Source organism: Acromyrmex echinatior, chromosome 17, assembly GCF_024713525.1.
Source record: "Acromyrmex echinatior isolate Ae372 chromosome 17, ASM2471352v2, whole genome shotgun sequence".
NCBI classification, from domain to species: Eukaryota; Metazoa; Arthropoda; class Insecta; order Hymenoptera; family Formicidae; genus Acromyrmex; species Acromyrmex echinatior.
Window position 1 is genome coordinate 302002 of NC_141868.1, and position 144179 is coordinate 446180.

The window sequence follows — 144179 nt, forward strand, 5'->3', positions numbered from 1 at the left end:
AGGATTAACATTTTCTGCTTGGAACATTTTATTAAAAATGTTACCTCTGTAACATTTTTTAACATAAAAAAGTAAGATAAACTATATTTGATTATGTATTAAACATGTGATAAAATTGGTCAGCCATGTAACATCTCTCCTTGTCTTTTATTATAGAAAAGTGAAGTTTTAGAGCATCCCATTGATCAATTATTTTATTTATTGTTTCATATCGGGCTAACCGTCGTGTGCCTGATAATTTATCGATTTTGATAGGTTTTTTGTCTGTTAAGACTTCATATAATTTTGTATATTCGATTTGCTGCTTAGAGCTATAAGAAAACCAATTGTAGCTTTCTTTAACAATAAAATCTAAATTTCTTGATAAGTACTTGCAGGCATATTCAGCTAAATGAAGAGAGTGGCAGATACATTTAACTATTATAAATTCATTAATAGTCTCTTTTAAAATAGAAGAAAATGAATAATGTTTACCAATCGTTAATGTTAGCTCCATCAATCCTTATACCAATTAAATTTTCTATTTTAATGCCATCCTTTAAGAATTGATTTTTGAAAGCTGTTATTAATGAGCATTTCCACTTTCAATTTCTATTAATTGAAAGTTGTTGTGATTTTCTTTTTCGATTCACTAAAATATCTAATAAAAAGGCAAAGAATTTTTTTTGTTATCTATTGCTGTGCTGTCATCAATAATCATTGAATAATCCATTATCAAGATCATTAATTAAGTTTTCTAAAAGATAAGGAGAAAAACATTTTTTATTAATGCAGTACTTTTGGTTCTGTGTAATTTAATTTCGCTTAATGTTAACTCGAAACGTGTTCCCAAGAGATTTTATTAAACTTTTATTAAAGATTGTCGACTGAATATACAGAACAATGTTCTGTAATAAATGCGGAAATTTTTAATTCTACTGTTTTTCTTTTATCCGATATAGTTTTCATTGAAAAGTCTGTTATCTTTTTCTTTGAAGCTAGATCTTGAGAATATTTAAATATTCCAAATGTTTTTTCGTTTGCTCATGTTTTTGACATCCTTTTTGTAAGGTTGAAGTGAACACCGGCAAAGCTGGCAATATGCTTTAGAGTTAGAGTTATCATCTGGCATGGGAGAGAGCCATTTTATAACAAATATTATATAATTACTACAACTCATAAGTTAGGTTAGGTCAGATAAAAGCGGTATTTCGATCACAGTATAAATACAATACATACAGAGTTGCGTTCCAAAATTCAAGTCTGTCAACTCGAGTATCATTTTATTCTTGTTGGTCACCGAATGTTACATAAAGATAAAAGATACTCGGAGTTAACAGTCAAGTTTTGGAACGTAAGCTTTGATGTAGTGGATCTCAGGTCACATGACTCGCCGCCATGTTGTGGGTTGGAATGGCGCTTATAAATTTGAGTTTTTAATAAAGCTACAGAATTATTTTTCTAAAAAAAAAAGACATAATTTATGTCATAAAAATTATAGCAAGTATATTTTTAAATCAAAGAATTATATAATAATATAATGTTAACAAACTCATTATATAAAAATAATATTCACAATAATAATAATAATAATATTAAACAGTAATAAGTAAATTAAAAATAATAATTGATTAAAATAAATAATTCTAATGAACGTAGTTTATAAATCAAACATATAAAAAAAGGAGCATGAAACCACAGCACTGGATGTTGTTTGTGAAATTTAATTATTCATTACATTAATAAAAAATCTTTAGACGTTTCGGCCACAATCTGGCCATCTTCAGTAAATTCACAAATATTAGTAAAACGCAGAATTTATATATAACTAACATTGAATTCAGCCGTCATATAATATAAGTATGTATAAACTTGTTCTTTCATCTTGTTAAGGTGCACCGTACAACAATGTTACAGCGCCAATTATCACGTTGCAAGTTATGCAACCTCTCCCCCTAGAAACGTTACACTTCTGACAACGTTTGTACAGCTTGTGGAAACTCTGTGAAAAGTCATCTTTGGATATCGCCTTAAATCTCTCTCATTATGTGATAACAAGATTTAATATCCAAAATTAAAATTATTTTGAAGAATAATAAAGGTTATTTGTATTATTTAGTGGTGTTAATTTTCTTTTTCTCTTATTTTGTTTATTTTCGGTAAATAATATTTATCGAATTTTATTGCTACACGTAATGTGTAAATATACCTGTTAATAGATATGACCCAATTATGGACAAAATGACAAATTTTAAATGTCAAGCTTTTGAAGATATATATAATTCTAAATAAATTATTATAAATAAATTATAAATATTTATTTAGAATCATATCTTCAAAAACTTAACATTTTTCTTATTGAATTTTTATAAACAACGAATTGATTTAGAATCGTATATATCATTAAAAGCTTTATATTTAAAATTTTTGTCATTTTGTCTATAATAATAATTGAGTCATATCCATTAATTGTCCTAATTGATACATCTATCTTACGTTTCGTGTTTCTGATGAATTAATCAGTGGGTAAGGGTGAAAAATACTTTATGCGAATCGAGGAGTCAGTTATAACAGTTTAATCATTTATAGAACTTTGTGACATGTACAGGCGAGACACATTGGCAATAGATAAATAAGATTAAATACGCATTAATTAAATATATATATATATATATATATATATATATATATATATATATATATATATATAATATATATTCGCGAATATATATTGATGTGGCGAACAGCGTTGATTGGTGGCGATAGATTTACAACATGAAAGAAGAATTAGATTTGGCACGTGGTTGTCCGTGGTATCTTCTGATATGTATCCTGCGATTACACAATCCTACCGCTCTCCGCCATCATTTGTCGTTGTAATTTTATCGTTCGTGATTCATTCGTATTGTTATTCTGTTCGCGTTGCTTTTGCACTTAGAATCTTTGCTTTTTCTCTTTTTAACGTCCAAATATATCTATATTTATTTTTTCTCGGTTTTTTTTTGTGTAAAAATTTTGGGGGATTTCAAACAACGCAAACAAATTTATTTTTCCGTGTTCTCTTTCTCTCTCTCTCTCTCTCTTTCTCTCCCGTTCTCTCGCTCTCTCACTCTCTCGCTTTGTGATACGGGGAGGGGAAGGATTTGAAAAGAACAGACGATGAAAGTAACTTTCATAGCTAAATCTTGAGAGCTCTAAGATCAAACAATTTGTGAGAGGATGAGAGGAAGGATTTTCTCTTTCTTCGTCTTGCTCCTGCCAGAAGGTTCGGGAACACCCAGCGAAAAAATGGTCATTCAGATTTCCATAGAAATATCTAGATTACTACCTCCATAAAGTAAATTTCTCTACTAATGCTCATCTTTACTCAACTAAACTAGCATTCCGAAAGAAATATATATATCTCATCTAACACCAGTTAACAATACATAACTATTAGTTATAATTGTATTATAGTAATATAACATTACAATTATATAACACATAACAGTTACATTGTTGAGTGGGAAATTATAATCAATAATTATGTATTATTAGTTGATGTTTGTTGAGATTATAAATTTTATTCTCATTGAACCGCATACTTATGATATATACTTTCCACACATTTATGCAAAAATATTTAAAAGAAAAAAGCAAGAAGAATATTAAAATAATTCTAAAATAAATAAACATTAAAATAAAGAGTAGGAAAATAAATAATTAATACTGAAAAAAAAATATTTTTTAGTTTTATTCATTTACAATTATACAAAAGATATAATTATGTCCTAGATGATGTTCACAGATTAACACCAACACGTTACAAGACATTATTCTGTACGTGATTACTAGGTACGAATGACATCTCGGTTTGATTCGTAATTGTAGCATTTTACATTCTAAATTTCTTGCAGTGAAATCTCTAAGAGAGTGAAAATATAACTTTTGAAAAAAGTGAAAATATTTTACTTCTTGAAAAAGAATGATAATTTCCATTCTTTTTAGAGCGAATTTTCACTTTTTTTTTTCAAGAAAAGAAGGGTGGTTATATTTTCACTTTCTTGGAGTGAGATTTCACTGCAAAAAATTTAGAGTGTAATACTTTAAGTATTTCTATAGAAATCTGTACTTGACGCAATTGCCGGATCGCTCTCTAAAAGTGAATCAGTATTATTACTGAAAAACAGTAAAATATTCGCTGATGATTCATGATATCAGTTATAAATAGCACTAAAGTCACTGATTCACTTTTAGAAAGCGAGACTCGAACGATTGAATCTTCGAATTTGCGTTGTTTTTTTTTTTTTAACAGAGATCATTTGCGCAACTACGTTATTTCCTTTACACTCTTATCAACGTATCTTTTATTCGCAACGTTTATTTTCGGCCGATTCGTTTCCACAATATTTATTTACTGCGTCATTTTAACAGAGAGATCACTTGCGCACTGATTTTTACATACTCCTATACTGTCGTGCTTTTTATTCGTGCTACTCATTTCCGGCTGGTGCGTTTTTGTAATTTTTTAACAAACGTTACGTCAGATACATGGAAAGTTCGAGGGAGAATCCCTCCGATTTCCGACGAATTACGCTGCATTATGCAGAGCGTGTGATTATTAAAACTCATTCAACTTTTTATTGCCTTGTTGGAGCCCGGATCTTCATCGCCAAACACATTTTTCGGTGTCCCCGATTAAACAGATTACTCGCAGTAAATACTTCGCAGTCGGAGATTATTTCATGTGTTGAATTATTTCATCGAATTTCAAACGAATTACGTCACGTAAAATAGACCAGGAATACGCGCGTCAAGTTACGTACAATTTAACGGCGGTAAATCATAATTATCGTTATCGTTGACAAATAATTCCCATTGAAATCGAATCGCGTTGCGTTTTTCATTCATCAGCGTGGACTGATTTCTTCCACGCGGATTCCTCAAGAGTGCGTTCAGAAATATATGTATCCGTCGAGTAAAGTAAGGTTGAGTATTATTCATAGTCGATTCTTATATTTAACCTTTTGGTGCATTGTTTTGTCACTTATCTATCACAGAAAAATAAATATCACATAAAAATCGATATAGTATAACAACTTTTTTTAATCGAAATGTCCGACATAAAAAGATATAATTTTGTTAAAGTATTTAAAAATTTAGACACACAGATCTCTGAAAATAATTTTGTCAGACCGTCAAAAAACACAATTGAAAATGTGTTAAATTTAATACACGTTTAAACGGTCCACTCGAATTTTTGTGTTAGTTTCACAGAAGATGATTATAGAAAGTAACATAAATATTACCTTGTATGAAAAAATTAATACAAGGAATATAACGCAAATTATAAGCAATAACGCAACAATATTGTTGTATTTAATATGGATAATATGGATATTTTTATTAATAAAAAAAAAGGTATAGCATCCCAAGCAGAACAACAAGTCACGATAACGTCAAAATGACATTAAAAAGAATCGAAAATGATTGAAAAATGATTTTTAATGTATATAAAAAATTATTTTAGAGTCATTTTGATACCATTTTAATATCATAATGACTTATTGTTCTGTTTGGGATGGCAAACTAAAAAACCTCGAGCAAGTATGTCACACAAGAAGTGACATCAAAGATTGATGTCTTAAATACAATCTTAAGACATCAATCGCAAATTCGTATTCGATTCTTATTTCAAGCCATATTGGCATCTTAATGTCATTTAAATGTTACAATTTCCTACTCTATAATGTAACTGTTCTTACAATTATAATGTAACATATGTTATATTACATTTATATTGTTCAGTAAGAAATTGTAATATTAATGTAATGTTACTGCTAATTCGTGTTCCGCGAGAAGCACTATTTAAGAAGCGTTGTGTCTTCATTATAATATCTCACTCAATAATAAATGTAACATAATATAACAGTAACATATCTGGAAATAAATACCAATCATGAATGTCAGCCATATTTAAGCTCAACCTTACTTTAATCAATGAGTAGATTTTGGATGTATCCTATCGTGTTATGAGAGTTTCCTGAACTTTCCGGAGATAACGTAGATCTTCTCTCTTTGCGTCTCTCTCTCTCTCTCTCTCTCTCTCTCTCTCTCTCTCTCTCGCCTGGTTTTTCCTCCGTCTTGCTGTGCGCCTATTTACCGAAACAAGCCACCGCGTTGAGGGAGCACTGTCTCCAGAAGTTCCGTTTGCGCTGCAAGTCATTGACGTTCATCTGATTACGGAGGTGTTTCACAATCTGTTTGGTGAATAAGTAATTCATCAGAACCTTGTCGATGCTGCCGTCGTCGTCCACCAGCTGAAACAATCAAAAATCCGGTATTGTTTTTTTTCTTTTCTTTTTTTAATTAATGCTTTTCTGGATAGATTGGGACAATCTAATTTAATTTGCGTAATTATGAAAGTCTTTTTATAAATGTAAAAAGGAGAGACTACAATTAAAAGGATAAAATTTGAAAATGTAGCTCAAGGACAAGTATCGCAACTCTAGTCCATTTAGGGCCGATTGTTCCATCTTCAGATAAACTATATGTGGTAATTTACTTCTGGATAAACAAAAGAGTAAAAGAGTAAGAGTATAAGAGAGTAAGAATGTAAAGACCATTGCACGTAAAAGTAGTAGTTGTAATCGTAAGACCATAAAAAAACGATAAATTGATTGGATATATCGGGGCCAAGCATTGCATCCTTTCATTCTGTGCAGAAGCAACACGAGTGAAACGTCATAATCAAAGCCATAATCATAGATACAAGTTTTCGTTCCAAAAGTTTTCCTTCGAAAGATTGCGATTAACGCCTTATCCTTGCTATTGACTAATTAATCAGAAGACAGTCACGTGACTTATCGCTTGCCTCGTAGCCAATAATATATTAATTTATCGCTTTTTATGATCTTTCGGTTACGACTAAAGTAATTCGATTACAATTAATATTTTTACGTGCAATGGCCTTAAGACAGTGAGCTAAAGTTTACCGAAAGAACAACCTAGTCGTAATCTCGTGTTTCTTTTTTTTTCTCGATTATATTATGCGATGAAGAGTCTTTAGAAACTATTACATAGGTTGTAAAGAGTTAAGGGTGTATTATATATCCACACAAACTCGCATAGCCGCATAAACGTATGTATAAAGAAAATTATCCAATCACATTTTATGTGTGTTTTTATAGGAGAAATGTGATTGGATAATTTTCTTTATGCATATGTTTATGCAAGTTTGTGGATATACCCTTATAGACTGTTGATAGTTAAAAAATCGAGATGTCCTCAAAGTAATATTAATGACTTCAAAAGTTGGACAAAAATTACTTAGATAAGATACACTTAAACAAGACAATTTAAAAAATTTCATTTGATTTTACTTAAATATTGTTAAAAAAAAATTAAGTTTCCTAGAAAAGAGGAAAAACTGTTTTTCAATTTAATAGAAAATTATTGACTAATCAAATAATATATCGGCAAAGAATACGTTCGTAAAATGATTAAATGTCATTTCCGTCACTTTCATTTTACAACCCTTAAAAACCATTCTTTTTAAGTTATGACACCTTTTGAGAATTTTTTATGAAGTTAAGCTCATAAAATGTTTATGAAATTAAATTCACTTTTGATAGGATAATGTTTTAACGTTCATACATAACTTTATTCATGGCAAACAAGCTTTAAAACGAACAGGTCAAACGCGATCCTCGTGGAACCAACAACGCGCTGCAGTGCGATACATCACGATTTCAACAGAAAACGTACGTAAGAAACACGATTATCCCCCATTAATGCTCTGATAATAAAAAGCGAAAAGTACCCGCTCGCGGAATATTACAAGCGAAGGCGAGTGCGCTTTTTCGTTAGCGCGGCGTAATGGGGCGTAAACTGTCGTCGGGAGTTGAGGTGAGATGAAGAGAGAGAGAGAGAGAGAGAGAGAGAGAGAGAGAGGGGTGAGGAAACTGTCGTATTTATTGTCGACGGCTCCAGTTGGTCATAGATGATTCTATTGACATTTATTTCAGCTTTCCCTGTCGCTTTTATCGCGCAATTGCGTTCCGCACATAATTCATGCGGATTTATCCGGATAAAGACCGCGGGTTCATTGAGCTTAAAATGAGAATCTTATGAGGATCTTAAATCTAGAAGCTCGGATTATGAATACCACCTTTTCTTATAGTGTCGATTATTCTTTCCGTTAGATTTTCTTTTGATTATTTAATGAAAAGAAACCGCAACTTCTTCTTCAAAGTTTCGTCACTTTTCAAACGCATCCCGTAATGTAGAAAAGTGTATCGGTGTACCGAAAAAGCCTTTGGGTATCTAAACGATATAAAGGAGTGAGCCATGAGACAAGCGAGGGAGTGAAGGCCTAACAGTAAAGCCTAAATTGTAATATACTATAAGATAACGAGGTCGTCTCGCGCGATATCGCGTGATTTCATATGGAAAATTTTCTCTCGGATCGTTTCTCTCTTTTTCCTCATGTCCCTTCTTTACAAAATTATTACAGCGCTTTATGGAATTTTATATTAGAAAACTTTCCCGGGTCAACTGCTCGCGCGTATTTCTCGGAATATTCGGTTTAAATGTCACACGAGTATATATAATTAATGTATATATATATATATATTCGCACACTTTATGAACATTTCGAAAATTTTCGAAATCGACTGTGACAGATATTCATAATTTCTTTAAGAAAAAAAAATTTTTCAAAAAAAAAAAATTAAATTTTTGACTAACATTAAAAAAATCTCTTTCTCTTTAAGATTGCCTTGAATTAAATTCTTAATGTCAAAATATTATACCCAGTTTGAAATGCGAAGTTGTAGATAAATCAGAGAGGGCGTTAAACCCCTGTGCATGCAGATTTAACGTGGGTGGAGAGCGCCGCAAAAATCCGATTGTCGTCGACAATTTATCGATTATCGATTTGCAATCCGTAGATTTATTGGCCGCCGTCACTTCCATGCTTTCTTGATTATTTTTTTTTATTTCTTTCCGCGGTCTTGACTTTTTTTTATGGTTTCACGCGATCGTGACGACAAAATTCTTGCCATAAATGAAAAACGTAGTTACATCTGAAATTCTCTGGTTTCCATTTTTTTTTATTTTAGCTTCAAAATAATTCAAAGTTTAATAAAAAAATATAAGTGAAAACAATTTTTTAACACTTTTAAATCTACTTTGACATGTTTATTGATTACAATTTTAACAACTGTTAGATCGACGAAAATAAATCAATAAATTGAGAGAAATAAATTATTTTCAATCTTGCAACGCAATCATAAGCAGAACTAGAATAATAATATCCAGGATTGAAAAAGTCACTTTACAAGTTACTTATAAGTTATTTTTTATTGTAGAAATTGAGTACAATAAGTTCGGATATTTTATTTTTTATATTATATTTTATTATTGTATATTTGTTCCAATTTTGTATTGCTGTTTATACTCAATTTCTACAAAAATTATATATAAGGTAATCTATAAAAGTAACTTATAAATAACTTATAAAATAGCTTTCCCAACCCGGTAATATCACATATTAAATTGATAAGCAATTTAATAATTCTTGATGCTAATAAGCATCAAGAAGGATACCAATAATTTGATATTAATCTAAGCATCTTGAGAATTATAATATAAATATTGTAATTTAATTTATTGGGAAAAATATTGCCTCATAAACTACAATGACAAATATTCATTGTCATACAAATGCGAGCGTATATATTCAAAGGTATATCAATAAGATCAAGAATCTTTTCTCTTTCTTTCTCTTTCTCTTTCTTCTTGTTCTTCTTATTTTTTTATATGATATCTTTCCTATTTCTAGCAGGAAACATGAATCTAAATTACATTGAACAAGGTATTACTTATTATAAAACACGCATTGCACGTTCGCCTATTGAAAAACGGACGATCAGTGTTATCTTTTTCTTTCTCCCTTTCCTTCTCGATTTTTACATTCAAACGAACGTTCGTCTTCGTCAGGGTAGTTATCTACGTGCCACCCCGCATCTTTATGTATCTCATTTGCGATTCAGGACGCGCCGCTCAGTTACGCAACGAATAATACAATTTCTTCGAACCGTTTCTTTTGCGTGTTGCAAATGAGAAGCTTGAAAAAAAAGCATCAACGTTTTTATAAAGCTTCCGATCCACCCTTTTCCCTCTCTTGTCATATATCGTGTCGCCGTTCATTGTCATTTTGTAAAGCCATAATCATACTAGCGATTGCTAATTGAATTGTGATTGATGATTACTTTTCAAATTAAACCAGTCACTGATTGCTTTGCTCTGATTGATTGAAAAATGATCGCTAATCACAATCGTGGAACTGTGTAATTATGACTTTAAGTCGCGATCAGACCAGAAATTGAGATTGAAATTGAATTGGAATTTACCCATTTCAGCAATATTGTAGTAATGTTACAACGTTGCTACAATGTTGTTGAAATGTTCCAAAATGTTTCTTGCTTACTGGGTAACCAATTAGAAGAAAGATAATCAATCTTAAAGTCAGTGAACTTTGCTTTGATTAGTTAAATTCAAATTTACTACGATTACTTTTCAATTAATTAGGGCAAAGCAATTGGTGGCTGATTTGCTCTGATGCATCCAGAGAAAGGTTTCTTCGATTTAAAGAAATCTTTCTTTGCTATATAAACGTCATTTCTTTGATTTAAATTATTTTTTTCAAATCAAATGAAAAAATTCATTTGATTTAAAAAAATGATATTCGAATCAAAAAATGACGTTCAAATCAAAGAAATTTTTTTTTAACCATGTAACAAAGACATTTCTTTAAATTGAAAAAACCTTTCTCTGGATGTGGATTAAAAAGTAATCATTAATTGCAATTGGTCGGAAAGTAATCGCCAATTATCAGTCACAACCGTGTAGTGTGATTACGGCTTAATACAGTCTGGAATATACCTTCAATTGATAATCGCTAGTATGACTACGGCTTAACGGAAGCGGAACGAGATGCGAGATGCGAGATGGCGTGGAAATTCCGCTCCCCGGAAGCTCGTCGGAAAATCGAATAACAGTATAACGATTTGTCGATACGGCGTCCTTTGACTGTCGATTTTGCGACGGTTAAAGTATGTTCTCACATTTTTCCATTTTTTTTTCGCTTTAGCGTCAATTCATGTTTCTAATAACCAACAATCATATTTTTATTACGAGCGCTTAGAAATCTTTCAAAGTGAATTTTTAAATTAAACGCGAGAGAGAGAGAGAGAGAGAGAGAGAGAGAGAGAAAGAGAGATGATCGCAGAGGAAACGAGTTGCGTAATAACGATACACGTAGTTGCGATTCTTGCGAGAATGGCAAACATTTTTCTTTTCTTTTTTCTTGATCCTTTCTTACTTCACTTTTCTTCGATAAAGTCGCACAAGAAAGTTCAATGCTTACGCAAAACGCTCGCCCACATTTTTTAAACTCCGCTTTAACAAACGGATCATCTCGTTGAATATCTTAATTCAACTTTGATGTTAGTAATATTGCTTTCGCCATGCGAACGGCCTTTGTTTGAAGAATTTCGTAGGAACTTTTTTTAAATTAAATAAAAACAAAGGAAAGACGTATACAGCTATATATCGGTGTCTTGAAACTCACGAATCAGAATACCACAGCAAAAAAGTTCTTGAAAAATTAAATTAAAAAATTATATACAATTTATTTCAATCAATAATTTTTGAGATATAAGGATTTAAATATAATCAATTACAAATTACGTCATGGACATGAATAGTACACGGAGAGAATTTGTTCTTACAGCTTACCCTGAAAATATAATAGTCGTGGGACAACATTGCATTTCCAAGAATTCTAATATAAATCTCTCTCATTCATTAATAAAATTACAATAAAGTTTAAAATAAGTTTGATTAATTTTACTGAAGTGCACGGTAAAAATCTTTAAAATATCGTATTATATTATATTATACTATTTAACTATCATATTGGGTGCTTTCCATTTGATGACACAAGTCGACACAAGTATCGTTCTATCTTTGTCACTCTCTGAATATGAACAAGGATAGAACGACGCTTGTCGACTTGTGTCTACTTGTATCATCAAATGGAAAGCACCCATTTTCGAAATAAATTTTAAAACAAAATTATCTTCGTGTATTAATAAGAGCGCACTTCAGTTCCGTAATTAGCTATATTTAAAGTCTTATTATTTCACAAATTATTGTTTCAAATAAAAATTTGCAAGTAATTTTTTTAATTAATTTTTTGAAAACTTTCTAAAACAGTAACATATAATACAGTATTATAATTTCACACTTTGAATATAATACGTCGTACACACGTCGTACATAATAAATTATTGTGAGTAAAATTGATGTTACAGTACTGTTACTTTGTGCTTACTGGATTACACGAATTTATTGTAACAATGTCTAATAGCGAATTCAATTGAGCACACTCAGTGTGCACTGGTAAATATTAAAGCCGTTATTACAAATTGACGTAAATATGTGTTTAATATAAATATATAAATAGTTGAACCGTGAAATCCTCAATACATTTTATTTAATACAAAAATATTAATAATACATATTTTAAATAAAATTTGTATTTTTGAATTTGCATTTTACACTCAGATTAATCAGTTCAATAAAACGGCATCAATATGTATCAATGAGCCTTAATTTACTATAAGCAGATAGTAGGATCAAGATTTGTTAGGACATTTTATTGAAATAGGCATGATTTATCAAAAAAATGTAAAGAATTTAAGAATAGAACGTAGCTTGATCGAAATTGCGAGTAGTCTAGGAATTCCGTATAAATGTCGACAAACTTTCGCGCCGGGCTCGTAATCTCGTGATATCCATTTTCAATCTCGCCCCGTTTTATTACAAAGCGACGGAGAAACGAAGACGTTTCTGACAGCTGTCAGGTGGACCCCTCGTCGTGTCCATTTTACACACCCCCGTCAATCCGGTCGAATTGGAAGTTCTATGCAATCCTACGTGAAAAAAAACCAGGACTTGCCTTTCTCATTTTTTCCCTTTTCCCCTCCCTTCCCTTCTTCTCTCATTTTATTTTTGATGTGTCACTGGAGATCGGGACTTTGACGACTCTCGAGCGGTCCAGATTCTTTTTTCCACTATTCGAAGACGACAGGACCACCGCGAGTTCGCGATTTGGCGAATCCGGAAGCTCCGGCAATGTCTCGTCAACTATTCAATAAAATTAATCGTCACTTAAGTCTGTTTTCACAATAATCATATGGTTACCTAAAAGTTGAAGGTTACCAAAAAATTCATGAATAAATTTTATTAAATGAATCTTTCTGTAATCTTTAATTTTTAGGTAATCATATTGTGAAAACGTGCTTTACAATACGGTGGCATACCCTTAAAAAATTATCAAAAAGATGATTTCTGAAAAAAATCGTCAGAATTGTTACATCTTAAAAAAACGTGGTTATTATAATGTGAAACAAAAAATATATTCTTTTTGCTCGAAATTCAACACACGCAGCATTTGTAGAAACCAGAAATTTTACTGTTCATTCCTAAGTTTTTTTTATATTTATATTTATCTCTGTATCAATTATAATTAATAATTTTTTGAAAAAAAAAGGATTTTTTGTAATTTTTGTAACTTTTTAAAAAAAATTTATTTTTATTTCCTATTGTAAAATATTTTTTGAAATTTACAATTGTCGACTTTTATTTATATGGGGCTATTCTGTAAACCCTCGAAAACAAAGATTTTACAATATATGATTATTTTAATCGGTGCATTTTACTGAAAACTAGAAAGACAGATTGGGTTGTTCCATCCTTTGATAAACTTTAGCTCACTGCCTTACTCTTTTATTTTTTTATGCACTTATTCTTTTACTCTTTTGTTTATCTAATAATAAATTATCATATAGTTCATTTGAAGATGGAAAAACTGATTCTTAAATATGTATATGAGGTACGATAAGATTAAATCCTTATATGATTACGATGAAAATAAAAATCGTGCGATGAGAGCTTGAACAGAAAAATATAAATAAATCCAAAGACGATCTCTCGGGATTCGAAGCGTCGCGGATTTATCATTTCATAAATTCAAAGTTTTGGAGGTTGCTTTATTTATCGAACATCGGCTTTCGAATATAATTCTAAAAAACGATTGCTTCTTAAAAACGGGATTACAAAAATATTTTGCATAAATACATCAAGTCCTTTTGGCTCACATCTTTAAAATCTCGAGATTTTATCTTTTTCTTACATTCACGTTGTTCAAAAATCTGCCCTTGTCTTTGTCGATCGTCGGCATCGCTGCCGAGTATTCCGCCAAGACGAAGAGCATTAATGCCAGGGCAACTGTACTTTGTACGGACAACATCGTTCTAAATCTGGAAACAAGAGTAAAAATAAATTAATAAAACTGCTTTTATTATTTCTAGTGATTTGAAAGAGAAATATAAAAAAATTGATGCAATCTCTAATTCTATAGGATTAATTTTTTATATCCTATAGAGAATCAATTTGTTATATTTCTTTTATTATCTACCTGTTTATTATCTATCTTTTATTATCTATCTATTTTTTTTATTACCAATTATCAATAAACATTATCAATAAATAAATTTCATACTATGAAACAATTCTGGGACGTTGCATTTTAATACGAGCATGCCAAGTTTATTCTTTATTGTTATGCCCTTTATTGGCATGCCGTATTCAAATGCAACGTTCCAGAATTGCTTCATAGTATGAAATTTATTGATAATAAAAAAATAGATAGATAATAAACAGATAGATAATAAAAGAAATATAATAAATTGATTCTCTATAGGATATAAAAAATTAATCCTATAGAATTAGAGGTTGCATCAATTTTTTCCAGAATTGTTTCATAGTGAAATGAAATTTATTTATTAATAATATATAAGTGTAAATATATTAATAGAAAATGCAAATGACCTTTAATTAAGTAGAGTGCCCGCAATATACGGTATAATTTTTTCTAATTCTAGAAAAAAAAAGTAAAAAGTATTGTCCAAATATTCAGAAGTCTTAAAGTTCATTATTTTTACGTTCTTTTATCTCATAATGGTATATTAATATAAATTTAAATATATAATATAATATAATAGTAAAAAATATGGTTATAAAATTAAATTATTTTAGAATTCTGAGCACCCATCTACTAATTTGCATATTTTAAATCACTTATCTATTTAAAGTAAATTAATTAATGCAATCCGGATATACCAAGTTTTTTTCTTTGTCTTGAAACGAACGTTAAAATGATCGAGTGACAATTTGCACAAGAGAATTTTGATTGTTAGAGAAGCACTGCCCGAGAATAGGCACAGAAAAATATATATACTGTACGCAAGTAATAATGACTTGTTTTAAATATTTCAAAAGTTCATGTATTCGCAAATCTACTGTAAGTTGACAAAAGCATCAAATTTATTTAAAATATATTCTGAATCTCCTATATAAATATATATATAAATATAAGTTTAATTAAAATTTAAACAAAATTATTAAATTAAAACAAATTTGATTTGTTTATAACACAAAGTCGCTTCTTCGATCAATTTTATAATATTCTTTGAAAAGAAATAAATTCCTGTTTTGAATACATAATAAGAGTTTTTCTAAAATTTGTAATAGGTATATATTTTAAGATTATTATCAAGAAAAGATTCTTTGTTAAAGATATACTTAAAAGGAAAAAAGTAAATCGAGTAATCACTTTTCTGAGGGATAGGATCATATTTTTCTGTGTGTAGTTGTGTCACTAGTTGGTGATCGCGGCATCAAGTACTTTGTCAAAATGAAAATCAATTGTCAATTATTAGTGATTGTTAATTATTATCGAACTATTACTTATGGCAGCGTAAATTCTTGGCGGTATTTGAAGACGAGTCTAAAAATATAAAAAATATTATATGAATTCACAAGATTTTTGTATTTATTTAAATTAGAAAATTGTTGAAAATAGTGTTGCACCTCGACATTTGAAAATCTTGATGTTAATTACAAACGTTTAATCGATGTGTTTTACATTTTATCCTCTTGTTCCATATATTCCGAATAATACAAACGATGTTGATTGCCGATAGCGATAAAATAACGCTGATTTTAATCAACTAATAGTTTAAAAAGTTTATAGATATATTTCTTTTTTTCCTTTTTCCCCATTATTTTACGTCACGATAAAGTAAACAGTGATTTTTTATTTCTTGATATTATTTACAAGTTCACTTTTGATGACGCGTTAGCAACATGCTTGTAATTGTTTGATACTTCCTGTTATGTTGATATTTTCATTATTCTATTCTATTTTTTAATTTCTCATTTTTTTGTTTTTAATTTTGTTTATTTTTTATTAATGTTAACACCAATATAATATGAAATTATTATTAATATTAAAAATATCGCTATTAATATTAACTCCAATATGTGATGGAATTATAATTATATAAAAAGAAAAATAAAATAAGAATAAAAATTATATAGAAAGAAAGGAAAAAATACAGAAAAACAAAAAATAATGTCAAATCAAATCAACATTTTTTTAGAATATATTGTATTTAAACGGACTTGCTGTCTACTAATTTATTGTGCAATACAAAAGTAACCGGAATACCAAGAATACCATGATTCCTTCCGTCCCGATGGAGGAGTAGGGTAATAAAAGGTCAGCGAAAGAAATACAGACATCGGATGCAAGTACATTGGCGATAGGGAGAGGGCTAGAGAGAAAGAGAAGAACTAAATGAAAAATGAAGCCCACGAGTGAAACTTGCCACCCGTGGTCCGTTTCACAATCCACTAATTGGAAGAACAAACGATGCGCATTATTGGCCGCACTGTGCGTATCAAATAATTGTTGTGGCCGTCGCCGTCGTCGCTGTGAAGTGGCGTTCTATCGAAATCACAAAGCGCCGCGGTGATAACGCGGTTTGCTCATTGCGAATTTAATTCATTAATTAGAAAAGGTCATCAGGTAATTCGAAGTATCGAGAGATGAAACGAGTTGATACGCGTTTATCGGGCACAGTTCACTAATCCCGTTGATGTCGAAAATGCAAAACTGAAAACGTGATTGATAAAAATACGATACGCACGTGCAAGATTTTGAGAGGAGAAAGAAAAAAGGGAGATGAAGAGAGGAATTTAAAGTTAGGCGCGTTAAAAGTTAACTTTCGAAATCAACCGGAAGGAACCGGAAGGAATTCAATTATATGGAAGAATTAAAAAAACTTTCTAAACTTTCGAAATTTCTATTTGATGAAGTTATAAAATAAAAATGATCAAAGAAAAAATTTTCATGCTTAAATGAATTATTTAAACAAATCAATATCCAATTATTAAAGCGAAATTATTAAAAATATGTCGAAACTGAAGTTTTAATCGAGAATATATTTATTCGAGTTATCAGTTATTTTTATCCGAAATCTATCTTCATTGTTTATCTTTTTTTAAAAAATATTCGCATCAGTAAATTTATTTATTTAAAAACGAAAATTTAATAGAATTGACAGACGTAATAGATTTTTTATGAAGAGTTACTATAACGAATCCAAATTTATTTATTTTATTTTTAAATTAATCTTAAATTAATTCTATCTTTCTATTTTATTTTCTTTCATTTGAGATATCATTACAAATTACCGCGACATCAAAGATTGACGATAAAAAATATTTTCAATTCAGTTTTGATATTCCCGGACGTTGTTACGAAAGCGACGTCCGACTATAAACGAACCTTTTCTACTGCCTCCACGAACACGACGTACGTTTCAATTTATAATCCAGTTCTTATTATTTTATTGCTTGGCATTGTTTGTTTTACTATTTTATTATATCTAGCCTATTTAGCGTTTTAACAGAAATCTTAAAATAACGGAAATCAATAACGATTGTAATGACTACATAAAGAGTTTAGATGATGAAGATTATAAAAATGAGCGAATTTGCTAGAATATTTATAATTTTATTGATCAACATACTTAGTCAATTTGCTCATTTTTGTAATTTTCACCAAATTGTGTGATGCATAATCGAACCCCAGAAGTGCATGAATTTACAACTGAAAATACTAAAATTTAATAAATACTTGTTTGAATAATTCTAAGTAAATATTTATTAATTGTAAATATATTTATTTCATATAAAAATCATTAATTTTATTTAATTATTATTTTTTTTATTGAGTACAAATTTATTTGATCAATATCTTGTTCGTTATTGAAAACACAATACGAGAATTATATAAAAATTGACGGCCAAAGATGAGCGAATGATAAAATGTAGTAATATAATTAAAATAATTTTAATATTCGATTTACATTAATCTAGCAAAACTAGTTTCAACTTTACTGAGTTTTCTTCAGTTGCAAGTATGTTACATTAATAGTTAATTGATATTAAAAGTTTTACATAATGAAAATTCGGAATATGTCGCTGAACTGTAGTATTTATTCGGTTGAAACGTTCTCTTGATGTTGCAAAACTTTAATATGAGACAACATCTGGTAATTTATATTAATTTAAATTTAAAAATGGAGTACAATTAATGTGATAATAAATTTAGAATTAAATTACAATTTGTGGAATCTATACATCCGGAAGTACGACAAAGCAACTTACATGTGAAACTTATGCTTCTGATCTTAACGTCAGTCGTGTACGAAGTGGCAAAAGAGATATGATCCAATATTAAATAACATTCAACTTAACAATAAAAGCGACAATATAAACATTCAATAGTTATTACTGATCCTATGAAGAATATTGAAATAAGATTTATTTAAAAGTTTTTTCTTTGGTATTAATCTCATTATTCTGTGCTTTGATATGGTCATCTCTTGAAGTAATTACTTTCTCTATCTAGAATTTTTACGTCAGATCATTCAAACGTGTGATTATGCTCTAACATACGACCAGTAATGACAGAATGCTTATTTATATCTCGATCCATGTTCTTTTTATGCTCCGTCTTGTTTTCAATTGCCTCTTCGTTTGATCCACGTAAGAACCATTGCAATCCTTACAATTAATCTTGTAAACGACATTATTATTGCAATCATCCGGATCTCCCTTTATGACGTTATTAAGTTTATTCAGACATTTATAGCCAATCATAAATTCATTCTTATCAATAGTTGAGACTACAATTTTCAAAGCTCTTTTGATACAAGGAAAGGATATGATCCGCCTTTCTCCAACCCCTCACCGTGTCGTATCACAGGAATTTTATTAAGTTTTGTTGTAATTAAATATTTTAATCTATTGTTCATTTTTCTAAAAATTAAATCTATAAGATAACTATTATTTAATAATGTATCTACTACTAATTGTAGGTTTTTCTAATGATACGACGGATAATGACAATAATACAGCTCTATCCACCTGTTATTTTCTATTTTAATTGTAAGGTTTAAGAAATTAATACAATGTTCCTCCTCTAACTAACTCCACAGTGAATTCCAGTCTCGAATGATATTTATTAAACGTATCTAAGATATATTATTAAGTCTGTCTTTTGGAGCTGCCAACAGAATGTCATCTACGTATCGGTAGTAGATTAGTAATTTTACACCGATGCCAGCAAGTACCTTGTTTTTCAAGTCTTGCATGACAATATCTGTAATAATCAGTGATGGTGATCCCATTGGTACTCCAAATAGCTGTTTAAATATCTTTCCTTTAAAAGTGAAAAAGGAAGATGACAATACAAATTTAGTAGCCAATATAAATTCTTCAAAGGGCAATTCGATTTTTTTAATTATTTCTGATTATCTATTCTTTATACCTAATAATGTTAGATCCAACGGAATATTAGTGAACAATAATGACACATTTATTTTAGACAACATTATATATTCATCCGGTATGATCTTGTCTGATAATTGTTTAAATAATTCAGAGCTATTTTTTATAAAATATTTATACTTTTACAATGTGGTAAACTATCACGTAAAATTTTATTCAAAAATAAAGCCAACCGATACAATGTGGAGTTATCCGAGGAAACAGTTATTCTGAGTGGATAATTTTTTTTACGGACTTTTGGAAGACCTTTCATATAAATCTTCGGCAATGGAGCTTCATTAGTTTTTAAATAATAATATGTTGTTTCAAAATGTATTCCTTTGAGTGCCATCTTTTCAAAATCGATGTTAATTGAGATTCTAAATTCTTTATGGATTTTTGTTCACGATAGTATATGTCGATAAATATTCAGAACATCATTTATTTTCCTTTTATAATCTGTCATATACATTGCAACTGTTATGTTGCCTTTGTCCGCTTTTATAAAGATATCCAGATTGTTTTTTGCAATAATTTTTAGTTGATCTATACATATCTATTAATCTTTTGTCTATTATATTAAAATTAATTTTTAAATCGAGAAATCTATTCAGCTGTGAAACTGTGTATCTAATTTTTGATACTGCACTTGTGTTCTTACTAATCAAATTACCCTCGACATTCTTGATGAAGACTCACTACTTTGTCTTTACTGAGACCAATAGGAAAGTAAAAGCCTTCTCTCTCCTAATTGCAGTAAATTAGATACCTCTGACGGAATAAGTTTATTGGATCAAGTTAATGAACCATTTATTATTAGTATGGTTGATCGGATTGAACACCTACACAGAAACTTTTAGATTCTAAACTAACAGTTAACTGTAAATCACACAAATCCGAATTTAGTTCCCCATACTTATATTTCATATTTATTTTTTGTATCAAATTCACTGACATCCGTTTTAACATAATAATTTATTGGTTTAATATTTTTAATTTTCTTATTTCCGTATTTATTTATTAGCCATTTTAATTTTTTAGTATTATTTTGTTGTATTCTAATTTTCAAGCTATCAAATGATATCGAATGATAACTGTATATTGAATTCCATATATAAACTGGCAATTGATTAATTATACTGTAAAATGTTATCCGAATCTTTCTATTTAAATAATTTATAGATTTGTGTAGATTAAAGATTTCAATATTTAAGACATTATTTATGAAGTGATTTAAAGCTAAATTCCATTTATGTAAAAAAATTTATTTATTATAAGTAAATGTCTACTTAGTACTGAATTTTCTTTAGTATACATTTTTTTTCAAGAATCGACAATGAAAATACATCGTACATGTTTTACCATTTGTACTTCATTTGTACGTGTGCGGCTCCTTACTTTGCGACGAAGGAAACCCTCATGGTATAAGAAGAGCCTGTGCAACCGTATTATTGCGTGAAGTAAGAAAATAGCGAAAGAAGATTTAATTTATCTCCGTCTGTCCTGAACGCGACGAATGGTCAAATTATATTGTGACTTGTAAACGAGATAGAGAAAGTCGTGCGAGTCTCGGGAAGTTTTTCTTGAACGTGAACCGCCTTCCGTATCCTCTGACGAGTGAAAAAATGTAACATTTTCAAATAATCTTCCTTTTTATTTAATTTTAACTCAGCGCCTTTTGAATTTGTTAATCGCAGAAGCGACAATCGAACACAAAAGCGACGATCGAATACATTCCATTTTATGCTAATATATCATTTTCACGGTATGATTTTATAAAAATATTCGAATTGGCTCAAGGAACAAGAGAAAGTCAAAATGTCTATTTTAACGTCATGAAAGTCAAAACGATGATTTTTTTATTATAAAATTTAAAGACTGTTTATTAATATTTATTAATATTTATTTTTATATTTTTAATATTTATTTTAATATTTATTTTTTACATTTTTACAATATTTATTTTAATATTTATTTTTTATATTATCGAGAATTCTCGTAATATTCGTAATTTCTTTGCATAAACTCATTAGCCCTTCAAATACTTATTAGCCGTCTATTTTATTTATAGTTGTTGAATTTTATTCATAGGAGCTTCGTCACTTTTTGAATTAAATTTCAATTTCTTTGTATTTATATAACATTTTGATATTTTTTTATATATTATTTTTATTATTTATTCAATGTTAAACAAGGATGATACATCGTATACATCATTCGTAAAACAATTGAGGTTGCACATTCATGAATGTGATTTCAGTTTAAAAATATACAATTTATTATTTGCTGCTATTTATCTATATTATTCATTTACGTCTTAATTGATATAATTTAATTACTTCATTTATAGGTAGTGACGTTTAGATTTATAAATTTATTTCTATTGACGCTTTCTCATTTGTATATAATTTATTTCTACATAATTATTCTCTCTTGTGCCAAAAGTTTATAGAATTACTTTAATTTCTACGTAATATATATAACTAGATTTCTTCGCGTTAAGAATCGAGAAGTATAGGAAATGTCGCGCTAAAAAATCGCACGGAAATTCGAAAATTGTGTTCATAATAGACTACAAAGTAGACTAGTAGACTACTATGTAGTTATACAGACTATTTCGTCTCGTGCAACTTTATTATATTTTCAAAGAATAAATAAATGAATAATCGAGGAGATGATTCTTTTGATCGCGATTTTTGGAGCTAACGGATGAATGAATCGTGGAGAGGAATTTTTTGATCTCAATTCAAAAGATTCTACGTTCACCATTTGTTATTATATAATAGCAGCGATATTCGATCATGAATTGATATTCCTTTCTACTGACGCGCGTGAATCTTCGTTTCAATTTTTAACTCTACAATACTGTCTATCCACATTCCCTTATTTTTTATCTAGTTTATATCTATAATTAATTGTTTTTCCCCTTTCTTGTAGAAGATTTATAATTGTATAATCGATTTAATTTATATCTAAATAATTTTACAGATTTTATTATGGAAAGAACGGTTTGCTGAAATATTTAAAAATTTAGTTAGACACAGATTTGAAAATAATTTTATGGGCTCTTCAAAATAATTATGTACAAAATAATTATATAATATACTGAAAAAGAATTTGGTAATAGCTACTAAATATTAAATAAAATAATATTATATTAATTAATAATATCAATTTGTTTAGTTACAATATATATAATCAAAAATATTCTTATTTTTCAATCTAAATAATAAAAGGTCTACTGAGCCAAACTGGTTATTCGTGCTTATAATATTATTTAATGTGCCAAATAAAAATTATTAAGCATAAAAGTATGTTTCGATCCTTTACATTGGATCATCCTCAGTGTACAATTTATAAGGTACAAAAATTAAAAATAAAAATAATCGTCAAAAACCCACATTACGCAAATTTGCGCACGCAAATTTAAGAGTTTTACTTCCTTAATTCTTATTTCTTCTAAATATTCAATAATTATTACCAAAAGATTGGTTATATGTATTATTATATTTGATAATGATCATTAAATATATATATTTGAAAAAGTAAAATTATTTCTGGATATATTAATTGTAGAGTCCGATCGAAATTTTTATTGAAACTGAAGACGAACACTTATTACATTCAGTTTCGACTGAAACCATATAGCTCTTCTTAATAAATATTAATTTTAATGTGTAATTATTGTTTCAATAATTAAATTATGATGTTTATGACGAAAAAATACTTATATTCTTTGGCCAAAATTGACACACAACCGAAATTTCGGCCGAAATTTAATTATTGTTTCAATAAATTATGATGCATAATTTGATTATGATTCATAAATATGAGACATATTTGTGAAGAAAAAGTATTTTATATATGGGCATGTCTATACATATAGCCTTTATAGGATTCTTATTTTTTTAATTTTTGTTCCGATTTGGTTGAAATTAACATGTAGTATTTCGGTTCAGTTTCGGCAAAAGTTTCGAATTCTAATTAATCGAACATTTAATTAAAATTTCATTCATTCAATACTATTTACTTCACATGCAACACTTGGTAGATACTATAATTATATTATATATAATTCTTTTTTCAATGATAGGACGCTTTTAAAATCAAGCTGATTACTAAAATGTCAAAACTTCTTGCACTTATCATGCTCGAATGTTTTACATAATTATTTCGAAGTTTGCAATAAAGTTATTTTTGTATTTGATTGAATCTTTAAATACTTTAGCAAAATTTTTTTTTCCGATTCAAGATCCGATCACGAAAGTCTCTTTTTACTGATCACCACGCGCGGGCATCTATGTTACGATTTCTACATACAGAAAAGTATGAACCGTACATAAGAATTACTTATTTCAAGTATTTCAAAAGTTCATATATCTGCAAATCATAAGTTCATCAAATTTATTCAAAATTTTGAATCCTAGTAAGTTTAATGCTTTAATCAAGATTATTAAATTAAAATAAATTTGACTTGCTTATTATATAAATTCGCTCCTTGGATCAATTTTTCGAAAAAAATAAATAAATAAATAAGTTCTTATTTTGAGTACATAATGATGAATTTTTCTAAAATTTATAAAATAAATATTATTTTAATTATTATAAAGATTATTAAAAAAAAAATTCTTTGCTAAATTATTACACTTAAAAAGAAGAAAATCAATTAAGTAATCTTTTCTTAGCAATATCAATAGAATGACATTTTTTTGTAAATTAATTTTTATAAACTTGTTTTTCATAACTTTTTCATTTTTCCTATATTTTTTAAATTTAATTTACTTCAATATATAGAGAGTTATGTCTATATAATCGATGAAATTATCTTCTTCCGCGAAGAGACCTTTGGCGGGACAGAAAGGGTCAGAAAATCGCACAGAAATTCGGAAACGGAAGTTTATACCTTGTGCAGGCTGATGTCAGGGTGATCGCTTGTTCTCCGATCCTCGTTCCAGAAGATTGGCACTTTGAGTAAAGATCTCTTTCTTTCTCTTTTTTTCTCTTCAGATAACGTCTCTTCGATGTCTCCGCGACAGAATGACCGCGCTTGGAGCACGCGACCACTTTATACCGTGCTGGTGCCGTTGGTGGACGGTGGTGGCGGTGGTAACGAAAACCCACCCTTCCCGCGCACCTTCTCACCACCTCGCTCTTGTTACCCCGGTAATACCGTCTCGATATCTCGCTGATCTCTCTGTTTTGGTTCGTCAATCTAAATTGATTATTTCTTTGATTAATTTAAATTGCTTTTCCCCTTTTTCTGATACTAACTAGTTTAGTTGCTGGGAGTAACTTCAAAGTGGTGAAATGTCTGATTGGTTTTGCTAAAGAAAGTAATTTGATTATTTAAACTGTATTAGTTTTGAAGTCAGTCTTTCGTCTGAGGACATTTATTTCTTAGGACGTTCAATTGGATCTGCCGCTGTGCTGAACACCTCGAGTTACTTTGTTATGCTAAGCTATTGTTTTAATCGTAAGACTTTATTATTATAGTATAAAATATTATCAAGAAATGAAGCCTCTAATTTCCTCGCAGAAGCTTGCACTGGATCTTCTGATTTTTGAAAATTCATGGTACTATCTTTGTCTTCGTGGATCAGAAATTTATTAGGGAAACCGAAGAAGAAGAAGAAGAGACAAGACAGAATGTTTACATTGATATTTTAAAAGGAGGGTTTTCTCTCTTTTGTCAAAAAAAGAACAAAATACTAGTGTTTCTTTTATTGAAAAAGACACAATCTTTTTGTAAAAGATCATTTCTCTTTCAATAAAAGAAGCAATTTCTAGTATATTTTTGCAATAGATTGATTCAGACATCGCCCTAAGTTTATGAATTTCACGACATGCTGAAAACGTGTTAATCCGTGTCATTCTCTTGGGAATCACCACGAATTATTATATCGTTTCCCCTTTACTGTTTCTCTTCCCTTCCTCTCTTTCTTTCTTCGTCTTTTTATTCCTCTTTCTCTTTTTGTTTGAAAAAACTTGATTACTCGTATGACACCATGTCCTTCGTATGTGGTGTCCCGAGAGCAGTGAGTGCCCTTTTGATTGCAACTTTTTCGATTTATGTTATGACGAACGAGAAAAAAAGAGCAAGAAAAAAAGAGCGATTCCACAATGAACAATTTCCGCTTAAAACTTTCCCTTCTGCTGTGCCGCGTGTAAAACTCTCCGCGTTCACCTTTTTCAAAAGTCTAAAAAATAAATGTTGTGATACTTTATTTTTTCTTCTGCTCTTTACTTAAAATTCTATTTAATTCTCTCAATTGCGCAATCAATATATTATTATATATAATTATATATACATTATATATACATTTTTTATATATATATATATATATATATATATATATACATTATATATTTATAATATAACGTTATTTATTGCGGCATGCATATTAATTGTATTCTAATTTAATGTGTAATTAATTTCGAAAAATCATTACGTATTAAAAATCACAATATTGTGACATCAAAAATTGAAGCGCAACACACTTTTCAATTTTAGAAAATCTCGAATATTAATATTGGAAAACATAATATTGGGAAGGGGGATTATTAATAACAAAATATATTATAATAGTAATAATATTTTTTTCCGAGACAGTTAAGGGATTGATTATTTAAGATGCATTCTACTTATCTTTCGCAACCCTCGCGAGGATTATTTAATTCTTGTTTAACATTTGATAAACAACAAAGACACATAAAATCATGAAAATATAAAAATATAACATGACGCATAAATGATAGCTAAATATAATTCGAGGTAAGTTTCTGATTATATAGTGGCAATTTTAATAGCGGCTTTATATTGGCTTATAGAATTTGAAGTTAATTAATTCTGATTAATCACATTGCAAATGTTATTATTATACTTTGAACTAGAAAGCCTCTAATCAAATTAGAATCTTTCTATACAATTGTGCACAATTTTTGAAATTTCTTTGAGATTTTTTTGAAGGTTTACTTGATCTTCTTACATTATGAATGAAATGATATGAGTGTTGAAAACAAGAAATGGAATGCACTTTTAGATGCACGTGTGAAAGAATGGTAGAAAAAAACATCTTACAATCAGATCTCGAATTTCCCTATATAATCTTAACATTCTCTTTAAAGTTTTTCATTTAATTCTTTTATGTTGTATCTGCTTATTTCCATTTTTATCAATGTAGATTAACTTTAATCTTTTTATTTTAACTTTTAATCTTGGTTTAACTTATCTTTCTGTCCCTTTTTCTAACTCTTAAAGCCAGAAGAAAGATAAAAAGTAAGTTAAAGAGGCACAAGTTAAATTAAAGTTAATCTGTATCTGACATTATTTCACTTTTAGTTTCACTTTTATATTTCTAAAAGCGTTCGAGGAACGGTTCTTCAATTGCTTGTTGACATCAAGCAGCATGCAAGCTGCATAATGTTCTTTTTTCGCAGTTTCGCAGATGAGATGTTGCGATATACCATGATACGACCCAAACAGAACAAGTCACACAGATAACGTCAAAATGACATTAAAATGAATTGAAAGTAATTGAAAAATAACTTTTAATGATTATTGGAGTCATTTGATATCATTTTGATATCATAATGACTTATGAGATTAGGAATACACTGAGAGAATTTTTGGTATTTATGATTATAATTACCATAAGAGAATGGTTGCAATTATTATAATTTAAATATAATTTATAGTTATTCTTTGAATGATTATATAAAACATGGAATAATATTAATATAATGTTTATATAGTTAAGTAAAATGTTAAGGAACGAGTTTTAATAGACCAAAAAACTTATATGGATATGAGTCTTAATAAAAATATTGATTTAAATGAAATAATTAGTATATTAAGAAAATAATATTTCAATCTCTATTATTAATAATGTCTCAATCTCTATATATATTAATGATATAAATATATTAATATTATTTAAATTATTTTATTTAAATATTTAAGTACGTATTTATTTTAATCCTTACCTTATTATTTATATACATTCCCTATTATTTAATATATAACAATTAAAGATCAGCACAAGTATATATACAAATTATATATTACTAAAATCAATACAAAATATATTAATATGAAATAATTAATATTTGATTGCAAATAAAATAATCAATTAATATAAATTTATAAATGTTTTTTTAAATAATATCGACAAACATTTTCAACGCTTTCAGGTATTTTATTTACACAACTTAACAATATACCTCATAAATACATACATCTATTCTCACATATATTGAAGTAAAGTAGCAGTCGTTGTGACAAAATCACATCACATGGCGAATATAAAACAATAAAAATATACATAATTTATACAATTGTAGGCCAAGGGCTTGAAAAATTGAAACCAAAAAAATATCCGTACATTCTCCGACATGTGTTATACACACTCATGCATACTACAAACGTTTCGTGTCTTCTTTACAAACGGCACATCAAAGTGACATCGATGATAATCTCCGTTGGTAGGTACTTTTGCTTAGTGTATATCAGGCCTGTCCAATTTGAGCTCCGGAGCCAAAACGCAAAGCTATCGACGCAAAAAATGTAATAAGATTTCACGGACTGTAAAGTATTGATCTGAATGATGCTTATCAACATTTTAAGATTTCAGTCTCTGAAATGTTATTCACATTGAATTTTTTTGCGTCAATGACTTTTGTCTTGAACTCTTCCGGAGTTCAAATTGGCATGCCTGGTGTATATATAATTGGCCCCTCCTGTTATATAATATTAATATCTTCGCCACGTTTCCCCCAATCTTGTAGGAAGTCCTAACGCTAATTCACATAAAATACAGCATGAACAAATCATGACATTTTCTCCTCATTACATCTTATACACTCACAAAGTTTTACATTGTATTTACACATTTGGATCAAATGGGAGTCAATAGAAGTGAAATTAAAAAATCTCTAACTAAGCTCAAAGCCCGCGCCGGCCTGTATCGCGTACAGGAGTTTCTCGCGTAGGATTTTCTCATCCGGAAACTCGGGAAGTTTCAGCAAATTCATACAGGTACTCGAAGTCGGCAAACGATCCACGGTGCCGGCATGCTGAATGCAGAATGGTGGATCGAGTTCCTGTGAACAAAAATACGTCAAAGATTGAACAAACAATGGAGAAACAAATGTAATGTAATGATTAGAATACTGATTGTTGTTAATTAGATTCTAGGTTGAGATTGAGTTTTGTAATCTAGTTTTCGAGATATCGAGTTGTAGAATCGCACATATATTTACAACGCACCTTGAATCCTAGGAGAGGAGGGCGACTACAACTGGTAACAAACTTTAGTAGTTGGCTCTTCTGCTGATCGTTGAACTCGTTGACGACCTTCCAGAAGGCAGTGATAGTCGGATGATCGGGCGCGTATCCGCCGGTATAATTCGTGTGTAACATCAAGTCGTTCACGTCCACGGGAATTTGCGCGCCCGAGATGAGTACTTGCAGCTCCTTATTGTTGAACATTTGCAACCAGTCAAGTGGTACTACACTGCCGATTCCTTGCTTGAACGCGAAACACTGCGCACGTATCTGCTTGTTCAGTTTATAATCGGCCATCAGATGAATGTACTCAATGCGATTGTGACTTGTCACGGGGATGTTGGCGCCGCTCGGCTTCAATTCGTCGACCCGTCTCTCGCCAAGTTCGTCGCTGAGTACGGTGAAGTCTAATCCGAGATCCGCCACGTCACCTTTGTAACTCTTCAAATAGAGAAGGCTGCGATACATGATGGGATCAAGAGAGGCTAGGTGATGCACGTCCACGTCCGATTGGCGTCCGACGATCTTCGACAAGAAGAACTCAGCGAACGGCAACTCCACTAGCAGATTCTCGTACAGTGCCTTCCCCAAGATTCTGCCAATAAAGTAATAATGTTTTGGGAAATCGTCAACTAGCAACTGCACCGTGGGATTCGGATACAGCATATTGTCCTTGGTGAGTTTGAAGAAACCGCGGTTAGGATCGAAACTGGTCTTTAATAACTCGGATAAAAATTCTCTGAATAGACCGCCACCGTCGACACCGGCTTCTTCCAATCCCGCGGTATTAACCAGTTGAACTCGCATCTTCAATCGCAGCTCTGGTTCATTTTCTGGTGATAACTTCTCGAAAGCGTCTTCGTAGAGGTAGTTTCGTCTCACGGAGATCTGTATCGACGGACCCTGCATAAAGTGTGCGAGTTCGCCCTGCTGTTCCGCTTTATCCTTGTAGATTAACGATTGGAATACCACTACACGATTATTGAACGGTACAACAAATGGTATCTCGCGCAATAGCGTTAATGTCCGCACTTCTGTCGCCGATAACGGTGGCCCCTCCTCAAACTCCTCCCTCGTAAAGGCCCTCAGATTCTGAAAGGGCACATACCCACGTAGCCGGCGTCTACGGAATGCAAAGTCCTGCGGTTTGTCAATGGGAATGACGACGTTGGATGCGATCCAATGGCCTTCAGGACAAAACTGCCGCCTGAGATCACGCGTGTGTAGTTGTCGTAGAAGACCCACCGTGACCTTGAGCAAATTAAATTTTTTATGACTATGTATAATATTATTTATCATAATAGTAACTCTTAATTGCAATTAATAAAACTTACAGAAACTTGAACATTTTTTTTAAGATAAAGATTAATTAAAAAATAATCAGAAAATCGTTAATCTTACTTAATATGTTATTAGACATTCGAATTTTATGCAGATATTTTTGCAGATATGCGCAAAATATGCAAATTTGAACAAATATGCAAATGTGCACAAAATAAATATGCAATATTCTTGAGGCTTCCACGGGTGCTTTCTATATAAAGATTATGCGTTTCGCGAGTTTCCTCCGTGTCCTCCAGATCTATTCTTGAAATGCCAACGTTTCGTGAACCTTGCAGTCCACTTCATTTCAGGCCGAGGAGCAGCCTGATATTTATCTGGACAATATCCTGCAAGATTCTAATGTTAGCATTCTAAGAATGGATTCGGACATGGAGGAAACGCATAATCTTTATAAATAAATATACATTTTTAGAATACTTTTTTAATAAGACGAATTTCTATTGTATTTGGATGTTACTTTCCAATATGTTTTCTAAAAAAATATGAAATTGCATAAGAATCCAATGTCTAGTTATCAATATGTAAATTTTACAATACAAGTGAGCGAGATCATGAACGCTAAGCTATATCTTCATGGTTATTAGAAATCGAATCTAATTGTCATGCTAAAAGCTAGGACAATTTGAAACAAGCTTTTAAAAATTCTATCCGTTATATATCAGTTTAGATGGTCCTTGCATATAATATTTATGTAACAATAGCGATATTGTATCACTCATGCCTTTTTCCAATGTCGATTAATTTTAATCTAATTTAATTAACTTTTTATCTTTTTCTAATTCTAAGAGTTAGAAAATGATAAAGAATAAATTAAAATTAAAGTTAATCTAAATTCTTTAGATTGAAATCTCACTCTAAAGACTGAGCAAGTCTTAAAAAAGAATGCATATGATGCATGAAAGCTAAACAATAATTATCATTAGATTTTAGAGATTTCAAGAAAATATCAGAATTTTGGTGGAACCTTGAACAAGTGCGTCCAGATCTGTGTATCGTGTCGGCATTGAACAGCGGACGTAGGACCCAGTACAGCGTTTCTGTAGTCATCGCGTACTGTGGGTCGAGTATCAGGAAACGCTAGCTCCACCAGACCTAAGCAGACACTCTTTAGATGACCAGACAGCACTGCCAGCTCCGCGATGGTAAAAGGCATTGTATGCTGCTGCCGGTTTTTAGACACATGTTCTATGGAAGTTGGTTCGAGAAAGAACTCCGTGTCGTGCAATGTTGCGATCAGCAAGCTAAACAACGAGCAGAATACCGCTAGTAATGGGACTATTCTGTCGGTGTCCTCGGTTGAAAGAGCGATTCCACGCGATATAATCTGCAGAAGAGATGTGGCGGCACCACCACCAAACAACGACGTCTGGCGAATCGACGCTAAGCTGGTCCACAGATGTTTAAGAAATACCGGCTTGAATGCAAGCATATAGAGCAGTTTATATTTTTGAACGGCCAGCTTATTCGTGATAAGTAGATGATGGCATAACCGACACAATGGTTGTAGCAGCACCGGGGGATCCGATTGACTCTGTTCAATCGCCGATAGAATACCGTTTACGCGTTGCTGTTCGTTTAACATCTCGATGCACTGCCGCAGGATATCTGCCTGTTCCTGATCGGTCATGTTACCATTCGATTCGTTGTCTGAATCATTATCGGTCTGTCGCTCCGAAATGCTTTGCTCGGCCATCAACGGCACGATGGTTGAACTCAGAGACGCGAGCACTTGCAAGTAATTCGTCAGTGCGTCCTCAGGTTTGCACCATGCTACGAAAAAAAGTCAAGTTTTTATTAATTGTAACGTTAATTTATCAAAAATATAAATTTAGTAAAAATATAATAAATTAAATTAAATTGCAATATTTTGTCAGCATTACGCACAGGGAAAAAGGTTTCTTTGGATTTAGTATTTCTTATTTATTTGACTAAAATTTGTTTCATTGAAACAACACATGCTTGTACGAAATATTATGTGTTTGAATAAAAATTTTGTTGTTTCATTCAAGGAACCTCTATTGACAGAAATAACATTATTATTTGAAATAATATCTTTTAATTAAATAATATATTATTTAGTTATAATGAAACAAATTATTTATTTGAAAATGGCAAAATATATTGATAGAGGTTAGGTTGTTCCATGCAAATAATTGTTTTCTTAGAATAATCATTACATTTTTTGGCCGGAAATATAGAAATGGCTTATACGTCTAACAACAGGATTAAATGAACAGTGCTATATCAATTATGTTTGTGCCATACAGTTGATCACGCAAATACTGAAGATAGACATTATCTGTTCAAACAAATAATGTATTTAAGACAAAAATATACATTGTTTCAAATTAAAATAATCGCATTTATTGATTTAAACATTGGTTTGTTTGGACCATTCCAAATAACAAATTTATTTGCTTACAATAAAATTTATTAAGTCCAAAGAAATTTTTTTCTCTGAGTGGAATATGAAAAATATTACTCATAAAAAATATGAACATAAATATAATTAATATGAACAAGAACATTAAAAAATATATGAATAATTCGAGAAAATGTTATCGAGAAAACTGAATAATATTTTATCTGTGGTAGAATTAAAGCTAATAATGTTAATAGAGCTTTTTGTTTATACTTACAAAACTGATTAGATGAATCCAATGACAATACACAATAAAGCAGGTTTATTGTAGGTACCAATCGGAGTCGATTGATACAAATAATTAACTGGATATATGGAAAGTCTTTGAATTCTGTTAATGCAGGCACAACAAACATGCGAATAGGATCGGACAGTCTGGGCGAGAATACGCTTCTGCACAGTTCCCGCAGCACGAGCGTGGAGAAGTTCTCTCTGTGATTCACGTAAGAAATCAAGTCGACAGGTCGTTTGATCATATCCAGTAAACACTTGGAGATCGGCGTAGGCGCGACCGACGTCACCTCCGCCATCGGTGGTACCTTCTCATCCAGCAGCTTCCTCAACTGCTCGAAGTAATTATGTTGGATCAGGTAGACAAATATACTTTCTAGATGCCGATAAGTGTGTTTAGATGCCGATAACGGTAGCACCTTCTCCGTGTCTTCTCGCGTTGTGAATACCTCCAGAACTCGTAACGGTATCGCCAAGGAGTATGCTCCATCTGGCAGCGTTTCCGTGTTGTATCGCATACACATGTGAAGAATCCATCTATATCGAATAATATTTAAAATAAATACCATATACATAAACATTTCATAGAAGGCCTCTATTTTATAACTCTTAATAGTGTCGTTAAAAATTACAAAACAGAGATATAAAGCATCATTTGATTAGTATAATTGTTTTTGTAGAAAATGGTATTCTCTAAATAGAGAAGAAGATATTATGGCGGCATAGTCGAGCTGCTGATCAAATAATTCTATAAATAATCGCTAGAATTCTATCCTATCTAATAGCGGAGATATTAAGAGCGGCCATTATATTTATATTGATCATAAAATTATCTTTTTTTCCATATATTATAATATTTATATTAATAGTTTACCGTAATCTCCACAGCCATTGCGACGAACTTATTGACTTCAATTTAATTTCTCTCTGGTGCTTTAAAAAGTGCTGAAGAACCCATATCAGTCTGTTAGCGTCTAAGATATGATTATAAAAGAATAACAACTTTCGTAGATACGGCACTAATTCTTCTAGGCTTAGATTTCTGCGTCCAGCTGCTTGTTGCGCTTCATCAAACTCCTTCCTCTTCTGCGCGCACATCAGCCTCCTGGTGACGAAGCTGCGTATGCGCGCCTGTATTTTCAGCGCCGCATCATGCTTCTTGCGCTGCTGCTCCCTCTTTAGCCTCTCTAACTGTGCGTGTTGCAGGAGAACGGCCCTCTCGTCTCGTCTGCTAGCACCTGATAAATTCTGCTGTGGCTTGCGCCTATAATCTCCCTCAAAGCTATACATGATTCATGATCAGTTGCCCGATATCTTGAATTTATCTCTGAAATATTAAATATATTATTAATATACTTAATAATAATTATATGTATAAGCAAATAAAATATGAAATGCAATAGCAATGTATAATTTTTTCTCGCATAAAATAATTTACATATCTAAAACAAAAATTATAATTTTGTAAAAATGTATCGATCGTGCTTGTATTATAATGTCATATTGATTTATCGAATAAATTATGTATTTTTTTTCTAAATGATAATTTTGCCTCTTTCTGTGTAAAAGAATTATTGCTATCACATTAAATATTTTTTAACACAATAAAAATGTCAATACAATTCAACTTATTTTGATACTTGACTATATACAGTTGACTTTGATAACTCAAGTCTCTATAATAATGACAAATTACATTTTATTTCTAAATTTTACCTAGTTTTTACAATAAATAATTATCACTGGATTATGCACCTCACTCCATTTGATAACAGTTTACTATATTTTTACTAGTACAATTTTGTAATTAACTTGATACGTGTAATTACTATTTTCAGAAGACTTCAAAACGTAGAGTCAAAACATTTACATTTTTGTTATTTATATATGTAAATAAATAAATTTTATATAACACTCAACATCTATCCAGTCTTGTATTGGCATTTTTATTGTGTTCCATTTAATTCCTTACAGTCAAAAACATTTTAATTTGATAAGAAGTTAGTTATTGTTTAAGCTTTAATATATACGAGTGAACTGTTCTCGATATTTTAATGATTAAATGCAGAGTTGGTTAACTTTTTTTAAAACTGAGCTAAGTTACAGTTAATAACCTTGAAAATTTAACTTAGTTAAGATACAAGTTGATTATAATGAAATTAATTGAATTAAAAGTTAAGTTAATAAAAAAAAGTAATTGAAAAGTTAAAAGTTAAATTTGTTTTTATATATTTTTTTAATTCATAATTTCAGGATTTTGTATTTGTATTCTTACAAATAACGGAAATGACAAATATATACTTCGTTTAGAAAATAATCTATATTTTATTTACATGTTTTATTTACTGTTTAATAAGATAGATTTATATAAGATTCGACTATGAATGCTGGCCTGCGATATGACTAAAGCTTCAGACACAATACGAGGGAGATGCGATAATAATAGATTTCAACCTATCAGAAACTAGATACATCAAAATACACGGTTTCTGACAGATTGAAATAGGGGTCGATAATTTGTGTAAATGAAATGAAAATTACAAAAGTGAGCAAATTCACTAGAATATTTATAATTTTATTGGTCAACACCTAGTAAATTTGCTTTCTTTTGCAATTTTCACTTCATTTTAAGTTATCGCTATTACCACACATTATGTCTGAGACTTAACTTCAAAGAATTAAATAAAAAATTAATAGTTACTAAATAAAGTAACTCAAAAATAAAGTAACTAAATAAAGTTAAAAAGTTAAGAGTCTAAAATGTAATTAAATTAAGTTAAAATTAATTATTTAACTTTTTAACTTAACTTTTATCTTTTTAACTTAGCACTATCCAACCCTGATTAAATGTTTTGCTTATTATTAGGTGTTGGAATTAATTCGTAGCGTTTTTAATGAAAGAATGTTATTTATTTCACATGAGCATTAAAAAATACATTAATGAAAGTACTTCCCATCACTTGTAAAACGCTACGAATTAATTCCAACACCTAATATATTAATACAAAATATATCTAACGTTATATATAATTATCTAACATTATATATAATTATTATTCTGTTAAATATACTATAAAAATTTAAAGGTCCATAATAAAATTTATGCATCCTGCTTAACCCTTATGTTACCACCCGGGTACCCGGGTACCCATCGGCGTGCATTATGTTAAATAAATTGTTTCCTGAAGACGTACGCTAAAATCCTCTCGGATCCCCACGATTTGACTAATTTTCTATCAAATCATGCATTAAAAAAATTTTGTTTTTTTTTCTTCATAAAAAATTTATAATTTGAAAAAAAGTACATGTATGTACCACCCGGGTACCCGGGTACCCCTTATATAAAAATAGTGAAATATACGTATTACGATTTAAAAAAATTGAGGAAATACAATACAATAATTTTTAATAAATAAATTACATAAAATATTATTAATTTTTGATAATTTATTAAACAAATTAAATGAAAATGAACGTTTTTATTACATTTCAAAAGTTATTCACTACATTCCAAACATTTCGTAATTTTTGCTATGTGCTCATCGCAAACTGGCTTTTGGCATGAAACGCAGCTCTTTCTTGTCTTTCGCCGTTTCCTAATTGGTTGTTTGTTACAAATATGGCATGTTCCAACTACTACTTTTCTACCAGTCGTATCACGTGGCTGATTGTCAGCAACGACTTCCGCTGCAACTGTAGGACGGTCAATGTAGCTTTCAACTGCCAATTTTGTAGCTGGGTTTCGTACAATTTGTTGATTTGAAGCTGTCTCTTCAATCATCGGCATGGCTAATTCTTCTGCAAGCTGGTCTAAGAAAATTTTCCTTTGATTTGTCTTTTTTTCAATAATTTTATTATTTTCATAATAAATGATATATGCCGCTAAAGCAGAAATGTCGAGAATATTGAAAAAGAAAGCTAGCGGCCATCTGGATGTTCGCCGTTGTGTCGTATATCTTGAGCACATTTGATCCATTCTATCCACTCCAGCTTTTGTTTTATTGTAAAACAATATCATATCTGGCTTTTGATGAAGTGTATCTGAAATTACAGCATTGGCATGCATCGTGCTGAGTAGAATTACGGCTTTGTTTTTTTTCGGCACATATGAACACATAGTTACTTTTTTATGAAAGCCGAAGATAGTTGAAAGTATTGCTCTTGATTTTGATGCCTCTCTTTTCGAGTAACTTTCTTCCAAACACGTGGCTCTCTTTCGGGGTGTTTACCGTTATATTCTTGATAGACAGCTTCTGCCTTTTTGTTAGTGCAACGTACAATAATATCTACCATTTCCATAGTCATAATTTTTTTGAAAGTATCAGAAATCGATAACATTTCTGTGATTCTGTGTGGTCCAGCTCTTTGTCGAATAATGTTTCTTGAAGGTGTTTGATGAAGGTTCGGTGCATTTTTGAGCCAAATTGTGTTGTCTTTAGCAATAAAAGATGTATTATTACTTCCTAAAACAGATAAAAATGTCAAGTATAAATAAAATATGAATAAATAAATACAAATATATGTGCAGCTATAAAAATATAGTTCTTACTTTGCGATGTTGCAGCAGCCTCGTCTTCATTTTCTTCTTCAGATTCGCTTTCACGTTCATTTTCTTCTTCTGCAGCTTCTTCATTTACAGACTCCTCATCACTACCGACATCTTCCTGAAACTCAGCCTCGTAATCACTCTCTTGCTCATTATCAGATACCTCAAGATCAAGATTATCTGCAGGAAGCCATTCGTCGTCTTCACTGTCAGATGATACTAAACTTTCATTTTCTTCATCACCTAATAATACTTTCAAGTATTCTCTTTTTTCAGCTTCACTCAATCTAAACAGATAAATAAATTTATGTAAACTAAAAAAATTATACTTGAAGCAGTCCTGCAATCAATGAAAATATACAAAAAATATATTTATTTTACTTATTGTTTTACATACCTTAGAAATTGTGCTCTTGACAGTTCTTCATTATTTTATACACAAAATCTAATTTTAAAGTAAAAAAAATATAGGTAAATATTTTTAATAAAAATGTTTATATTTCAGAGTATATGAATCAATAATCAGCGATCTTGAAAATATTTGTGAAAATACTACGCGTCGTTTCACTGCTCTAAGCGATACGTGTTACTGCTCCGAAACGAGAAAGACTGACGCTATTAGCTTAGTTCGCCAGGTACAAACAACTATCCCCTCTCAATTCTTTAAATACCTTTTCAATTTAACATACCTGGCCTTGTCGAAACAAGGGTCAGATAGTGCGGCTGCCTAAATCTTATACCTGCAGAGGATTATAAAGGTTACTGTATACGAATTTATTATTGTACTTTGCTCGAAATATCTCTATGAAATATTAATAAATCAATATTCATCCAATACATAAATTTATTTTCAAGTTTACGACAGTTTTACCTCAAAATTTCTGCATGGGTACCCGGGTACCCGGGTGGTCATTAGTGTGGCATTTTTTGGGTGGTAACATAAGGGTTAATCATGCTTGGCAAGACTTAAAACTTACCTTCAGCGCAAATTAAAAGTAACACTCGTAACAATTACAGAGATAACTGAACCATGTTCATTCTCTTGAAAGAAATTGACGGGACATTTTCTGTAATTAAGATTCTCATGTTCCCCCTCTTCAGTGTAAAGTCCTTTCAGAGCACGTATGAAAGTCTCGTCAATTTTCAAAACGGTTTGGTGTTCGAACAGAAAGGTTAAACACAATCGAAGATTCTTGACGCAACGTTCTCGACCTAATGAATGCCGCGACGACGGATCCGCGATATTCTATGACACTCTGTCGATCCTTCACGGTCCATCGCCGGGCAGAGACAATGACTCGCGACGGGAAGTAAGGAATGTGTGTATGGCACCTATTCCTACACGTCTAGTCATCGAAGCTCGCCATGTTTCGGCCCTTCGGCGAGATCCACATTTGTCAATGCTATCTGCTCGATTCTGAAGTCCGAAGTCCAATCACTCCAATCTTTTGTTCCCCGTACACCAGCGCACCAATGTCCATTTTAGTGATCTGGAAACTAAGTTCCACATTTATTTTACGAAACTGTCGATAAAATCGTAACAAGAGTTCTAAGGCCATATCCACTCCATTTCTTAAATGAGTACGTGTCAAATAAAAATGTATATAAATGTTTATGGAAAACTCTAAAAATACAGTTGTATTCTTATTTACTGTATTTCATCGTCATGCAACATCATAATTTATTTATTATAAGTTTCATCGTTTTCCGAAAGACGTTAATGTTAAAATGTTGAAAAACTTGCGGAAAAAAATGTCAATGCAGGCTAGCCGCTTTGTTAACTTGAACGCGTCCAATGTTAAAAATGGTATGTATATAATTAATCTCTTGGCGATACAGTAACTTGGCAATAAGTTACACGTCATAATATACAATATATCAAAATTTGTATATTGTTTACGCTCAAATTGACAAAACGCTTATCTGCACGCCGAGCAAATGAGCATAATTAGTTGTTACTTATAAATCCAACCAATCATATTCAATTACTCGGTAAGCCATGCCTAGCCGCTTTGCCGTCTTGAACTCAAAATTCTCAAATATACGATTGATTTATATAGAGCAAAACCAATCATATTAAAGAATTTAACAACAATTGCAAAGCTATTTTTTTCTACTAAACACAGCCAATGAATATGATTGGTTAAGTTACTTATAAATCCAACCAATCACATTCACTCACTCGGCGAGCAGGCTAGCAGTTTTGTCCAACTTGAACGCGGCCATTGTGATAAAAACTGATAAAAGCGCCTGCCGGTAGGAGCTAAGGGGAGGTAGACGCGTTGCGCAGCGCGCATGTGCGAGTGGGAAAGCCGGTCTGTGGATCGCGACATCGCGCCGGACGCGGACGGATCTGAAGGACGCCGGGGATCGCGAATGGCCGGCGCGTCGCGCCGGGCGAGGATGCGGGAAGATGGCGGCGGCGGTGGAGTCGTGCGAGGTGAAGTGCGCCGACGTTCCGCGCGACGTTGAGAATGCGACGGCGGATCGAGCGGATGAGCCGCGCGTGGCGACGCCGCGCCGGCAGGCTGAGCTTTACCGATTTCGCGCCGCCGACCTGCTGTACTACGCGTCCTCGGTCGCTTTCTTTCTCGCGGACGTAGCAACAGGTGAACAAAGAGTGGCCACATACATATATACACATACACACCATACACACACACACGTGCACGTGGCACACGCGTGTGCGTGCGACACGGGGTGTCCTGCGATTCTCGTAATTTCGATCTGAGTTGACAGGTCCTTTCGAGACACAGTCGAATACTCTGAAGTTGCGGTCGAGCCGAACGGAGCGAACTTCAGTTCGATTGCAAAATTTGTATTCTTTCATTATTTTCGATTCTATTAAGCAAACAATTTTTAATTTTAAAAGTTTAACAAGTAAAAATACCTATTAGAGCCTCCGCGGTTTTTGGTGCGTAAATTATGTATTTATAAATTGATAAAATACAATAATTCTTTGAGGCGCAATCGAACGCCCTGAAGTTGCGGCCGAATGGAACGGAGCGAACTTCAGTTCACAAAATTCGATTTACAAAATTCGTATTCTTCGATTATTATCGAGTCTACTTCGATGAATTTGAAATTTTGATACGAATAAAGTATCTATTGGAGCCTCGGCAGTTGTTGGTGCGTAAATTGTGTATTCATAACTTAATTATCAATCAATTGGGATATACTTATCAAACAAAGGTAAAGTAAACGCAGAATTTAAATTTTAGTTAGAGCTTCCATTTTTTGAAAATATATAATGTTGATGATTGTAAAAAATCGCGCTGAATAAGAAATTATATCGATATTTCACGGTAAGTTAATTCGTGAAATCTGACACTAAAATTTGAGATCGCGGGACATCCTGTATGCTTACGTCAGCTTTGTTTATGTCAATGACACTGGTAAAAAGTATCGCGATTGCAAAATTTTAACTTTTCGAAAGAATATTGTACCACAATCTTTTTTTTCTTAAAGTTTCATATATATCGGGATTACATTAATGGAAATAAAATCTTAAAAAAATAAAAATCTTAAAATCTTAAATACTAAAACATAGTGTTATAGTTTTTTAATTATATTTTTAATCTTATATCATTAATGTATATTATTTTATACGTTTGCATTTTTAATGCTAAAATAACAAGAAGAAATGAGAACTTATACATTTTAGACTTAAAGTTATAATTAACACAATAAATAATTCTAACAATTATTTTATATTTGTATATAATTGATATTAATTATAACTTTATTATTTATATTTTACAATTATAATTATAATTAACATTATAAATAATTATGACAGAAATCACGATACTTTTTACTAACGTCTTTCAATGTGCTTTTTGTGCTAAAATCGTCTAAGGCTAATTCTACAATGTGCTTTTTATTTTCTGTTTTTTGCTGTTTGTCTCTTGTTTTATTGACCAAAAAGGCAAGAGACAAATAGAGACAAACAGCAAGAAACAGGAAATAAAGAGCACATTGTAGAATTAGCCTTAATGTCACATACGTGGTAAAACTTGTTTTTGCACACTTGCTCAAAGCATGCGCGGGAAAGCTTCTGTCTTCGTAAACCGAACACCTTGTAAGATATTTTTCGCACACACAGACAGCATTGTATGTGTGGAATACCTTTTGCAAGGCCACTTAGCGTGGGGATGCTTTGCAATGGGTTTCACCGTCTTACCCGCTTGTGTTACCCAACTATTTAGTTTGAGATGGCATCGCAGCGACGGTTCCCTACGGACTGTTCACTGGTTGCTGCACATCTTCCTACTTGGCTTTTTGCACAGGTACTTTATGTTTATTTTTGCGCAGTTTTTCCCAGAAATTCCGGCGATTCATTGTCCGTAAATTAATGTGTACGAACACAGCATATATTCTCTACTAGTAATGAATTATTCATCAATTTATATTTATTTTCAGGTACTTGACCTTGCTTTGCACTGCGATGCATTCTTTGAGAAATAAGTCCGGTTTCGGCAAGGACAAGAATTGGGTGTATCGACAAGAAAGCGATATATGTATGTTGCACTTATTTAAGTCGTTTATGGGGGCTGCTCCACAGTTGATATTGCAGCTATATATTATTGCGATGTTGAAACACGCATCGTTTTGGACGAGTAAGTGTTCTTTTTAGTTGTAAATTATCTTATTTTATACTGTATATAATACAATACAATGATGTGTGTATGTGTGTTTAAATGTAAATATTAATATAGGAGAGATCAGAGCTCGTTGAAATAGTTTTTCACAGTTTCGGCATTAGACTTTCTAAACAAATAATAATAATTATTTAAAAAACATACTAAAATAATAGGGAGAATCTTTCTTTATCTTTTTATATCAGGAACAACACAAACGTTGCAACAACACTACTGCGACATTGCATCACATTGCAACAATATTGCAGAGATTTTGTAGCGATATTCCTGCAAATTCTGTATTATATGTGAAGGAAAAAGCTGAAGAACATAATACAAACTAAAACGCTTAAAAAATCTGCTTGCCTCGTCTTGAATCAGATTTCTTTTTGTTTTTTGGCAATATTTGTTTGATTTAAATAAAACTTAGGAAGAATATCTATGTTATAAAAGCGATATTTTGCAATAACTTTTTCATTATTTTTTTCACATTAAATAAATGGAATGCGATACTTGCCAATAAGTCCTGGTTTTTCTTTGTTAAATCCCACTATTATTACAAGGGATTTAAAATCTAAGAGAAACAAAAACACATTTTTTAAAATGACATTTATTCAACATACATTTTAACAAATAAAGTATTTTCTTTAAGAATCTGAAAAAATGAAAAAAATTTAAAAAGTTCTTACATTATATCACATTTAAAATGTTCGTAAAGTTTTATTATCTCTTCGTCTGTCAGTATAAAAACGTCATATAAAAATCGAGTTATCAACAGAGACACCAATAATATTAAACAGACGAATAGTTGAACAATTTATAATCGTTCTCATAAATTTTGTAAACCTCATTGAGAAGTGATCGCGGTATCCCCTTGATGTATTCATCTAATGTTTTCCTGGTAGTCGTGCCCAGTGGATTAATATTTCGCGGGTAATTTGTCTCATATAGGTATCCATTCAGATTCGCATCCTGTATGAAAAAGTTCTGATCCCTGTCCAGGGTTTCGAACTTGATAATGTAGTCGTAATTAATCATGCAGGGTTCACAGGTGCGATAATATGGCACCCAGTGCTCGTCAAAGTACTTTTCACTGATTATAAATTGTAAAAATTCACTAAATGTTGGTTCTAATTTCGTCGTGTTACTGGATTCACGATATTTGAGTACAATGCGCCGGCCGAAGCGTTTATAATAATATTCGCGATTCTGCCTATGTTCCAATTTGTCTCTGTATGCAGATAAGAGACGTTCCAGTGGATGTCGCACAATGAGGAACTTCTTCGTTTTGCTCATTTTCTAAAAATCATTCAAAAAAAGTTTGCAATTTAACTTGTCACTCTTTATTTAAAAATTCTTTAGAATAAGATTTGATTCTTTTATCTAAAAAACTATTATTTTGTGTCTAATAATTAACTCTTTTGTTAGGAATACTTTAAAAAATTATTTTATAAGATTTTCTTTTATTGTTATGTAGAATTTTTGCTATCTATAAATTTTTTATCTAAGATTTTTTTTTTATTGCTATCTACAGATTAGACATGATTAGTCAGTCATGGATTTGGGAATTACAAAGTACAATTTGTACCTCGTAAGTCTTATTAAAATCCGCATCCTGCTGAAACTTTTGCCTCACGATATCGCTGACCTGCGTAAGATTGCGACGCACTAAGTCTATAGTAGCGTCCGTCAAAGTGCCTTTTAGAACAGCGAAGTAATTCATCCACGTGGAACTCGCCGCCTTGTATATCGGACACCACGATACGTTGTGTTCCCTTCAAATTATTTTGAATCAAAATTTGTAGAAAAAATTATTGCATTTTTTAATATCGTTAAACTTTCTTGCAATTTGAACGCAAAAATTTGATAAAAATATTTTAATCCTTTCACATTAAATTTCTGCATTACGCTAAAAGATTAAGAAATCACCTATTTTGCTCTCCAAAAATAGACAATTTTCAAAACAGTGTAACTTTATCAAAAATTGTTATTTTAAAGCCTTTACTTTTCGGGATAATATTAAAATCATTGTCTAAAGTGTCATTCTGAAAAAAAATAGAGACTTCAAGCTTCAAAATGTTTTTTTTAATCATTTTATTATGATAATTTTTGACGAAATTACACTCTCTGAAAATTCCCTATTTTTAAAAGGCAGAATAAATAATTCTTTAATTTTTTGATGTAATATATATTTTATATCTAATGATCATTAGATGTATAATTTTTAAGGAACTTTTTAGCATCTCCCTCGCTTACGTATCGATGATGATATTCGTCAGCATAGCGTCTGTGTGTGATTTCTTCGTGTTGATTGTTTCACATATTCGTGCCACCCACCATCTTCTCCTGTCCAATTCACGCCTAACATCCTCCATCTGGTTTCGTGACATCGGAGCTCGCGGCATTATTCCAGGCGTGACGGCGCGTGCAATAGATGCATATTTCGGCGATGCATACCTCAGCGATGCGACCGGCTCTATGTTTGTCTCCTCCATATGCGCTAAGTTCACTAGTATCAACAATGTCATAATCGTCGCTAATATCGCGACTGACTCTATCACCGTGACTTGTTTCTACGAATAAAGAATTATTTTGTTTTCTCCGTGTGAAGAATTGTAAAAAGAAAAGCGCGGAAAAATCATACGAGGATTTGGCTCAGAGAGAAAGACATGGTTGATCTGAGACATCTTGTGGTTCGTATTCATACTTCGCTTTTATCAATAAATGCGCGATTTATTTTGTAGATTCTCTACTATGTAAACATGGAAAGAACAATTTTATTGGATGATCAAAAACTGTGTTGGATATAAAATTGAAAATAATATTGAAAAAAAGTTTTTGCAGTATACTTATCATTTTTTAATTTCTAACATCATTATTTTGATGGTCCAACAATTATTTTAAATCTATATCCAGTAATATTTTAGATCTTTCAACAAATCGTTCTTTTCGTGTATATTAAATGCGCGCAATTATCGATAAAAATGAGATATGAATCTTCGTGTTCCTACCTGTATCGATGAAAGGAGTTTTTTTGAATAGTAATAAAAGCCGGTTTTCAGTTCCGGATAAACCGTCGAATTTTTATTTTCATTCGACGTTATTATTTTGTGCGTTAGTATTTTATACGATGTGTGCATCGTGCCTTGTCACATATCTGATTCACTTGTGATAAAACACCATTTCAATGAATCGCTGAAGAACACTGCTGGAAATATTGTACCGCTGTACCATCGATGCTGTGCTCGAAAACCAACATTTGTGAATCCGTAACGAGTCACATATATTATTCTTTCGTTTCCTCTTTCATGACCCGCCTCCGCAGATAACAGGAAAAAGGAAGGAATATCACTCTGTTTATCTATTTACTCCTGAACAATGCATGAGCATAACGACAAATTCCACAAGACGAGAGACTCTCTCGTCCTCCTCCACAGTTTTAAATATAAAAGCGACTAAGAGTACGAAGCGTTGCGAAGCAATGTCGAAGCGTATTCAAAAATAGCTGAAAAGAAGGCAGTAGTCCATCACGGACAATAGCCACAAAAACATATAGTAGTGCTTTGATGTCTTTTATTTTATTTTTTTTATTACACTTCTCAATTATTTCCAAGTTTTGTTTAATGAATAATAATAATCACGATATTATTAAATATTTATCATTTTCAATGTTTTTTTTAGCATTATAGAATATATGTGTGTATGTGTGTGTGTGTGTGTGTGTGTGTGTGTGTGTGTGTGTAAATTATAATAATTAAGGTAATAAAAAATATATCTCTTAGTATATTTTTGTATTTAAATTAAAAAGTATATTTTTATAATAATTTGTATATTTACAAGTTTAACTCTTCGGGAAATTGTGGCTGAATCATTCTTGATCCGTACTGTCTATTAGATAATTAAAAAGTTACATTCATATAAATAGTACGTAAAACAGCAATAAAAAAGTAGCAATTTTTCAGTTTTTTTATATCTTTGCAATATAAAAAGGAAATAATTTTTAAAAATCAACAGTAATTTTTGAAAATCTAGGTCTCAAGTGATCCAGCCACCACCAGCCAAAAGTTAGTATTGTTATTAATGTAATTAAATTAACATAAGCAATTTTTGTACAGGTGCCTCCGCCGTGACTTCCTTCTGCTCCTTAACGTGGGCTGTGAGTACATACGTTAAGGCCATGCACAATATCAATCGCGAGCGCAGCAACGTGACTTGGGTCGCTCTTGCCCTTCAGGCTATCTGGCGTAGCAGTATGCTGATATCAAGATTCATAGTTTTGGTATTAGCGCTCATCTTCCTGAAAACATGGTTCTTTTTATTTTTGGGTGAGTTTTTACCGAGAAAGTTCTGTAATTAGAATGCAGAAATCCGTATTACATTCATATGAAATAATTTAATTGTTTACTAAGGCTCAGTTTCACAGCTCACGGTTAACGCTTAACTGATGTTCAACTTATTTCTTATCTCTTTCCAATTCTGGCATTAGAAAGTTAAGTTGTGAAACTGGGCCTAAGTCTATTTTAAACAAAGAAAGTCGATCTTTATAGAAGATTAAATGGATTGATTATAAGTTATAATACGCTGAGTCGATCGTCTAAATATCAGAACAACACGCTGTGACACTGTCTCCTATTTTCAAGTAATCGTCATTTTCCAGGTTTGCATTGGTTCATCATGACGATCTGGGTGATCTTGCAGAAGACAAAGTTCTGTTCTACCGCGTGGGAAGAGCGCATCTACAATTGTGTCATCGGACTAATCTATTGCTTCGACTTCTTTAATCTGCGCGACGACAGATCGCGCTACCGCGTGCTCATCTTTTACTCACTGATCGCAGCGCAGAATGTGGTCTTTCTGATCATATATATGTTACACATCGGGGAAACTATCGCGATGATTATGATTGCGTCCGTGACAGTCAGTTGTATGCTCATCGGTCTGACGAGCATGTCGCTATATTACGGCAAGTTTCATCCATCAAGAACAGCGACGAATATCTCCCGAAATATCAGCGAGCATTCTACAACTACGAAGGTTGACGCATCCAGATCCTTTAAGCTGTTTCATCGCGACTCTTTGGTATCGTTGCACCATTCCATGGACATCTCGCCGAGGACCGAGGAGGTGCCTACCGACAAGCAATCTTTGCTTACAAATATTGCGCAAATTTCCGATTGTGTAGAGGAAGGCATTGTCAATCGCAACTACAGCTCGGAGAACGAGTTCAACGCGAGCGCCTTGCGCCTCTCCACAGAATGCGAGAGGCCGCACAGTCGCGTCGGCGTCAAACACAAGGAAGAAATTACGTCGGTCAATGATAATCCGGACAACGCGCTTATTAGTAGCGCGCCATTGAACTCCCTGTATTCTGGCTTGCCTGATATTGACTCGTCTCGAAAACGCCGCGGCATTTACGAGCACGATATCACCCCACAATTGGACTGGCACGCGCCGGATATATTGAATATTGATCTGGGTCAGCTTGGTAGTCTCGATAACTCCGAGCGAACCAATTCTCTCACGCTAGATTCCTGCAGTAAAGTAATCGGCGCGTTGGACGTTATCAAGAACAGAGAAAAACTAACCACCCCGACGCCATTGGAGAGCAGCAGGATATTCGATATAGAGAAGGTGTCAAAGGACCTGCAGCAGGTCTAATATACAATATATTATTTGAAATCTCGGGGTCAAAAGTTTTGCATTATCCCTAATAATATAGAGAATACAAATAAATCATTATAGCTTGTTTATTATAGATTCTTTATTTTTTATTATTAATTATTTATTATGGTTATTATAAATTTTTTATTTTTTTCCTTCAAAGCATTTTTATCAGAACATAAAACAATACAAGTACTAATATAATAATTTCCTTGTTTCCATAAATAATGCAATACTTTTGATCATGTATCTTCTCGCTTTATTTGTTACATTGAACTCATTGTTTTTTACTTATTATTCTGTTATATTATGTTACTGTCTCTTCACGTACGTTATTTTTCCTACAGCAGCGGGACGAAACGATGAGTTGCGTGACGTCGATCCACGATTACGAAAATGTATGCCCGCTAGGAATCGCTAGACCTCCTTGGTGCATCCGCAGCTGGAAGGGCTACACAGATATCGAGACGTACATTCACGACGATAGCGTGGTGCGTGATAGGCGGCGAGATACCTTGACGAGCACGACCGGCACGACGTACAGCTCGGAATATTCCGACGGCATGATCTCACGAGGGATATTAAAGCAGGACGATTATGCGGACGCCCTTACTTACGATCTGGTAGAATCTAAGGGCAATAAATCATCTTATAGCGATAGCACATTCTCTACGTCTGTCGACGATCAAAACGCTAGTCTATATATAGCCAAGCCGGTGGTGTTCGATGACCGGGGCGGTATGCTCGCATTGGACACGATTTTGGAGGAACGCGATGATTTGTCATCGTCGGATGAGAAGTTTCAACATGGATCAGAGCTATCGCGTGACTCCGCGAGTACTCTGGTGAGTACGATAGATCAGATCAGGCGGTATACAGCGGAGAATTCGCCGCGACACATCTATCACACCACTGGGACTCATTGGGAAGATCTGAATCCCAAGAATTTGATGGCGCAGGCGCACTTTGCCAAAGTATTGTTCGACAATGATCTCAGGAACGCCTCAACGACGACTGGTTCGATCGATCTGACCGCGCGGGACGTCGAGAAACGCGAGATAGACGCGATCAGGGAATTCGTCCGATGCTGTGCTATAGAGTCCATCAAGAAAACGCCTCTGATAGACGCTGTCTTGTCTGATTCGCCGATTCTCGACAAGGCGAGCAAGCTTATGCGGCAGGTCACATTTGCGGATTGCAAGAATGATTTCGACACGAACGAGAGTGACCTTTACGTTGAAATGAGTCCCTTGGTATCCGTGGAAAACGGCGAAAATCTGTGCCAAGCTAGGCCCATCGACTCCAAGACCGTCGAGGTAGAGAGCGACACTGTCAAGAGAAATACTCTTCCCACAATATCGGAGAAATCGCCAAATAAAGAGAATGTGTCGCCGAGCTTGTCGAATAACAACAGGCGGATTAATAATATATACGATGACAGGGACAATAATGACAGTCACGCTTGGACTATAGAAAGAGATGAGAAAAATGACAAATCGCTGTGCAACATGCGTTTCAATCTGAAAGAGAAGAGGCATTTATTTCTGGAGCAGGTTCTCTCGCCGGTTCCAAAACTCTGGAACAAACGTATCTCCTTTCATCCGAGCACCAAAAATTTATAATAAACGCACTTCTTGATTTTCTCACTCGTGTTCTATAGTTGAAAATCGATTCGAAACTCATTTTTATCGTCTATTTTTATTATGTATTTACAGGGAATTTTATTACATATTATAGCAATTACAGAGAATTTGATCACGTTTTACAACTGAACGTGGAACAACTTTTATCGAATCACAAATTTATAACGAAAATATTTTTTATATTTGGCACTGTTGTCTTTCTTGAAGAAATGTATGGCAGCTCAATTTTATCTTGCTCAAATGTATTTTTATTCATTTATGATTTATAGGAATTCTTTATAGAAGTTTTAGGATTTTTTCTTGTTTATTAAAAATCTTAGGAAATTAATCTTAGTCATGATATTGGATACTTTTTACGAAAATGTTACATTTTTGCTGCACGATCCATTCGTGTCCGGTCACAAATAAATCAGGAGGACAATTTATGATGGAAAGGGATAAGAAAAACACACCACAGTACAAATATCGCAATATATATAACGTCACTCGTTAATTAGGCACACATCTTAATTTTTATCCATGATTTTAAGCTGCGCCGCGTTTACTTTTATAACTGACATAAAGTAAACGCGATGTAAGCGTGTGATACGCGCTGTCTGATTGTTACAAGACAAAGCTATAATGACTTAAGTCTAGTATTGCGCTTTTGCAATTAGTGTATATAAAAAAATGACTTATTTTACATCTCGTACCGAGATTATTTTTATACGTTATTTTTACTATGTACAATAAAGAGACTCTGTGTAATAAATGATTCGCAACCACGCATTTCTGGTAATAATATTGTTGCGATTATTATACATTATGATTATGTACATCGAAGAAACTATTTTGATTCACTTGAGTTCATCTTGTAATTTGCAATAACACAATTTGAGATTAAAAATTTATGTGTAATTTCGTATATCGTGTAATATAGACATTTGTTAAATTAAAAAATGTTTATTTCATAAATTTTAAATCCTTGATTCTACTCTTTTTCTGCTTATAATATGGACCTCAGTATGACCTCAGTATAAAGAAGAATGTTCAATGATTTTTACTTTTAATGTTAATTACTTAATATGTGTCGAACCTATGATGTGACTTCATGATTGATTTTTATCTTTGTTTATATTTTAATATTGTCTCTTTAAACGTTTTAATTATTAAAAACTTCATATAATCAATTTGTTTCCAAACTCTTCATTTATTTTCTATTGTAATTTGACTGAAGAAGACTTAGTATAGTCAAATGTTCACATGCATGTATTTAATCCCTTCTTGACATTTTGATAAATTAGTTTTAATCTTTGATTTAATTGCTCGTTTAACTTATTAATTTTATTATATTTGCATTGCGATTTTGAGTTTGACAATTGATATTATTGTAATTATATCTGTAATGCTATACTGTTGTAAGATATGTTTCAGTGAACAAAAAGTTAACTTGAGGTCAACTTTTTAAGGTCGACGCGATGTATCGTTAAATAAAAAAAATAGAACAAAATGGAGTAAGTATTTTTGCAAGTACCAAGTAACATTTTTCTTGTAGCATTTTAAATTTGAAATGTTACAAAACAAAGCAAGTAACGCCACCTGGCGATACGCGCGACGCAGGGTAAGGTGAGGTTAGGATTACATTTGATTGGGTTAGGCTGAGTGGAAGAATTTGTTGGCGAGCAGTCGCAACAGCGCAGGAGAAGTGGTGTCAGAATTATAAGGGTGAACATCCACGAGTCTGGCGTCCTGATATTATCCGAAGGACTGCATTCGCAATCGCGTTTCCCGTTATCGCCTGGCCGCTCTGTAATTTACGATGGCCGATCAGGCTGCCGCGCGTAGCGTCGCGATTTCGCGATAGCGTGCTGCATAAGGAGCGCAAAACACCGCGAACCATCGCGGAAGCATCCGTGCCAACCACCGAAGCACATGGATGCGACCAACGGGCAGAAGCCCCACGGTGAGGAATATTTCTTGTTCGGAGATTTTTCGCGAGGCGTGAACTCGATTGAGTGTTACCTAAAGCTCGAAAATCGTTTTACAACACGTGAAATTAGGCAGTCTGTGGTAGATTAATTAATTGACAGAATTATTAATACGCTTTATTTAAAATGGTGTGTCCTGCAAAGCAGTTTACAGTGTGTAACTGGTGCAATTGTACTTGTATTTCGCTTTTGTTTCTGAAGGGATTCTTGGTAATTTAGCAGTGTATTTAGCAGTGAATTTATAGCATTGGTAATATTTTGTATGTACAGGAGACTTCGATTTGATTTTTAAGTCTTGTTTGCAATCCTTGAAATTATGAATCAATGATGGATTAATTAATTGATAGAATTATTTATATGTTTGATTTAAAATGATATATCTTTTAAAGACGTTACATTGCAGTGTATAACTGTGTATTTATTTGTCTTGATATGATTTATATTTATGCAATTATATATGTATAATTGTATTTATATAATTTATATTTACATACAATTGTATCTAATTGTATAATTTCCCTTTTATTTTTGGAGTTATGATATGTCCTAATAGTATGTATCTTCTATAAACTAGTTTACAGCGTGCAATTTTTGCATAATTTCAATTTCTTTTATTCATGAATGAACTTTTGAAATTTTTAATTATTAGGTGTTGGAATTAATTCGTAGCGTTTTACAAGTGATGGGAAGTACTTTCATTAATGTATTTTTTAATGCTCATGTGAAATAAATAACATTCTTTCATTAAAAAACGCTACGAATTAATTCCAACACCTAATAGTATGCAGTAATGTTTATCTGCTGTACGTTTATATAAAAAGAATTAATTTGTACCAAAATAATGCATTTAGTTTACTGGTAATATTTTTTGTGTATACAGAAAATCTCAATTTTATTTCCTAAATGAAAATCATTGTTTACAACATCTAGAATTATAAATATGAATCAGTAAGAGGAATTAGTTTATAGCAAAAGTAGTGTATTTAGTAGCAAATTTACAAGGTATTAGTCTCAATATCTTTAATATATTGGAAACTTTTCACAGCGGGGCAACCTTCACCCGGAGGAGGATCTGCCTCCGATAAGGGTAAGGAATGGCAAATGGAGTTTCTGATGGAAAAATTACGTTCCAAGTCTTCCACATATAAACCCTTGATGGAAACTGCTAAAAACATGCGCATGGCTATGCTAGTGAGTGATTTCTACTTACTTTGTCATTTCGAAGCTTGCCAAGATATGAATACGACTTCTTGATATGCAGGACAAGCGATTCGCGATCGACAGCATAGAGAAGAATCAATTGCAGAAATGTTTGGACACTTTGCAGCATTCTATCAAGGTCACTTCTTTCCAATCCATGGTAGAGCGTTTAGAGAGCTTAGCAAGACAGTTGGGGTGAGTATTTGTCATCTGGTAAGAGTTAATAACATTGGTCGCGTTCAGCAAACTCAACAGTTGCGGAGCGGATTTGTCAGCGCTCAAAGATCTGCTTCATAACAGTTGAGTTTGCTGAATGCGACCATTCATTCATTGTTTGGTAATTCTTATACAACATATAAAATAAATTGAGTTTAAATATAAACAATTATCTCATTACACAGATTAAAGTTCATGATGTCTGGTCCTCCAGGCACGGAAATATTCATATCTTCCGACATGTTCTTTTTGGAGGTCTTATTAGAACCTCCATCAGGTCTTGTTAGGGATGTTAAAATTCACCATGAGGGAAAAAGTGAACAACAGGTAAGAATTATCGACATTATTAATGTTCCTTATTAAATGTCTTTATTAATTTAAAAAATTGCTGTTTCAGAGCTGCGAAGCATTGGCCTCGGCTTTGTCGCGCGGTGATTTCGTCGATTTCACCACGCAATTGGAAGGATTGGCATCGATTTACCAGCTGAATGCCGATAAGAAAGTAAAGTGCAAAGCATTCAGCGCCTTGCAGTCTCTCGAGGCTGACCTGGGTATTCTGGCACAGCTGCAGACATTCATGAAAGAGCCGTTCAATCTGGTTCACAAGAGTCCCGTCGGTTAGCGACTTGACATATACTAATTTTTATATTACATTCTACGTATAAAAGTATGATTTTATCTTCTATATTATTTATTTATTTTTTTGCAATAAATTTACATGTTTATATGCACTTCAGTTATGCATTATATATGACTCAATTATACGTTCTTTTACTTAGGAATTCTGGAAAGAAGACGAGGTGGTCACCCGATGAAATTGACATATTTCGTCTCGCCGTACGATTTAATCGACGAAGAAAATCGAACTTATGACGCTCTGAATTCTGATACTATCATTAAAAGAAAGATCGGACACTCCGTAACTGTTTGTATGGAAGGTTCAACGGGTCACAAACTGCCTACTTCTAGTATCATAACTGTGAATCGAAGTCCCACGGGCAAGAGGTAAGATTAAGTTTTGTCTTTCTATTATCTCTTTGTTGTTTGAAAATTGAATAACTATAAGTATATCTAACAGTTGTTTTTTTTATCCTTCTTATAAAGTTAGCGAAACCCATTTTGTATTCACGTGAGTCAAAAAGAAAATTAATTGATCAAAACTTAATATTTATCAAGACTTTTTGTCTTACATTAAATCAAGTTGAATGAAATATTGGCATTGAAGTGAAAGAACTTTAGAATAGCTAGAAAAATTTGATTTCTTTATCTGTCGTTGTATTAATTAAACTTGATGTCAAACTTACTTTTAATTAATTTGCAATTGATCTTTTTATGCATTGGATCTCCATTGCAATTTAAACAGTATGTTGAAGTTAAGTTAAATATTAAATTAATGATAGCTATAAGAAATTTTTTATCTTTTATATTTTTATTTCTTTATGTTATTTATATTTCGAATTTATCCAAGTTTCAATAAAATTTGCTTTATCATTACCTTTTTCTTTCAGCACTCCTTCATATGCTCCGCTGACCAGTACAAATTCCTCCATGCTGCCAGCCTGCTTTGTGCTGAAACTCGTCAAGAAGATGCCTATCTGCATGGAGTTGGTGAAGAGGATACAGAAAGTCACGGAGCTCGAGTGCGGCGATATCTCCGCGCCACATCCGTTGCTCAGTCTGATAATACAACATGCAAGCGATGGTCAGCTGGATTGTCGAAATAACAGAGGCTTATATGTGGTAAGTAACAAGATTATATAATAGAAATATCCTGGCTATAATAGAAATGTCCTAGCTAATAATGGCTTTATATCCTGGCTTTATACCCCACTCATCATGCTGCTCTCTCTTGCAGACCTTACCGGATCAACAGCACTGTTACTTCATGACGGAAAACAAGAACATGGAAGGCGTGCTGGTGTGTAGTATCCCATTCACGCATCCCGCACATGTGCCGCAGATCTTGGTATACCTGCGGCAGCAGGCACTGTTTAATTGTCTGATCGCGAGCTGCGTGCGACCTATGGCACGCCAGGATCCAGAACATACTACTATACTTGAGGTAAGCGCCCTTTCGTGGCAACACATCAGCGTGAGCGTGGAACATCCGTACGAGGAGACAATGGCCACCGCGGAACTGGACCTGACAGACATATCGACGCTTAAGTGCCGGTTGTATGGCATGAGTATGACAACGAACGTTGAACAGACGTCGGATCTCAGCGGTAGAGTGCTGCAACGTTGCCTCAGCATCCCATTGACTATGCGAATGTTGTTGAAGATCTGGGAGGGTCGTTCTTTACCCGCGGTGATGAACAGTTTGACCAGTGGCAGTGGCAGCAGCAATGGTAGTTACAATCTCAATTTAGGATCCGGTGGTAAGGATCAGACCGGACAAAACGCCTCCGGTACCGCGTCCGGTATGCCAGACTTTACGAATGGCGAGACGAAAATAAAGCAAGAGCCCGGTTTGAATAACGGCAGCAACGGGTGTATGGGAGGCAGGCAAACGCAGCAACAGCAGTTGTCAGCGAATCAATTGCAGCAGCAACAACAGCAGCAGCAGTCTTTTTTAGATGCCGGAACGGAAAATAGTATCGGTTTTCCGTCGTATTCCGGCCAATCCGATACGACGACAATGGGTACCACTGGGACGAACAGCACTTCTACTTCTATGTTGAACCCGTTGCAGCTTGGTGCGTTGCTCGGACAAGCAAAAAACTCTCTAACTAGTAACTCAAACACGAATGAGCGCGGCAAGAAGACGCGGAAAAGGAAAACTGGTACGGACGGGCTTTGGCGTAGTCCCAAGCGAAAGAGCGACGGCGGAGATAGTAGTGCCGCGACGGAAATCCTGCTGGAGAGTTCAAGTTCAGAAAACTCCACACCGCTGGGAACGCCCACGAGTCGAGAGAATCTCGCAGAGACTAGAACGTCTACACCGACCTCAGCTACCAGTTTGACAAGTGGTATGGATTTTTCAAATTTGGATACTACCGATATACTCGATAAGAGTGCCTCGGATTACGATCTCGACAATTCTGAGAAAGACAGTGAGATCATGGAAGTGCAACACAGTAGCGCGGAGCAGCAGCAGCAACAGCAACAACCACAACAAGAAGTAGAGGAGCTGATAAAGATACGCGAATCTTCATCAACGCGCAAGTCGAAGAAGAATCGAAGTGGTGGTGGTAGCGAGGAGAAGAAGTCGAGCCCAACGAACATATTCGTTGACGAGACGTCGACAACGAGTAGTGGTAACAAAGGTCTGCCGGTACCACCATCAGTAAGTATCACTCCAATTTCATGCGGTAATCTGGATCAAGCGAGCACCCCCAACTATAACTCCGTATTGACTGGTATGGGTTTGGAAAGGAGACCTGGCATCGAGATCATACCCATCGCCTCATCGCCATCGCAGACTAATCTACCGAGCTCGATTACCATTACGCCGATCGCCGGTCCAACACCGTCTCCGAAAACCAGCGGTCTGACAAGCGCTACGGAAGATCGACAGCGAAGCGAACGGAAGAGTGGTGGCGGAAAAAGCAGCGGTAGCAGTAGCAAAAGCAGTTCTGAGGATACCAAAAGCGGTGGAAGCAAACTGGAGAAACGGCGCAAACGTAAACGAGAGGACGGTCCAATGGGTCCACCGGACAAAGTCCCATCGGGTGGCAAACAGCAGCAAGATCCACTCTCGAAACCAGTGTCGGTGAGCATCAAGCCTAGCACCGAGCAATCACCACCGAGTGGTGGTAGTGTTGGTGTTGGTTTGAGCTGCTCATCTTCGCGGCCTACTTCGCCCGCAGCTGTAAGGAAATTCAGTCCTTCACCTACTCACTCAAGTTCGCTCGCCACGCTTGTAGGTAAGTCCAGTCCTACCTTGAAGGCCGGTCAGTCGGCAGCAGCAACTTGTGGCAAACCAGTTCAAAGTCCAAAGCATTCGCCCGTCTATGGCAGCAGTCCGAAGCACAACGCGCCGAACGTTTCAGTGGTTCCTATGTCGGTTCCGATGTCGCTATCGGTGTCCACGGTGCCCAATACAGTGGGCAACGTGCCGTCCGTAGCGGTATCCGTTCCAGTCCCGGTACCTGCTAGTGCGAGCCCGAAACATGGCAACACTTCGTCTCCAAAACATGGTAGTTCAGCTGCAAGCAGCGGCAAACCCAGTATGTCCGCCTTAAAATCAGCAGCAAATTCGCCATCTAGTAAGAGCAGCAGTAGTAGCTCTTCTGACTCAGCAACGACCCCATCCAAAGTCAAGTCTTCTTCTTCGTCGTCCTCCAGTAAGGATTCTTCTGGTCGTGGAGATAAAGATAGACGAACGTCATCCGTCAGTTCATCTGGCGGCTCAGGTAGCGGTCATCAGAGTCCCAAGACTAAGTCCTCCAGCAGTAAAATGAAGCAGCTAGAAATAATCTCTCCCGGCAGCGAAGCCACTCAAGTCTCTTCTCTGCAAGCTTCTGGCGGAAGTACTCCACCATCTGGTCAGGTCGATGCAGCAAGTAAATCTGCGATCGCTGCTCAGCAGGCACGGAATCGCAAAAGTTCTCTCAACGCCGTGATCGACAAATTGAAAAATGCTCAGCATTGTACCGAAACAGATGCTTGTGGAAACGGTGGAGGTAACGTGAAAGGCAGTGGATCTTCCGGTCTTGGCAGTACTGGTGGAATGAGTAGCACTGGACAGAAGGAGAAGAATATTGGTAGCGGTGGCTCATCGTCGTCGAGTGGAGGAAAGACTATTGGAGAAGGAGGAAAATCTTGTGTCACCAAAAATGCGTCTGTAGATACGAAGAATCCCGGCGAATACATGGTGAAGCATAGCTCAGACGGGATAAAGATCACTATTAACAAAACTCGTACTAAAGATTCCAAGCAGGCTGCCAACTTGAAGCTGTCATCATCGGGATCGATGGCGGCGACTTCATCTTCGAGCTCTTTATCGTCCGTGGCTTCATCATCGTCATCATCGTCCAGTAACGTAATCACTGGCAGCAATGGTTCGCCAAAGACACATACAGGTCTCAAACCTGGTGTAAATTCTGGACCGGCATCGAAGAAGCCACAAACGTTACAAGCTACACAGAAAATGCTACCCACAAAGATGATGTTGGCTGCCGCCGGTATGAAATCCGCCATTTCTTCTTCGGGCGCGACGAATACTGGCAGTGGTGCGGGTATCACGGCGTCTGCAACAGGAGGCGTTGGAGGAAATCCCTTATCAAAGAGTTCATCCTCCAAAGCTTCCGGTTCTCCGAAGACGAGTTCTGGTGTGACTGATTTGAGCCGTGGTCGAGATAAAGCTAGAATCTCAAAATCCGGCGACAAGGGAATATTTGCATCGAAAGGCCTTGGTGATGCCAGAAAATCGAGTCCGTCCGCTCTGCGGGAAGAGAGCGAGAGCGAGCGCGCGTTCAAGCTGCTAGCCGCGCACGCGTCTATCTCTAATCTTCCGCCGAGTTTGCCGCCTCAGCTAATGATGGAAGGCCTAATGAAACAATTAGATACCAAGTTTCAAATACCGAAATTGTCGGCTCGTGCGAACGTCGCTGACGCTGATAAGAATAAGTCATCGGACAAGTTATCGATACTACCCGATCCCACCAAGCAGACCCTCGATGGTCTGAAACAGGAACAGGGCAAGATTGCTGGTCTGTCCAATGTCACCGTATCAGTATCCAAATCGTCACAGCCAGACGACCAATCAAGACGGGACCATTCACAGAATAAACCGGACAATCTGTCGATCACAACATCCGCCGCCGGCGCGATGTCTTTGAATCTCGGGGAAAACACCGGTTTGATGCTGCCTCCACAGTCGACTGCCGATTCCGATGTACCTACGAATCTGTGCATCCAACCGATGGTGGACAATGAATCATCCCGCGACTCGTGTAAAGATTTAGGAATGAGGCAAACATCCGGTCAGCAGTTCCTCGGTAAGATCGATGACACAAGTGTCGGCGGGATTCTTACCAAGAGTAACGTTTCCGATCAGTTAACGTCATCAGGCGCCAAGTCTTATGGAACCATGACAAGCTCCAACACCTCAACCGCGTCGAGCGGCGCCATCGTTGCCGAGAGTCTAAATCTGAGTACCAAGCCTGCCGACCAGGCAGTTCTGCAAACCAAATATAATAAGATCACCGTAGAGGAGAAGAAACAGCAGCAGACGTCATCAGCATCGTTATCATCATCTTCCTCATCGTCATCATCCTCATCATCGTCGATTTTTTCGTCGCTAGCCAGTGTCGCGACTTCATCAGATGGTAATCCCGTCATAACGTCCGACAGCGGCGGCGGCGGTGGCAGTGGTGGTGGTGGTGGTGGTGGTGGTGAACAGGAAGTGGTGGCAGCGGCAGCCGCGGCGGAGATGCTATTGGACTTCTCTGCGGCGAACAAGGATTCTATGACGAAGGGGGGTCACGGTCTGCCAGCGTCCTTAACACAGCACCATTTGACGACGATTCCGGAGCGAGCGATGACCCAGGCAGCGCCGACGGTGCGTCGCAATACACCGCCACCGCCGCCGCCTCCGCCGCCACTTCCGGCTCCGTTCCCGCCTGCTGCTAGTCCGTCCGTCAGTGTGCACATTGTCAAGAGCCCGGCACCGAGCCCCCGAGTGATCCCACCTTCACCCCATTCGTCCGCGTCGCCTTGCATCACCGACGACGAACTTATGGACGAGGCGCTGGTCGGTATGGGTAAATGAAGATTACTAAAATTGTAAGACAAAGAGAGAATACTCGTTTCCTTTATATTCTACGTTCAATTCAACATTCTAGAACAGAGAAAAGGTCCTACCGGAAACGGGAACATCCGAATAAAACTCTGGACTTTTCTTTTAAAATTGTACAAATTGTATCCAACTTCTTCGAATTTAAAAGTTATTCGCGTGTTCTCTCTTTCATTCTCTCTTTCTACTCTCGTGGACCACTTTATATACATTATTGGCTAAATCTTCGAATGTAGTCTCTGTATTGTTAAAGCTCATCAATGATCGTATTTCGATAAATGTATTATGTTATGACCGACTCAGAAAGACTATATATATAAAGACATTTCATATTTCTGAGACTGTTAAGTCGGTGTACTTGAAACCTGAGTGTAAGTAACGTTGGAGTGTATTAGGTTCTATTTTCCTTTTAGAGAGATCGGTGGAAATATATCCGTAATCACAGAAAAGAGTGAAGGAAAACTGCGAAACTGAACGCCGAAATCGGTCTGTCGAGTAGACTTGTAGGATCTGAACTGTGTGACGATGGATGCAAAGATGATCGATCCAGATTAAATTAGCAAAGATAAACGAATGAACATGAACGAATGCAGTGAACCACTTTCTTTTGATAAGAGAAGAGATGAAACATGTTCATCGATGTAATGATTCTTGACTCGTTTGAATTTGTGATACTATCCACGTATATTGAAGCAAATTTGTTTATTCATTTGCAAGCTTGTTTGAATCGCGCATTCTTTTTTTCAGCATCGTACGCGCTGAATTGATTCCACGCTACAGATTATACATTGCTAAAAAATTACATACTTGTCGAAATAGTTTTATTTAATTAAAAATGCATGATGTGAATGGTTCAGATAATAAATTAATTAAATATATATTAAGAAGGATTACAAATCAAATGAAAACTCAAAAATGTAAGTGCTAAGCAAATATATTAGTAAGCGTTAAAACAAATTAAAATAAAAATAAATAGAAATGAATATAAAACAAACAGCGACTCCGATCGAGTCATTATCAATGTTAGAACTTATGTGTAAAACCTTTCAAGTGTAAAAACTTTCAATAAATTAATAGTATAAACATATTTGAAATAGCAACGGCCTATAACTAAAAATTACAAACTAAAAACTTAAAATAAAAACTTTGTACATCTAGCTGAAGTCAGTACAATTACAAAAGTTTTTATTTTCGTAGTTTGTAATTTTTTAGTTATGGGCCGTTGCTATTTCAAATATGTTTATATTATTAATTTATTGAAAGTTTTTTTATACATCTAACATTGATAATGATCCGATCGAAACGCCGTTTGTTTTATATTCATTTCTATTTATTTTTGTTTTAATTTATTTTAGCGCTTGCTAATATATTTGCTTAGCACTTACATTTTTGTGTTTTCATTTGGTAGCCCTTTTTTAATATGTATTTAATTAATTTATTTAATCAGTTTTTTAAGTAATGTGGATAATATATAGCATATTTATTTATTTTTTAAAGAATTTTCCGTCTTTTTTAAATAGCATATAGTTTATTGTTAATTTTGAGGAAAAAAGTTCTATAACCGTAATCTATTTTTTTTAATTAATAATGCTAAATATTATGTCTATTTTTAAATAGTTTCACTATTTTTAAATAGTGTTTCACAAGAATATTTTTGAATTTTATGTAGTTTTTTATGTTTCAAACTTTTGGCTAGCAGTGTGTGGTACTTTAAGTCAAATTTGTAACTGTATTTTCCAATTTTAAAATTAACACTTCTCAAGGATTCCATTTCCATTAGGATTTTTTATAGTAACTAAAAATTTCTCAACTTTATTAAAAAAATAGTAGCTTATGGATGCATATAAATTCAAAATATTAGGAAAAGATGTATATATTTCTTAAGTCACACACACACACACACACACACACACACACACACACACACACACACACACACACACACACACACACACACACACACACACACACACACATTATTTATTAATTACAAAACGTATGTCCACTTAATATTTTTAGAACAAGATGCAATTGAAAAATTATTATCTGTAGTGAGAATGAAGTAACTAAACGAGTCAAGATCGATTGCACTGAGGCATCGACTTCTACACTTCAGTCTGCGAGGACTGAGAGATTGTTGTAAATCTTCCTTTCTATCGACAACGGTATTCTTCCGTCGTTCCTCATGTTGCATCTTTAGATGTCGCACTTCCGGGATACTTGAGCAAGTCGCTCGAAGTTAGCTGGTTCCTTTACCCAATGATAATGCGACCGTTCGTGTCAAGCCATATAAGTATTCTTTAACACTGCCAAGTGTATATCAATCGCTTTTAAATCCCCTAAGAAAGGTTTCCATTGTCCTTTCTTTTTCTGCGTGATTTCACGAGAGATGTTGTATTCTTCTAATGCTCTTCGGGACAGTCGCTTCGTTTCTTCTCTCGAACAGTTCTCTCGAGGCTTTCGTTTTAATGATACAAGTGGGAATGCCAACTACACGATATGCGCTTCTGATGTGAGCGTTAAAGTGAGAGTGTTAAAAAGGCTGTGCATTAAGCTGAAAAAAGAATGCGGAGGAACATTGTGACATTTTTTCCTCTTTCTGTTTCCTATATCTTCTCTCCTTTTCCCGAAGCTCATGTGATTTGTCAGGCAAATCTACGGAATAGATGATGTAAAGAAGTTTTAGTATAAGTATTCCCTATACTACGACTAAAAGAAAAAAGAAAAAAAATAAATTCCAAGGTAACAGGATAAAATACTGCGTCTCTTGGAAAACGGAAATCTATATAGTATAATTAAGAAGAGAATGAGAAAAAAAACAATTAGGTATTGAGTTAGATGATCGGAAAATCGATGTTAAAGAAATAAAGATAATGCATTATATCTTTATGTCAAAACGAATATTTAAAAGGAATAAAAAAGCAAAAATCTTCAGGAGCAATGAATGATAGGAAACGAATTGAATTATTCGATTTGAACAAGAATAAGAAAAAGATAAGAAAGAATATCAATTTAGTATACGTATTTAATAGATGTATCATGACGTAAATTAGCCAGCAAATAAACTGATATTATTTGTCGTCATTTTGATATTAAAATGATGTCTTTGATGTCATTTTGACGTTGAAATGACAAATATCGTCAGTTTGTTTACTGTGTAATTTCACTACTCTCCTGGATTTAGAATATAATATTTTGGAAGCCGGGATGAACGATCTCACTGATCTCGAAGAGAAGAAGAGAAAATGAAGGAATGAATCGCTATTTAAGTGTTTTGGAATAAGTGCTAATAAAGAAAGACAGAGAGAAAAACACGTTTTTCTACTCGAAAATTTATGGAGTGAATCTCACTCTAAAGAGAGAAATCTCTTATATTGAAATATCTTAGATTGAAAATTGAGTCATTTTTTTTCAAAACTTCAATTTTCACTCTTTAGAGTAAGATGCCGTTTCAAAGAATTTAGAGAATGTGTTCTGGGTATAAAATTAATTCTTCCAGACAATCGTTTGCATGCTCGCATCGACGAGGTATCTCGTTAAGATAGCTTATACACGGCGAACGACATTAATCAGCAAAAAAATTCTTTAATTCTATATAACTTTATTATTTATGTTATCCCAAGATAAAATGTCGGAGAGCAGGGGCTTATTGTTCCGATTAGTCGTTAACGAATTTTAGAGCGGTGCTGATGATAAACATTGCGCTTCCGTGTTCGTTTTCGTCGCACATCTTTTTTCCTCTAACAGTGCGAAGGTTTGACAATGTATGTTTGATTATTCGGACCTTCGCGTTGTTTGAAGTGAAAGATCACGTTGAACAATTGACGTACTGGCGATTTCCTTTACTTTACTCTCTACAACTTTTATGAACGTTTCTGCCAGTGTAATTTTAGTTCTAGTTCTTGGAATTAGGAAAAGATGAGTTAGCTGAACAAGATTAAAATTAATCTACAATGGTCGAAACGAGCGTCAGAGTGAATCTTTAAAGCCAAATCTTACTCTTAAAGAAGATTGAGTCATTCTTTTTCAAGACTGATTCGATTTTCATTCTTTAAAGTAAAATTTCTACTCCAAAATATTTAGAGAGAGTAATATCAAGGAAGAATCTTTTCTTTATTCCAAGATTTCCTTTTTGATTATAATTCTTAGTTTAATAGCATGTATGCAATGAAAATGTATTACTTATCTTTTCAGTCACAAAGCGAGTTAAAATAGAAAGAAAATTATAAAGAAAAAGCTCGGTTAGGAAAGATTGGAATAGAGGATCGATCTAGACAAAGGAAATCCGACCTGGACACGGAAAAAAGTGAAGTTTTGTTAAAATATCTAAAAATTTAGCTAGATAATATCTTATTTACCTATCAAAATAATTATATATGACGCTTAAGTTGATTGCTAGTATTAAATTGCTAGTATTAAATTTTTTTACAGTCTTGCTCATTATATTTAAATTTCCTACATAATTTTGTTATTTGATAATACATAATTATGTATTTCATACATAATTTTATTAATTGATGTTCCAAAATTATTTTTAGGTCTGTATCTACTCTAAATTCTGTAGAGTGAAATTTTACTCTAAAAAATGAAGAAGAAAATTAAATCAGTCTTGAAAAGGAGTGGTTCAATTTTCAATCTTTAAGGTATTTCTCCAGCTACAATTGTGCTAGAAAATTAATCGCAGAAAATTAATTCGTACAACCTACAAAATATGCATCTCCGCGCGTGCTTTCTGAAGAGAGAAACTTTTAAGGCGAACGTACGCACATACACATAAATGTCCTATCTGTGTGAACACTAATCTGCACTAAAGACAATTAAAATGTGACAGCAACATGTCCCTGTCTCGCCGCTCGCCGTGCGAGGAGATCAAATTGCAAATTTAAACTACTCTAATTCAGAAACGCGGTACTGCTAAGCCTCTCCATTTTTTTTAAGATTCCTATAATATTTCTACATTACATATTTATTAAAAAAAAATCTGTAAAAAATTTTTGTCGCAAAATATTAAAACGTTACTTCGGCAAGGCTTGATATAGAAGTTTACGTGTTAAAAGCTAAAACTTTGAAAGTGAATATCTCCATTTCGGCACCGCCACACTCTGTTAAAAATTTTTCATAAAATATAATATATTTTTAAGTTACACAATTTGAACTTAATTTCATGACATTACATGGAATTTAATATATTTTCCATAAATTTAATGTACGTAAAAATTAAATTATTTAAATGTAACGTTCATTATATTTAACTTAATTTTCAGATAAATCATTCATTACTTTTAATTTCGTTCACAACTACGAGCTTCATTTACATGTTACATTTATAATAATGTAGAATCTTTGAAATTTTAACCACGTATAGATAAAATTATTTTAAACATAATATCCAAATTTCGACAAAATCTGTAGAAACTCAATTTCTCGGAGAAATATCTTAAGAGTGAGATTTCACTCTTTAGAATGACAATTCACTCTAAAAACTTTAGAGAGTAACTATATTTTTTAGGTATTTCAGCAAAAGCTTTCTTTCTACGTAGTTTTCAAGATTGTTAATCGTATCGCATCGTAACGTACTACGCGACTGCCTGAGCGAACGAGCGCAGATCTAGGTACAAATGTTTATAAATAAAGTATATACAATCCCATAAATAAGATATGGTCATCCCCTCTATTTTTCGATCTAGTAGAAATCAGAGAGAAAAAGAGAATGACAGGGATGGAGGAAGATTATGAGAGAAAAATGCCGATTGTTCGACAAGGCGAAGGTTCTCGTTGTATAAATTATTTTTGCGGACGAAGTAACTTTGTTGCGGCAGAGATCGAAAACGGAAATAAAAAATCGTATAAAGTTAAGAAAATTAATGAATTTGTGTATTATACGTATGCATGGATGTATGGTCGTCTCCTATTTTTTCTCGCCGTTGACTTTTGTTCTTTATATCAAGAGTGAGAAGAAGGAGAAAAAGGATAGAAGCAGTTATGTAAATATATATATATATATATATATATATTATAATGTGAAAAAGGAAATAATTATAAATTATGAAAGAGGATTGTACATGTGTATCAACTGTACGACATAAATTAATTTATATAGGGTGGAAGATATACGTACGTCTTCTTTGTTGCCATGTGGAAATTGGGGAGCGTATGTAAAGCTTCGATTATAAAAATTATCCCTTTTTATATAAATTCTCATGTATTTATTTTTAATGATTCCATTCCTCTTTATACATAATTAATTTAAAACATTAGTCTCTTTTTTTATTTTAAATCTTTGCACTCGAAAAATCTTTTAATCAAAATTTTTAGGCCGTAATTTAGGGATAAAAAAAATCACACTTTGAAAATTTAGTTAACGATAAAAAGAGACATCTAATGAAAAGAAAGATAAAGGTTGAAAGTGGAGACAAAAAGAATAAATGCTATCTAAAAATTTTGATTGTAATCTAAGATACAAGGATTTAAAAGAAAAGCACATAATAGTCTACTGACTTAATGAATTAATTACAATTAATTACAAATTCGATATATCGAACGTCGTTTGTTAATTCTAAGAAGACTTCCGATTCTTGACATACTTCTTGTAGAGAATTTAAAATTAAAACCAATTAAGATAAATTATATAAAGATCACAATGCTGCTATTTTGTAGCAATAAGTTATTAATTTTTTATTTTTATTTTTTTACGAAATTTTTTTTTCCAGAAACAGCACTACTTTCCCTTCTAATTGTGCGTGAATACTATGACTTCAATCGTAATACAAATTTAAATTAAATCTAAAAATATATAATTAGAGTCAGGCTTTGGAAGTCTTCTTAGGAAAAGAAACGAGAAGTTTAAAATAACAAATAAATAAATAAATAAATCGAACAGTTTGACATCTTCGAAAAAATATTAAGTTGAGATTTTTTCATGTCTTTAATGTTTAATAATTTTCATTGAAACATGATAGAGTGATATTATCACTACTAAAAGAAAAAAAAAGATTGGTGCAACAATATATATATAGATACATAGAGATAGTAAAATATGGGATAGCATTTTTATATGACTGCAATCAGTTTTTGGTTGTAGCAGCAAACTTTTAGTTGCGTTAGCCTATCGAAATTATATATTGACATTGCGGATAGGCTATCTAAATTGTTGCAGCAATCAATTTTTTCTTTCAGTGTACATTTTGTGCAATTTGAAAATTGTCAAGAGGATCATCAGTGATGATGACTAGGTAAAATGAAAAAATTATTTTCGTTCATTTCGAATTTTTTCACCAGTAGTTTAAGAAAATGTTGCAATTACTTTTACTATTCGAGAATGGCTCAAAAATAACTATTCGAGAACTGACTAAAAAATAAGTTAAGTCCATACAATTCCATAAATGAATTATCGTTTACTAACAATTGCGTTTTGTTTTATTATTACGATTCTATGCCAACATATATACAATACTATTCTTTTCTCTATTCCAGTTTGACATTAAACTGGTCATACAAACTCCCTAATGAACACAAGTTACATGTAACGTACCTGTTAGTTGTAATTTTCTACTCAACAATGTAACTGTAATATAACATGTTATATTGTTGATTAGGAAATTACGACTAATAGATATGTTACATTATTATATGTAACTTTATGTTTACTCAGTCTTATATATAACTGTCTTTGACTGCAGAGCACGTGGAAAACGTTGTTTCACGAAAAGATTTCATTTCTAACGCAAAGATCTACGCGTTAAATTGCTCATGACAGTTCCAGCTTCGCGGTATGAAAAGATCCAGGTAGTAATTGGAATGAGGCAGGCAGTTCTGCCGGGCATAGTACTCTATTGAGTACAGACTAAACAGGATACAAACGCCGCTGCACCAGGATATCCACATAAAGATATTGTTGGTGATAAGCTTGCGGACGAAGAACAAGACGAAGCCTAATAAAAAAAAAAAGATGAACATCAACGGGTAGAAGAAGCCTAAGGCAAACGCGATTATGTACTCGTGGAAGATGGCAGAGATGAAGAATACAGCGCTGGCTGACAGCGTTCGATTGCGCGGCACCACGATCTCGTATATGTCCTTATAAATGTACGTGTACAACCAGTCATGTACTACCACGTTCCATGTGCGGAAGAACATGTGATAAGTCGTACTATTCCACCAGTCCTACAACATAAACGACATAATAATTCATGGAACTGAATTTACTGAGTTTACAGAAGCTTTGATTTACAACAGCTTTTGAAAGTTATTGGAATTGATCAGTATGATATTGTGAATTCTCTCATGATAGAAAAATATCTGCTAGTAGTAGCTAATAGTAGGTATGTATAAGTTTTGGGATTTTAATTCTGGATCAAAACATATCTGAGATGTTTGTAATAGTTCAGACCTTCGAGGAACTTTTTGAAGTCATCATTTACGTTGAAGCTTCATAATAGCTTCAATGAATATGATAGCTTCAAGAAGTGTAAGTATAAATCATTATGCAAGCATTTTAGCTATGTTTTGAAGGTCTAAAATTAAACTCTCAATACATTCAAGCTCTCATATTTAGAGAAGCTGGAATATATCACTAAGTTCTCGCATACATTGAAGCAATAATACAATATATTACATATTAGATATTTGCATAATATACGTATAATTTTTATAAGATAGATTACTGAAGACGTGTTTTATTTACCTTGTAAAACAATCGGTCGGCGAACTGCAGCATTTCCGCCCAAGCATTCATCCATGCGTGCAGTAGAAGGTATTGTCCGACGAACAAGTAGAGAATGCCAGGAATAATAGACTTGATGATATTTTCGACGAACCATTTCCATTCCACACGTTGTGTACCATATATGTGAAAGATCGGTATTATAAGGTGTTCCAGGATAAAGGCAAGGTAAAAGATTGCTAGGCCGACTTCAGCGAAATTTCGAATCACCACCATCCACCTGATTCTCTTCGTTCTGAGAAAATCAGTTGTATTCAAATCTTATTCTAAGGACTCTTAGTATCAATTTAATATCGCCGCAACATGACAATTGTCTCTTAAATATTACGATAAATTTAAAACTTTAAATATATTATCATTGCTTTATTGACAATTAGGATATTTTGTTTGTACATTTCTGGATTGTCTTGACATTTTTTCTAAAATTTTTTAAGCCACAATAGATTCATTATTGTCAAATAGCAAGTTAAATTTCGTAATTAATAATTATGTAGCTAAAATTGTATCTTTTATCGCACAATTAAAAGCTTACATTGTTCAGCTTCACGAAGAAATTATGAAATATCTTTACCTAGGATATTCGTCGCGGTACACAAGAGTCGGTGCAAACAGGAAATATAGATATTGCGAGAATGTAGAGCCATTCGGTCGCGCAATTTCGCTGTGAGGTTTATATGACAAAAATCTGGGCGCTGTGCTCCTGACGAAAGCATGAGTCTTCATCATCATGCGTATCTAAAAAAGAAAATATTTTTTAGAGCAGAAAAAATTTTAGCAATAATAACTCTTATGATTTACGGTTTTTATTATTATAAATTATCCGCGAATCGGAAGAAAATTTTTTGATTAATTTGCATTATCGAAAGTGTGTGATGGCATGCCAAAAAATTCATTTACTTCAACGTATACTTTACAAAATTTTCCAAATTATAATTTAAAATACTATAAGAGCAGATTTTTAGATGCGTACTTGTTCCATAATAACAATTAAACTGCAACCTATGGAGAGATTCGCGTCGAGTATCGCCTTAATGGGAAAAATGATAAAGAGAATTAGATACAATATAAATATTGATAGCCAGGTGTAATCCCACAATTTTAGAATGGAGGCTGTAATAAGAAAAGACATATTTAAATAATTTAAATTTTAATTAATATTATTTAATATAATTGCTTTAATTTGTTGATATTATCTAACATTTTTTTTAATTATTTATTTTCTTATCATATTATAATTACAAGTTAGTTAATCAATTATTATTTTACATTACAAAGAAGATTATTAAAAAAATGGAGATTTTATTTTATCCAACTATTTTTTTATCAAACTACTTTTTGAACCAAGTGATTTTCCTATTTAAAATTTTTCAACTAATTAATTTTCTTAATGTTTAAATTAAGCATATTTATCTGACAACCAAGTGAATTTCTCTGATTTAAATGAGCTTTTAGCATGTTATACTTGAAATTTTTTTATACATGCTGAGTCGCACGAAAATCCTCCTTTGAAAAAAATCGATTTTTTTCTTTCAGATTGAATATCATTGAAACTAAGAGATAGAACTGTAAGAGATAGAAAAAAATGTTTACAATGAAAGTTGAATAGCTTCAAGAGTACTTTAGAACTATAATAAAAAAATTTTTTTTAAATTATTTATTCATAATAAAAATTATTTATTCATAAAAAAAATTCTTTTATTGTAGTTTTTAAGTACTCTTAATGCCATTGAATTTTCATTCTGCAAATTTTTTTCTATCTCTTATAGTTCCGATGATATTTAATCTGAAAGAAAAAAAAACCGATTTTTTTTCAAGGGAGGATTTCACCCCCTTAACGTGCGACTCAGCATATATAAAAAAATACGTATCTCCTATTTTTGTCCATAGAACAACATAAAACAACTAAAAGCTCATTTAAGTCGGAGAGATTCACTTGGTTGTATTCCTTTGTGAGTCTAAATTGAAGAAATTGTTACATTTTGGTAAGAATCGGAGTCGTTGATACGCCCAGAGGATGAAAGCTACGTAGACATTGAGTGTCGAGGCTTGCATGAACAACCAAATGTAGATGCACGTTGGAAACTTTGCGAAACCAATCCTTATCGTGTTAGTACCAACGTAACTCCTGCAACAAATTATGTACAAAAAAAAAATTAGGCAGTAAAATAAGCATAAACACGAAACGAATATATTGCAAACAAATATTCCAAATTTAACAGAGTTGTCAGATAATTAATTCATTAATTAGATTTTTTTATCTATTAACGAAAGTTCATCGCACTTGGAATAATTAAATAGAAGAGAAGGTGGTATTATGGCACTCCATGTTAATTTTATACAATTTAACTTTAGTAATAATCAATATTTAAGTTTAAAATTTGACAATTACATTCGTTAAAATGTTGTTGAATCGATTTTGGACTCAAAGTTACGAAATATTTATTACTTAAAATATTATTAATAAAAATGTGATGACATTGCATAATGACTCGAAGAAAGAAATGGATGGTAATGTAGCCTTCCAGAAAAATAGCCTTAAAATATTAGTTTTGTTTAGAAAATAATATTTGGTTACAAAATTACAAGAAAGTAAAACATTTTACAATGTATGCAAATGAATTTATGTATATTCATATAACGTCTGCATATAAGTACTGAAAATAGTACACGTAATAAACTATAGATTAACAATAGAGCTACAATCGATTATTAAATAATTACTTTGATATGAAAACCTCAAAAAAAGAGTCATGAGTAATCGATATCTATAGAGGGTCACATTAGCAAAATGCTATGCTATTGTTTAAATTTGCATGATTTAAAATATATACAGTCAAATAAAATATTAAATATTATAGCAAATAACATACTTAAAAATATAGACATACATTCATGTGATAATCCCAGTGAGAAATGACAATGGAATCGATGTCGATTCCATTATCATTTCTGATTGGGATACGCTCAATTTTAAGAAAAATAAAGAAATAAGTGTAATTAAATGCTAAAATATACTTCAGAAACGTTTCGAAATACTTGAAAGTAAAAATGCGTTATAATAAGTGCTGGTTATTGAGTAGTGATATATTAGCGTCATGATGTAATGACGAGCTATACTGAACAAATAATTCCATAAGTAATCATTAGGATTCGCTATATAATAGCGGAGATATTAAGGGAGGCCACAATATATACACTGCTCATAATACCACTTTCTCTTCCTTAAATAGCACACAGTGCTTACAAAACGTTAACAAAGCGCTAAAAAAGCGCAATTGCTTTTTTAGTACTTTATAAGCTGTTTGGGTATATGTGCTTGGGTATCTTGATTATCATCATACGAATAATTTTCTAGATATAATTGTGAAATAACTGTATCGTTTACTTTAATCTCGATAATTCGATATCTCACAATCGGATAATAAGTGTATAGTTTTGATTAATGAGACAGTCTAAAATTACAATCAATGTGTGACACCGCAAAATATCTTTTAGAGAAATTTGAGACTAAAACTATATATTAAAAAGTTTTTAAACTAAATTTGGAAATCTAAAATTAAAATTTTTTTTAGAGAAGAAGATGCTTAATTTAGAAATTTTGACAAGTATTTATTTAATTATTAATTATACATTTTTAAAATATATATTTTCACATATTTTTTAAATACACATTTTAAAATAGTATTTATGTTTCCCCATAAGATGACGAAATCGATTCTATGGAAGAGATAAAACAAGTTAGATTTCCCATGTTATATACTTACGTTCCTGACTTCATAATATCAGATGTGACGATACTGACAAATAAGTATATGAAAATCATCAAAAACATATTGTAAATCGAACGAATGTGCGGGATCTCAAAGAGATCGGTGAGCAATGAGTTTCTTTCAAGAAATTCCTTATCTGGCAGCGCATCTTTCTTACTGGATTTTCTGCAGGAATATCAGAGATGCAAATATGATTAAATCATATATTTTAATAGACTTATTTTAATATTTTAATAAATTATTTTAATATTTTTTGCTTAAAATTGTTATATACTCTCAAAAAGATTTTTAAATTTATTCTATCTATATTCTGTATTTTTATCAAAGTATTTTCTCAAAGCTGTTTTTTTTCTGTTCTGATTATTTCTCACTTTTTGTCACAATATTTGTCCATCTTATACAAGAATCTTGTATATGTTTTATTCTTTATCGAAGATATCGCTATCTTCTGCAGAATCTCGGATGTCATTTCGTTAATGCGGTTGTTAATGTGCTTCAAAATCTCCTCTCTTATTTCCTACAAAAAAAAAACTCCTTATACAAAAAACACAAATAAGACGCCAGAGATCCATTTTTCAAAACTTTGAAACTTTATTTTATTTAAACTTTTGAGCGATGTACTCTGAGATATCGTCGCTCTTTTTTTTATCGCAAACTGTTACTTAGCTCGATAAACTTAACGAAACTTTAATTCACATTAAGTACGACAGATTAAGTCGAAGTTAACGATATATTTTTTCGTACCTGTATTTTTTTTCGGAATACAATGATCGTCGTTTCATATAAAATATTCGTGAACGCATTAGCCGCTGGAAAGAGAAACACAAATGTAGATCTAATGTGTATATAAATAAAGAAAACAGAAATAATAAATTAATTAACAGATTTATTGAGAACTTATATAGTGTTCATGCGAAGTAATTTTTGCCAATTAGATATTGACTTCCTCCACTGCAGAAAAATTTCTCAATCTTCAAATTAAAGAAGGTTAGGATAATATAATAACAGATACTATTAAAAATATGTAGAATTTAGCTTTTAACGTTACTTTCAAGTTATCATCATAGTTATTTCATTATCATGTTTTAATTTGTGTCTTTGTTTGATTATTAATTTTCAAATTATATTTGAATTATTATATATTTTCAATTTATATTACAACATAAAAATTTTTTTATCATTATAATATGATAATAAAATATAAATATATATGGAAATAATATTTGTTTACTTTTTTATGAAATTGCTGTTTTGAAGTTAAAATCTTCTGAAAAAATGCAAATTTACATTATTTATTTTATTTATTTTTTGTTAAATTAAGGTTTTTAAAATTAATTTAGATGGTAACGATAATCAAAGAAATGAAATAACAAAAATTAATTATTATGTATTTTCGAGAAAATTAAACTGTAACAACGCGACACATATATTATATGTATTTGTATATTCAATTATTAACTTTACAGTATTATCACAATTATAGAGAGGTTTTCAACTAATAGATAAACAGACGGCAATAAATATGAAATCTTAGCTTATTAAATATATTGTTGATTGTAAATATATTCGAAAATATGTTTGTAATATATAACATGAGATATAAGGTTGCGAAAATAAGCTCCTTTGAAATTTGACTACTTTGTATAAAAAGGAAATTAATTTCAAAATAAACACAATATAGAACCATTTATTTAAAAACGAGAATTAAAATAAATAAAGGGAATGTTTTCGATAAAAATACATAAAGAGAATGTTTTTGATAAATTTTAATCAAAAATAATTTCTCCGAAATTTAATAAATAAATCTTAATCTATTATTAGAAATTAATAGGTAAACTTATATGTATATTATATAATAATAAAAATATAATTGATTTTCTTAATATAGATTAATAAAAAAAATTTATTTATATTTATTTGTTTATTTTAATGAAAGATTAAAAAATTGTACATTAAGAATGCTAAGAAATATAGAAAAAAATTTCCCTAAAATTTCTTGTCTATTATGGAATTTAATTATTCTATAAATAATTAAATTTAATTTTCTCAGAAATTAAGATTGTTATGCATCTTATGATAAATCGAGTTATTTATTACCATTTTTATCTTTCTTTTGAAGGTCTGCATTCACTACATCGGAATCTTTATTGTCTATGGTTTCTGTAATAGAACTCATAACAAATCGAGGATGGTCCGTAGATCTTACAAAAATTCCTTTTCGAAAATATTACACTCCGAATTCTGTGTTACGCTGAATTTGTGATTTTCTCAGAAAATAGCTCCGAACCAATTTATGAAACAAACTGTAATAGAATTTTTTGAATTTTCAAGCGAAGATCTTCGATCTGCAATCTACGTCTCGCACGTTGCTATTATTTCTTAGTTAGCAATTTGTTAATTTTCATTTTGACTTCCCAAAGTTAAAAAGAAACACTGATAATTGTTGATCTGACGATATTTGACAGCGAGACGAGAGAGTTGCTCGATTTCAGTTTCGACTACTGTGTACGCGGACTATCTAAACGGCTCGATCGTGCTCATTTTACCATAAGTACAGTACACACTGATTTAACTCTAAGAAACATGTGTTCTTTGGCTGATAGATCCTCGGAGAGACATGTGATGTCGTACACAGTATTTATTGTTTTTCATTCCCTCCAAGTTATTGTCGCACGAGTTTAGGAAGACATATGCTAATAAAAAAAAGGTTCTCTCCGAAAGTCTCTGATTTAAAAAAATAAATTTACTTATATATTTAGTAAACTTCATGATTTTAATAAATTTTAGAATTTATATTTGAAAATAAATTAAAATTCGAAAAAGAACATATTTTTGAAAGAATTGAAGTAAATTTCATAAATAATCAATTAAAATGTTATTATAATAACTGTCAACTTAAAAATTATTCATTTTCAATTAAAATTTATAATATCTTTTAATTTTATTTTCAATTTTAAAATGTCCTATTGATTTTTTCATTGAATTTTCTTTTAGTCAATTCTACTTTGATCAATTTTTTATTTTTGCAAAAATAAACCATATCGCTTATCATTATCGAATAATAAATTTATTAAAATTGAGAAGCTTCTAACAAGTTTTGTAAAACAAACAAAAAAAATTATAAAATTATATTCTTCAGTTAATTTGGGTTGAGCTTATATTTCTTCAGTAAAATCTTAATTTGTTGTTTAATTAGAAACATACTATAATAATATATAAAAATTACCATAAACGATTGATTCCGTCTGAAATTTATATAATAAGAAAATTTCGACGTTAAAGAATTTTTTATCATTAATAAAATGATTGCTTTGGTAAAATGAGAGACTCTAATTACGTTTTATAATTACTTTTCATATCTTTAGATTTCCTGACATTTTTGGTGAGTCGTTTTTTTGCATTCTTGCTCATGAATTAATTTAACATTTCGAATTTCGCGATTTGTGTACAAATGTCTCGCCTGATAAAATGACAAGTGTATGTGCATACCTCAAGAAAAAACTAGTTGCATTAATAACTGACGATATTGAATCAATTTGCATCAATTATTAATAATGTTCAGTCAATGATTGATTACAAGAGTCAATTACTGAGATTGGGACTTTACTTTTATTTCTTAGTCTCTCTTAGAATTAATATATTTTTTAATAAATATATTTAATTAATATATTTTTAACGTATAAAAAGAAGAGCATAAGAAACCACCGCACAAGTTATAGTTTGTGATATTTAATTATCATTACATTAATTAAAACATTAAACGTTTCAGCCACAATCTGGTCATCTTCAGTAAATTCACAATATTCTTAAAACGCAGAGTTACATATAGTTGACATTAAATTCAACCGTATGTTGTAATTATATAAACGTGTTCTTTCATGTGAAGATGCTTTGTACAATAATGTTACACCGCCAATTATCATATCACGAAAAGTGTAGAACGAGAATTTCCAGATTCCAATTTAACAAATTTGTGTATCATTAATATCTTCTAATCAGAATATGTAAGAATAGAATCGTTACCTGTTTTATAGCAAAAAAATAATGATGAATCTCAAATACATCCTTTGCACAGATAGAAATTTGTCGTGACATTGTGTGTTGTTTGTCATATCATATATTTTACCACTATTTATATATATGAGTCAAAAGTTTAGAAAGTTCTAGAATTATTTATTAAGTATGAGAGATATGATTTCTTAAGAAAAGACAGATAAACATCGGGCAAACTTTCAGTGTCACTTTGCTTATTGATACCATTTTGGCTTTTAATATATATCATTTCAGAGATTTTTCTTTTCATTAATGATTGTTCTAAAATTCTGATATTATCCCAATCCAATTCATGCATTTCATTCAACTGGTGACGTGAAACCACTGATATCTCGGAAGTGGATTTTCTTATGTCAGCCTTATGTTCTTTTATACGAGTTTTTAATTTCCTTTTTGTTTGGCCTTATTTTTTTGCTGTAAAACAGGTAACGATTCTATTCTTACATATTCTGATTAGAAGATATTAATGATACACAAATTTGTTAAATTGGAATCTGGAAATTCTCGTTCTACACTTTTCGTGATATGATAATTGGCGGTGTAACATTATTGTACAAAGCATCTTCACATGAAAGAACACGTTTATATAATTACAACATACGGTTGAATTTAATGTCAACTATATGTAACTCTGCGTTTTAAGAATATTGTGAATTTACTGAAGATGACCAGATTGTGGCTGAAACGTTTAATGTTTTAATTAATGTAATGATAATTAAATATCACAAATTATAACTTGTGCGGTGGTTTCTTATGCTCTTCTTTTTATACGTTTTAAATATATAACCACATTCGTTTTTATGATGTAATATATTTTTAAATAAGCTTTTTCGAAGTTTATTTGAGTAACGAGATAATTATGTTGATTTCATATGTGTTTTTGAACAATTATATTTAAATCATTTAGTATAAGAGTGATTCAAAATTCCCGCATCCGGAATACAAGACATGATACTTTATGCTAAAAAAGAACAACTTTTTCTTTTTACAAAATTGCATCTGATAAGTAATTTTTACAGGAAAACAAGTTGAAGTTATACGAGTAAACGCAAAAATCATTTATCGAATGTAATTTTACTACAGGAAAAAGTTATTTTTTTAACACAAAGAACAACTTTTTCCTTTAGCAAAATTGCGTCCAATAAATAGCAGGGGAGCAGATTGAAGTTAACAAATAAGCGCAAAAATTATTTATCGGACGCAATTTTGCTAAAGGAAAAAATTGTTTGTTTTAGCATAAAGTATCATATCCTGTACTCTAAATGCAGGAATTTCGAATCACTCCCTATATACAAAAAAATAAACAATTTATTTTTAGGAAAGAATAATGTTCGTCCTTTTTTATGTACTTTAGTAATATTCTAGGAACAATGTATTTTTATGTAGTATGGAAATTATTTGCAATACGAATCAAATAAAAAGATTATTACAATATATAATATCACTGATATTTTCATAGATATTCATAATATCTATTTCATAGATAACAATAATAATAAAGACAAGAATAAATGATTTATTAAGATCATATATGTGAATACATAACAAGTAATAAATAAGAATATTAAAGCCTGTAACGGTTGAACTTTTAATGCTTAAATAGTTCAATCTGAAAAAAATGCGTTATTGTTCTTATCGACTATTGCGAAGAATATTATTAAGGCTTTGATTACATAGCACGTTCGTACGGAATACAAGAGTCCCAGGTTCGACTCCTGGCCGAGGTAATATTTTTCGCAATAAATTTATTTACAATTTTTCAGCACATTAACATCTTTTTAATATGATACCGGATTGAGCATCAAATTATTGAAATTTGCTTATCAATTTAATTTAATTTGTGACATTATTACAATAATAGTTTAATTGGGTTTATAAGTTCAGAAAACCAATTCGGCGCGTAGTTCGAATGACTACAAATGACTATGATATAATATGCATGTATATATGTATATATATATATATATATAATTATATACATATATATACATAATACATACACATATATATATATATATATACATATATAGTGTGTGTATAATATAATTTACATTGAATTATTTAAGCATTAAAGATCTAGCTTCGACCGTTATGGGTTTTAATATCTTTACTTGTTAATTAGACAAGGAAGAGATGTTAATAATGCTTACTAATTTTGCAAAAATTTGTTATCTGTGATTTATTTATTAATAATATACAATTATATAAATATATACAAATATAAGTTATAATATGAAAAAGAAAATAGTTATAAATTACAAAAAAGAATTGTACACGCTTATTGACTGTATAATATAAGTTAATTTGTATAAGGCGGAAGATATACGGAATCACGTACGTGTATGCTCAATGAGAAATGACAATGGAATCGACATCGAATCGATTCCATTGTTATTTCTCACTGGGTGTCCTCTTTATCGCTATATATGGTAATTGGAAGACGTATATAAAATTATCCCTTTTTATATAAACTCTCGTGTATTAAATCTTTAACAACTCCATTTTTCTTTATACATAACTAATTTGACACATTAAGTCCCTTCTTTATTTTACATCCTTGTAACTGAAGTCTTAGATTTTTTTGAAGAAATTCTTATTCCTAGCAATTACGATTAAAAAATTTTGATTATGATCTAATAAGTTATAAGGATTTAAAAGAAAAGTTTGTAATTTTCTTTTAACTTCATAACTTAATTACAATTAATTATAAATTCGAGATATCAAGTATCGTTCTCAGAAGAATTTAGGATTCTGTCGAGTACTGTACATATGCTTTCTGTACATATAGTTTGCCCCTCCATGGAAAAATTTTAAATTATTAAAAAATTTGCACATATAATGATCTTACTTTACATTGATAAGTTTTATTAATCTTTTATTTTTATTATACTTATTATGAAAAATGATTTTTTTTTGTAAACAGTACTATTTTTCTTTCCAGTTGCTCTGTAAATATTATGAATCTCGTAACAAATTTATTGAAATATAAAATAAAAAAGCAACTAGAAATGATGCTTGGATGTCTCTTACGAGAAGACACAACAAAATAATTAATAAATAAATCGAACACAATCCAGCATCTTCAAAAGAATAATTAAATTGACTTTTCTTATGTTATCTAATGTTAATAATTTTTATTATGTAATGTTAATAATTTTTATTAACATGATAGAGTAACATTATTAGTTCGATTTGTACGGTGCAACTTGAATATCGTCAAGAGGATCATCGATTGTGATAATCGAAAGTTTATAATAATAGATGCAAAACGTGAAAAAAATATTTTCGTCCATTTCAAATTTTTTCATTGATTAGAGAAAAAGTTGCCATTACTTTCATTATCTAAAAATTATTGTATAAAAAATAAATTAAGATCTGCAATTCCATAAATCAATTATATTATTTACTAACAATTGCGTCTGATTCCTATTATCTGATCGTCTTATTGATTTCATTCTCAAGGAATCAAATTCCTTGTTATATTCCAGTTAAACACTAAATTGGTTACACAAATTTCGTATATAACAGTTCTCATACATAACACAATCTTTGATTACAAAAAACAAGGAATATATCGTCTTGAAAAGATTTTATTTTTAAGTGAGCGAGATAATAATTTATGCGTTAAATTGTTTTTGACATCTCCAGCTTCGTGGTATAAACAGGTCCAGATAATAATTGGAAAGAGGCGGACAGTTGTGCCGGGCGTAGAATTCCATTGCGTACAAACTGAACATAATGCCATTGCCAACACTCCAGCTCAGCCACATGAAGACGTTGCTGGTGACGACCTTGCGGACGTAGAACATGGCGAAACCTATGACTCCGAATAACATGAACATTACAGGGTAGAAGAAGCCAAATCCGAATGCAAGTATATACTCGTGGACGATGGCGGAGACGAGGAATACGGCAATGGCTGACAGCATTCGATTGCGTGGCACCAAGATCTCGTACATGTCCTTGTAGATATAAGTGTACAACCAATCATGCACCACCACATTCCATTTGCGGTAGTAAGTATGGTAAGTTGTGCTGTTCCACCAGTCCTGTAATACAAGCAACACAATAGATCTATTCTTTTTAGTTAAGGTTTTCATCTTTCTAGCACGTTTTATCTTTCTTCTTTTTTTCTCTGTATTGGAGAGAAAAGACAGAAATTCAAGAAGATAATAGGCCTAAAGATTCATGAAGCTGTAAATTATTACAAAAATCGACATCTACAACCTAAGAAACATATAAAAATCAACAAAAACTTAAAATGACTTTATTTTGATGCTTAAAGTCAATGAACAATTAAATTTTGTAATAAAAAATCATCGTTTTGATTTTTTCTTGACTTGAATATGTTATTTTGACTTTTTCTTGATGTGTTCCTTGGGAAATTGCCATGCAAAGTTTTAGAATTAGTTCTGGAGGTTCGAAACGTAGCTTCAAAACTGAAATACTTATATAATTACAAGTATCTCATTTCATAGTTTTACGAAAACTTAAAATTGTTATGTTTATAGACGCTACCACATATTAGGTGTTGGAATTAATTCGTAGCGTTTTTTAATGAAAGAATGTTATTTATTTCACATGAGCATTAAAAAATACATTAATGAAAGTACTTCCCATCACTTGTAAAACGCTACGAATTAATTCCAACACCTAATATATTCAAATTATCATACATTGAAGGTATCAATATATACAATATATTGCATAAAGATATTTACATCCTACGTATAGTTTTTGCAAGGTGTAAAAATTATTCAGTGAGTTATCTTAAAAAAATAATATAATAATGGAATATACGAATATGAGAAGGTACAAGGTTTACAGAATAAAATACTGAAGACGCGTTTTATTTACCTTGTAAAACAATCGATCGGCGAACTGCAGCATTTCCGCCCAAGCATTTAACCATGCGTGTAGCAAGAGATATTGTCCGGTGATGAAGTAGAGAATGCCAGGAATACTACACTCGATGATATTCTTGACGAACCATTTCCGTTCCAAATGTTGTGTTTCGTATACGTGATAGACCGGTAATACAAGACGTTCCAGAATAAAGGCAAGATAGAAGATTGCTAGGCCGACTTCAGCGAAATTTCGAATCACCACCATCCACCTGATTCTTTTGGTCCTAAGAAAATTAATCGTTGCGTATCAAAAATCTATATGTTGTGCACGACGAAATGCGGAAACAAATGATCAGACGGTTCAGACGCATGCACGCACGCACATACACCTCGCATAAACATACACAATTCATTGGGTCACGAAGCTGTTAAACGTCGCGTGCAGCGTATATAAAGGATCATCGCCTATAATCCTGGCAGCGAGTATCTCGCTTCATCATCGCCGTCGATCCGCGATCTCTCTGATCCATCGACTATCAATCAGAAGCCAGATCGGGGTAGTTCGGGGATCACGATCGAGGGTAGTCTGTCAATCAATCATGGAGCCTAAGAGAACACACGTCGAATAAGCAATTGCGAGTCAAGGCATCGTCTTCAGGCGTTCTTGCGAATGTTTGGAGCGTGAATCAAAGCATCTGCCTCTAAGTGTCACGCGTCTGCATCTGCGATTCAAGGCAACCCAAAACGTTCCCCGTACTCAGGGCATCAACTCTTAGGCGACGTCGAAGGTGAGCTATCAGTACAAATCGAAGAGATTGATGACGTACACAGTACGTCGTAAATATATGCGTCGTTATCGTACGAACTTTCCAAAGTGCGTTATTGTTAGCAAACTATAGATTGTGTTAACATTGTGACATTTACAAACTGCGAGCCCAAGACATGAAAATTTATACTATACACAGTGAACAATAAACTATACGAAGACTGTAAATTGTAGTGTTATTATTTGCACTGAACTATGAAACATTTGGTGCCTTCTGTGAGATCTTTACTCACGGACGCAACATCAGAGGATATAGACTTTCACGATTCAATTTCTGGAAGGCAAACGACAGCTGTGTACGATTCATTCCGGATCTGCGAAATTGTCAGAACACGTTCCACACTTATACGGATCTTGTGGATTAACGTGAGTCATGCGATCTTACTTCGATTTCGCATGACACAAAAATGACCGATAACGTCAAGTTTCTTATAAATTCAAGTTTATTATAAAATCGAACCTTTTTAAAATCCCAGATAACCAACTTATAGAACCTTCTCAACAAGAGTGATTTCAATAACGCCACGTTAAAATTACGAATCGCGCGTTTAACAGACTTATATAATGCATTCGAACAGCATAACGACGAGCTCGTCATAGCTGATCCGAATGCTTATCAGGATGAATCTGCTAAAATTCAAGAACGATTCTATGCTCTCGCGGGTAAAATCGAAGATATTTTAAATTCGGCGAATACATCGGATGCCGATATGTCGAGTATCGAGACGCAATTCGATAACAACGACAATTGTGAAGATCCGGCGAATCAAATTGCTTGAGGTTGCCCACGTTTGATGGCAAGGTGGAAAATTGGTTGTCATTTAAAAACGTGTTTCGTAACATGATAGGGTCAGATCGCGAACTATTTGACCATTCGTTTCCGCATTTCGTCATGGACGACATATAGATTTTTGATACAATCATACTCAAATAAATCTTCTTCTAAAGTTTTTTAGTATCAATTTAATATCGCTGCAACATGATAATAATATAAAATTATCTCTTAAATATTTTTTTATGATGAATTTGAAATATTAAGTTGTATCATCAAATTGCATTATTAAAGATTAGGACATTTTGTTTGTACATTTCATAAACAGTCTTTAGCATTATTTCTAATGTCTTTTAAGCCATATCAATCCATTGCTGCCTAATAAGTTAAGCTTTATAATTAATATATATGTGTATAATTATACATATAATTATACATATATATCGATACGTAATAAGATTTATTATGCCAATGTCTTATACGTCTCGATCCAGTTTCGGATCCTTTTCAATGCAAATTGAACGAACTCATTGAGTTTTCCGACGAACTGTACAAATATAATTGATATCTCATTGTTAATTATAAAAAATAAAGTGTGACAAAAAATAATAATTTAATACATTAAAGTCGTGAACAATACAAAAATAGTTTAAACATACAATCAGACACGAATTCATTAAACGAAGCATATGACTCTTTATTTGAAAATAACTGAGTTTTCCTCTCTTCAATATCTCTGTTATTTGTGGTTTAACTCGTGATTTGTACTTTAGCTTAGCATTGTTTAAATGTATCCGTATAGATGATACGTATATTTTATAAGCTTAACGAACGTAAGTTTTTCAAATTAATCACGACTTTAATGTATTAGATTATTATTTCTTGTCAACATTTTATTTTTTATAATTGTGTTAACAATGAAATATCGATTATATTTGTACAATGCGTCGGGAAACTCAATGAGTTCGTTCAATTTACATTGAAAAGGATCCGAAGTTGGATCGAAATGTATTTATAAGACATTGGCACTAATAAATTTTATTATCGCATCGACATCCTGTGTTTGGCTCTAAAAGGCATCAATTTATGGACTGATCCATCTGTAATGAGTCTAATATATTTACAACTAATATTTCATATAATAATTATTTGGTATAATTATTTCTTTTATCGCACAATTAAAAGCATACAATTGTTATCAAAGAGATTACAAAATATTGTTACCTGGGATATTCATCGCGGTACACAAGAGTTGGTGCGAACAGGAAATATAGATATTGCGAGAATGTGGGACCACTCGGTCGCGGAATATCGCTGTGAGGTTTATATGACAAAAATCTGGGCGCCGCGCTTCTGACGAAGGCGTGAGTCTTCATCATCATGCGTATCTAAAAAAGCAGATATTTTTTAGAGTGAAAAAAATTTTAGCAATTCTAGCAATTCAGTAAACAAAATTTTAGCAATAATAAATTTATATAGCATTTAATAGAATTAATAAATTCTAGCAATAATAAACATGATTTATGGTTTTTATTAATTCGCGAATCGGAAGAAAAGTCTTTTATTAATTTGCATTATTGAAAGTGTGTGATGGCATGCCAAAAAATTCATTTACTTCAATGTATAATTTGTAAAACTTTTCAAATCATAATTCAAGATATTAGAATAGATTTTTAAAGATGCGTACTTGTTCCATAATAACAATTAAACTGCAACCTATGGAGAGATTCGTGTTGAGCATCGCCTTAATGGGAAAAATTGTAAAAAGTATTAGATACGATATAAATATTGATAGCCAGGTGTAATCCCACAATTTTAGAATGGAGGCTGCAAAAAGAAAAAACATATTTAAGTAATTTAAATTAAATTTTAATTAATATTATTTAATATAAATTGATTTAATTTATTGATATCATCTAACATTTTTTTATAATTACTTTGATTATTTAATTTCCCATTATTTCGTATTATAATTTCAACTTAATTAATTAATATTTTACATCACAAAAAAGATTATTTTTAAAAATTCAGATTTTATTTTATATATTTATTTCAATCAAATTGCTCTTAATTGTTCTTTAATTCAAACGATTTACTTTCGATTTGAATTTCTCAATTAATTTAACTTTCTTAACGTTTAAATTAAGCACATTTATCTTAGTCATTTATCTTAGTCTAAATTGAAGAGATTGTTACATTTTGGCAAGAATCGGAGTCGTTGGTGCGCCCAAAGGGTGAAAGCCACGTAGACACTAAGTGTTGAGGCTTGCATGAATGACCAAATGTAGATGCACGTTGAAAACTTAGCGAAACCAATCCATAATGTATTGGTACCAACGGGGAACCTTAATTATTATCAAAAAAGAAAAATTAGGTGATTAGAATCAAAGTCGTGTATAAGAGATCAATATATCTGTATAAATGAAAAATATCTAAGATCTAATCGATTAATCCGATAATTAATTCATTAATCAAGTTTTATTTTCCAATGGAAATTCGCTACATTTGCAACAAATAAATCTTAAATTTCGTCTTTTGTTACAAGTAATTTCCAGGCGCAATAAATTGTACCGTTTATTTCTCAACGATAACTCATTTAGAAATAAGAAATGTACAATTTTGATTAATGAGTCTGTATAAAATTATCTGCATTACATTACAAAATATCTTTTAAAAATTTGATAATAAAATTTGATTGTAAGATATTTAAAATATGATAGATATTTAAAAATTAAAAAAATTGAATTTGAAATTTTTTACTAAAGATATCTAGTTAATTGTTGTAAAAAATGTTAAAAAAGGTTTTGGTGTCAAATATTTGTTTGTGCATAATGTACATTTTACGAAACGATATTTAGTTTTCCGTAAAATCGATGATTCAGCGAGAAACGAATTATGTCATTCGTTATGAACTTACGTTCCGGATTCCATGATATCGGTTACAATGGTGTTGAAAAATAGAAGTATAAGAGTCACCATGAACAGATTGTAAACTGTGCGAATGTGTGGGATCTCGAAGAGATCGGTGAGCAATGAGTTTCTTTCGAGGAACTCCTTATCCGGTAATGCACCTTCTTTGTTGGATTCTCTAGAGAAATGACAGATATGCTATTGTAAATCATACATTTCATTGATTGCATTTTCTATAAAGTTCATATAAGCCTGTACATTCTTATGTTAATAAACGAAAAGGAACGTGCTTGCAAGGCAACGTTAATGCACAATAATTATGAAATATTGTGGCAACTGCGTGAAATGCGCAGTCAGGAATTTTTTTAAATTCCTTCATTTATCTTTATTCTGGAATGTCAATTAAATAACCGTATTATTTTAAATTTTCGTAGAAACTCTTAGTTTCACAATTATATCGTAGGTATAATTATGTCATACTTTATTAGATTTAATATTTTTGATATCATATAAAATATGACAGTGAAAGTATTAAATACAATAAAGTTTTATTTCATTTTTTATTTGGACTTTATAGTATTATTATTAAAAAAATATATATTTAATCGACAATACTGCTATTTCTCATACACATTGATATATTTTTTTAAAATTATTATATTTATATACTTTTAAACATTTTTTGATCTATCTATCCTATCTCTAGCCTATATTTTCGTAAGTATTTTTTGTTCAAAGCTTTTTTCTCTTTTTATCACTTCTCACCTTTTATCATGATATTTATCCATGCTGTACAAGAGTTCCCCATTCTTTACCAAAGGCACTTTTAACTTCTGAACCTCGGACATCATGTCGTTGAAGCGTTTGTTAACGTGCCCCAAAACATCCTCTCTTATTTCCTGCGAGGAAATATTCCTTACAACAAACAAACAATATGCTAGAGAGGTACGTTATCTCTCACGAAACGATGATTATCTTATCGATTTAATCTTTGATTCTTTAAATGTGCTCTTGGGTACCATTGTACCTTTTTTTCTGCCACAAACAATATTTGACCGATAAACTTAAACTACTTAACAAAACTACTTTAATTCACATTACATTAAGTTCAATCACGGATTAAGTCGAAGTTAACAATATATTATTTCGCACCTGTATTCTTTTTCGCAATACATCGGCGGTCATCTCATGTAAAACATCCGTGAACGCATTTCGGTTGGCTACTGAAAAGAGAAAATGTAGTTACAGGCATGTATATACAATAGATAAAGAAAGCAGATAATAGATATCAGCGATAAATAATTGGCACAAGAATATGTTTATATTTATCGAGACTTAAGTTCATGTTGAGTAACTTTTGTGAATAGGGCGTTTACTTTCCTTTATAGAACCAAATTTATCGATCTTCTAATTAAAGAAGATTACGATAACAATATCATTTGAAATAAAATTTAACTTTCGATCGTTACTTTTAAGTTAATTTTATTGTTTGTTTTGTTATGTTTTAATTTATCTCTTTAATTTATATCTTTGTTTGTTGATTAATTTTCAAGTTACGATATGAAGATAAAATTTATTCTGTACTATTATAATAATAATTATTCTGTGTTATTGTCATAATAAATATAATATAATAATAATAAAAAATATAAATTTATGCAAAAGAATATTTATTTATTTTTTACAATTATTTTGAATAATTATTTCGAATTATAAAAATAATAAGGCTCAATAAATCAAAATAAGTAAAAAGGAAAAAGGACTACGAGCCTAAAACATAAATTGACAAACTGTATGAGTAGTTAAAAAAAATTTTTTTTTTTAAATAAAACTATATCATAAATTTAAATGTCATAAAAAGAAAGAGGCAAAAATTATTTTTGATATTATAAGACAACCACATAAGAAAAAAAGATTCTTTCTTTTCTTTCTTTTAATTTTGACTTATTATTTACTTATTTGTACTTTCCTATTTACTGTTTGCGACTCGATTCGTACTTTTCTTATTATTCTTATTATTTTTATTTACTTCTACCGTTAATTTATTATTACAATTTATACTTGCTAACAGAAACATGTTCGTCCTTATACACACATACGGTTCGGAGGAGTACATTTTTGTCAACTATAATCGTTTGTTTGATTTCCTCTCAATTTGGAGCGAGCTTTATAGTTAATTTGCGTCCGAATGCGAATTTTACTTGATTTCTTATGTTTTTTATCTACGTTATAACTCTATTGTTAATTACCGTTGTTAATTTATTTTGTCACACTAATTTATTTGTCACATTGAAAATGATCCAATTAGGATCGAAACGTTTGTTTTGTTCACCTTCTCGAAAATTCTTAGATTGTCAAATTATATTTTACGTTTTAAATTTATGACATAGTTTTATTTCAAAAAAAAATTTTTTTAACTATTCATACAGTTTGTCAATTTATGTTTTAGGCTCGTAGTCCTTTTTCCTTTTTACTTAATTATTTCGAAGTTTTATTATCGTTTTGAATTTAAGATTTTCGAGAAAAATACAAATTTATTATTTATTTTATTTTATTAGTTTTTTAAATTAGGGACTAGAGAAATCTTTAAAAGTTAATTTGAATAGTAATCTCTTTTTATCGGCAATGTAAGTTTCTCCTACACTTTGAGATCTTTTCCTGGATAACAAAAAATGTCAAATCGGGTCATAAAATATTTTTTGCATCTAAAAGACGACTTAAAGACATCTTATGTCACAATTTTAGACTTTGGATTATTTGGGTTATAATTGAGTAATTTAGAGAAGATATTTTCTAAGAATTTTCGAGATCATTGAATTCGATTTTGACTTCAAACTTTTAAAATTCAAATTTCAAAGAAATCTAACTATCATGAAACTTTTAAAAGACTTGTTATTGCTGAGTTTGAATATAATCTGAAAACATCAAAATTCAAAACGATACTTTACCTTTGAGTAGGTAGGTGGATTTTGAAACGCAAGTAAGTATGTAGGGTGCTGAAATATCTCAAAAAGTTTCCCGAGAAAAATATTTCATATGTAATTATATATAATTATATAAAATTATATATAATTATATATAAAATATGTTCATTTATATAACATTTTTTCTCGGGTTTATTTTTGTAGTTATGTTTTTTACTAGAATATTATATATTTTAATTAAATTTATACATTAGTTAGACTTTAATGAAATAGAGAAATGTAAAAATAATGAACTTTAACATTTTCGGACAATACTTTTTAATTTTTTTTCCAGTCGTTTTTAGTTATGGATTTTCCTGTTTTATTTCCTAACATTATTTATTATTACAAAACATAATTTAAACCTAAAAAAGTGTTTAAACATAATATTATATATAATACAAATATTCTAATACTAAATAGTACTTCAAAACATAAATCGTACAGAATTAAAAAATACTGAATTCAACATAAAATAAGTAGCGAAAAATAAGATTCAAAAATTTTTTCCAAATAAATTTTTACAAAAAATGAATATTTTAATGACAAAAATATGTAAAACAGTTAATGTTTAAATTAAAAAAACAAAATTAAAGTTTGTTTTATAGAATTAAAATATAACAATAAAAATAAAAGAAAAATAAGATTATTTATTTTTAATAAGTAATTAAATTGGTTACATTCTAATAAAATAGAGACATATAAAAATAATATAAATAAGACAAGAAAAGTAATATAAACAAGACAATTCTGGATTAGTGGAGAAAAATCTCTGATTATATAAAAACTCAAAAAAAGATAAAGTATAAAAAGAAAACACAAATGGGTAAGTAGGGTGCTTACTGCATCCCCAGCATGTTTGACGCTTTATCACTGTTTACTGCTTTAATATCGATAAGCTATTATTATTTCAATTTACCAAATAATCAATAATAAGAAGGTACTAAATTGATGATTGAGCTCTGTTGCCAATTTGAAAATATGAAATATTAAAAAAACTATGCTTGGGTGCTCCGACACTCCATATATCTACTCGAAGGTTAATAATCTCCATGAAGGAAGACCTCGCAAGGTTCATAATCAGAGTTTGAAAGTTAGTTTGGAAATTAATATTAATTGTTTGCGTAGCACTGATGAGCTTCAAAGCTCTGGAGATAAAGTATTGGAGACTTGTGTGTTACTTTTTAATTAAAAAAAGAAGAATCGAATTTTACTCGATAATCAAATTATTTTCTCTAGAGTTTTACTCGATAATCAAATTATTTTTTTAAATTCTATTTGCTGTATTAAATTAAATCTACTATTTTGAATTCTTTATTTTTGACCTCAGATTTGAATAAAGCTTTACCAAATTATCCTACAGAGTACCCTACCAAGTGTCATACAAATCGCGCGAGCAATTTAGAAAATAAACGGCGGTAACCGCAAATGGACAACCCACAAAGATGCAGTCGATTTTTTTAAATCGATGATTATGAATTTGAAGAAAATTAATAGATATCGGGGCTTAATTGATATCCCCGAATATCTATTAATAGATATTCGATATCACCTTCAAAAAATTTGATAACGTTGAGATTGTGTGTGTACAAAAAGGTCAATATCCAATTTTTTTGATGCAAGGACAAGTAGAAGTATGTCATGTCTGTGTCCTCAGTGATCCATGTTGCAAATCACATAAGATTTTGTGCAAATAAAAAAATTTGGAATTTTTTTCGTATTTTACATCTTTTCGAATAATTTTAATAAGTATATAAAGGTTAAGATTTTTCCATGTTTTACATAATTTTTCCACAGATGTAATTGCAATAGCAACATTTTTATAGGAGATATATATCAGACATTCATAATTTACGAAATATATATATTCGAAATTGAAGAAGAAACTTTTTCAGAAAGACTTTGTTATTATATATATATAAAAAAACGCGTATTCTCTTTCTAAATTCTTTGGAATATAATTCCATAATGACATATACCGCCGAAACCAGAATTTGCAAAACTAAATCGATGCTCAGAACCATCAGAAATAGGAAGAAAGGATAGCGAGAAAAGCAAGAGAGCTACAATGCAAGCGATCCTCATGCAAGCCAAACGATGGAAGGATATTTGGATTTCAACATCTCAAGAGGCTCTAACCTTGAAAAAAAATAGGCTTCAAGCCTATTTCGGGAAAGAAATAAAAGATTTCAATAATTAATCCGCTGTAAAAAAAGTGATTTAATTATTTTTCTGTGAAAAAACTTGATTTTTTTACTTATCTCCATTTTTAGCTCAATTAATTCAACTTTTTGAAGCCAACATCATATTATATACATATATATATATTTTTTTTTTTTGGAATTTTTTCATTTTCTCATATCAAAATTATAAATTTTCTTTTTTTAAAACTCTCACATTTAATTTTATAAAAAGTAAGAAAGAAGCTTCTATTACAATAAAAACATTTGCTAAACATTTCATAGGTATACTAGAATTTTTCAGATTTTTATATAGTCTAGAAAAATAAAAAAAAATTTGCTGTTGTAAACCTTAATGCCTCAAACAATACCTCAGACAATGATCGAAAATTTCACATTACCGGTGAAAGATTAATGCAAAAACGGCAAATTTTTTGAATTATTAAGCATTTTCGAGCAAAGTGAGTCTTTATGCAATGAAATCGCGACAATGTAACGTATAATACATATTTGTATCAACGTTCAGTTATCAACTTTGGAGTGTTACCGCGATTACAAAGAGGTCAACTGATAGATACAGGACAGCACACACACACACACACACACACACACACACACACACACACCCACCCCCCAATACACACAAACACACACACACACACACACACACACACACACACATACACAGTAAGTATAGTACACAAAATCTCAGTTTGTTGTATACATACTTGATCAAATATATATTCATAAACGTTTATAATAAATACTTAAAACACAACACATAAAATTGCGAATAATAAGTTTGTTAAAATTTGATAAACTTTGTAGAATTAATTAAAAAAAAAAACATTGTAATTTCTTAATTAACCTATTTGAAAGATCGAAACAACTCAAATAAATTATTTGAATGTCTTTCTCGATAAATTTTAATTCAAAAAAGTTCTTTTTTGAAAAAAAATATTTATATTAATCTTAGTAGAAATTATTAAGTGTATATTAGGGAATGTAATTAACATTTAAATATACATTAATATATATATTTATATTTTTATAATATATATATTTATATTTTTATAGATAGATAAATATATTTATATTTATATTTATCTATCTATTTTAAATAAAAAATTAGAAAACTAGAATTAAAAAAATTAGGAATAAAAAAAAGTGTTTGTCGTGAAACTTTAAGACTCTTGTAAAATTACATTTCTTTTACATATACAATAAAATTTAATTACATAAAAAAATAAGAATTATAACACGAATTATAGAATAAAAATATAATTATGATAGAAATTAGAATAGAAATTAAGATTGTTATACATCTTACAATTAATCAAGTAATTTACTTACCATCTTTACCCTTCTCGTGAAGGCAGTTTGTAATATCTTCAGCGTTTATAGTTTCTATAACAGAACTCATGACTAAAAGAGGGATAGCCGTGGATCTTACAGAAACTCTTCTACAAGAATGTTACACTCTGAGCAACTCTGTCACTTTCTGAGCGCGATTTGCGATCTTTCCAGAAAGTCATCAACAGCTACGTGGTGTTTAATAAGAAATAAGAAAAACAAGTTCTATTTTGAAATAAACAGAGATCTTTGATCGTAACACACTCGTAATTCATGCGCACGACATGTTGTTATTACTGTATCAATTAATAACTTTCTTTTAAGTTTTCTGGAGTACGACGCGATCTGACGGTACTCGACAGCAAACCGTAAGCTGCTCGATCCCGGTTTCAACTGTACACGCTCTGCTTTATGCACACGGATTATCTAAACGACTCAATAGTATTATCGTCCCACCATGAGTGCAGTATAAACTGATATATATAGTCCGAGGGAATATGTGTACTTTGATAGGTCCTCGGATGGAAGTATGACGTCGTACATATGTATGTATCTATACCAATTGTTTTTCGTGCGTTGCACAAATTTAATTCTAACGATTCAGCATTGTTCGAGTTTAGGGAAGTATTACAAAAACATAACGGAAGCACACGTACTAATAAAAAAAATTATTCCTCTCTCACTCTCTGTCTCTGATAATTTAAAGAAATATACTTTTCTTTTAAATTTAACAACTTTTACAAAACTTGGTCTTTATAATTTTTAAATAGTAAATTTTTAAATTATATATTTTTAAATTATAATTTAAAAATTGCAATTGTAAATTGTAAATTTTTAAATATAAATCCTACATTTTATTTAATTAAGAAATTATAAAAATTAATAAATTTAAAGGTAAAGTATATATAATTTACAATTAAAAAATTTTAGAATCTGTATGTTAAGAATTTAAACTTGAAATATAAAATTTTTGGAAATAAAATAGAAATTATTTTATTTTATTTCCGTGCCTATCAATTAAAATACTATTGTATTGTAAATCAAATAAAATTTTTATTTTTTTTCTGAATTTTATAACAGTTTTTAATTTTAGATGATATCTCTTTTTTCCATTGCATTATTTTTTTTTAATCGATTCTATTCATGTCGATCTTTCTATCTGCAAAGACATGTTGCGATGACTTATCATCATCAAATAGTAAATGTAATGAAATTAAGAAGTTTCTGTGATAAGTTTTTGTGTGTGAAGTGAACAAAATTGCAAAATTATACCCTACAATTAACTTCGATTAGACTTTTCCTCAATAGAAACTTAATTTGTTGTTCAATTATACAGAGACACGCGATAACTATAATATACATGAATACGCGATAAACGGTTGATCCCCTCTGACATTTGATAAAAATATTTTTGACGTCCAAGACTTTTTTTTATTATAAAATGATGGTGGCGAAGAAAAACGAAACAATCTAATTATATCATATTTATTTCTCAAATCTTTAGATTTTAGTATTCTTAACGTTTCTCCTACAGTTTTGCTCTTAAATTAATTTGTCGTTTCGAATTTCATTGACGCGTCGCAAAACAATAAGTGTATACGCCAGCAAAAAAAGAATTACTAATTAATTAGCTGTATCAAAAACTGATGATCTTGAATCAGTTTACATTAGTAAATTTTAATATTCTGTCAGTAACTAAATTAAAGGGTCAGTTACTGATAATTCTCATTGAAACCGAGTTTTAATGAATTAGCTAAATCGCTCTAAAAAAATTCTAAATATATATTGACAATGAGTTACTTGGATGACCTACACTAATTCTTATGATTTGCTTGACCTTTAAACCTCCTCCGTAATACGATGTGAGTGTATGCGACAAGTGCATGCGCATATTGTGATAAACGATAAAGAACTCTTGATACAGGTCTTTCAAATTTTTTTTCTACCATCTTTTTATGATTATGTCAATCGCTGGCATTCTCTATAAAAAAAATAAGGAAGCTTTTCTCTTAAAAACTTTATTTGTTACACGTGTGGCGAAAGCTGTGATTTCCACATATATTTGTATAAAAAATAAAAGGGGAAAAAATAGTCTTATTGCTCCAAGAATAAATATAAGAGTCTCAAGTGTAAGTAAACTAAACCTCCATGGTTATTGATGCGTAAATAATATAATATATTTGATACAAGGCGATAAAATGTAATTCGCAAACAATTGAAATGCACTTCCAAAACGGAGTTAACTATAAACAATTCGACTTTGTATTTGAATTCTCTTCAGTGCGGAAATCAAGTACAAACTACGTACCTATTACTTGGAAATTATCGCCTTATGAATATATTACGCATCAATAATCGCAAAGGCCGTATACAAGCAATTTATTCATATTGTTTAACATATAAAATATTATATAATACATTAATATTATTAAATAAAATCATCAAAATGAATAGAATATATGAGGTTTCTTTTTATGATTATAAATATTTATGTTAAAAAAAATAATTAGAATATTTCTAAAGTGCAATAAATGACATTAGACCGACATGTAAATACACAACTAAGTAAAAAATTACTTTATTCGGTTTGAAATGAATCTTAATAAATTAGCACCTAATTCTTAATGATGATATGCGACTGAATTCTTTTTAAACTCTTTATGCTATCTGAATACTACTTATAAATATTAATTTCTCAATTATGACTCAATGATTTTTTGATTATCAAGCTCGAGTGCAATTTTTATAGGTCAAATGTGGCAAGAATTCAAACAATTAACGCGTGAAGAATCTGTTTCTTTTGCTATCAGCAACTTAATTAAGATTATAGGCAAAAAATTGGCAAAAAATTTGTCGACTTTCTGTAAGAACGCATGACAAGCGCGCATTGATTACGTTATCATTATGTTTAATAGGATAATAATAATATAATTGGATAATCAGATCTTGTGCGTAATCGCCGGATAATGAAAGCAATTAAAGCAATTGAAATGCATTCACTGCAATCGGTTTTTGCATCGAGCGGTATGTACTCTATTATTATTCTGCCACTGTATGCCATAATATCTTAACAGCGCGAGGAGTGACCTGTGATTTTGATGATGTAAATGCATACCTACATACGCTCGACTAGGTGCTCCAGATCCGAGGGCGAATCAATTTTTATATACACGTGTATATGATATACGAATTCGGGTCGGAACAAAAATCCGTAGCGCTACGATTTTTAAAATTCAAGCTGACTTCGTTCAAAATGAATGAAATTTAAATTTAAAAAAAAAAAAGGATTTTAAATCTTAAGGGGATCTTAAACCAACAGGAATTACCGACAATTGCAGATTGCCAATTTCTCCGAATTGATTTTATAGATCATCAAATCCTTTTACACAATAAAAGTACACACGAAAAAAATATCGGCCACATTAAATTTGAAAAATCGGGGAAAAAAATTAAAAGTTCATTTTATTTTGGTTCTCACAGCTGTCATCTCAAGTTATAATTTCCTTAATGCAGAAATTCTGTAGGTATACCAAATGATGATGACCTTCTCCGGAAATGTATGACATGAACAATCCTGAGTTTGCGAAATTGTGATCGAATACCTAACAAAAAAGATTTTCCAAAATTAAAGTTATATTTTTTGTACAACAATTATTTTTTCCTCTTTTACTGATTCGAAAATCCTTTTCCAATTTAATAACAATTTAATTTAACAATTAAAGTATACGCAAGTGTGAAGTTTATGCCAAGAACGACAAAAAAGATTTCAATTTCTTAAGATTTCAATTTCGAAATTTTTTGTCGTTCTTGGAATAATTTCCACCACACAGACACGTATTAATGCGTATACCTTAATTTTGGAAAAGGATTTTTGAATGTGTAAAAGAGAAAAAAAGTAATTGTTAAACAAAAATTATGATTAGTCGATAATACAAACAGCTTTAGGATCCTCTTAAAATCTTTACTTTCAAAAAGTCATTCTGTCTTTTGAGTTTCTCTGCAAGTTTGGTAATTTTTACACAATAGAAAACTACTGAATAAAATTAAAAAATTTTGTCTCACTTTACGGGCCTGTCTAAAAGATTTGCAAATATTTTTTGTGTTCTAACATAAAAACTTAAAATTTTCCCTACAAAATCAAGGATGAGATATTAATGTGAATTGATTCACGGTACAAATTATACAAGGGCAAATCAATAAGTTTTTAGAAAAACATAATAAAACACATTTTTTTTTATCAATTCATTTTTATTTCTTAATATAGTCTCCTTTCAGCTCGGTACACTTGATCTAACGATTCTCTAACTTTTTCAAGTCGTCTGAATATGATTTGTCCAATCCTTCAAAATGAGCTTCTGTTTCTGCTCTCTGGTGGTGAATCTCTTTCCTCCGAACCATTTCTTCAGGTTTGGAAACACGAAATAGTTGCAGGGAGCTAAATCTGGTGAATATGCTGGATGGGGAAGCAATTCGTAGCGGAATTCGTTGAATTTGGCCATCGGTGCCGGACACGTATGAACCCATGCATTGTCTTGATGGAAGAGCACTTTCTTCTTCGCCAAATGGGGACGTTTTTTCTTTGAAATGTTGAAACGGTCCAATAAGGCTGCGTAGTAATCGCCATTGATCGTTTGCTTCGACGGAAAGTAAGCGATATGAATTATATCGCGTTTATCCCAAAAAACTATGCCTGTGGCCTCAACAAGCTCGCACACTTTCATTCGTCGATCAGTCAAAACAATATCGTGGACTTTATCGATGATTTTTAACGTAGCAGTCTCAATTGAACGTCCCAAACAAGATGCATCACATATAGATGTACGACCATATTTAAATTCATTCATCCAATTGAAAACTGGCTTTTTCTTAATCAATTCAAGAGAAAGTTTTCTTACAAGAAAATACGAAAAATCTGAAATGAATAAGTCATATAATCTAGCATCTTCGAAAACTAAGTTGAATTGAGTTTGTGTGGTTGAGTTGATCATTTTCACTGATTGTGAGAATCATGATCAAACTGATAATGTGTGAGAATCACGATCAGAATGATAATGTTACTTACTAAAATGTTTTTAGGTAATTTTAGAGCTGCAAACTCAGCTTGTGTTACTTTTATAAAAAGAGGAGCACAGATTTTTTATGTATTACGCATTACGTACATTGAAGCTATGTATGATAGTGTGATATATTACATGAAATATTATATATTTGCATATATTTTACATATAATTTTTGTGAGATAGATTTCTAAAAAGGTATACTCACTTTGTAAAACAATCGGTCGCCAAACTGCAGCATTTTCGCCCAAACATTCATCCACGCGTGCAGCAGGAGATAATTTATGGTGACAAGGTAGAAAATGCCCGGGAAACTAAACTTAATGGTATTCTTGATTACTTCCATCAAGATATTGCGTGTCGAATATATAGACCAGGCTTTCCGAGATAAAGGCGAGATAGAAGATCGATAGATCAAATGCAAAAAAATTACGAATTACCGCCATTTGCCTAACCCTTTTTGTCCTTGAAAAAACCAATTATGCTTAAATAAATGTTTATCTAATTTAATGTAATAAATCTTTTCTCTCAATTTAATGTAGCCAACATAGCAATACTATTAAGTTGTCTTTTAAGAATAACAATAAAACTTTAAGCTATATCATCATATTGAATTATTAAGGATTATGATGTTGTTTGTATATTTCGCGAACAAATTTGGAAAACATATAAATAAAAAAAGCATGAAACCACAGCACTGGATGTTGTTTGTGAAATTTAATTCTTCATTACATTAATAAAAAATCTTTAGACGTTTCGGCCATAATCTGGTCATCTTCAGTAAAGTCACAAATATTAGTAAAACGTAGAATTTACATATATCTGACATTGAATTCAGCCGTCATATAATATAAGTATATATAAACGTGTTCTTTCATCTTGTGAAGATGCATCGTATAATAATGTTGCAGCGCCAATTATATTGCAAGTTATGTAGAAGAACAAGAATTTCCAGATTCTAATTTAAAAATTAAACTATCGTTAATATCTTCTAGTCAATTTTATGAGGATTGAATCATTACCTGTTTTACAGACAAAATGATGAATATTAAGCATTTTCTTCAGATGGAAATTCATCGTGACATTGTGTATTATTATTCGTCATATAGTATATGTTACCGCTATTTATATATGGTATATGTAAAAAGTTTAGATTGTTCTAGAATTATTTATTAAGTGTGAGAGAGATCTTGCTTTAGAAACCATTAGTGCATAAAAGAAGTGTAATCATCGGCAATTAGACAGAATATTGTTTTTATCCCATTCAAAATTTCAAGAAAAAAATATTTCTGACTTAATTCACACTCTGTTAATGAATGGTTCTTGAATATCCTCTTGAATTCATTCTTTCAACAATAAAAAACAGAATTAAATTAAAACTTTAGAAAATAGAACTAATTTAGATAAAAATAAAAGTGAGTGTAATAATAATGAAAACGATTCTAATTCCGATTTAAAGAAAAAGTTTTTTATAATACCATATTTAAGTATGAGGACAAATCAATAAGTACCCGTGTTAGTAATGAAGACGCAAGCTTTTCACAAAACTTTTTTATTTCTCAATGTAATCCCCTTTTAGGAGGATACACTTTTCCCAACGCTTCTGCCATTTTTTTAACCCCTCAGAAAAATACGATTTGTCGAACTCTGCAAAATAAGCTTCTGTTTCGACGATGACCTTATTAGACGTGAATTTTTTTCCACCGAGCCATTTTTTCAAGTTTAGAAACAAGAAGAAGTCACAGGGGGCTAAATCCAGAGAGTACGGTGGATGCGACAGCAATTCGTAGCGCAATTCGACCAATTTGGCTGTGGCGGCTGCGGAGAAGTGAGCCGGTGCATTGTGAACAATCGCGGCCATCAGGCCGACAGCTTTTTCATTCCCAAGTTATCATGCAAAATATTAAATGCTGTTCCGTACGACACGCCTATAGCCTCTGCTTCATGCACTTTCGTTCGGCGATCAGTGCCGAACGGCTGCAAATTGCAGAGAAAGCATTTTCGGTCGCTTGAAACAAGTGTGATAAGGAGCTCGTTCACTCTCGGCGCGTCGCAGGCGAGCACATGGTCATGGGCATCTCTTAACGACGACTGTTTATAAAAAACAAACACGCTGTTGACTTTTGTTCCGATAGAAATGATAAGATAGTTGTATTTATCTGTCCATATTCTTTATTGAATTAAACCAGTTTTATCCGATAAATCTTTGTCCACTTAATTATAAATAATTAGAAGAAAGCTAATCGTTCCTCTCCAAAAGAAATCCTAAAAAATCGCTCGTAAATCAAAAGACCTTTTAATTTAAGTATTAAATTAATATTCTGCTTTTGTTAGTAATATATTGTAATGTTTTCATTTACTATTGTATAGTGTATCAGGAAACACAATAATTTCGCTAATGTAAATTCTGACATTGAAAAGGATCGAAATGTATGGATTTTGTATGAGAGATTAAATAAAGGAAATATTTCACACCGAGAGCCAGTGGCTCACAAAGGCATTAATTCATCGATCGAATAATAATTAGATCAAAAATAATTTTCAAAAGGAACATAAATATAAATTTCTTACTAGAGGCAGAAAATAGTACGTGAAAGTGTATCTGAAAAACAGTTTAGATATTGCAGTATTTTGTATCTAGTCACAGATATTCCAATTCGAATGTATCTCAGATATAGTTTTAGATACACAAAATGTATTTTCATATGTGTATCTAGATATATTATGTATTTAGATTCTACCCAACGGTTCAGTAAAGATGCTCTTTTGGAGAAAAGTTACAGTTACTTTCATTTTATTAAAAAAAAAGTTTTAAAAACTAAATTAAGATTGTGCATTTTCAATGAATGAATTATCCTTTATTAGCAATTGAATCTAAATCCTCACTAATCCTATTATTGCCAATTGTGTCAACAAACAAATTTCTGCTCTGTTCAATTTAACACAAACTTGTATTAATTTAGTTCTTAAAAGTAGTCTCTGACTGCAGAACGGAAATATCATATTTTTTAAATAATCTTAATCATTTGCTTATGCAAATGGGAAAGATCTATGAGATTAATCATTTTTTAACAGTTCCAGCTTCGCGGTATAAACAGGTCTACGTAATAATTGGGATGAGGCGAACAGTTTTGCCTCGCATAAAACTCTATCGTCTGCAGACTGAATAGGATACTGGTGCCAAGGCTCAAGGTCAACCAAATAAGAAGATTGTTATTGATAGTTTTGCGAACGAAAAATATGAAAAAACCAGTGATAAATAAGATAAATAATACAGGGTAGAAGAAGCCAAACGCAAACGCGAATATGTATTCGTGGACGATGGCAGAGGTGAAGAATACAGTAGTAGCTGACAACATGCGATATGGCACCACGATTTCATACATGTCCTTATAGATATACGTGTACAGCCAGTCGTACACTATCACGTTCCATGTGCGGAAGTACATATGGTAAGTCGTACTGTTCCACCAGTCCTGTAACATAAGCGATACAATAATTCATGAAACTGCAGTTTACGGAAGTGAATAATCTATATTAGTTTTCGAATGTTATTGGAATTGGATATATCATATCAGAATTCTCTTGTTTGAGAAAAATATCTGCCTTGTGAAACTGCAAGGTAAATGTTTCAGTGACCAGACATATATCTGTGTCCAGACATTTACACAAAATGTCTATATTTATTTATATTATTAGTTATTTTTAATGCATAGATGCATATTCGATCCTGAAACCTTACTCTCATGAAATTACTATGCAAAATATAAAAATGTGTAAATCAAGGCTTTCTTTGAATCATTTTTTTTTAATATGAATCAAATCCGAATCGAATTTGAATTTAACTGTAACTTTTTACTTTTTAAAAATATAATTGTCAGTTGAAATCTAATATGTGAATAAAAAAATTATATTTATATAAAAAAAACTGATTTGATTCAATTCGATTCGTATTTCAATAATTTGCACATCTCTAGCAAAATGCTTTAGGGTAATTCTACAGCTACAAACTTTCAGCTACGTTACTTGTATAAGGATAGAGGCACAGATTCTTGTACATATTATGTACACTAAAGCCATGACAGTAAGATATATTACATGTAATATATTTGGGGATTCTACGTGTAATTATTATGAAATAGTTTATTAAAAAGGTATATTCACTTTATAAAACAATCGGTCGGCAAATTGCAACATTTCCGCCCAAGCGTTCATCCACGTGTGAAGCAGGAGATAATTAGAGGTGGCTAAGTAGAGAATGCCAGAAATAGAAGTCTTGATGATATTCTTGACTAACCACATCCGATCCAGATATTGTGTGCCAAATACGCGATAGATAGGTGACACCAGACTTTCCCAGATAAAGGTGAGATAGAAGATCGTTAGGGCAAATTCCACTAAATTACGAATTACCACCATCCATCTAACTCTTTCTGTTCTAAAAAAAAAAACGAATTATCTCAAACAGACCTTTTTTAAAGTCTCTCAATTTAATATAGTCAACATAGCAGTATTACTATATTATCTTTTAAGTATCACAATGAACCTTTAAGCTTTATCAACGGATTAAGGATTAAGGATTATATTGCTTGTATATTTCGCGAACGAACTTGGAAATTCTTCTAAAGTTATATAAAGCCATTACTGTTAAGTAATAAAATAAATTTTATAATTAATAATTACGTAGCTTATCCCTTTTATTGTATAATTAAAAGCTTGTTATTTTTTTTCAAAGAAATTATGAAATAGCTTTACCTGGGATATTCATCGCGATACACAAGAGTCGGTGCGAAAAAGAAATACAAATATTGTGAAAATTTGGGCTCATTCGGTGGCGGAGTTTTGCTGTGAGGTTTATATGACAAAAATCTAGGTGCTACGCTTCTGACGAAAGCGTAACTCTTCATTATCATGCGTACCTAAAGAAGCAAACACTGTTTTCAGTAGAAAAATAATGTTGATATAAAATAATAAAAAATATTTTATTTATGTGAATTGTTCAAACACATTTGGAAATAAATTAAGTTAATGTCTTCAACAATAAGAAGAAATCATTAACATTTTATTTATTTATTTTGTTTATCGTTTTATTTATTTTTACTATCAAACATTTAAAACGACAAAATTTGTTGCGGCGTATATTTTGTAAAAAGGAAATTCACATTTCGCTTTTAACGTCGTAATTTAAGATGTTATAAACAGATTTGAAAAATTACGTACTTGTTCCATTACAACAATCATCCTACAACACATGGCAAGATTCGCGCCAAGCATCGCCTTAATAGAAAAAATAATAAAGAGAATTTGATACAATATAAATATTGAGAGCCAGCTGTAATCCCATAATTTTTGGAGGGAGGCTGCAAAAAGAAAAGATATAGTTGAATTATTTAAATTAGTTAATAGAAGAGAGTTCCCTATTATGAAATACCGAATTTATTTTGAGTAAATTCTGAAAGTGTATGGGCAGAATTAAAAAAAATAATAGGTACTTTAAAAGGAATTTAATAAACCTTAAGATACTGTTATGTAAAATTTAATTCAAATGCTATTTTTTCTGAAAATTGAAGTAATGGAAAAAGTGAGCAAATCGCAAAGTCAAAACATTGTGCTTATAATATAATATAAGATACCTCGAGAAATCAATAATAAAGCGCAAAGTACATCAGTATTGCAATTAAAAAGCACAATTTAATATTTCTAAAATACAAACAAACACAGTTGATGTGCGTGCAAAATGAACATGCGATACATTGTATCCAGAACTCATCTTTAGGTAGTTAGAATCAAGAAACAGGCACTTGATGTTAATTCCGGTTATTCTTTTATTACTCTAATGATTTATACCTTAGCAATTGTCACTCGGACATGAAAACATACGAGTATGTGACTTCGTATTAGAACTACTCCGAGCATCTTATATTATGAATTCCACACTTTTCGGTTTTACCATCATCAAATTTAACTTTTGTAATTAAACAATATTATATATTCTACATTTTTTTATTAATACGATTTCACTCTATCACTATATAAAGACTTTATTGCCAAATATTTATTTATTAAGTAATAAATAAGGTTTAAAAATTTCAATGAAACTTGAAGACATACAAATTGTAAAATCTTTTTTTTACAACTACTACAGGCCACTAAATTACATATACACTGGAATGGGCATCTCTGCTGTGAAGCATAGAAAATCGTGGCCAATTGATCAGCGCCATTTTGATCAATATAAGAACGAATCAGCTTTCAGATGCTCATGCGCACTTATGTTTTGTGTTCTTTAGTAAAACGCATATGTCAATAAGATCATCATGTGGAATTATATTTAAAAGATTACTTCGAAAGATTATAAAATTTGAAAGATTATAAAATCGCGTACTGACTGTAATTGTACAAAGTGTACAAGTGTACTTGTGCAAAGCATCAACATGAAGTGTTGTGTGCCTGGGTGTGGATAGAGAAGTAAAAAGGGCATTTCATTTCATGGATAAGAATTTTTGTATTAAATGTATCAATTCCTACACACATGTGTTAATGATGTAGGATGTGAAAAGTGTTATTAATATTACTTTATTGAATGTACTAATAAAATTGAAGTGACATTATTTTTGTTTACCATTCATAGCCATATATTGGGAGTACAAATTAATTCGGTCCGTTTTTTTGTGTTCAAAATTTCAAAACAAATGAATGAACAGATTAATTAAAGTATTGTCCATCACTGGCTACTACTTTTTCCCATCTCTCAGGCAATTTTCGAATTCCATCTCGAAAAAATGACTCATCTTTGGAGGCGATCCAATTTTGGAGCCAATTTTCGATTTCTGCGAAAGAAGTGAATCGATGACTTGCCAAATCCTTCGGAACAACAGTAATCAGTAGGAGCAATGTCCGGAGAATACAGCGGGTGCGGTAAAACATCTCATTTGAGCGTTTCCAAATATTTTTTTATGACTTTTGCGACATGAGGCCGAGCGTTGTCATGAAGAAAAATAACTTTATCATGTCTTTGTTCGTATTCCGGCCGTTTTTCTTGCAATGCACGGCTCAAACGAATCAATTATAGCCGATATCGATCGCCCGTAATGGAATCGGCAGGTTTCAGCAGCTCATAGTAAACAACATCCTTTTGGTCCTACCAGATACAGAGCATGATCTTCGAACCATGAATGTTCGGCTTTGGTGTTGATGTTGAGGTCGATTGCAACGATTGACCGGGCTTAATATTTTTTCTTCTTGGGGTTGTCGTAGAATATCCACTTTTCATCTCCAGTCACAATCCGATGCAAAAAATCTTTTCTTTGTTGTCTTTGAATCAGCTGTTCGCAAGTGAAAAATCACCTTTCAAGGTCTCTCGGTTTCAATTCATATTTAATATATAACCCAATTTCTTTGTTTTTGATTATTCCCATGGCTCTCAATCGTGCAGAAACGGCTTGTTGAGTTACTCCTAATGATTCTGCAAATTCCTCTTGCGTTTGACTCTGATCTTCTTCTAGTAATACCTCTAATTCTTTGTCTTCGAATTTTTTTGACTGGCCAGAGCGAGGCTTGTCTTCAACGCTGAAATCTCCATTCTTGAAATGTCGAAATCGTTCCCTACATGATTTATCAGTTGGAGCAGTGTCACCATAAACTTCGACAAGCATTCGATGGGCTTCAGCTACACTTTTCTTCCAATTAAAGCAAAAAATTAGAATCTCCCGCAAATGCTGCTTGGTTAACACAAAATTCGACATTTCAAACACAGTAAAAATCAAGGTTTTTGTATGAAACTCAAAGCGATATAAACTGAATATTATTAGCAGATGTCTAACCTCTCTGAAAACCAACGCCAAAATTAGCTATCATTATGAATCATTCACAACAGCCGGAGCCATCTTTTGGACCGAATTAATTTGTACTCTCAATAGATTTCCATACATCGATAGTATATCGATTGATATATCGATCGCAGCGCGCGCGCTTCTGATTCGCTCAAATATCGTCCCAATTAAAATGGCGGTTGATCAATTGGACCATGAATTTTCTTCGATGCCCATTCCATTGTATATATAGTTCAGTGCACGATCTAATAATGCATTTTCCACTAAATAGTTTTCAACCTAAGAGCAATAACTGGTGAAATCAACAAATAGCATTTATTAGTTATTTAGCAGAAACGCCGCTGTCTCATATTTCAAAAAAGGGGCCTTTCTTTGTTATCTAATAAAAATCAGTTAATATTGTCTATTAGCTTTTAGAATTACGGTTAATTATTTGTGCATGATGTCGTTGTTGTAATATAATTTTAACTTAATTAATCAATTATTATGTTATATTACAAAGATTATTTAAAAAATTTTATTTTATCAAAGATTTTATTTTATCGAACTATTTTTTTGTTAAATTATTTTTTAAATTAAGTGATTTTTCAATTTTAAATTTCTCATTTAATTTAACTTTTATAATGTTTAAATTAAGCCTACATTTATCTAAACTTGAATTAATCGAAGAGATCGTTACATTTTGGCAAGAACTGTTGCCGCCGGTACGCCCAGAGGATAAAAGCCGCGTAGACAACCAAATGTCACCAAATGTCGAGACTTGCATGAACGACCAAATACAGATGCATGTTGGAAACTTTGCGAAACCAATCCCTATTGTATTGGTACCAACGCGAATTCTTTAAAAATCAATAATTAAAAAAGGAAAATTAAACTGTACGAACCAATGGTTAAAAGGAGCAAATATGTCGCGGAAATTAATAAGTAATTAACGAGTTGTCTAATAATTCATTAATGAATTTTTCCTATTTTCCAACGAAGATTCATTGCTCTTGACAATAAGTGGGTATACTGAAAAAAAATCTTAATTTCAAAAAAATATTTCTTTGCTCGTATTAAACAAAATTATTTCTTTAGATCAATGAAAATTTTTTTGAAAATAAAATATTGTACAATATCTTATTTACAAACAAATTTTCATTGATCCAAAGAAATAAGTTTTATAATTTTATAATTTTATTTATTTATAATTTTTACTATTTTTAATAATTTTTACTTTTTTTTTTAATATGAGCAAAAAAATATTTCTTTAAAATTAAGATTTTTTTTTCAGTGTAGATATCTTATGTATCTTTTATCACGAATAATTTTCCAATATTAAACCAAACGTTTTTCAAACGCAATATTAAAATGCCTATATCGTTTTCTTCAATCCCGATAATATGTACGTTATATTTCACAATCAGAAAATAAATACGGTTCCGATAAATTAGACAGTATAAAATTATAATCTGTGTGACATTATCAAATATCTTTTAAAAATCTGAGACTAAAAATATTTAAAGACTCAATAAAAACTTAATTTGGTTTAAGACCAAAATGTGTTACAAATTAGAGAAAAATTAAATTTAGAAATTTTGACTAAAAATATTTATTCAACTAATATTATAAATGTTAAAAATTAATAAAATTAATAATAAGTATAAGGCTACTGAAGCAAAGTCTTAATGTTGTGTTATTAAAAAATTTATTATAATAAACGTTTCAGGTCCAATTGGATCATTTTTAACGTTAGTATAATCTTGATACAATTTAAAATCAACTATTCATTTGAAAGACAATAATTTGACGAAACATATATGATTAAGACAATAATTATATTATTACAATTACTGTATATATTATTACAATTACTATCTTAATTATATTATATGTTTCGTCAAGTTATTATCTTTCAAATAAGTAATTGATTTCAAATTGTATCAAGGTTAACATTGAGAATGACTCAATTTAAACGTTTGTTGTAATAAATTTTTAATAACACAGCATTAAGACCTTGCTTGACTTGTAGCTTTATACTTATTATTAATTTTATAAATTATTTAGCCTTTATTATTATATTATTTTTTAAAAATAAATATTTTTTTATTTTCAAATATATATTTATAAAACGATATTTATGTTTATCAACAAAATCGATTTTCCAGAGAATGCGAGTCAGAGAATGCGATCATTTCCATTCCCAACTTACCTTCCAAACTCCATGATATCGCATACGATAGTGTTAAAAAAGAGAACTATGAAAGTCAACATAAATAGATTGTAAACCGTGCGAATATGCGGGATGTCGAAGAGATCAGTGAGTAATGAGTTTCTTTTGAGGAACTCTTTATCCATCAGCGCACCGTTTTTGTTGGATTCCCTGCAAGAATATCAAAAATCTGAACATGATCATCAGTATATTGTATATTGTACAATAAATCAAATATTGTATTGATTAGGTTGTGAATTTAGTTGGCCTGTGTGTATATTCTTATATCAATACAAAATTATCTTTTTAAAAAAGATTAAAAGAGGCGCTAAGAAAATGTGCTTTTCGAATAAAAGAGTATTCAACCCAATTATATTAATAGTAGCAGTTTTAATTTTTCTTCAAAGATATTCTGATTTAAGACATTTTTATTTCAATTCAAGTTATAGCAACTTTAATTCTCTGTCAAAAATTATTACTCCTCGAAAAAAATTAATATATCAAATTAAAACCCAGATGCTACAATCTTAGCTAATCAAGAGTTAAGTAACACAAGATAGAACCATAGAGTTAAGTAACACAAGATAGTACCACTTGCGTTTTACTTTTTAATTTGATAGAATTTTACTTGATGAATCCTCTAAGTTGACAGTTTTCTTTGACAGGAGCATTTGTTTTACAGCGCTTTTCCGAAATTATTATATATTTTGAGTCTATTTTTTGTGACCAGATGCTTGAGTTTGGTCTACTTCTTTTTAGTCCGTGATGCAATGGCTCATTTCCAGGTATGTCTTGACCACTTTCGCAACATTACCTTGGAGCCATGAATATTCGGTTTGGCCATCGACGTGGAAGCATGGCCGAGAACTCCCCATGATTTTCTGCGCTTGGGGTTATTGTAACCCATTTTTGTGAACCCATTTTTCCCCAGTCACAATGCAATCCCTTCCGTTTTTGCCTTTCAAACAGCTGTTCACAAGCAAACAAACGCCGTTCAACATCTCTCGGCTTCAATTTATACGGCACCCAATTTCCTTGCTTCTGAATCATTCCCATGACTTTGAGGCGTTTTGAAATGGCTTTGAGTCACTCCTAATGATCGTGCCAATTCTTCTTGATTTTGATACGAGTCTTGATCAAGTAATGCCTCCAATTCTGCATCTTCGAAAACCTTCTCTCTTCCACCGCTATGCCGGTCTTCGACGTCAAAATCACCGTTCTTGAAGCGTTGAAACCACTCACGACACGTTCTTTCACTAATAGCGGCCTCACCATAAGTATTTGAGAGCATTCGATGAGTCTCAACTGCAGATTTTTTCATATCGAAGCACAAAATTCAAACCTTCCGCAAATGACGAGAATTTGGTTCGTAAACTGATATTTTCAATCGAGATTAACTTTATGATGCAGACACAAATCGACTAATGTTTTTATGGGGTTATGTTGACAGATGCCCAAGTTTATTGTATGATGTCTATGATCTATTTATTTCGACCACCACTTATCGCTAAAGCCATCTATAGGAAAACGGCGAAAGCAAAGTACACTTAATAATTAATTAGAACAAATAATTAATCAATGATTTTTTTATTATCACTCCCTAGCTGAGTTAGCGAAACTTAACAAATACAAACGTATAATTTGGTTTATCCTGCACCGCCAGCGCTTGTTGCATCAATACGCACTTTCACGCCAAAACATTTAACATTACATTCTAACTGGACGATTATACTCTCGCGCCGAAACGTGCAACAGCACATCTGGCTAGCTGGTCGACGATAATAATAACGACGATGACGTATCTTAATTCTATCTATGTGAAAAGTTTCACATCGGGGCTTTGCGTCGCAATATGTTCGCTCCTAAGGCACGTAGAAAAAAAATAAAAGCACTTTTAGTACACAATTTGAGTGGACAGTATCGATTGAACGTATGAGGTCTGTTCAAAAAGTATCGCGAATTTTGAATTTCCACGGGTTACATATATTCGATTTTCGATTTTTTTGTGGCGTTATGTTGGTACTCATGTCTCTCATTTATGCCGACAAGTTCGATCATTTTGAATGTTCAATTAATTTTTGATGCTGCTTTGCTTGCACGTGTTTTGGCTCGTCTTCGATTTTTACCTATTCCAAAAAATGGATCAAAGAATCTGTATCAAATTTTGTGTGAAAAACAAAATTAAGTGCGCGGACGCATTCCGAATGTTGACTGTGGCATATGGTGAAGCTACCTTGGACGAAGCAACGTTTATCGGTGGTACAAAATGTTCTCAGAGGGCCGAGAAGATGTGAATGACGAAGAGCGTGCCGGACGCCCGAGCACGTCAACAACAGACGAAAACATTGATGAAGTGAAGAAAATAGTATTGGCCAATCGTCAAATCACCGTTAGAGAAGTTGCTGAGGACCTAAACATATCGATTGGCTCATGCCATTCGATTTTTACCAATGATTTGGGCATGAGACGGTCGCCGCGAAATTCGTACCAAAATTGCTCAATTTCGACCAAAAACAGCATCGCATTAACATTGCTAAGGAGCTGTTGGACTCTGTCCGCGACGACCCAAATGTGCTCCAGAGGGTCATAACTGGTGACGAAGTATGGGTTTATGGTTATGACGTGGAAACCAAAGCTCAATCATCCCAATGGAAGCTGCCGCACAAGCCAAGACCGAAAAAAGCGCGCCAAGTTCGGTCGAATGTTTTGCTTACAGTTTTCTTCGATTGCAAGGGCGTGGTGCATCATGAGTTCTTGCCACAGGATAGAACGGTCAATAAGGAATATTATCTGCAAGTTATGCGCAATTTGCGCGAAGCAAAATCCGCCAGAAACGCCCGGATTTGTGGAAGAACAAAAATTGGCTTTTGCACCATGATAACGCCCCTGCTCACACATCGTTGCTTGTGCGCGAATTTTTGGCCAAAAACAACACACTAATAATGCCGCAGCCACCGTATTCCCCAAATCTGGCCCCCTGTGACTTTTTTTTGTTCCCGAAACTGAAAAGGCCCATGAAAGGACGACGCTACGCTACGATTGAGGAGATAAAGACGGCATCGAAGGAGGAGCTGAACAAGATCACAAAAAATGATTTTTTGAAGTGCTTCGAGGATTGGAAAAAACGTTGGCACAAGTGTATAATATCTGATGGGGATTACTTTGAAGGGGACAAAATAGATATTCATGAATAAATAAATAATTTTTGAAAAAACACAAAATTCGCGATAGTTTTTGAACAGACCTCGTATGTAGAACTTGATCGGTCCAGCCGTCATTGAAATTTAATAATCTCCTCTACAACTCGCGATCTCGCGTAAAATATTCACGGTAGTGTCGCTGTGCATGCCTTAACGCCGAGACATTACCATCCAGATAACAATTCGTGTAAGATCATATTGCTCTCACGCGTATCACATTGTGCCCACACAATGAATACACTCTGCCCGCACGACGTAATAGGAGCATGCATGCGAGCGCAATGAATCATATTATGCAATCACATCCGTGAGCTTTGATATATTGACAGCAGTTATATTGTATAATTAATATTGTGTGCAGTTATATTTGTTCCTGGGCTGCATTCGAAAATTCTACCCGAGTGCCTATAAGCATTTGATCCTAAAAATTGTTTACCGAATAATAAACAAGGACAAAATGATATTCGGAAACATTCGGATATTTTCAAACGCAGCCCAAGATATACCTATCATGAAATAAAGTCGGAATGGATTCCGATCGGAATTGTGTATTTTTAACATCAAGACAAATGATAGTAAAAAAAGATAAAAATTCAGAATAGGGTTGTATCCTCCAATGACTTTGATCTTGACATATGTTGTTAAGGTCATGACCCTGAGTGATCTCCAACAAGTTTCAGCCATCGCTCGTCCCTTTCGTTAAAAAATTCTTAACAAAAAAAATTTGAAAAAATAACTTCTTATTTCGGCTATATATAACATCAGAAACTATTCTAAACTACATCCACCTACTGCATTCCACTTCCCCCATTGTCTAGTAGCGCGCGACTTTTTACTGGGGCTAATGTTATTTTTCCAAACTTTTTTGTCAATAACTTTTTAACGAAAGACGAGTAACGACTCAAATCTATTGGAGATCACTCAGGGTCATGATCTTGACAACATATGTCAAGATCAAGATTATTAGAGGATACTCCTCTAATCCGAATTTTTACTTAAAATAATTATATAATAACAATTTGATTTTGTTTGGATTTTGTGATACTTTTACTTTATTTAAGAAAAAAACTAGAACACAAAATAATAATTTAAATTAAGCTCTCTAGATGATATAACAAACGTTAATTAAAATTTTCCGGGTGATTAAGACTAATAATAGTGCAAGTAGTGAATCTAATAATAATGCAGTAATTGATGCGTTTGATCTTAACAATAGTATATTTCAATTTTTACATTATAAATCGATCGAACGTTTCAGCTCCATTTGAGCGATTTTTAGCGATGAAGTAATTAAATGTGATGTTCTTGGTTAAAATTTATGTGATGTATTAAATCGAAGAGTGCAGCAAGTAGAGTCTATCAGTTTGAAATTTAAGAGCGTAACTGTCAAAAAGCTGTACGGCTAAAAAATCGCTAAATGATCGCTAAAGAGGAATAAATAATTAGCGCAAGACAATTGTAAAGAGGAAAGTGAGTCTTAAAAAGATTTACCTACTGCAGTCTTTGAATGCATAATAAAAGATCTTATAATAATATCGTAAAGAAATATCCTGTACCGTTGTGGACTTCAATATCGAACAAGTTCGTTACAAAAATGAGCATTGAAATATGATATTGAGTATAAAGGAAAATTATAGAATAAAATAAACATTTCTGAAAACATGAGACTTTAATGTACAATATATAGTCAAACATATGGTAGATTATATTGTGTAGATATTAAAAAGTCATAGATTAAAAAATTATAATGATGTATTGTATTTTTGACAACAATTCAAATAATCGATAAATTAATATTGATTAATAAATCAATTTTTTTTTAATTCATTAGTGAAAAAATAATGTGATTTCATAACTTGTTAAAAATGTTTAAATAAGCATGATGTAAAAATTCAGTGTCGTTTTGTGTATTTAAATCATTTTCTTATAGCTTGATATGGAGTATTTCCGACATTAATCTTTTATTCAAATATCTTTCGTTATCTAATATTTTGGTGTTATCAAAATCAAATTCGTGTTCGAATTGCAATTTATGTTCCGAAATGACAGATTTCCAGTTTTTTTTTGTTACTGTCATTATGATGTTTCTTAATCCTAGTATTCAACTTTCTACCAATCTGTTCTACGTAGGAGGTATTGTAATTTTTAAATCAATCTTATAAGCTACATTTCTCTTTGAATCATGTTCAAGTGAATCTTTTTGAGCTTTAATAAAAAAACTAGATTTACGCAACAACATTGCGCCATTTCTCACGGTGATATATTCTTTGCTTCAAATTGTTACAAGCTAAGGTGGTACAATTTGGAACAAAATATTTTCTGAACTAAAATTTGAATCCAATTTTCAAGATTCAATTTCGATAATTCTTCTATTGTGTGATGTACTAAAAGGTAGCAAACAGAAAAAAGTCAAAAATGAATCTTAAAAAATAAATTCAATTCCTATTTCGTTCAGAAGTGTTTTATGTTTGAAACTGTTCCACATTATATTTTTGTATATTTATGAAATTATCTACACTATCTGTAATTTATAGATATTTTTATATGTACTTTTGTATTTTCTCTCTGTTCTGATGATTTCTTATCTTTTATCACGATGTTTGTCTGTTCTATTCAAAAATTTTCTATTTTCCGCCAAAGGTACTGTCTTTTGTAGAACGTCGGACATCATGTCATCATTAATGCAGCGGTTGTCATATTCTAAAACATCCGCTGTTTTATTTCCTACGAAGAAATACATTTTACATTATACAAAATACGCCAGAGAGTCACGTTGTCTCTTACGAAATCGTATTTTCTCGGTTTAAACATTTAAATGTTAAGCAACTGGACATTCTCGTTTTCTGATCTGGACGATACTACACAGTAAATTTAACAAAACTACTTAAACAATATAATATATTATAGGACCGTATATAAGATAACACAAACTATATAAATTCACACAAGAATCATACAAGCATTAAAATCCAACTAGATCGTTTAAAATCACTTAAATTTATATTCCAAATTATGAATCAAGTTGTGGAATCAGGTCAGTATTTTTTTGCACCTGAATTTTTTTTTCGCAACATCAAACAGTAATCGCTTCACAAATATAAAACATCTGTGAATGCATTTCCGTATGTTGTTGAAATAAGAAATTCAGAGATGTATATAACGTATTTGTGTACTTTGATGCTATATACAGAGAGAATAAATTTTTTTCTACAAGTTTCTTGAATTATACATTGTATAATATAACGTCTTTAAGTTTTTTAGTTATTACGCTAAGATTTTTAGTCATTAAGTTGCGATTTAAATTGAGTAATGTATTTTTAGTTTTTTTCTCTAAAAACCTGCACTGAAAAAAATTGACAAAGTTTTAGTAAATATTTGTTTAATTTAGATAATATCAACGGGACATTTATCTACAATAAATAAATATTTATTCAATTAAAAAAGATAATACTTAAATTTTTAGGTATCACTTTTTTTTAATTAAATAAATATTTATTTGTGTGTGTGTTGTAAGCAAATGTCCCATTCGTATTATCTAACAAATATTAATAATATTAAGAATCTTTATTTTAGACCGTGCATATGTGAGAAACACAATCAATACTAAAAATTTAAAATGCTTATTACGGTCGAACTGGATCTTGCTTTAAACAAATATTGTATTTGCTAAAACAAATTTGCAAATTTTTTTTTCGATATATCTGTCATCGCGCCGATATTTTATCAAAAAGGTTTGAGATTTGATATCGTTGTAATTTGTGACGACTTCATGACAGTTAACATTTTAATTGTCATGAAGGTGTAATAAATCGTCGCTAATTCATTATCGTTAAAATGTCATGAATAATTATGATATTATTGTCGAATGTTTCTTTACCAAATATAAAGAAATACGATTTGCCTTAAATATAAGGAAGTATGGTTTGCATTAATAAATATAAAGAAATATAAATATAAAGAAATATGGTTTACATTAAAAAGTTCTAGGAAAAATAAGTAATCAATGAAACTAACGCTTACTTTGAAGCCTTAGAGAAATCATATATAGATGATATAAAAAGTTAAAATATTGTTAGAATAAGTGCATTGAGTATTTGATGAAAGGAGACTATGTTGAAAAATAAAAAAATTGTCAAAAATTATATTTTTTTTCATCAAACCGAGAACTTTTCAAACTACCCATACATATATAAATATATACACACTATACAAAAAAATTTCACTTATCACGTTTTACTTTAAGGAAAATATCACATGATAAATTCCCTGAACTATTGGATGTCATAGGATCTCTACTATCTACACAAATGATACCGAGAAATCAGACAGCAGCAGACTGATGACAAATTTATTTATTGACCACAATGATCTTTGTCTTCAGGAATAATTATCATTGTTTCTGAATAAATTTCTGAGTAAAAATCGAAGGATAATACAGAATTTTTTTGATAATCGAATATAATTAAATTGTTTCAGAGTCATGCATCTTACTATTAATTGAATCATTTATTTTTCAGACAACATGAAATATTTCAATAAAATGTTTCAGAAATGTTTTGTAAACATTTGTAAGACATTTTAAAATATTACATTAAAATATTCCACAAAGATATTTAAAAAATGTAGAACATTTCATGAAAAATTTCTGAAATATTTCAAATATTGCTACGAAATATTTTGAAAATATATTTATGAATATACTGTATAAATTACCTGTATTTTTATTCTTTTCGTGAAGGTCTGTGGTTTCAGAACTCATGACTAAGTAAAGATGGTCTATGAATTTTACACCGAATATTACCGAATATTAAACTCTGCACGATTTGCGATTCTCTAAAAAAATCAACGATTTCGTACTAATTTATAAAAATGAATTGGATTCTCTCGAAAACGATCGAAGTACTTCGATCATAATCCTCCTGCAATTTACGCCGCACGATACATTACTGCCATTTATTTATTAGCAATTGTTAATTTATCTTTAGATTTCCTACAGTACAGCACGGCGGAACAGCGATACGCGGAACGTTCGATTCTGATCTCGATTGTGCATACTTCCGTACACGCGATGTTATTTAAACTGATCAATATGGTATTCATTATTCTATCGTGAGGAGGGGAGACTTGGAAAAATATTAGGTGTACAACTGTGCTTCCGCCGTTTTCCTATAGATGGCTATAGCAATAAGTGGTGGTCGAAATAAATAGGTCACAGACATCAATAAACTTAAGCATCTGTCAACATAACCCCATAGAAACATTAGTCGATTTGTGTTTGCATCATAAAGTTATTCTCGATAGAAAATGTCAGTTTACGAGCCAAATTCTCGTCATTTGCGGGAGGTTTTAATTTTCTGCTTCAATATGAAGAAATCTGCGGCTGAAGCTCATCGAATGCTCTCAAATACTTATGGTGAGGCCGCTATTAGTGAAAGAACGTGTCGTGAGTGATTTCAACACTTCAAGAACGGTGATTTTGACGTCAAAGATCAGCATAGCGGTGGAAGAGAGAAGGTTTTCGAAGATGCAGAATTGGAGGCATTACTTGATCAAGACTCGTGTTAAAATCAAGAAGAATTGGCACGATCATTGGGAGTGACTCAAAGCCATTTCAAAACGCCTCAAAGTCATGGGAATGATTCAGAAGCAAGGAAATTGGTACCGTACGAGTTGAAGCCGAGAGATGTTGAATGGCGTTTGCTTGTGAACAGCTGCTTGAAAGGTAAAGACGGAAGGGATTTCTGTATCGCATTGTGACTGGGGATGAAAAATGGGTTCATTACGATAACCCCAAGCGCAGAAAATCAGGGGAGTTTCTGGCCATGCTTCCACGTCGACCAACGTTCCAAATCGAATATTCACGGCTCCAAGGTCATGCTCTGTATTTGGTGGGACCAACTCGGCGTAGTGTATTATAAGCTGTTAAAACCGACTGAAACAATCACAGGCGATCAGTATCGAACGCAAATGATGCGTTTGAGCCGAACATTGAAAGACAAACGGCCGCAATACAACGAGAGACACGATAAAGTGATTTTGCAGCACGACAATGCTCGAATCCATGTTGTGAAAGTAGTCAAGACATACTTGGAAACGTTGAAATGAGATCCTATCCCATCCGCCGTATTCTCCAGACGTTGCTCTCTCTGATTATCACTTGTTTTTTCGATCAATGGCACACGGCCTGGCTGACCAGCACTTCCAGTCTTATGAAGAAGTAAAAAATTGGATCGATTCGTGGATCGCCTCAAAAGATGATCAGTTTTTTCGACGCGGGATTCGTACGCTGCCCGAAAGATGGGAGAAAGTAGTGGCCAGCGATGGACAATACTTTGAATCGTAAATGTATAACCAGTTTTTTACAATAAAGCCTCGAATTTCGGAAAAAAATGGCGGAAGCAAAATTGTACACCTAATAACATTTTCATTTTAAAGTGTTATAATTAGAGTTCGGTAAAATAATTGATAGGAATTATTTAAAATAAAAAGTAAAATAAGTTTCAGAAACTTATATATAATCGTACGAGTCGGTAAAGTAACTGATACGACTTATTTGAAAAAAAAAAATCTAAAATAGATTTCAATCCTGGTGAAAATTTTTCTCAGAATTTTTCATATAATTTTTCAGAATTTTTATATAACTTTATAAGTTTTTCACATTCTTTATACAAATTGAAACATTTTTCAGAAAATCTATATCTTTTCTCATTTTTCACATGCTAATTATGAAATATCATAAAACTTTTAAGATTTTTTTGTAAATACAATATAATTTCTGATAAAATGTTATAAATTCTAAAAAATTTAAAAATATCTGTTTAAAATTATGGGATGAGAAATTTCAAAATATTTCAGAATTCATGTATTCATGTATTTTGTATGAAAAATTCTGAGAGAAGATATAAACTTTCCGAATATTTCTGAGTATTTCTGAAAAGTGTTCCAATTCGTATAAAAATTATAAGAAAAATTTTTACCAGAGAAGAAATTACTTATTTAAAATATAAAATTTGAAATAGGTCAGAAATTATTTAAAATATAAAATATGAAATCTTTTGTATTTACTATTTAAAATGATGATTGAAATAAGAGCCCTGAGGTTATAATAGTTAAAATATAATATTTACATTAAAAAATATGTATCTCTAGATATCGAATTTATTTAGCTACAAAATTTTCTTTGGTTTAATTATTTTATGTAACTAGAAAAGAAGTTATGTTTGTTTAAAGACTATGAGAAATTTTGTTATAACCGTCCCAACACTCTCAGGGACGATAGTAAAAATAGATTATAACAGTAGAGGAAGATAATTGTACCATATTTGTCAGAGAACACAACTAGATAATCATACTTTTTCTTGCAGTTACACGAATGAATAACTAATCTTTATAACTTCTTTAAATGTCTGTTTGTACAAAGATATTTCTTTTATAAAGTTTCTCTTTTATCTGTTTTGTGTTTTCTAAATGGGATTTTATGAAGAAAAATACAAATAACATAATAATACTAAAATAAAATCAAGTAAGTTTGGGGATAATTGTAATGTTACAACTGTCCCCAGGCATTGATGTTACTATTGTCTCCTAATGATATTTTATGATTTATAGTAAATTTAAAAAATAAAACTTGGACAAAAATCAACCTAAATGTGCAAATCACCAACGCAAATAATCATTAAAACGTTATTACTTTATACTGATAATACTTTATATCTTCATTATAAAGAAAAAAAAATATTTTAAATTTTGTGCACGCAATAAAACTTACTTGATGCATGAAAAAAATAATTTCTGTTCCTGCACTCGTACACATTCCGCGAGAATCAGAATGTAACGATTCAATATTCGATCTGCCTACAGAATTTTATCATGCAGCCGCATACACATATCTATTATAGTTTAAGAAATATTAATGATGTTATTATTATCCCGTATTACTTTTGTCCCCGGTCTCTCCTACAGAGCGCAATGGACTAATTCGAGAGGATATATTTACTTTAAATAATTCTTTGACGTCGTATCCCAAGTTCCGAGTGTTTTTCATACGTCGCACGATAAATCCTTCTGACTCATCGTCATTTAAGAAGAACACGTGCACTCAATGCTGATAAAAAAAAATTGTATTGATTTACAGAATAAATTTATCTTTAAAAAAAAAAATTTAGTACATTCCATAATTTTATTAAATTATAAACAATTATAATAAGAATCTGAACTAATCAGAATAAATCTAAATACATAACAAAATTCTAATTTATAATAATAATTTAGTTAACAAAAAGGCTTGCATAATGACATCATAGTGTGCGCACATCATGCGGATTATCTGCACGGTGTGCGCGCTTATCACTACACGTCCTCATATGAGGACCACAGTTGCCAGATTTTGACTGGGGACTTCAGTTTTCGAGACCAATCTCTAGTTCTCCAATAGACGAGAAAAATCTCTAGTTAGTCTTTCAACATGTGAGACTCACATGACTCGCACGCGTGACATCAATTCTGAAAAAAAGGCCAAGTATGCGTGCTCCTTTCAGAAAAAAACCATTACATAAGTTATTATATGCGCTTGTATGTGTCCTTGAAGAAAGAAGTGATTTCCTATTCTAAACATATTTTCCAAACTATAAAAGTATATATAATAATTTTTTAAAAAGTTTATTATTATATATTATACTTTCATAGTTTGGAAAATAGGTTTAAAATACGTTTAGAATATGAAATTATTTTTCCTTCATGGATATACACATACAAGCGCATATAATTTATGTAATAGTTTTTTCTGAGAGAAACACGCGCGCTTAGTGTCTATTTTTTAAAAATGTAAATTTGTTATATTATGCATTTTATATTAACGAAAGATATCGCGATGAGATATCGTGGTGAGATACTGCACAATGACCACACTATCCATATAGATACATCTCGATGATCTATCAGAACTCAGAAGACTGACAAAGAATTGAATATCTTTGAGTATTTTTATTTGATTCTTCATCTTATGGAAGACTCGTCCTTCGTCCTTGTGACATAGCCCAGCCAATAAATAAGTCTGTCGGAGGTTCATTCTGTCGCATATCGCTATCAAACCTTTCGTACGTTTTTATACGTACAGTAATAAATTTATTCTAGATTTTAATACCTAAAAAATGTAATAAAAATCTATAAAGCAATTGTTTTTTATTTATAATATAATTCGTGAAACTTTTTTGATGAAAAGAAATCTTATCTGAAATACATTATTTTAAATGCGAAGCGCCACTGCGGTCTGAATATTAAGATGTTAAAATATTATATATATTCATTTAAATGAATTAATTTCAGAGATGATAATTGTGTGCCGATATGATTGTCGGATTTTCAACGCAATCAATCTGAAATATTAATAATCTCCCTAAATTTCTCAAATTTAATCTTAAAAAAACTGTAGTCTAAAGGTATTAAGAATTTTAAACACGACTGTATATGTGAATACATTAAATGTGATGGAGAACGCCAAGATCGGTCAAATTTTGGATGTTACAAATAATACATTATATATTCTTTTATTATCGCAATTTATTCGAGATACAATTGCGAGCTGATAACATTCAGTTTCAACACAATCATTCAGAAACGCTAATAATCCCCCCTAAATTAAATTAAATTAGGAAGAAATTAAATTAGAAAGAAAGAAAGAAATAAAGAAAGAAAATAAGAAATTTATTGCGAAAAAATTAGCGTTATCTCTATTATATTTGATGTATTCACATATATGTGCTTTAAATTCTTAATACGTTTGTACACACATTATGTTATTCTTTATCCTTATTATGTTTCGTTGTAATATGATATGTTTTGTTATAATGTGATATGTAGTAGTATGCTTTGTTCTCATATAAAGTAATGTATCAAAATTATTTTTTATTAAATATAAGTGAAATTAACATATACTATATTAAAAAAATACCAAAACATCTTTTACATCCAAATAGAGCTAAATAAAGATATTTTGCGGGTGTCATCCCATGATGCGTACTGTTGAATACGTGTGTATTCACGTATCGAAGGATCCGACCAATATCGCTGTCATTCCGTTTTAATGTCCTCGATTGGAACATCAGCGATTGGTCGGATTTTTGGTACGTGAATACGTACATATAGCGATATATGCGGCGTAATGGCATAGCACTCTGACACATCATTTTTACATACTTATAACGTCATTTTTACATTTTATTATTTATTATGACGTTTACGAGCTATGACTTTTTCAGGTCATTTTCATGTCATTTTTATGTGATTATGAAAAGATAATTAACGTCTCGACTGACCAAAAACTAACGTGAATATCACGTGACGCTGCTGCTTGGAACTCCCTTAGATCTCCTCAGCGCCCGCCGGGAGGTGATAATGCCCACATTAAAAACCTATGATCTAGACACTCACCTCCTCGACAGCGAACATCTATAGACACTCACTTCCTCGACGGCAAACACTTAGACATTATAAAAAAAAAATTTTGAATAATATTATTGTATGTAATAGTTACATTATCAATATTGTTGAACAGGAAATTATAATAAGAAATCAATTTTCAGCAAATTGTACTGATTTCATTTATTTGCGCAATACGAATTAATAATATCTATTAATAAAATTTTTCAAATATTTGTTAATAATTATTCGTTCCTATAGGATTCGGATCAATGACAATAGGTGATGCTTAGACATAACCCTTGCCAGATTAATGCAATATCTGGGATTATCCTGTCACTAAGGATCCGCAATGTTTTACACTTTGTATATAGTATCGGAATATTCGCACGGAAATTAAGGGTTCATATATCTGTGATCACCGCGATGCGTGTGATTTTGTAATAAAAATCAATTATAAAAAATACACCTTAATAATCTAATCTAATTCATGCTGCTTACGTATATCAGTATATGTGTATGTATATAAGTGATTGACTGTAACTTTCCTTTCAATATTTCCGGAGACTGTTGACATTCGTGAAGAAATTCTATAGGAGATGATACTATGGACATTAGATCATTCATAGAACCACGTAAATCGCAATACATTTTATTTTATTATCGCAATTATACTTTTGCGATAATTTCAGATTATTTTCAGTATCTCAATGTGCAAGATATATACCTAAGCAGAACAACATTACGATATCGTCAAAATGACATTAAAATAAATCGGAAGTGATTGAAAAATTACTTTTAATGATCATTTTAGAGTTATTTTGACATCATTTTAATATAATGACTTTGTTGTTTTGCTTGGGATAGATACAAATATACTCAGATACTTTTAAAAGTATCACATGATTAGATATATATATATATACATATTAGACATTCTTAAATTATTTTTGTTATACTAGTAATGTAAACAAAATATAATAACAGTTAGATTAAAAATAATATTATAATCACACTAGGCAATTAACCAGGCTTATACACAGTTGTTATAAATGTGCGTAACAATTAATCTTTATTCTTCCTTTTTACATACAATCCGATGTTCCGTTTTTTTCCGCCCTTTTCAAGGTATTATATTCATCGATAAATCCGTAATTATATGTAGGCTTTCTGTACCAGTCAAATTCTAAAACTTTATTATTATTGATAATTGATCATTGTTGATCATTATTCATTATTATTGATCACATCTAAAAAATTTAATTTGTCACTCTCAATTTCTACTGTAAATTTGTCATGGAACGAATTAAAAACTTCAAGTATTTCGTTAATTTTATGATGAGATATAGCTATGTTATCTATACATCTGAAATAACAGAGTAAGTTTAATCCCAAAATTTGTAGAGCCTTTTCTTCTAAATCTTATAACAATATCTGCTATTATAGCGGGGAATAGCGGAGACCCTATGGGTATATCAAAATATTGTCCATGTTTTATGATCAAATGTAAAATACGTTGATTCCAAAATTAATTCTATTGCTAGCATGAATTCCTCTTTAGGTATGGAACAATTCTTTTTAATATACTCCCACCTATTATCCGCGCTCTCCAAAGTCATATTAATGAGAATGTTCGTAAACAATGATACAACATTAAATGATATTAATGTCATATCATGCTTAAGGAACATTCCCTCCAATTTTTTCACTATTTAAAAGTGTTTTCAATATTACTAAATGGCTTAGGAATGCTCTTATAGATAATGTAAAAAATTTGCTGTTAATAATTGAAACTATGGTTCTTAAAGGGTGTCCCGGTTTATGCATTTTCGGTATCCCATAAGTCCTCGGCAAGATCCCATAACACAATAAATCCTGTTGTAATTATTTTTATTTACATAATATCTTTATTTACTTACTTTTCCATCTTGCAAATATATCCTTTGTTCTATTTGCCAATTTTCTTGTCGGATCTTTATCTATTGTGACATATGTATTTTTATCATTGATAATCTCATTTATTTGTTTGGTAATCCTCTTTATCCAATTGTAATATTGCCCTATCTGCTTTGGTAAAAATTATTTTCGGATTGCTTTTTATGAACTTTTATGTGTTTTTGCTCATTTATAGATTTTTAGGATATTTCTTTTATATGTGTTAGGTTGAGATTAAATGTTCCATATAATGAAAATGCACCGATTTCTAATATCTGATTGTTTGCTAATTCCCATCTTTGTAATATTATTTTCCACACTCTTAATGAATTCCGTCGTGATTTTTTTTTTGTCAATAGATGTAACAGAAAATTTTGGGCCTAATTAAAAAGCTTTGTATCACAAATGGAATAACTTTACCTGACAAATTTATAAATCATTTATCTTTCAGTTTATCCAACAATGACATCATCCCTGAAATGACTCAAAAGCTGAATCTTGATTTTATATCTTTCTGCTTATCAATGATCCCATTATTGTGGAACGAATGTTGTACGAAATTAACAGAACTGGAAAGCGTGTTATTAACCGGAATTATTGTTTCTACTAAAGGCTAAAATAATTTATAAGTGTTTGAGATCGGTAATTCGAAAGAAAAGCAAGAGATTTGTCGTTCTTTGTTCTTTTTAAAACAATTCGTTACACGCAAACAAGTTGTCGTTACCGGACAATCGAAAGTTCTAGAACAATTCAAATCGCGCACGCGAGCACCGCGCTCCGACGAATACGTCACGCGCTGTCACCAATCCCACGTACGGATTTTCTGTCGCTCATGACTGTTACGTTGAACGTCGTTAGAAAAGAATCCAAAGCGCCAATCAATTTTGTACACCTAATGTCACGTAATAATTACGATTGTGGCAAAATTTTATTGGATTTTTCCCAAAAAGAAAGCTCAGGCCGAAAGCAATAAATGCTTCGATCTCGCCGTCCTCCTTCTTAGAGTCCTTAGAGTTCTTAGAGTCATAAGTTCAAAAGTTCTTAGAGTTCTTAGAGTCATAATCTCGCTACTATATCGCTTCGTAAAATCGCCGAGACTTTCCATCACCGTGATTCCAAATTGTATTTGGAAAAGAAACGGAGTTCTCTTTACTGTCGTGTATCATATCAACCGTATGCCGTTCTCTCACTCGAATCTTTCCGCGCGGTGCATTCTCGCACAATAAGTTTTATTAATTTGGCTTCATAAATTTTCTCTTTTTTAGATAATCAGTTTATTTTATTATATCAATTCTCATAAATTGTTTATTTGCCCAAATAGATAAAGAGTATTCTTGTCTATTAATGAATTGGTTAAACATATGTAATGGAATGTATCGTGATAAGTTCATTGCAAAATGGAAAACTTGTGCCTTAGTCTTATGTAATTTTCTTAACGCATCGTTTAATTCTATGCTAAGAAGTTTTTTAATATAACTACAATAATGGTGAGAAACGTTTTTTCGATTTATAATGATAAAACGCATATCTGTGTCTTGAAAGAAAATGTAAGTGGTGGAATAATGTTGTGTTCCATGCAACTCTTAATAAATCTAATGCTAAATTTTTATTATATTTTTCTCATATTTGATTCTTACTTACATATTATTAACTATTTCAACTCCGAACGTGCTTCTAATTAAAAAAAAAGAAAACTTTAATTGTATGACGTATTATATTTCCGCCAGTACAAATTAAACAGTATAAGTTTATCGAGCTCTCAATATTAAAAATAATATTACAAACCAGGCAATTAAAAGCTTATACACAGTTGTTATAATTGTGCATTAACAATTAATCTTTATTCTTCTGTTTTACATATAATTCCGACGGCAGTTTTTTCTGTCCTCTTCAAGATATTACATCCATCAATAAATCCATAATTATATGCTATAATTGCGAATGTATGTGCAATCTTCAGATCTCGAGTAATTTTCCATTCGATTATGAAAACTTGTATGTAGAAGATTGTGTGAAAGAAAGAATAAAGATTAATTGTTAACGCACATTTATACAATTGTGTATAATTAATTAATTACCATTGCTCTTAATTGCGATTGGTTTGATTGTAATATTACTGTTTAATTTAGATCGGAAAAACGTTTCTCATAATTAAATTGTAGTTAAAAAACTATTAAGAATAGAAATAAACGATGCGTTCAGAAAATTACGTAATGCTCAAGAAAATTACGTAAGGCACAAGTTATTCATCTTGCAAGGAATTTATCACGATACATTCCAATACATATTTTTAACTAATTTATAAATACTGTTTACCTATGGACAAATAAACAATTTAAGAGAATTGGTAATAAAATAAATTGGTTTTCTAAAAAAAAAATAAAATTTATAAAGCCAAATTAATAAAATCTATAAATTATTTTAGCTATTGTAGAAACAATAACAACTCTGGTTAATAACACCTCAATCAGCAGACAATGTTTTTTAAACGTTTATTTCTTATTAATTTTACATTTTTCATGACTCGTTTTTAAAATTAATTTAGCTTTTATTTAATATTATTTTAATGTTTAATGTTTATTAAACATTATTTTACATTTGAAATAAATGATTGAAATAACATTATTTAAACGTTTATTTAACGTCTTCTGAATTTATTTTTTATTTGAAATAATAATTTGAAAAAACATTTCTTAAACGTCAATTTAACGTTTATTAAATGTTTATTTTACATACATTATTTATTTGAAATAAAGGTTTAAAAAATATTTTTTTAATGTTGAGATTTATAAAAGGTTTATAAAATATTTATTTTACATCATGTATTCATGTAAAATGTGATGAAACATTAATGATAAGAAACATTTATTTCACATTTATTTAATGTTTAGTAAATGTTCATTTCAGATTAATTAATTAAAATAATGGTTTAAAATAATGGTTTAAAATAATTGTTTAAAATAATGGTTTAACATTTATTTAATGTTTATTAAATCTTTTTTAAACGTTTATATGATGTTTAATAAATGTTTCTTTTTTATTAATTATTTATTTAAAATTTGATTATAAAACATTTATTTAATATTTATCTGACGTTTATAAATATGTTAAAAATATTATTTTCTAAAGCTCAAATTAATAAAAAAGGAGTCAGAATAATAAAATAATCACGAAAGAGAAGTTAACACAATATAATTGCGTTAAATGTACCATATACTAGATGGGGTGAAAGGTAACCTCCTTGACCGCCAGAATGCGCCACTACTGCAAAAAAGTTTATGGTGCCTTGTAGTCCGTTCATATTTAGGCAGACATGCCAAGTGGCAGTGCGATACTGCCCTTAGTTTTGTTTTGAGAGCTGATTGTTGTTGACGTGTTTGCGAAAACGATTTTCGTTCTCTCATAAAACATTATTTTTTGAGAGGCAAAACGGCGAAGGAAACAAAAGAAAAGTTGGATAAATATTATGTGGCTAATACTCCGTCAGATTACACCGTCAAATATTGGTTTCGAGAGTTTCGTGGTGGCCGCAACTCCACTACCGATGAAGTCCGCAGCGGCAGGCCCTCCGATGCGGTTACCGAGGAAAATGTCAAAAAAATACATGAAATGGTGTTGGCTGACCGGAAAGTGAAGGTGCGCGAGCTAGCAGATGCTACAAAGATTAGTACTGAGCGAACACGCCATATTTTGGGCGAGATTCTGCATAAGAAAAAAATTTTTTTCATTCCCAGGGAGGTTACTTTTCACCCCACCTAGTATGTACAAAAAGAATTGTGTGCATTAATAATTATAAGTAGCGTAATGCGGATAAGAGATTCATAACCCTGAGGTCCCAGGTTCAAAACCCGGCCGGTAAGTGAAAAAGATTAAAACATAATTAAAAATTTTAGAATTAATTATTTAAATTAGTCGTCTAATGTTTAGGTACTATCAAAAAAATAAATTTAAAAAAATTTTACTATTTTATTATTTTTAATTTTATTCAAATAATTTTGAACATTATAGAATGTTTTTTAATGTTAAAGAAATGTTTCTTCAAACATTAAGTAAATATTTTTTAAATGATAAAAGAATATTTCTTTAAACGTTACAATAAATGTTTTTTAGATAAAAAAAAAGGGACTTAACCCATTATTTTTAAAAATATTTTAAAAAAAGTTTTTTAAATATTTTTTTAAACATTTTCAAAAACATTGTCTGTTGATTAAGACGTTTTTCAGTTCTGTTAATTTAGTACAACATTTATTCCACAATAATGGGATCACTGATGAGTAGAAAGATATGATTGAAACCAAGATTCAGCCTTTGAATTACCTCAGGGATGATGTTAAGTTATTATGTTAAGTTATTAGGATGAACCAAAGGATGAATGGTTTATAAATTTGTCAAGTCATTCCATCTGAGATACAAAGCCTTTTACTTTTAATTAGACCCGAAATTTTCTGTTACATCTACTGACAAAAAAAATTAACACGACTGAATTCATTAAGAGTGTGGAAAATAATATCAGAAAGATGGGAATTAACAAACAATCAGATATTAGAAATCGATGCATTCCTATTATATGGAACATTTAACACATATAAAACTATCAACTAACACATATAAAAGAAATACCCTAAAAATTTATAAATGAGTAAAAACATATAAAAGTTCATAAAAAACAATCTGGAAATAATTTTTACCAAAGCAGAGCAATATTACAGTTGGATAAGGAGGATTAGCGAACAAATAAATGAGATTAGCAGTGATAAAAATACATATGTCACAATAGATAAAGATCCGACAAGAAAATTGACAAATAGAACAAAGAATATATTTGCAAGATAGAAAAGTAAGAATTATGTAAATAAAGACGATTACAACAGGATTTATTGTAGTGATGAAGTCTTGCCGAGGACTTATGAGGTACTGAAAAAAATATAAACCGGGACACCCTTAGTTTTAACTATTGACAGCACATTATATGCGATTTCAACTTTTTTACATGACATTATCTATTCTTGCGAAAACTCTATCCAGTTATGTCCAGATAAAAAGTATATACATTCACGTCAGGATAGACATGGACAAGTCTTTAACTGGCATAAAATCCATCCAAGTAAATATTAAATCTGGTTATATAAGCATTCCCATTTCATGGTATAATATATAGTTGGATTCTCATATAAAAACGTTGTTTGTTGACATCCGCAATTTCAAACATATTAGGACATGTAAGGAATTTACTGCCTGGAGCACTCTTGCCTCGATCACTCTACACGCGGACTCGCAAGAACAGTAAAAACCACACAACGTTATATTAGACCGTGCGATTTAATTCATTGTACTCGTGTCAGTTTACGTGCGTGTAATCGCGGTAATATTCATGTTAAACAAGATTGTCCATCAATTTTTTTCAATTGATATCATAGGTAGATCACATAATCGCGTCTACGTCATTATATTTCTCAAATAATTCCTTATTATTTTTAAATTTGAAAAAAAAACATTCCGGTCATATACAAGCACAGGCTTTCCCAAACACTGGGCGCTGCACGCGCAAGCATCATTAGTCTGCGCCACCTGAATCGCCGCTCTCTCATATAATTAATCGAACTCGCGACATCTGCACGCTTGCCGAACGTGAATATTAATTTTGTCACTGCTTGACAAGGCGGGCGGGATGTTCGAGATTAGCATTCATAAAGCCGATTTTACGGAATTAGTGTATATGTGCGGCATATAGTTTGGAAACGTCTAGAAACATTTTATCATTTAAAATTGTTCTATTAGGTGTTGGAATTAATTCGTAGCGTTTTTTAATGAAAGAATGTTATTTATTTCACATGAGCATTAAAAAATACATTAATGAAAGTACTTCCCATCACTTGTAAAACGCTACGAATTAATTCCAACACTTAATAGAAGTTTCCAAATGAACTTGACAATCACCTTTCTTTGTTGAAGTCAAGAGAGTAATCAAAAACCGCATGTTGTACATACACAAAAACCAATTGTTAAAAACGGCAATTATAATTCTGATCGATTATAGAGCACGCGCGATTGCGTGACGCGAAACGTGTAATTTCCTAACACCCCAATCATAACCGCTGATTTTGCGGGCGCGCATGGCAATAACGTGCGCTTGGTCATCGTCATTAAAAATTGCCAATCGCTGCCCGAATGAGGTCACCTCAAAATTCATAATTTTGGAGAATCTCATAGGCGATTGACGAAAGGAGTTTTTGTTCGATCAAATCAATAAAAAGCCGAATCGAGCAGTGATCACCCTTTTTCTTTTTTAGTCACAGTTAACGTTCCGCAATTTAAATCAATCGCCTTTGAGACGCTCCGCTGAAAGAAAACCACCGCATTCGACTCGTTATAGAAACCCGAAAGGGTGTTCGCCTGTAAAAAGGTAATGTTGATTTCCATCCGCGTTTATTTGTGCTGTATTAAATTCATCATTTTTAATTTGTTACACATTTTTGCGAAATTATCAACTCTGTAAATTGTTCTAAATAAAATTGTGATTTGTTATGTGAACATTCGCGTTGATTGAATTTTCGCTCGAAAAGTCTTCCCGCTCAAACTCTCTCTCTCTCTCTCTCTCTCTCTCTCTCTCTCTCTCTCTCTTTCTCTCTTTCTTGCTCTCGAACATAAAGACATAATTAATTATGAAGTCATATTTTATTTGTATTCATTGTATGTTACATTTAATTCCTACTTCTAATTTTTTATATTTAAATTTATATATAGTACAAAAATATTAGGTGTACAACTTTGCTTCCGCTGTTTTCCTATCGATGGCTTTAGTGGTAAGTGGTGGTCGAAATAAATAGATCATAGACGTCATACAATAAACTTGGGCATCTGTTACAACATCTGCAACATAACGCCATAAAAACATTAGTCGATTTGTGTCTGCATCATAAAGTTATTCTCGATTGTCAGTTTACGAGCTAAATTCTCGTCATTTGCGGGAGGTTTTAATTTTCTGTTTCAATATGAAGAAATCTGCGGCTGAGGCTCATCGAATGCTCTCAAATATTTATGGTGAGGCCGCTATTAGTGAAAAAACGTGTCGTGAGTGGTTTCAACGCTTCAAGAACGATGATTTTGACGTCGAAGACCGGCATAGCGGTGGAAGAGAGAAGGTTTTCGAAGATGCAGAATTGGAGGCATTATTTGATCAAGACTCGTGTTAAAATCAAGAAGAATTGGCACGATCATTGGGAGTGACTCAACAAGCCATTTCAAAACACCTCAAAGTCATGGGAATGATTCAGAAGCAAGAAAATTCGGTGCCGAGTTGAAGCCGAGAGATGTTGAACAACGTTTGTTTGCTTGTGAACAGCTGCTTGAAAGTCAAAGACGGAAGGGATTTCTGCATCACATTGTGACTGGGGACGAAAAATGGGTTCATTACGATAAGCGCAGAAAATCATAGGGAGTTCCCGACCATGCTTCTACGTCGACGGCCAAACCGAATATTCACGGCTCCAAAGTCATGCTCTGTATTTGGTGGGACCAGCTCGGCGTAGTGTATTATGAGCTGTTAAAACCGACAGAAACAATCACAGACGATCAGTATCGAACGCAATTGCGCAATGCGTTTGAGCATTGAAAGACAAATGGCCGTAATACAACGAGAGACACGATAAAGTGATTTTGCAGCATGATAATGCTCGACCCCATGTTGCGACAGTGATCAAGACATACTTGGAAACGTTGAAATGGGAAATCCTACCCCACCCGCCATATTCTCCAGACGTTGCTCCCTCTGACTATCACTAGTTTCGATCAATAGCACACGGCCTGGCTGACAAGCACTTCCGGTCTTATGAAGAAGTAAAAAATTGGATCGATTCGTGGATCGTTTCAAAAGATGACCAGTTTTTTCGACGCGGGATTCGTACGCTGCCCGAAAGATGGGAGAAAGTAGTGGCCAGCGATGGACAATACTTTGAATCATAAATGTATAACCAGTTTTTTACAATAAAGCCTCGAATTTCGGAAAAAAAAACGGCGGAAGCAAAGTTATACACCTAATATTGGGCCATCGAAAAAGTATCCGCGGTTTTTTGTTACTAAATGGTGTTGACCATCTAGTCAAAAAACCGCGGATACTTTTTAGATGACCCAATATTATATATAATAAATATTGCAGTAACGTTATAATATTACAATGTTGCTGCATTATTATTAATATTTCTGCAATAATACTACTAAGTATTCCTCCACTGTGCGCAAAACCTAATATTGCATATATATTGTATTGTAATATTGCTACAACATTACGTATCAATATTCTGCTGCAATATTTCTGTACGAGTATTCATCGCGTTTATAATAATTGGTATTATTATTAGTATGTGTGTGTGTGTGTGTGTGTGTATATATATATATATATATGTATACATTGTGGGGATCTTATATCTTTACTGCACGTGAATTTAAATTACGCGCGCTCTTTAGAGCTATTCTCTCCCCTTTCGAGCGGCGCGAACGCTAGAGTTAAGGCGGCAACCCCACGAGAGGGAGCACAGTCTGGGTAAGGAGCTGAGAGGGAACGGACGGAGGCGAGGATATTCTTTTTTTGAGTTAAGTGCAAAAGGGTCACGTTCTAATCTACATCTCGATACCCACACCAGTTATGGTCGCCGGGGATTCTACAATATATTGTCATATAAATATGTGTGTGTGTGTGTGATGTGTGTGCGCGCGCGCGCGCGCGCGTGTGTGTGTGTGTGTGTGTGTGTGTATATACACGCGCGCGCGCGATGTATAATGTGTATATAATATAAAAAAAAGAAATTTAAGAGCCAACGATTAACGGTGCGCAAAGAAATTTTTAATATTTAACAAATATACATACATTTCGACCAATTACTTAGGTCCTTATCAAATTACAAAAATATAAGCTATTAATAATACATAAATACATCGAATAACAACGAATGTCTTATAATTATGTGTGAACAGAGTATGATATCTTGTATAATAGTCATTTAATTATTGAAGAAGTCAGAGTTGCGAACAAGGAAAAATATATTAGAAGTATTATAACAGTAGTCGAATGTTAGATAAATCAACATATAATGTGTATATCCTCTTACAATTTTGAGAAATCATGGCAAGCGTGAATCTGAGTTTGGTGTACGTAACGGAGAGGCGATACGGAAATTAGTTTATTTAGTGAATTACGACGGAGAAAGGGGGTAAGAGATTATAGAAAAAATTTATGGAAACGAGATAGGGTGATCGCGGGAGAAGTACTGGGATGACTGCACGGGATGGCTGCCCCACCTATGGCATTTCGGATTTCATTCAGGTCAAAATAATCGGGACCGATTATGTAAGTACCTGGTAGGAGAGGTTGTGTTGCTTGTGGAAATCTGTTGATTAAGGATTCAAAAGAGTAATCGAGATGAATGAAGAAATGACTACGCGGAGGAGAAGTGGGAAATTCTTCCAAAAATTCTATGCTCGAGAGCGAGATGATGGAAGGATGGACTGAATAGAGAAATCGGGAATTGGAGGTAGGATGTCAGGGAAGATTCACTCCATCAGCGTCCGAAAACATGGAGATTGAGGAAGAGATGAAGCGGATCGAAAAGGGAGTGAAGAAGATCAAGGAGATATATCGCCTCTAACGCTGGATAGATCGAGCTGGTAGTGGCGAAAGTGGTGGAGGTAACCTCCAGGGGGCGTCCTCAGTTGATTCCGATTCCGAGAGGTTTTGAGATACTCCTGGTCGAGGAGTCTCCATGCTTTGAGGTAGGCTTCTAAGCCAACCTTTGTACAGGTGGTTGGTTAAGCGTGGCATTACAGTTAAAAGTCGGGTTAGACTTCGCGGTGAATAGGTATATATGTGTGTATGCGTGCGTGCGTGCGTGCGTGCGTGCGTGCGTGAGTGTGTGTGTGTGTGTGTGTGTGTGTGTGTGTGTGTGTGTGTGTGTGTGTGTGTGTATGTGTGTGTGCGTGTGTGTACATATATAACTTGAAGAGGGACTTACTGCTAATCACCGATTCCAGTGGTGTAGCCGCGATCAGTTTTCTTAAGCAATCTTATTCGCGAAACGATCAAGTTGTTCAATCAAAGCTTCCAAATTACTTGGATCCTCAGGATCAGGACATTCAGTCACCTAATCAGAAACTACTGAGATCGGATCGATTCGACGATCATCTCTAAAAACCAATATATATATATATATATATATATATATATATATATATATATATATATATATTGGTTTTTACAGATATATATTGGGTCATCTAAAAAGTATCCCCGGTTTTTTGTCACTAGATGTGTGTTGATATCTAGTGACAAAGTACCGCGGATACTTTTTAGATGACCCAATATATATATATATAACTTGAAGAGAGACTTACTGCTACAGTTTTTGGTTTTTACAATCTTAGTGGTCTCTGACTAGGTAACTGAATGTCCTGTGGATCCAAGTGATTTGGAAACTTTGATCAAATAACTTGACCGTATCGCGAATAAAATCGCTTAAGAAAACTGATCGTGACTCACTATTGGAATCGATTAAGCGATCTGGTCACGTGTTGGCTGGCAGAGTGTCAGCTGGTTGAATAACTTTGACCGTATAGTCGCGGACCGGCAGAGTTTCATTTCGTAGATGAAATTTGACTGACTGTCTGTTCGCGAAGAGAACCTTTTTATATTCGCGAGTTAGTAGTGTCGCGTGCAGGCTTCGGGTATGTTACTGGTCTAACCTAGGATTAGGATTAAGGGTATCGGTTGTGAAATGAGATACTGAGATATGTGTTTAAACAACATTCGTCATCGACCATTTGCCGGATGTTCAATAGTTTAGAGCCACATGTCATTTATTACAGACAACTGCTGTTGCAATTTGTAATCCTTAATCTATTTACTTCTTCTATTCGACACTTGGTTCAAATATTTAATTCAACAACTTTGTCCCGATTGGATTATTAGTTTAAAAAGGCGAATGTTATTCGGCTCATTATTATTTCCTATAATAGAACCAGGTGATCTACTGGTAATACTTGTTAATAACTTTTATGGTAATAACGAAAATTCTAATCGAAGAAAAAAATTGTGGAGTCTGGATGTAACAATAATAACAATCACAACCATACAACAATTGCCAAGTCCCTTAATCCTAGTTCACTCCTTACTTCATTTTGCTTAAAACAAATTACAAAAAAAATCCTCCTTTTACAATTATCATACTTCCTAACTTTTTTACACCTGAAATTTCTCTTTCCATTTGTTCGGTCAGAGACAAATGATTTGTGAATCTATCATCAGTGAATATTCTGAACAATATTCAATGCTTGTTATAACTAGAAGAAAACTTTGCATTACCGAATAAAAATTAAAAAAACATTTTATTTGATTACATTAAAAGCATTGTGAATTATTTTTACCAGAATTAGGATTCTACTCGAATTTTTCTTATTCTCTTGATTTATTTTCAACTTGACTTGTTACCAGAAACACCGGGAAATTTTAAACAATCGATCGTCCAGCCGTTTGCGAGTAATTTTCGTTTCTCTGCATAACATCTCACTGATCATCATCACTATGTGTATAATTTTGTTTATCTCTTCGACTGCTCTCAACCAATGTAACATCACCTGTATTCATATCTGAAGAAGACTCAATCGTGAGACCAAAACATGTTTTATATATATATATATATATATATATATATATATATATATATATAAAACATGTAAAAGTTATTTAATTTTTTTGTTTTTAATTGTTACATAAAATACTACTTAGAGCAATCTGCAAATTTGATAAGATTAGAGAATTATGAATTAAATCGAATTTTTAAATATATTATTAGGTGTTGGAATTAATTCGTAGCGTTTTACAAGTGATGGGAAGTACTTTCATTAATGTATTTTTTAATGCTCATGTGAAATAAATAACATTCTTTCATTAAAAACGCTACGAATTAATTCCAACACCTAATAATAAAACTTTTATATTAATAAAAATTTGTCAATATCTATTAATAATTATTCGTTCATACTTAAGTTATTGAGCATCTCGAACGAACCTGGATATAATATACAGAGTGTACACATAGAGACATGCACATACAGAGTGCATCCATGGCAATAGGGTAATGCCTAGACATAATCCTTGTCGGGATTGCAGATTACATCCGGGTGTCACCTTGTCACTGAGGACCCGCAACGTTGTACATTCTGTATATAGTACCGAAGTATTTATTTGGGAAGCGATTCATATATTTGAAGATCACCTCGGTGCGTATTAATGAAAATTAATTAATAAAAAATAGTACATTAATAATTTAATTTAATCGATCCCATCCCATGCGATACATGAACGCGCATTTGATTGTATGTGCGTGATCGACTGCAACCTTCTCGTTTTCATCATTTCCAGAGACTGTTCTAAAACTGTAAATATTTGCAAAGAAATTCTATAGGAGATGGTATGACGGATATTAGAACAATGATATTACGTCAATCGCAGTTTGAGATTGTTCTGAGATTATTATCGCAATTATATATTTGATATACCCTGTGGTAAAAATTTTTCTTATAATTTTTATACGAATTAAAACATGTTTTAGAAGTACTTAGAAATATTCGGAAAGTTTACTTCTTTTAAAATTTTTCGTACAAGTGAATTCTGAAATATTCTGAGATTTCTCATCCCATAATTTTTTAAATATTTTTAAAATTTTTTACAATAGATTTTATAACATTTTATCAGAAATTATATTACAAAAATCGGCAGAAATCTTAAGATATTTCAATTAACATATATGAAAAATTCTGAGAAGTGTTCCAATTCGTATACAAAAATGTAAGAAAGTTATAAAATTATACAAAAATTCTGAAAAATTATATAGAAATTCTGAAAAGTTGTATGAAAAAAATTCTAAAAAAAAATGTTCACCAAGGTAATCTCAAATTATTCTCAATATCTTAATATGCTGTTAAGACATACAGATATAGACACTCAAATACTTCAAAAATATTTCATGATCAGACACATATTAGGTACTTCTAAATTATTTTGTTATAATATTAATGTAAACAAAATAAAGAGACTCTTGTTACGAGATACTGAGTTCATTTTTGGTAAATGTTAGAAGTCTACGGATGGAATTTAAAAAAATAATAGGTCATTTTGACGGGAATTTAATAAGAGCTTTAAAATAATGTTATGTAAAACTTAATTCAAATTCTATTTTTTTTAACTTTTGTAATTATAACAATTCAACAATCCCATTTTTTTTAATAGTACGATCTTACTCTATATAAAGAATTTATTGCCAAATATTTATTTATTATGTAATAAACAAGGTTTAAAGGATCATCTCAATGAAACTTAAAGACATCCAAATTCTAAAATCTTTTTTACAATGATTACGGGCAACTAAAAATTAATTTTCCACTAAATAGTTTTCAATCTAAGAGCAATAAATTTATGGAATTAATAGACAGCGTTTGTTAGTTTAGCAGAAACGCCACTTTCTCATATTAGGCGCCTATTTCATAATAGGAAGTTTTTCTCTAAAAACAGTTACATCAAAAATGATTTTCAAAAGGAATATACATTTCCTATTAGAGGCAAAAAGTTCACGAAAGTATATCTGCAAAACAGTTTAGATACTATAGTGTTTTGTATCTAGATACAAATACTCTAAATTCGAATGTATTTCAGATATAGATTTAGATTACAAAATGTATTTCTATACGTGTATCCAGATATATGTATTTATGTTCTACTCAATGGTTTCGGTAAAGATACAAAATACACTTTTTTGTCTTCAAATTTTCTTATTAGTGGCTTGCAAAAAAGTTGCAATTATTTTTATTATTAAAAAATGATTTTAAATCTAAATTAAGATTGTGCAATTGCAATGAATAAATTACTGTTTATTAGCAATTGGATGTAAACCATCACTAATTCTTTTATTATTGCAAGTTGTGTCAACAAACAAATCTATATTCCAATTTAACACAAACTTATACATTAATATTACTTAAAAATATTCTCTCTGCAGAACGGAAATATCGTCCCATTTTTTAATAATCTTGATTTCATTACCCATGCAAATGGAAAAAATCTACGAGTTAAATTGTTCGTGACAGCTCCAGCTTCGCGGTATAAACAGGTCTAGGTAGTAATTGGGATAAGGCGGACAGTTTTGCCGAGCATATAACTCTATCGCGTGTAGACTGAAAATAATACCGGTTCCAAGGCTCCAGCTCAACCACATAAAGAGGTTGCTGAAAGTTTTGCGAATGAAGAACATGGGGAAACCAATGGTGATGAATAAAGTAAATATTACAGGATAGAAGAAGCCGAATGCAAACGCGAGTATGTACTCGTGAACGATGGCGGAGATGAAGAATACAATAGTAGCTGACAACACCCGATTGTATGGCACTACGATTTCATACATATCCTTATAAATACGTGTACAGCCAGTCGTGCACTACTACATTCCACGTGCGGAAGAACGTGTAGTAAGTCGTGCTGTTCCACCAGTCCTGTAATACAAACGATATAATGAATCCATCAAAATTATTTCTTTTTGTACGCTTTATTATGTAGCAGGAATAGCAATACTGTTGCGGTTGAAAAGATCCGGTAAAAAATTTTTCATGCATGAATATATAATAAACATACATAAACATACATAAATATTCATAAACATGTATAATTATATATGAAATATGTCCATACATGTTCATACATACTTTTTCTTTTGTAAAATTACTTTTTAGTGTAATAGAAATAATAATAGTAATGTGAAAACATAAAAAATAGTTATAGGGATAATTTTCACATTGTTTGTTTTAGAAAAAAACAAGTTTGGAAAAATGTAAAAAAATTTAGGAATCCAGATCCGACGCTACGATATGAAAAACTAAAAGTTTCGGTGCTGATATCAAAAGGGATTATAAATGATATTTCAAAATATCAATTATATCGGCACGTCCCTAATCGAAGCTATGACAATGTGATATATTTGCGTATTCTACATGTAATTATTGTGAGATAGATTACTGAAAAGGTATATTTACCTTGTAAAACAATCGATCGGCAAACTGCAGCATTTCCGCCCAAGCGTTCATCCATGTATGCAGCAGGAGATAATTTATGGTGACAAGGAAGCAAATGCCGGAAAAACTAGACTTGATGATACTCTTGACGAACCATTTCCAATCCAGATATTGCGTGCCGAATACTTGGTAAACCGGTAACATCAGGCTTTCCAAGATAAAGGCGAGATAGAAAATCGATAGGCCAAATTCAACAAAATTACTAATTACTACTATCCATCTAACTCTTTTTGTCCTAAAAAAGATATATTGCTCAATATATTGCTATATTGCTCTTTGTCAATATATTGCTCAAACAGACTTTTTTCCAAAATTTTCTCAATTTAATGTAGCCAATATGGCAGTATTATTAAATTATCATTTAGTTTCACGATGAAACTTTAAGCTATATCTTCGAATTGAATTATTGAAAATTATGACATATTATTCGCATATTTCGCGAACAAACTTGGAAATTTTTTTTTCTAAAGCCATATAAATCCTTTATTGTCAAATAACAAGGTAAATTTTATAATTAATAATTAGATAGTTTGTCCCTCTTATTGTACAATTAAATGCTTATGTCTGTTATTTTTTCAAAGAAATTGGGAAATATCTTTACCTGGGATATTCGTCGTGATATACAAGAGTCGGTGCGAAAAGAAAATACAAATATTGCGAGAATCTAGGCTCATTCGGTGGTGGAGTTTCGTTGTGGGGTTTATATGACAAAAATCTAGGTGCTACGCTTCTAACGAAAGCGTGACACTTCATTATCATACGTACCTAAAAAAGCAAACATTGTTTTAAGTAGAAAAAATTTTGCTCCAACAATTATTAAAATTAGAATAATGAAAAATAATCAACTATTTTACATATTTATATATAAATTGATGTCAAACGCATGTAGATGCAAATTAAGTTAATGTCTTTGACAATAAGAAAAAATCATTAATAGGTCTTATTTATTTGTATTATTAAATGTATAAAATGAAAAAATTGATTTAGAAATTTCTGCTTTGGAAAAAACTTCACATTTTTCACTTCTAATGTTATAATTCAAGACGCTATAAACGCAGGTTTTAAAAGATGCTTACTTGTTCCAGCATTATAATCATTCTACAACATATGGAGAGATTCGCGCCGAGCATCGCCTTAATAGGAAAAATAATAAAGAGAATTTGATACAATATAAATATGGATAGCCAGCTGTAATCCCATAATTTTCGGAGAGAGGCTGCAAAAAGAAGATACAGTTGAATCATTTAAATCAATTAATATTGTCTAATAGCTTTTAGAATTATTACAATCAATTATTTCTGCACTATATTGTTGTTTAATATAATTTCAATTTAATTAATCAATTATTACGTTACACTACAAAGAAGATTATGCATAAAATTGAGATTTTTATTTTATATATATTTCTTTTCAAACTACTTTTTAAATCACACAAGCGATTTATTTCCAATTTTTAATTTCTCAATTAATTTAACTTTTATAATGTTTAAATTAAGCACATTTATCTAAACTTGAACTAAAAAGATCGTTACATTTTGGCAAGAACTGAAGTCGCCGGTACGCCCAGAGGATGAAAGCTGTGTAGACACCGAATGTCGAGACCTGCATGAACGACCAAATGAAGATGCACGTTGGGAATTTTGCAAAGACGTACCGTAAAGTGTTGGTGCCAACGCGGATCCTTTTAGAATCAGTAATTAAAAAAGGGAAATTAAGCTGTAAGAATCAAAGCGTGGTTAAAAGGTAACAATATATTGCAAAAATTAAGTAATTAACCGACTTGTTTGATAATTATTTTGTTAATGTGTTTTTTCTATTTTCCAACTAAGGTTCATTGCATTTGGTAATAAATGGACACATATCTAATTATCGTCTTTTATCATGAGTAGTTTTTCAAACACAATAATGAAGTGACTGTATCGTTTTCTTCAACCCGATAATATATACGTCATATTTCACAGTCAGATAATATAATAAGTATGATTCTGAGTAATCAGACAATATGAAATTATAATCAGCGTGAAATCATCAAATATCTTCTAATAATCTGAGACTAAAAATATATAAAAACATAATTTGAAAATTAAGACCAAAATGTGTTAAAAATAAAAGAAGAATTAAATTTAAAAGTTTTGACTAAAATTTAACTAGTATTATAAATATTGTATAAAAATACATATTTCTATATTTTCAAATATATTATAGTATATTTCATAAAATGATATTTATGTTTTTCTACAAAACAACGAAATCGATGATTCTGCAGTGGAGGCCGGTCAGATTCTCATTGCCAACTTACGTTCCATGCTCTATAATATCGCATACGATGGAGTTGAGAAGGAAAAGTATGAAAGTCATCATGAATACATTGTAAACTGTGCGAATATGCAGGATGTTGAAGAGATCAGTGAGCAATGAGTTTCTTTCGAGGAACTCCTTATCCGGCAATGTACCTTTTTTGCTGGATTCCCTACAAGAATATCAAAAATGCAAATATGATCAGTATAGTGTAAATAAAATCACATTTCATTGATTACGCTGTGAATTTAAATTAGCGTATATATTCTTATAATAATAGATTTAAAAAGAACGTACTCTCGATACAACGCGTAATAATTGTGATATACTGCTGCAACTGCCAGAAATGCGCCTGAACTTTTATTTTATTTCATTCATTCATTTTTATTAGAAGTTATTGATTAATTTTAACTGTTTAATTGCCAATAAATATTATATATGTATTTTTTAGATTCTTATCTTTATAATTATATAATAGTCATATTTTATTGAATATAATATTTTAATAAAATATTTTTAATGTCAAAACAAATAATAATAAAAAGTTTTATGATAAAAAATTTGATTTTGTTTGAATTTCGTGATACTTTTACTCTTTTACAAGAAAAATTAGATTTATGCAACAAATTATGCTATTTCTTACGTTGATATCTTTTTTGCTTTAAATTGTTACAAGCTAAGGTGATACAATTTTGAATAAAGTATAATTGCTTGTAAAAGTAAACGATGACTTTTAACAGCTGTTATCTTTAAAATAAAATAATGCAGCAAAATGCCGCAAATGCCTTTTTTTTTAAATGTTGCATTTTTAAAAATTAAACCGTTGCATTTTTAATGCAATGAGAAAATTTGTTGACACTGCACTTTAATGTCATATACTAAATCTTAAAGCTTATTTAGGTACCTAATACTTATAGCGTTTTTCACTGGCAGAAGTGGTGCGCACTCAGTGCACATTAAAGCTGTTGCACATTAACCTAATCTGATTGTATAAGTGAGAGATCTCAATTAATAAAATACCCAATGTATATATTATCAAAAACACAATAAAAACTGTATTAAGGATTGGTTTAATTTGTTTCTATATTTTTATTAAATGTATATCTTTATGTCTATTTTATTATATGTGTACAACGGCTTTAAAGTGCACTGAGTGCGCACCAATTTTGCTAGTGAAAAACGCTATTAGATATGTTAAATTACATGCACGCAGTACTGGTAACGGCATATATTAGAAAACGATGAAAACTTATTTGTACACCATAAATTCGAATTCAGTTTCGTTCAAAATTGTATAATGTTTGTAACTGTTTCATATTACATTATATTTTCGGATATTTGTGGAATTATTTACACTATCTGACTCTTATCAATAAGTAGATACTAAAATATCTACTTTTAGATTCTTTTGCGTTTTTTCCCTATTCTGATTATTTCTCACCTTTTGTCACGATGTTTGTCTGTTCTATATAGCAATTCTCCATTTTTCGACAAAGGTACTGTTATCTTCCGTTGAACGTCGGACATCATATCATTAATACGGTGATTAACGTATTCCAAAACATCCTGTCTTATTTCCTATAAAGAAATACATTTTATATTATTCAAAATATGTCAAAGAGTCACGTTATTTCTTACGAAATCGTATCTTCTTGGTTTAAATGATAAGCAATTGAACATCGTCGTGTTTCGATGGTATTAGCTTTATAAATTTAACAAAACTATTTAAATTTATATTCCAATTATGATCAAATTGAGGTCAATGATATTTTTTCGCACCTGAATTGTTTTTTGCAATACATCAGTGATCGCCTCATATAAAACATCTGTGAACGTATTTTCGTTGACTGCTGAAATAAAAAATTCAGAGATGTGTATTTGTGTACTTTGATGATGTATAAAGAAAATAAAATTTTTGTTCTACAAGTTTCTTAAATTATATTGTTTAATATTTCCTTTTATAGTTTTCTAATCATTGCGCTACAATTTTTGGTCATTGAGTTATTTAAATTGAGTATTTTCCAATATTTTCTCTAAAAATCTGCACTGAAAAAAATTGACAAAATTTTAGTAAATATTTCTTTAGTGTTTAGGTCAATGCTGGGATTTACTTGCACATTTTGATTTTCAACTTCTATCCCTTAAGAACCAAGCTGAAAATCGGCCGATGCAAATAAATTCTAGTTTTGGTTTAGATATTACAATGGAATAATTGTTTACAATAAATAAATATTTATTCAATTAAAAAAAATAATATTTAAATTTTTTTTATATATCATTTTTTGAATTGAATAAATATTTATTTGTTGTAAATAAATATTTTATTGGTATTATATTTAAATATTTATTAAAATTTCGTAAATTCTTTTTATAGCACAAATTTGCAGTATTCTACCAAAATAATTCGAACTTTGATATTGTGAATGAATTCATGACAACTTCACGACGGTTAAAATTTTAATTACACGAGACTGTAACAATGCTAATTGCTAATTTATTATTGTGAAGATGTCATATCATGAATTATTATGATATCATTTTCAAATGTCCCTTTTTTCAAATTTGAATATGGCTTGTACAAGAAACCGATCTGGCTCAAATGTTACAAGTAATTGATGAAATTAACGCTTATTTTGGAAGCTTAGAGAAATCGTATAGATAGTATAAAAAAGTTAAAATCAGTTAAAATAAGTTCGTTGGAATAAGTGTATTGATTGTGTGATGAAAGCTATGTTGCTAAAAATTATGCGTTTTTTCCATCGAGAACTTTTCGAACTATCCCATACATATGTACATATACACACATCATACAAAAAATTTTCACTTTTCATGTTTCTGCTTTAAGGAAAAAGTTACATGATTAGTTCTCTGGACTGTAGGATGTCATAAGATCTCGACACTGTCTACAAGTATATAAATGATACCGAGAAATCAGACAGTAGCAAATTGATGACAAATTTATTTATTGACCACAATGATCCTTATTTTGACGAATAATTATAATTGTTTCTGAATAAATTTATATGTAAAAATCGAAGGATAATATAGAATTTTCTTTCAACTGAGTATAATTAAGTTGTTTCAAAGTCATGCATTTTACTATTAATTAAGCCATTTATTTCCCAGGCAAATCGAAATATTTATGTGTAACATTTTTTGTAATATTTCAATAAAATGTTTCAGAAATATTTTGAAAACATTTATAAGACGTTTTAAAATATTCCACAAAGATATTTTAAAAATGTTGTACGTTTCATAAAAAATTTCTTAAATATTTCAAATCTTGCAACAACATTTTTTGAAAATGTTTCTGAATATGGTGTATAGGTTACCTGTATCTTTATTCTTCTCGTGAAGGTCTATGGAAGGTCTTTCACTCATGACTATGTAAAGATGGCCTTTTACATTTTACATTATACAAAATACGCCAGAGAGTCACGTTGTCTCTTACGAAATCGTATTTTCTCGGTTTAAACATTTAAATGTTAAGCAACTGGACATTCTCGTTTTCTGACCTGGACGATACTACACAGTAAATTTAATAAAACTACTTAAACATTATAATATATTATAGAATCGTATATATGATAACACAAACTATATAAATTCACACAAGTATCATACAAGCATTAAAATCCAGCTAGATCGTTTAAAATCACTTAAATTTATATTCCAATTATGAATCAAGTTGTGGAATCAAGTCAGTATTTTTTTGCACCTGAATTTTTTTTTCGCAACGTCAAACAGTAATCGCTTCACAAATATAAAACATCTGTGAATGCATTTCCGTTTGTTGCTGAAATAAGAAATTCAGAGATGTATATAACGTATTTGTGTACTTTGATGCTATATATAGAGAGAATAAATTTTTTTCTACAAGTTTCTTGAATTATACATTGTATAATATAACGTCTTTATAGTTTTTTAATTATTACGCTAAGATTTTTAGTCATTAAGTTGCGATTTAAATTGTGTAATGTATTCTTAGTTTTTTTCTCTAAAAACCTGCACTGAAAAAAATTGACAAAGTTTTAGTAAATATTTGTTTAATTTAGATAATACTAACGGGACATTTATCTACAAT

General features: G+C 31.5%; 9 protein-coding genes across 17 annotated transcripts; 2 read left to right on the forward strand and 7 right to left on the reverse strand.

The window, feature by feature from the left end:
* Positions 1–2540: 2540 nt before the first annotated feature.
* Positions 2541–24867, reverse strand: LOC105150723 (allatostatin C). 2 transcript variants are annotated; one of them, XM_087415056.1, is made up of 4 exons: positions 24674–24867; positions 14222–14348; positions 6249–6278; positions 2541–6173 (listed from the first exon to the last, which is right to left on the reverse strand). In XM_087415056.1, exons 2-4 carry the CDS (start codon positions 14336–14338, stop codon positions 6114–6116), a joined length of 207 nt encoding a protein of 68 aa, XP_087271182.1. In that variant the 5' UTR covers positions 14339–14348; positions 24674–24867; the 3' UTR covers positions 2541–6113. The 2 variants fall into 2 exon arrangements, with proteins under 2 accessions (XP_087271182.1, XP_011062289.1); XM_011063987.2 differs by having other exon boundaries at positions 2541–6278; positions 24674–24860.
* Positions 24868–27944: 3077 nt separating this feature from the next.
* Positions 27945–39053, reverse strand: LOC105150722 (ubiquitin-protein ligase E3C). The gene is made up of 6 exons (XM_011063986.2): positions 38574–39053; positions 33925–34377; positions 33037–33587; positions 31362–32167; positions 29036–30304; positions 27945–28869 (listed from the first exon to the last, which is right to left on the reverse strand). Exons 2-6 carry the CDS (start codon positions 34338–34340, stop codon positions 28702–28704), a joined length of 3210 nt encoding a protein of 1069 aa, XP_011062288.1. The 5' UTR covers positions 34341–34377; positions 38574–39053; the 3' UTR covers positions 27945–28701.
* Positions 39054–39895: 842 nt separating this feature from the next.
* LOC105150721 (uncharacterized) lies at positions 39896–50321 on the forward strand. 3 transcript variants are annotated; one of them, XM_011063981.2, is made up of 6 exons: positions 39896–40205; positions 41702–41885; positions 42019–42215; positions 46352–46561; positions 46894–47888; positions 48245–50321. In XM_011063981.2, the coding sequence occupies exons 1-6, from the start codon at positions 40010–40012 to the stop codon at positions 49517–49519; spliced, it is 3057 nt and encodes a 1018-aa protein (XP_011062283.2). In that variant the 5' UTR covers positions 39896–40009; the 3' UTR covers positions 49520–50321. The 3 variants fall into 3 exon arrangements, with proteins under 3 accessions (XP_011062283.2, XP_087271045.1, XP_087271044.1); XM_087414918.1 differs by having other exon boundaries at positions 40122–40205; positions 41805–41885; XM_087414919.1 differs by lacking the exon at positions 41702–41885 and having other exon boundaries at positions 40068–40205.
* Positions 42878–45553, reverse strand: LOC105150720 (carbohydrate sulfotransferase 11). The gene is made up of 4 exons (XM_011063980.2): positions 45248–45553; positions 44493–44809; positions 43825–44011; positions 42878–43535 (listed from the first exon to the last, which is right to left on the reverse strand). The coding sequence occupies exons 1-4, from the start codon at positions 45374–45376 to the stop codon at positions 43029–43031; spliced, it is 1140 nt and encodes a 379-aa protein (XP_011062282.2). The 5' UTR covers positions 45377–45553; the 3' UTR covers positions 42878–43028.
* An 837-nt stretch (positions 50322–51158) lies between the features above and the next one.
* Positions 51159–65857, forward strand: MED1 (Mediator complex subunit 1). Its single transcript, XM_011063979.2, has 8 exons — positions 51159–51482; positions 52553–52698; positions 52769–52902; positions 53109–53250; positions 53321–53540; positions 53703–53928; positions 54432–54663; positions 54779–65857. Exons 1-8 carry the CDS (start codon positions 51452–51454, stop codon positions 59636–59638), a joined length of 5991 nt encoding a protein of 1996 aa, XP_011062281.1. The 5' UTR covers positions 51159–51451; the 3' UTR covers positions 59639–65857.
* Positions 65858–65950: 93 nt separating this feature from the next.
* On the reverse strand, positions 65951–76261 carry LOC105150717 (sterol O-acyltransferase 1). 3 transcript variants are annotated; one of them, XM_087414921.1, is made up of 10 exons: positions 76178–76261; positions 74252–74457; positions 72899–72963; positions 72526–72671; positions 72149–72319; positions 70361–70509; positions 69355–69494; positions 68956–69119; positions 68346–68619; positions 65951–67825 (listed from the first exon to the last, which is right to left on the reverse strand). In XM_087414921.1, exons 2-10 carry the CDS (start codon positions 74328–74330, stop codon positions 67394–67396), a joined length of 1620 nt encoding a protein of 539 aa, XP_087271047.1. In that variant the 5' UTR covers positions 74331–74457; positions 76178–76261; the 3' UTR covers positions 65951–67393. The 3 variants fall into 3 exon arrangements, with proteins under 3 accessions (XP_087271047.1, XP_011062280.1, XP_087271046.1); XM_011063978.2 differs by lacking the exon at positions 74252–74457 and having other exon boundaries at positions 76178–76258; XM_087414920.1 differs by lacking the exon at positions 76178–76261 and having other exon boundaries at positions 74252–75024.
* A 2099-nt stretch (positions 76262–78360) lies between these two features.
* LOC105150716 (sterol O-acyltransferase 1) lies at positions 78361–92502 on the reverse strand. 4 transcript variants are annotated; one of them, XM_011063975.2, is made up of 9 exons: positions 92059–92502; positions 86715–86782; positions 86328–86461; positions 85570–85740; positions 84849–84997; positions 84340–84479; positions 83877–84040; positions 81065–81338; positions 78361–80256 (listed from the first exon to the last, which is right to left on the reverse strand). In XM_011063975.2, the coding sequence occupies exons 1-9, from the start codon at positions 92126–92128 to the stop codon at positions 79825–79827; spliced, it is 1602 nt and encodes a 533-aa protein (XP_011062277.2). In that variant the 5' UTR covers positions 92129–92502; the 3' UTR covers positions 78361–79824. The 4 variants fall into 4 exon arrangements, with proteins under 4 accessions (XP_011062277.2, XP_011062276.2, XP_011062279.2 ...); XM_011063974.2 differs by having other exon boundaries at positions 86715–86785; positions 92059–92501; XM_011063977.2 differs by having other exon boundaries at positions 86328–86477; positions 92059–92499.
* Positions 92503–99264: 6762 nt separating this feature from the next.
* On the reverse strand, positions 99265–115422 carry LOC105150715 (sterol O-acyltransferase 1). The gene is given in 9 exon segments (XM_087415006.1): positions 99265–100591; positions 101280–101553; positions 101871–102034; positions 102336–102475; positions 105627–105687; positions 105690–105786; positions 107139–107311; positions 112926–113062; positions 115052–115422. Coding segments are annotated over 9 exon segments (1500 nt in total). The 5' UTR covers positions 115098–115422; the 3' UTR covers positions 99265–100183.
* A 20463-nt stretch (positions 115423–135885) lies between these two features.
* On the reverse strand, positions 135886–143492 carry LOC105150735 (sterol O-acyltransferase 1). Its single transcript, XM_087415141.1, is given in 10 exon segments — positions 135886–137143; positions 137145–137221; positions 137759–138032; positions 138399–138562; positions 138874–139013; positions 139330–139478; positions 140097–140267; positions 141537–141673; positions 141875–141945; positions 143428–143492. Coding segments are annotated over 10 exon segments (1581 nt in total). The 5' UTR covers positions 143477–143492; the 3' UTR covers positions 135886–136794.
* Between the last annotated feature and the right edge of the window lie 687 nt (positions 143493–144179).

Bases quoted from the DNA above. Each gene is read 5' to 3' on its own strand.
- MED1 (XM_011063979.2), top strand. From the start codon at position 51,452: ATGGATGCGACCAACGGGCAGAAGCCCCACG. The intron at 53,541-53,702 runs GTTAGCGACTTG...TCTTTTACTTAG, and splicing joins GGTTCACAAGAGTCCCGTCG to GAATTCTGGAAAGAAGACGA. The intron at 53,929-54,431 runs GTAAGATTAAGT...TTTTTCTTTCAG, and splicing joins CGAAGTCCCACGGGCAAGAG to CACTCCTTCATATGCTCCGC.
- LOC105150720 (XM_011063980.2), bottom strand. From the start codon at position 45,376: ATGCACACATCGTATAAAATACTAACGCACAAAATAATAACGTCGAAT. The intron at 44,012-44,492 runs GTAAGCGAGGGA...AATAATTTGAAG, and splicing joins ACGAATATCATCATCGATAC to GGAACACAACGTATCGTGGT. The intron at 43,536-43,824 runs GTACAAATTGTA...AATGATTTTTAG, and splicing joins ATTTTAATAAGACTTACGAG to AAAATGAGCAAAACGAAGAA.
- LOC105150721 (XM_011063981.2), top strand. From the start codon at position 40,010: ATGGCGGCGGCGGTGGAGTCGTGCGAGGTGAAGTGCGCCGACGTTCCG. The intron at 41,886-42,018 runs GTACTTTATGTT...ATTTATTTTCAG, and splicing joins CTACTTGGCTTTTTGCACAG to GTACTTGACCTTGCTTTGCA. The intron at 42,216-46,351 runs GTAAGTGTTCTT...ATTTTTGTACAG, and splicing joins ACACGCATCGTTTTGGACGA to GTGCCTCCGCCGTGACTTCC.
- LOC105150722 (XM_011063986.2), bottom strand. From the start codon at position 34,340: ATGTATAGCTTTGAGGGAGATTATAGGCGCAAGCCACAGCAGAATTTA. The intron at 33,588-33,924 runs GTAAACTATTAA...TATTCGATATAG, and splicing joins CAATGGCTGTGGAGATTACG to ATGGATTCTTCACATGTGTA. The intron at 28,870-29,035 runs GTGCGTTGTAAA...TTTTGTTCACAG, and splicing joins CTCCTCTCCTAGGATTCAAG to GAACTCGATCCACCATTCTG.
- LOC105150717 (XM_087414921.1), bottom strand. From the start codon at position 74,330: ATGAGTTCTATTACAGAAACCATAGACAATAAAGATTCCGATGTAGTG. The intron at 72,964-74,251 runs GTAATAAATAAC...TTCTCTTTCCAG, and splicing joins TCAAAAGAAAGATAAAAATG to CGGCTAATGCGTTCACGAAT. The intron at 67,826-68,345 runs GTAAATAAAACA...TTTATGTTGTAG, and splicing joins CCGACCGATTGTTTTACAAG to GACTGGTGGAATAGTACGAC.
- LOC105150723 (XM_011063987.2), bottom strand. From the start codon at position 14,338: ATGTTGTCCGTACAAAGTACAGTTGCCCTGGCATTAATGCTCTTCGTC. The intron at 6,279-14,221 runs GTAAGAAAAAGA...TGATTGTTTCAG, and splicing joins GATTTTTGAACAACGTGAAT to CTGGTGGACGACGACGGCAG.
- LOC105150716 (XM_011063974.2), bottom strand. From the start codon at position 92,128: ATGAGTTCTGTTATAGAAACTATAAACGCTGAAGATATTACAAACTGC. The intron at 84,998-85,569 runs GTAAGTTCATAA...ATAATAATTAAG, and splicing joins GATATCATGGAATCCGGAAC to GTTCCCCGTTGGTACCAATA. The intron at 81,339-83,876 runs GTAACAATATTT...TAATTTTCTTAG, and splicing joins TACCGCGATGAATATCCCAG to GACCAAAAGAATCAGGTGGA.